Source organism: Uranotaenia lowii, chromosome 2, assembly GCF_029784155.1.
Source record: "Uranotaenia lowii strain MFRU-FL chromosome 2, ASM2978415v1, whole genome shotgun sequence".
NCBI lineage: Eukaryota > Metazoa > Arthropoda > Insecta > Diptera > Culicidae > Uranotaenia > Uranotaenia lowii.
Window position 1 is genome coordinate 129585019 of NC_073692.1, and position 144179 is coordinate 129729197.

General features: G+C 33.9%; 1 protein-coding gene across 2 annotated transcripts; it reads left to right on the forward strand.

Annotated features, from left to right (window-relative positions):
- Positions 1-3251: 3251 nt before the first annotated feature.
- On the forward strand, positions 3252-60527 carry LOC129744437 (probable serine/threonine-protein kinase DDB_G0280133). 2 transcript variants are annotated; one of them, XM_055736951.1, is made up of 6 exons: positions 3252-4436; positions 35794-35856; positions 35915-36053; positions 43527-44901; positions 58997-59831; positions 59896-60527. In XM_055736951.1, exons 1-6 carry the CDS (start codon positions 4355-4357, stop codon positions 60024-60026), a joined length of 2625 nt encoding a protein of 874 aa, XP_055592926.1. In that variant the 5' UTR covers positions 3252-4354; the 3' UTR covers positions 60027-60527. The 2 variants fall into 2 exon arrangements, with proteins under 2 accessions (XP_055592926.1, XP_055592928.1); XM_055736953.1 differs by lacking the exon at positions 3252-4436 and having other exon boundaries at positions 35794-35861.
- The last annotated feature ends 83652 nt before the right edge of the window (positions 60528-144179 follow it).

The following is a 144179-nucleotide window of genomic DNA, read 5'->3' on the forward strand; positions in this document are numbered from 1 at the left end:
GTTTTGCTTGCACAAATTCGTACCCAACCCGACCTAGAAGTCAAAATATCCTAGACCATGTAATTTGTAAAATTAAAGATATCGAACGCCTATCAAATCATACGATACTCACAGATATAAGTGACCATTCACAAGTACTTACTACTTTAGAAATATTATCAGAAAAACAAAGAATGGTCTTGAATAAAGATATCACGGATCACACTAAACTTAATAATTTGTTTTCGGAATTTTTAAGATCTTATGTCCCAGGAGACAACGTAAATAACGGTATTGAAGAAATAACAGCTACATACAATCGTATATTCAAGCAGTGCACAAAAACAGTATCTAAACAAATAAATTTGAAAGGAAGATATTGCCCTTGGATGTCCTTCGACCTTTGGGCCTTGATAAAACTGAAAAACAACTACTTAAAACGTGTTAAAAAACATCCTAATGATAGTTATCTAAAAGAAATGCTTCAACACATTAATAAAAAACTACACCATGATAAGAAAACTTGCAAACGTTTATATTTTGAACGTCTACTGAACAATACCCCCCACTCTAAACTATGGAAAAATATCAACCAACTTTTGGGAAAATCTAAAACATCTCCATCGATCAATCTCATGCAAGGTGAAAACCTCATAACAGACAAAAAATGTGTTGCTGATAAGTTCAACAAATATTTTTCATCGATCGGATCAGATCTTGCCAAGGAAATACCAATTGAAAGGGAATATGATGTCTTGGCAAATATTAACGAAGTGCGGAACTCAATTTTTTTGCAACCAACTGATGAAACTGAAGTTAGATCGATCATACTTTCTCTTAAAAACAAAAAAAAGCTGTGGATCAGATTATTTCCCTACCAGCTAGTAAAATATAACAACATTCTTTTTTCGCCCATCCTCAAAAAATTCTTCAACTTAATAATAGAATCAGGAAGTTTCCCGGATTGTCTTAAAACAGCAAAAGTGACTCCTATATTTAAATCGGGTAATCCTGAAGATGTTAATAACTATCGATCTATATCTAGTCTCAGCGTTTTTAGTAAAATATTTGAGAAATTGCTCATAAATAGAATTCTAAGTTTTCTTAATAATAATAACGTTCTTTACAAAATGCAATACGGGTTTAGAGGAGGTTCAAGCACCCTCATCGCGATTTCTGAACTTGTCGATTCCATAATTGATAATATAGATTCTAAGAACATAGTTGGTGCATTATTTCTAGATTTGAAAAAAGCCTTTGATACACTTAACCATGACATCTTACTGGCCAAATTAAACAAATATGGACTAAGAGAAATAGCTAACGATATTATCAGAAGTTATCTCGAAAACAGAAAACAATTTGTTGAAGTTGAAGGAGTAAATAGTGAACTAAGGAATATAGGCATAGGCGTTCCTCAAGGCAGTAACATTGGGCCATTACTCTTCCTTCTTTATATAAATGATATAAGTAATCTTCCACTAATTGGCACAGCTAGGCTTTTCGCTGATGATACAGCTCTGTTCTATTCAGGAAAATCTGCAAGTTCTATTATAGATTACTTGGAGAACGATTTAAAGCTGCTATCAACATATTTCAACAGCAATTTACTCTCACTAAATTACGCTAAAACTAAATATATGTTGTTTCGCCCGTCGAGGAAAGTAATACCACCACACAGGGACCCATATATGAACCAGTTTGTCATACAAGAAGTACATAGCTTCAAATACTTAGGTATTTATTTAGACAATACTCTCTCGTGGAAAAGTCATATACAAAATTTAGAAAAAAGAATTTCACCTCTCTGTGGAGTGCTCTGGAGGTTAAAACACTTTGTTCCTCAACATGTTCAGTTGAAATTTTACCATGCATTCATCCACTCAGTATTACACTATCTCATATCAATTTGGGGAAGAGCATCTCAATCACTTTTACAAAAACTACAATCTCTGCAAAACAGGTGTTTAAAAAATATTTACAGGCTTCCCATGCTATACCCAACTAAACTTATTTACTCTTCCAGTTCCCATAACATTTTACCTTTAGTAGATCTTTGTGATTTCCAAACCATAATGTATGTTTTCGATAATCTGCACTCATCAAATACTATCCAAAACCTGACCTTTACTACTGGAGTAAGAACACACAACACCCGCCGTTTGAATTATTTGCAACGTTGTCGATCGATAACTACTTTAGGACAGAGAAGAATTTCCTTCATAGGACCAACAAAATTCAACAACTTACCCAATGAATTAAAAGAAATAAATAGTCGCCCAACTTTCAAAATAAAATTGCTTCAAATATTCAAAGAAAAACTTAGTCAATAAAACAAGTCGAACAAAGCTAGTTTTAAGAATTTTTTTTAATTTGTAGCGTTAATCCTTTGTAAATTTTAGTTTAGATGTAGAATGTTTTATAATTTTTTTTGTATAATTGAAAGTGAATCTCTTAAAAGGAAATCTCTTTCCATTGAGATTCATAGTTGTAAGTTAGTTAAATTAAATTAAGTTAAATTAAAATTGATAGTTGTACAACGGAAATCCACATTTCCGTCGCTCTGTCGCCGCGTTCAAATTATGCTTCTCCCATCATTGAACGCACTCATCGCTACGACAGAAGCCATCCAATGATTGCGAAGGCAACATAAACGTCAAGGCCTTCACAAGGTCTAGCTAGTTACCTAGGTACCTACCACCAGTTGCTTCATTGAGGAAAGGATCGATCATGATGGCATGGGAGAACTCTCCCAACATTTCTCTTTTACTGAGATAAAGAGAGTACAAGTCAACATCATTGGGAGAAAAGTGGAAATTGTGAGATCAGCAGAGAAATAATTTTCAACTTCTCCACCCCTCCCTGAGTAGAAAAGTATGGGTGAGGTTTTCCGCTTTTACCTGCACCAAACAGGGCGCTGCTTCAGAGAGAATGTTTTTACAGTGTGCTACGATGATGTAGGCTTTTATCATGGATAAAAAATATAGAATTTTTTGTCTTGAACAGAATAGTCAATCTGAGATTCAGTCTATTTACTACGAATTGTTTTATTATCAACAATTTTTCAACGCTGTCAAATTTAGCTGAGTGCAAACATGAAAATTGTCGAAGCTTGCTCGCCTGTCATGAATCTAGTGGAGTGTGATCAAGCTGTCAATTTAAGATATTCTAGCTGTAGGAAGCACACTGTCAACAACTGGAAATGTGTGTGCGTATTTCATTTTTCCACTCTCCAGCTCCCATCGTTCTGAAAATGGTCTACGTTGCCCATCTAGCCAGTTTGTTGCTCTCGGAACGCCAAATAGTACGGTCGAGTGGACGATAGCTCGGTCCGGTCAACTTTTACGGCTCTTGAAGCTGGTTTGGTATTACGGTCAATAGCTCTGTTTGAACTACTAAATAACAGAAAAAAATATCGTAAAATTGTGCTCTCTGTGTGCCGTTCTAGTTTGTTGTTCAGACAATCATGGTTTAGCCTACTGTATACCTGTGTGTGATCACAGACGGGTTTACTCATGATATTTTTTGGTGTGTACCAGAATGTGACATAAATAGCTGCTTTGGTGAACAAGCCTGTGCGGATTCAACCAACAATTACCGTAGGGTGTGCATTCATTCTCGAAACTGTTATGGGCGTTTTGCTGTCAGCCTGTTCTAGTTCTGAACTTGTTTCCCAACTCGTTACTTGTTGGTCCATCGAACCAAGGTGAACTTTAGAAATGTGAAAATATTTACTTTCTACTGTAGCTGTGGTGCGGAGTTTTAAAAGCGACGCAGAAAAAAGGTTGACAAAGCACAAAGCAAAGTTCACATTATAACGTCGCCATACTTCTGCGAGACCCACCGAAGCAGAACGAGCTTCATCGAGCACAGAATTGAATAACACGATTGCGAATAAAACATCAACATCAGAAAGGCGATAGGCGGTCAACAGCAGTTGCAGCAGCTGTAATGATCACAAAAGTAACTTGCAATATCGATGTAGTCAATACAGCTGCTTCGCGGAATTGAACTGACAGCCACATGGCAGCAGCAGTGTGAGATGGCTGGTCCATCGACAGTTGTGTAATTGCATCTGCAGAGAAAGTGAAAAGTGCACAGTTTCTGGTTGGCTCCTCACAACATCACCCCAAGACCCCACAATCGTCGCCGTCATCAGTCACAGTGAATGTGCTTCGACACGTGTATGGGTGTGCGAATATTGCTGTGAGTGTTTTTTTTTTCATCTTGTTGGCTTCTGGAAGAAGCCTGTGAAAAATATCCAGAGAAAAAGGAACCACTCGTGGAGGCTGCTGCAGATGAGTGTGTTTTTCGGGGAAAAGCACCTGAAACTCAGAGCGAAACCTGCTGACAGCAAAGCAACCACCTCGAAAACATGGCACACTTTTCGATATCTGAAATGCCCGAAGTGAAGGTGCCCACCGATACCTTTCCCAAAAGTGGGCGGGTGACTGAAGGTTTGTACGAATGAATGATTTACCTGATTTGTTAGGGGTTTGATACTCGAAAAAAACAAAGGTTTTAATCTAGATTGCATTGAATTGAAGAATAGTGATCATTAAATTTATTACACTTATTTTTGCCATCGAAAGTTTTTCAAATTGTTCAGTCTTTACCGTAAAGTTAACCAACTTCAAATATATTTTGATGTGATTTGCAAAGCTTTACACTTTTAAAGGCTTTGTTCATTTTTTTATGCTGGTTTTCATTTCCAAAGTGGTGTAAAACCGTTCTATACTTTATTTCATTTCCTAAAATTCGTGCTTTTTCGCCACCTTGTAAATAGACACACAAATGGCCAACCATGCAATAATACAGCAAAAGATATTGGAACAAAAGTAGGAATAAAGCGTGTAGTCGTTTGAATTTATTAAAACATTTCCAAAGAGTGAAATTTTTTTAAGTGCATCTACTTGTAACAATTTCTATTGGTGAAATGTTTTTCTATTTCTATTGACAAAAATGTATTTGATCGGATTCATAACTAACATGTGTGGAACATGTCAAATACATATTTCAACTAAGAAAGGAGATAATCTATATATATATAAATGGATTTCTGTCTGTCTGTCTGTTCCCTATAGACTCGAAAACTACTGAACCGATTTGCGTGAAACTTGGCAGGTGGGGGTATTGGATGAAAGAGAAGGTTTCTATTATATTCCTCCCTCTCTCATGAAGGGATAAAGGGGCTTCCCAAACAAAAGAAACATGTTTGCATAACTCGAGAACCAATCAAGCAAATGGTATCAAATTTGGCATGGAGTGGTATTTGAGAAGGGTATTTTGATACGAAAAATATTTGTATGATTATTTGAAACCTCTCATTCTTTCCAGTATGCAGGTACAAAGGGGGGAGGGGGTCTCTTTTACATAACTCAAAAATGATTTAAGCGAAAGGAACCGAATTTGGCATGGTTGGGTATTTGGGAACGTGACATGTTCTAATGAATGTTTGAGATCCCTTCCTTCTTTCAGCGTGGAGAAAGGAAAGAAGGAGGGGAGTTTCATACAACTTTTACTGCATAACTCGAGAACTACAACAGTAAATGGAACCAAATTTGGCATGGGAAAGTATTTGATTACGAGAAATGTTTCTATGATATTTTGAGAACCCTCCGTTATTCCAGTCGGAAAATCATAAAGTAGGAGGGTGCTCCCGTAAAATTTTTTACATCAATCGGGAACTTACCAAAAAAATGAAATTAAATTAGGCTTTGGAGGATATTTTAGCACAAGGAATGTTTCGGTGAATATTTGGTACTACTGTCTCCTTCCATTGGAGTGATAGGAAGGAGAGAGGGGGCTCCATTACATTTGTTCGTATAACGTATTTGGATACGTAAAATGGTTATTTGCTTATTTGAGACCTCTTTCTCCTTCAACTGGGGTTATAGATAGGGAAAACGAGAGTTTACATTACGATTGTTAGATTAAACCAAGAACTTATCTATCAAATGGAACCGAATATGACATGTAAACAATCATACAATCGAATAAATGGAACAGAATTTGGCATGGGAGTGTATTTGAATACACGGAATGTTTGATCTTGATCCCCTCCTTCCATGTAGGGGATAGGTAGGAAGAGAAGCTCCGATACTAATTGTATAGCATAACTCGACAACTAATAAAGCAAACGAAACCAAATTTGGCATGATAGGGTATTCGAGCACAAGAAAAGTTTTTCCGGTGGTTTAACACTCCTTCATTCAGTGGAACGATAAAAAGTGGGGAGAGAGTAACTCATATGATTTTTTAAATATTACGATAACTTATTGAGAAAATGGAATAAAATTGGCATGGGAGCATATTTATGTATGGGCAATGTTTGTTCGTTGATTTGAGACCCCCTTCTCTTGCCACAGGGGAGATATAAAGTGGAGATAGGGTTACCCATTTTTTTTAATATCTTGAAAACTAATCGAGAATGGAGCCATGTATAAAAACAAATATTTTGGCATAAGTTATAAACTTATGAAGCAAAGAAATCCAGAGTCATGTAAAGGATTAAAACACGACTTAAAAAAATTAATTAAGTTTTCAAAATTAAAAAAAGTTGCAATTTTCTTTTGAAGAAATATTTAAATGATTTTTAAATTGAATTTTAAAAATTATGTGCATATAAATGAAAAGCTGGATTAGTTGAATTTTAATTAATATCGGAAGGTGTAGCAAAGCACACCGGGTCAGCTAGTATTCTAAATAATGCCTTTTTTCAGTAAGTTATAACCTTAAGAATTCGGCCGAATTTGTATAATTTTTTGAGTTGGTTTTGTTGGTCAAAATATTGGCTTCAGAAAGTTTTAGTTGTTTTTAGAGGAAAAAGCTCATAATTGATGGATTGTTTGCCAAAAATTCGTCTAAATAAAACTGATGTAAACTTTACACATTAACGGAAAGCCAATAACTTGACCAAAAAAATCCACTCAAAAAATTATACGAACTCGGCCGAACTCTAAAGGTTATCACTTTCTGAAAAAAGGCATTATTTTGGATATTTTGTAGTATTTCTCTTTTCTTAGTTGAAAAATGTATTTGACATGTTCCACTAAATTGTGTGTTTCAAAAATTTGAACAACTTTCTCTAATACCCAAGTTTGTAAATCGTACACTGAAAAAGATATTAAATAAAAACTCAAAATTACTCAAAAATATTTCTAAAAATCTCGTAACATTTATGATTTTCATGCGATCTCGATAGTGTCTTCAACATAGTTTCTTATAGTAATAAGATCTACAACTTTTGTGAGCACGTCAAGTCTCTAAACTAATTATTTTAAGAATTTTTTTTTATTTTCCGTCTAGGTGAAATAAAATCACTTTTTTCTTTCAAGAATTTGATAGATCATCAAAAAATATGAAAATGTTGTGAATCGTTGTCTATCGTTTACCGTTTGTCCGCAAATAATTTTGATCGCTTTTTAGGTGCATTTACCCCTGTGTGCGATGACAGAAAAATTTTGCTTTATAAAAATTAGTTTATAAATTGCAAGCCCATCTGAAGGCAAATCAAGGCTTAAAAATACTACGAGTTTGCAATGAAGCGCTTACAATAGTTTTATTTTTTATTTTAAAACCCGCATGAGCATCATTTAATTGTACCTGTTTGAAAAGTTTTTCAACGAATAAATTTAAACGAGGACCAAGCGAATGGCCAAAGTTCATTGACATGAAAAACGTAGATTCAGCTTTGTTTAAATGTGTGCTTCAGAACAGGTATGGAAATAATTGAAAAAATCATGAAATTTTCCAGAAAAAAAATGATTTAAAAAAAACTGAAAAACATCAAAATTAATGCACAAAAGAGAACCGATGCATTTAAACTTCATAAAAACTTTTCGATTGTTTCATTTTATTAAAAGTAATTTCAAAAACTTTTTTTTTCAATTTTTAATCCAGAACAACAAAAAATTAGCTGTTTTGTAGAAGTTGTTCATAATGTTCTTCCAATAAGTTTTTCAAAAGAAACAAATCGCTAAAGCTCGTTACACCTTGATCGGATAATACTTTTTTACAGTACTTAACCATTATAATATATATTCATTTTATTCACGGATAAAGACTTTCTGATGATGTTTTAATCAATCGTTTTCAAAGCTGAATATGTTTTGAAGAAGAACAATAATTGTTTTTGTTTCTTTATATATTTATTAAGAAATTTGAATTTAAATTTGAACAACGGTTCAACAAGTATCGATCAAAACATTGGTTAGACGATATGTAATTTACAGATCGAAAACAATTTCTATCTGTCACTGAATAAATCTGCTGCCAAATTTGAAGATTTGATCAGTTCACTGGGGAATATTTTTTCACTGTGGTGAGTCCACGTTCGCGTCCGATTCCACAAGAACTGTATACCGGGCTTAAATCAAATTAAAGTTTAAAATACTTTTTATCACGAATAAAGTTTATTTTGTAAACCTTTATCTTCGTGCAATATAAACTTGCATGGCATAGCTAAACATTTTTTTATATTGATTTGGGGATAATTTCGTTCATTTGGAAAACCAATAAAATAGAAAGAAACTAGATTTTTTTTTAAAAACAGTTCTCACTCTTTTCCGGACGTTTTTGAGATTTTAGTACAAGACTAATCTTACTCAGAATCAGACGTTTTGTTGAAAAAACTTAAAAAGCTTGCAGTTTTTTAGCAATTAAACAAGATTAGAAGTGAGGTGTATCAATAACAATGCTTTAACTCAAAAAATAACATCACATATATCTGTTCCTTATGAAGCCTTCCCCTTTCATAAAAAACTTTATTCAAAAATAATTTACCGAAGACTTATGAAAATATGTTTTAAAGATTTTAAACTTTTTCATGAATCTCTAACAACAAATCCCTTAAATCACTGTCAATCATTTACCCAATATTTTCAACCATAGACCCACTCCCAGCAGAAAGTTTGGGAAAAAAACAATAAAGCTGATCGTTTGTTCAGGGTGCACTTACTCTTGGCAGAAATCAAGCAATATCCAAAGTTAAAAGGTATATTGGCTATATTTGGCTATACACATAAGTTTTAATTTCAGAGTTTAATATTTTCAGACAAGAAGAATTCTGAAAGTTTGTCTACGATCCTCTAGTCATTGCATACTTAAATGCAATTTTATAATTTTTAGATAAAAGCATTTTTTGGTTTTGGTTTCTATAATAATTTTAAACCTCTTCAAAACCTTAAAAGGGGGCCCCACTAAAAATTAGCAATAATTTGACACTATTCGAACAATTTCCGGAAACTACTGCACTGATCAACGTGAAATTTGGTGTGTAGCCGTTTTCAAGACCGGGAATGATTTCAATAATACTTTCAAACCTCTTCGAATCCAAAAAAAGGGCACTCCCATACTAAATTAATATAAAAAATTAGCAAAATTTTAACAATCCTTCAAGCATTTTTGTGAAAAATCGATAATCGTGAGCTTTTTTATTAAATAAGATTTTTTCACGGTAAAAAAGCTAGTCTCAGGTAAAATGAACAAAATCCGATGGTCAAACCGTGCGCAAAATATTTGGATCGCTAGCGGGAAAAATTTTGGAAATATTTTATAATGGACAGCAAAACGAAATCTTTAGCGGGCACTTGATAGGTTTCCAGCAAAAATCTTTTCGTCGACAAGCCTCGCTTGGATGTTCACAAAATAAACAATGAGAAAAAGATGGACAATGTTTGCGACCGTTTTCCCTGCATAAAAGGTGATACGGTCAAAATTTGGTCAAGGGAAAACGCGTGAAAATCGGTGAAATCGTTTATTTAAAAAATCAAATTAAATTTCTACAAAATTCATAAAAAAATTTCAGTTAGGCTTCCGCTTTTCCAAATCCGATTTGCCGGGCTTTACGCTTAACCCCTGCCATCAGATTTTGTACAGTCACCTTGTCCACCTTCTTCGCCTCAGAAAGCCAGTTTGCCTTAAACTGCTGCTCGTCCTTAGCAGTTTTTGGTCTTCTTTAGGTTCCGCTTGACAATAGCCTAGTATTTCTCAATTGGGCGGAGTTCTGGCGTGTTGGGAGGGTTCTTGTCCTTGGGAACCACCTGCACGTTGTTGGTGGCGTACCACTCCATGGCCTTTTTACCGTAATGGCAAGATGCCAAATCCAGCCAAAACAGTACGGAACAACCGTGTTTCTTCAAGAAAGGCAGCAGACGTTTATTCAAACACTCTTTCACGTAAATTTCTTGGTTGACAGTCTTGGAAGCTATGTAAATGCTACTTTTAAAGCCACAGGCACAGATGGCTTGCCAAACCAGTAATTTCTTCGCGAACTTTGACAGTTTCATGTGCTTGAAAATATCTGCTACCTTTCCCCTTTCTTTTGCCGTATAAAACTCCTGTCCCGGAAGCTGCTTGTAGTTGGCTTTGACGTAGGTTTCGTCGTCCATTACCACGCAGTCGAACTTCGTCAGCATCGTCGTGTACAGCCTCCGGGATCGCGCTTTGGCCGTCGTATTTTATTTATCATCACGATTTGGAGTCACTACCTTCTTGTAAGTCGATAGTCCGGCTCGTTTTTTGGCTCGATGCACGGTTGAAGACGATACACCCAGCTTATTTGCGGCATCTCGGAGAGAGAGGTTAGGATTTCGCTTGAAACTACCGGCAACTCTCTTTGTCGTCTCAGCGGCTTCCGGTGTTCGATTTCCCCCTGATCCAGGCTTCCTGGCTGCCGACAAACGTTCCCCAAACACTTTAATTACATTTGTAACGGTTGATTTGGCAACTTTTAGCGATTTTGCCAACTTTGCGTGCGAGAAGCACGGATTTTCGCGATGCGCGAGCAAAATTTCGATACGCTGCTCTTCTTCCTTGGACGGCTTTGTGACATCTGAAAAGTGAATTCCAAAATCAAAATAGGAGCAACATTCTACACACACACACCTTCAAAGTGAGGGGTGTTCAGGTTTTTTAAATGCAAAATTGAAAGAAATACGTCAAGTTGATATTGACCAAATTTTGACCGTATCACCCTTTCGCACTTAAAGAGGTGTTTATACTCTGTTTCAGCTGGATCTGGAATCTCGCTCAGTCAAATTTTGCCTATTTGAATCTCAATTAAAAGGCTTTCAAACGTAGAAAACAGTTTTAGATACTTAATCTTTAGACTTAGTTATTGATGATTATATGGCAAAGTTTCATGTTGATTCAAGTTACAATGGTGATCAATGTAATCCTAGTTTACGGTACTTCTGGGAATATATGAATAATTTTCCATGAGAATAATACATATACATACAGCGGTGATCCAATTTTGTCAACAGTTTAACAATACCTAATAAAAGTAAGATGCTTAAACTGATTGTCTGGGAAAAAAAACCTCCATACAGTTGAAGAACGTTAAGTATCAATTGTGTACAAAAAGTGTGCAGTAAAGTGTTTTGATATTTGTTTATAATAAGAAAAGTCGTAAGGTCTAAACAAAATGTCACTTTATTGATAAAAAGATCCGAATAGATTATGTTCTAGTAAGAGTACCTTTCTAACACAATTTTCTATGGAGTATTTACTTTGAAATTTTTACTCTTCTTTTACTGATAGCCCTTGACTAACCGAACACCTCCGAATTTTCTTTCTTTCTTGTTTTTGTACAAAGCAAGGGTCGTTCATTGCTAGATCGAACTTCCTACTTGTTCATGTTAATCGCCATTGACGACGACGCTGGAGCAAAAACGGAAAGACAAAGCTCCCCACCCAGTTTTGCAATTTAAGGAGCAAGCGCATCGATTGTTCCCATTTCTGTTTTTTTTCCTTCGTCCGGCCGACGAACGACGACACGACGTTCTCATCACTGCTGGAGCGGTAAATTGTCTTCAATTAAAGAAGCAGTACACGAGCGGAATTGAATTAAAGTGGCGCTTTTTTTATAAGTATACTTGTTCACTTGTCAATCGAGGGGACACCAAAATGGACAGTGCAGGGGAAGCTAAGGAAACAAGAAAGTGTCAAGTAGAGGTACTTGTTATGGAGTTATAAAATCGTTTCGGGAATCCAAAAACAATTCGGAACTTTGGAGAAAATTTGGCTCGAAAAGGGGCTGAGCGCCATCTGAACTATTTATGCTATGCCATCCGTCGTAAAATAAATCGCTTAGATGGCATCGAGGGGTGGCAACAAACTTCATCGAGCTTGCCGTTCTCATAGTTTGGCTCCGTTTTCTCACAGCTTTTCCCAGTCGTTTATAAGTGGGTCGATATTTCTTTTTCCCCGGCAAAAGTGCATTCCATCGGATGGCGGTTCGGAGTTGCTGCTGCGTGCAAGAAAGTGCACTTTTCCCAGTACTTTATGAGGCAAATACAGTTAGAAGAGTCTAATGTACCGATAGAGCTGATGCTTGCAGCATCTTCATTCAAGTTCATCCAATCCCAACCAAACGTGGCACGGCGGCATGAGATGAGCTGAGCTCTGTCTCTCTGTGCTGTGGGCAGATTAAAATGAAAAATGTATTAAATCTGGTTCTTATCGCTCGCGTCACGGAATATGTTTACTTTCTGTGCTAAGGCTGCCTGTTTCGGAGGATGAATGTTTTCCAGATGGTGAGTATTGCAACGGGCAGCTTATCTGGTCCCATGGCATGGCATTTTTAAATGATTTATTCAAAAATATATTCCTGTACCTCGTGTGAAATTAGGTGCACGTGACGCGAATGGTTAACATGTGGACCAATATTAGACATTGGAAAAACACATGATAGATCAAGTGAAAGTTTAATGAAAAATTGAATTTTGGTAGAGCTGCGCAAGAAGATATTTAAGGTCACGGTTTGGACAAATTGGATTATAGAAATCTCGCTGACCCAGTAATCTTTAGTTCTTCCATACATCTAATGAAAAGTCATCAACGTGAGCTATTCGTTTTTATCAAATTTTTTGAACAACAAAAGTATTTAAAGCTTAAAAATGTCGACTTAAAACTAAGATCACCTCACCAAAATTTCTTGCTCAGAATGTTTAAACCAGTTTTTTAAACAGTCTGAGGCAGTCTTCTTACTGGTGTAAGCACGCATGACTTTCCGGTCAAAAGTTTTGTCCACCGGACCTGGTTTTTGGCCGGTTTTTTTTTCTGCCCAAGAAGCTGCTTTTCTCTCCATACTTTCGAATCGTATTTCGAACCACTCCAATGTTCAATCTTATTCCATGTTCGCCAACTGACTCGGCGAAATGTTGGGGAAAGTAAACCATTTGTGCACGATGTTTTTGCGCTTTTTCGGAGAAATGCTTCTCATTTTCACGAAAATTATGAAAACTGAATCTCACGGTACACAGAGTTGTAAGTTGAACTGTAAACAACGACACAGAGCGGAAAACAGCTGTATAAACGTCATTAGGCGGCATCCATAAATTACGTAACGCAAAAACTGCACTTTTTTGACCCCCTCCCCCCCGTATGTCACAAATCGTAACGCTTCGACGTACCCCCCTATGAAAATTACGTAACGCTAATAACTACCCCCCCCCCCCCCCCAATTATTTTTAAATACTGCTGATTTTCGATGGTAAAAAAAATTTAAAATAATTTTTATAACGTTCTTCATAACGAAATCAATATCTATCCATATCGCTTCTTAGTACTCATTGATGATAATTCTCTGATAAAATAAATTGAATGTCTTATTACGATTTGCTCTGTGCTTGTTAACTGTATTTTGTTCAAGGAGCAAATCTTGTTACGAAACCAAAATTGCATTTTTTTTTATCAATTGAGAGAAAAAATAGTATAATTTCCGTATTAAGGTTGAATTGAGTTCATGGGGATAAGTGTACCTAATATTCGATTTTCCAATAGTTATTTCACGGATATTCAATACACATTTTAAGGAATCTATATCAGAACCTTTAAAGAGAAAAGGTTCCAATCCAGTTTCAATCATGTTGAAGCTCACAATTTATAAGCTGATTTTGGTTTGCTTATACTGCCGTTCTAAGCAAGAATGTCCCATATGACTTTTGGGTCATTTTCACTTTTTTGCTGGAAACGGTCTCTTTTAGTGTTAACTTTCGGATAAAAACACAAACAAGTATACTTTGTTCTGAACTTATACGAAATTTTCATCAAGGTGGTTGTCTCTATGTCGATAGTTCTACGCAAGAATGTCACACTAGAGAAAGTTCTATGAAAAATGCAAATTTTATTAAAAATTGTCTTAAGATGAGTTAAAACTGTTGAATTTAGTGTTATTCACTGAAAAGAACACTAAAATAGAGGGCAGAGGAGGAGCAAGAAGCCTTGAGTGTTTTATTCAGAGAAATTTTCACTAAACACTTTTCGGTAGGCACTACTTACAAGATCCATACTCAACTATACATTTTTAAGAACAAAGAGGAACGTATTTCTCAAATTACGGTTTAGCATGAGTTTTTGAGAAAAAATAAACTACGCATGCTTTTAAAATGATAGAAAAATTGTAGCCGTGTGACAGTTTTTTGTAGAACTAGCATCGGCATGCGTTCTGATTCTACGCAAAAGTGTCACACGGAGCATTTTTGGCTCTAATTTGCTGTTTTTTTTGTAGGAAATGTAATTTTTTTTGGCAGAAAACATTGTAAAATGATTAACTTGAGCTGTTCACTACGAAAAAACTGTCGGTGAATTTTTAGTTTGAGAGAAAAATTGGAAATATAGCTGATATTTCAATCGCGTTTTTCTCGTTTGCACGTTTTTCCACATGGGACAATCTTGCTTAGAACGGCAGTATAATTCTGCTAAAATTGCATGACATCAAAATAGCTGCGATGAAACTGAAATTTGTAAGGAAAAATCGTTACGTAACGATGAGCATACCTCCCCCCCTCCCCTATGTCACAATTAGTAACGCTCGAGCTTACTCCCCCCCCCCTAGGAGCGTTACGTAATTTATGGATGTCCCCTTAGGATGGATCAACTCTAAAAGCTAACATTTTGTAAATAATGCTTTGCAAAAAACTGTATTTTGTTCATCCAACCAACATTGTAGTAAATTTATAATTGTTTTTTATTACCAGAAAAAAATTTTGATAAAAAAAAGTCAATTTTCATATTTTACATTGTAACTCGGAAAATGAAGACAAACTTCTATGAAATTGTATTTCAAACAAGTTTGTTCAAGAATGCAAAGATATTGTACCAACGATTTAGAAAATAGATATTTTTTATCTCACTTGTAGAGGGATTATTAAAAAAATCATTACAATTTCTTATGCAGCTCATTCTACAATAAAACTTCTAAAATAAAATGTAATACAATAAAGCAACTATCATGTTTTTAACATTTTAGACCACTCTGAAAAGGGGTGAATAGGGACAAAACAGGGTTTTTTTTATGATTTGAGTATCCAGCCATCTATGAATTATATAACATTTAGATATGCATTCTTTAAGACTCTAGAAGTTCCTTGATTGTAGAAGCGACTATAAATTCAACTAAAATTAGGTTTGTTCATAAAAATAAATACAAATTGAAGTTTATCAAGCATATAAAATTTGCCAATTTTCAAACTATGAAAAGTGTTGTGAACGTTGAAAACGTTGAACGCTTAGTATGAAAGATACTATTTGAACTAATTTGAAAACAACAAACAAAGTTGATTGGTGTTATTTCTAATCCTACTTACTACTTCAATTGAAATCCGTTTATTAGACTTATTGATAATTAAATGATTAATATTATCAAAAACTTTCATTAAACTCAATAGCAAAATATGATTATAATTTCAAGTGGCATGCTCGGCGAAATGAAAACTAGAGAGAATTTTTATTTTTTTTATAGAAATATGAAAGAAAGGTGGATAGACAGGCATAAGTGTGCCAATAGGATAAAGCTTGATAGGTGTTGAAATTTTAGACTAGAGGGCATGTTGATAAAAAGCTCCCATGAATTGTCCCGCCTTTGCTCTACACTAACTAACTATGCATGAGAAACTGAGAAACAGAATTCCCATGTAAACCGAGCCCAGTGGTTTGAGAGCGTGGTTTTACTCACACTTCAAGCGAGCAAAAACATAACAACCCATGGGCCTACTGAGCTTTCCTTATGCGAGAACAGTTCTAGCGACGCACGTTGCCATTTTTCAGATTCTCGCTGCGAGTATGTGAAATGATTGATAAATCATGCAAAAAAATATTAACAAAGCAGCTACAATTCTGTTGAATGTATACTTATTAATGGGTAGAAACTACTCATTTGCATGATTGTTTTAGCTTTATTTTACAAACACGGTGCTTTGAGGTGCCTGGAAACTCTATCTGTTGAGGATCGGATTGGACTAAGTACTAGTGTTTTCGTAGCAGTATAGCAGCTCAAACTGAAATTCTATATTTTTAGTTACTAATGAGTTCACAATTGTTTTCATTTTACTAATCGTACTTACAATTTGCTAGTACTTATTTTTTGCCTATGATTTTGAACTTTGTTGTTGTTATTCTAGTTTTTAAATTAAATACTTATTTTAACAGTTAATAACTCCTTTAACTCCTACTTTGATTTGAATCTATACTCACGTAAGATAGGGTAAATTGCTTGAGAGCCACTGATAATACGAACCCTTCCAAACACCTTCGATTGTGAGCTACAAGTAGAATGCCCTAACCTCACTGATCTATTTTAAAGAATTCTAGAGTTTGTTCTGATCAGGTCGTAAGAACCACTTGGCATGTTTTGAGAAAATCGATGTTGAAGTTCTTAAACAGCTTTTTAATTCTTATTTTATAAATGCTGGTCGAATTCGACTGCAAATGCTAAATTTAATATCACACTGAACGCAGAACATGATGATGTACTAGAAATTTGCATTTATTCTGTTCTTATCAATGAAGATGTTCTTACGACATATTGCATTTCTCTTTTGGCGCAAAGGTCCTTTTGATCAGTCGATAATTTTGGCAGCAAAAACTGATTTGATTGGCCAAAATCTTCACTAATCATTTGGAGTTGATTGAAGAAAGGTTTTGAATGATAATCCCATCCAGTTAGTATACGAAAATCATTGATCGATGGCATTTCTTAGTATCGCTCTGTGGGACTGGCCCTTGGAAGTCCACCAGGATATTTCCGACTACTACCATGAGCGCTACTGGCCGCTCGAGAAGTGTGAAAAAGCACCCTTCTCTTTTGATAATTTTGTTTGCCTCTGTAATGAAGAAAATAAAACTGACTATTCATACAGTGAAAAGTGAAGCTTATGGTACTCACCTAACACTTTTTAGGAACCATTTGTTCTATTAGAACAATAATGATCACACCTGGACACAGTTTTCATTCATATTTACTCGAATTTTCATCACTTGGATCACCTGGTAAGGAACTTGTCCGCGACGAAGCATAACGTCGTAAAAACCAACCTGCCGAATTGTTTTGAGCGACCTTTTGCATCACGGCAAATACACGGCAATGCAAAATGATGCAGAAACCAAATTGCACTCAAAAATGTTGAAGTTATTATACGTCCTAAATTCAAACCATTGTTTATTAGTTATTTAACGATAAAATGAAACCAATTTTTTACCAAAGATAAAATACATGTTTATCAATCGTTTGCAGCAAATAACTCTATTTTGTATAAATTGGTTCATACGACCTAATCAAAACAAACCCTAGAATTGCTGTTCACGATTGTATTGCGTAAGCTTCAAACCACTTAGTAGGCGGCTCAACGAATTGATTTGCCCTTATTCTGTTGATTAGTGACCTAAATGCGGTTCATATTACTTATTTTAATATGTTAATTTATGTTTATTTGCCAATTTTACCTAGTATGATATGTTATCAATGTTTGTTACCACAAAGCACAGTGGTCCGGATCAAACATTTAGCGAGACAAAATTAATAACTTAAAATCGGTGCGTTTTAGACAAATCATTTCTTATGCAAAGTTACTTTATATAACAAGCGCTTTCTTTTTAAAAGGTAAATTATTAGAACGTGTCAATACCGTGGAAATTCGTGATACTAATTTCTTTTGGTGAATAAAAAGAGTATCAAAATGTTCTAGAAAGCTATAGATTGTATCTTTTGAAGATACTTTGTTGAACATGTCAAAGTCGTGCAATGAAACGGTATCGCTCTATGATGTTTTCAAGATTAAAAAGTAGGACGTGTCTAAAAACAACGGTTTTTTGCATATAACTTGTTTTATAGAAGCTCTACAAATTTAATTTGTTCTAAACACTTAATTGCCACAACAAAACGCACCTTTTTCTCGAAGACTGTATATGGCTATCTTATTGTCTTGTTAAGCTAGGAGCATTTTTGTGTAAAAATTTATCAATTTTTGAGATGCTATATCTCAAATTGGGGCAAACGAAAAAATCTGTTTTCTGCTGCTTTAACTAGGTTTTAATATAAATATTAAATACTGAAAAAACTGGAGATGCGTTTTTTGTTTAACTCGAGATTTTTTATTTTTAACATTTTTTATTTTTATGTTTTTTCAAACAAAATAAACACGTATTAAAGTGTTATGCTTTAATTTCATTCAAATCACCTTCAGTCGATCGAATGAGAATATTTATGCTTAATTTTTTGAATATCTCTTCTCAAATATTCCTCATTTTAAACTACTGTAGTTGAAAATACTTTTTTTTATAAAAAAAATGCATTTTAATGAAACAACAATGTTAAAAATGTTAAATTCAATTCTTCAGCATTATGGTGGCTAATATACGGCTTACGGAAAGTTGGCAAAGTATTTTTTGTTTATGTTCTGTCTTTTTCCCCCCACAGCTATTTATTTCCTTTTCCATCATCTCCTTTCCCACGATGTTGATTTTTTTTTTGCAGAATGGAATATGACTGAAGAATCGAATTCTTTACGGTTCTTGACTAAGCTTCTATCAGTGCCTTTGATTGATTGGCCATCTCGTCCACACATCAGTTGATTAAAATACTGACAATACTCCTATAACTGTCCCGATTCACATGAGTTTACAGTGTTCAACCATAGTTTTCTATTGAAGTCTTGATCATTTGAATAGACCCGAATGACCTCCCAAGGTTTGAAGGTCTTTAATAAATATTATTATTATTATTTATCATAAGAAAATGGGAGGGTGAAATTGAGGACTTTGAATGGAACCTGCCAGTTTTACAGAAGAAAAGTAGGTAAATACTTAAGAAATAATTCATCTTCTTAAGTCAAAACGCGTTTGCGTTACAAATAAAAAAAAACATTAGTAAATTATTCGATTCGCATTGTATTATACTTTGACCTCTTCTTTTTTCAAAAAGGGGGAAGTCATGACATTTTTTTTATTTTAATTCCAAAACCAACTTTTTGGTATTAGCTACTTTATATTAACGTTGCAGTTGGCAGAATGTTATAAAAAAACTTATTTGATACAACTGCGTAAACTGCGTTCGATGTTTGCTCTTGGGCTTGAATTCGCGGACATTGGCTCAGGAGGCGACTGACTTGCCAAAGCCCGGGAGGTCATAAAGTGAAAAAGTAACTCGGTATGTCAAAACTTACCTGTGGTGTGTCCAATTGCATGAATACGACAGGAAAATTGTATGAGTTTTTTCTATTAATCTAGTTTGCCACTCCATCGTCATTCTCTATAATTAATCATCACATTTCGTCAACAGTCACACCTAAAAAAAACACGCTTGTGAACTATCTTTTTTTTAAAAAAACACCAGAACACCGAATTTAGTCACAGTCGTCCTTCCCATTTTCGAAAGTTTACTTGATAACTTTTTCCCAATAAATATTCACCTCTCAGAAGAATTTTCACCGAATTATTCAATTTGCTTCACTTTTATTTTCTCTAGCAACTACAGCAGCGGAAAGTAGGTGTTAATTTTTATCCAAATTTATTCGCTTGAATGCGTTGTGCATAATTGATAAGCTCAACGCAGCACTAAGTCGTTAATTGGTAAATTGATTGATTACACGGTGATTCACCTATTTCGTCATGTTCATCGAATGCAAGAGTCGTGCGGCTGGCGTCTGTTATATGCGTCTTAATTTATGGTACGTCAAAAATCATTAGTTTAACAAACCACCTCTTGAAACGGCCACAACGAGCTGAATTCAAAAATGCATTCCATTCACAGAGCTATCTTGTTCCATTCAAATTTTCTCGCGCAGTTTCATCTTTCAGTATCATTTTACTTTCATCTTCTCATGCCACACCCAACTGAGACGCCGTTCGACGGTAATAATTTTATAAGTACGATCTTCTTCCAGCTACCTTTTTTTCTAGTATTTTCTTCGGCAAAAGACAAACCAAACGAATCGGGTGCAGTAGTGCTTTTGCCTTCGCCTTCGACTGATGTCAGGCAGGTAGACATCAAAAGTTAACAACCAGCCATGGGAAATGAGCACCTGATTTAGTTTCCCGGATCCATCTCAATGGAATCATTTTGCGGCTTGGTAAATGAACCTCAAAGTAGAAGTCTAACTGTGTTTGTTTTTCACCTCTCGGTAGTGATGGCTGGCGCGAATTGGAAGAAACTTCGAAGCCAAACAGTGGAAACTGCTTTTCGATTCAATTTTCTACCAGCACACGTTCGTAGGAAGTTGCAATAGCCGAAATTTGCGAGAAAATTAAAGCGAATCGTTACAGTTACAACTGAGTCGGAAAATTTCACCTCCACCTCTGTGGCAGTCCAATTATAGCTGACGACTGACTTCGAAAGTGTTCGAGATTAGAGTGGGTGAATTATTAGAAAATAGAAATAGTTAACACATAAACCTGGTGATGTTGTTGAGATCACGTTAAGGTGAGATTCCATGGATCAATGAATCGGGGGCTTATTAAATTTGCTAATGCGATTGTGTAGAAAGGCAGCAGACGTTTATTCAAACACTCATTCACGTAAATTTCTTGGTTGACAGTCCCGGAAGCTATGTAAATGCTGCTTTTCAAGCCACAGGTACAGATGGCTTGCCAAACCAGATATTTCTTCGCGAACTTTGACAGTTTCATGTGCTTGAAAATATCTGCTACCTTTTTCCGTATAAAACTCCTGTCCCGGAAGCTGCTTGTAGTCGGCTTTGACATAGGTTTCGTCGTCCATTACCACGCAGTCAAACTTCGTCAGCATCGTCGTGTACAGCCTCCGGGATCGCGCTTTGGCCGTCGTATTTTGTTTATCATCGCGATTTGGAGTCAATACCTTCTTGAAAGTCTATAGTCCGGCTCGTTTTTTGACTCGATGCACGGTTGTAGACGATACACCCAGCTTATTTGCGGCATCTCGGAGAGGGAGGTTAAGGTTTCGCTTGAACTACCGGCAACTCTCTTTGTCGTCTCAGCGGCTTCCGGTTTTCGATTTCCCCTCGATCCAGACTTCCTGGCTGTCGACAAACGTTCCCCAAACACTTTAATTACATTTGTAACGGTTGATTCGGCAACTTTTAGCGATTTTGCCAGCTTTGCGTGCGAGTAGCTCGGATTTTCGCGATGCGCGAGAAAAATTTTGATATGCTGCTCTTCTTCCTTGGACGACATTTTGACAACTGAAAAGTGAATTCCAAAATCAAAATAGGAGCAACGTTCTACACACACACACCTTCAAAATGAGGGGTTCAGGTTTTTTAAATGCAAAATTGAAAGAAATACGTCAAGTTGATATTGACCAAATTTTGACCGTTTCACCCTTTATGCTTATTTGAGACTCCTTTTTCCTTCAATTAGGGATAAAATAAGAAAAGAGGGGAGTACCCATACAATTGTATAAACCAAATATTTATCTAACAAATGTAACCAAATACGACATGGGAAATCTTTAGGGCACAAGAAATGGTTCTAAGATTGAGTCCTTCCCGCATTGAAAGGGTGAAAGGGTTATGAATCCAGTAAAACATTGTGTTCAACGGAACGGAAGTTTTGATTTGCTGCATTTACTTACCTCCTGGTTCCAGTTGTGAGCGTTATTGCTCTCATACGGCAAGTATAAAAACGCTTATTGATTGCGCGTCGCCTGGAAGCAAAGTGATAATTATTGGCGATTTCAATTTGAAAAATGCCACTTGGTTTCGAGAAAAAGATACTGATCTTTATCTCTTGCCGTATAATGTTCGCTTACCAGAAGAAGTCGTTCTTGTTGACGATATGGCTGCTTCGGACCTGCTTCAGTATTGTGGAATTCCAAATCAAAACAATCGTTTTCTTGATTTGGTGTTTACAAACGACGAGGAGAACTGCCAAATGGATGAATGTGTACCGCTGCTACAAAATGAAATTCATCACAACGCAATGGTAATTAGTGTCACTGTAGATAAAGTGCATTACGCGGACACAGGGCCAGCTCAGGAAAACAAGGTAATGATTGATTGGAAGAGTTTCGATGATGTAGCCGTTTCTCAATCACTGCTGAGGATTGAATGGAATAACGTATTTATACCGAACGAAAATTTTAACGTTGATACCGCCAGACCGCGCGCTCAAAGCATTTTTGACTTTTTAAGCAATTTTGGTGTTTTCGATAACCTTTCTGAAAATTATCGCTCAGTCGAAAACGCTGTTGATTTCAACGTTTTGTCTTTCTATAATGTTGTTTACGGCATATTGCTAGAACATTGTAGAACATTTATAGAAAGGCCGAATCGAACTAAGTATCCTGAATGGTTTAACGCCGAAACAATATGCCTTCTCAAAGATAAAAGGAAGAAATATAAAAAGTATCGTAAAAGTAAATCTCAGCTGGATAAAACTGCTTACCGAATTGCGGCCAATGCTTTCAATACCTTGCATAGAGCCCAACGTATCACCTATTTGAATGAACTTCAAAGAGGTATTCAATCAGAACCGAAACGTTTTTGGAAGTATGTCAACTCCAAACGTAAGACAAAGTTAGTCCCGAAAAATATATCTTATAACAACAAAGACGCGAAAACCCTCGATGAGGCTTCGGAATTATTTGCCGAATATTTCCGCCGCATTTACAGCGTAAACGATACAGTTCCAGAGCTAGAATTCCAAACCGCGACAGAAGTCATTCCTGAGCTAAGAATATCGATCACGGATGTTCGACGAAAAATTTTGCTGCTTGATGAATCCAAAGGGAGTGGACCTGATGGAATTCCTAATTCCTTTCTTAAAAAATGCGTTAACGCCTTGGTGGAGCCGTTGTTAATGCTCTTCTCAACTTCAATTCGTAGAGGTCAGTTTCCGAAATTTTGGAAAATCTCCCACATTGTGCCAATCCATAAAAATGGTTCAAAACTGCCTGCTGAAAATTATCGTGGGATAGCAATTCTGTCTGCCATACCCAAACTGTTCGAGAGCATAATTTACGACCAAATGTATCCCTGGTTAGAAGGAAAAATGTCGGACTTTCAGCATGGCTTTTTGAAAAAGCGATCAACGGTTACGAACTTGGCAGAATTCGTCTCTCGAACTTCACAATGGATGATGCAGGGTTTTCAAGTCGACGCTATATATACCGACATGTCAAAGGCTTTTGACGTGATTAACATAAATGCTCTCCTGTCAGTACTGTGTAAAAATGGGATCACCGGAATTTGTCTTCAGTGGATTCGTTCGTACCTGAAAGAAAGAGTCCAGTTTGTGAAGATAGGGAATGCGAGATCCAGGGTATTCTCGGTCAACAGCGGCGTACCACAAGGGAGTCACTTGGGACCCCTTCTTTTCGTCACTGTTATGAACGAGTTTCCCGGAGTGCTGCATGACGTGTTTGTGTTGATATACGCAGATGATCTAAAACTGTTCCTCCCTGTGCGACACCCAAAGGATTGTTTGACCCTACAAAATGCGTTTCATAGATTTTCAGAGTGTTGCAGCAGTTTCGGATTGAAAATCAATGCCTCAAAGTGTAATGTGATAACCTTTTCCCGGAAAGCGAGTAATATTGTGCACGAATATCGTTTCGAGAACAGCTGTGCCATATCTAGAAAATCCTCCGTGAAAGATCTGGGAGTCGAGTTGGATGAAGAACTCAGTTTCTCAAAACATGTTGAACAAGTCGTAGCCAAAGCAAACTCTATGTACGGAATGGTAAGCAGGATTTGTAACGAGCTGGACAATCCTTACACTATTGTCTCTATTTATGTTGGGCTTATCCGAACCACTATTGAATACGCCAGTATAGTGTGGCAGCCGTATTATAACGTTCATAAAAACAGGATTGAAAGGGTTCAAAAAAGATTTCTGAAATACGCCTTAAGGAATCTTGGATGGCAAGAAGAAATGCCGGAATACAGATCATTGTGTATGTTAGTTGGACTGGAATCACTCGAAACTCGGAGGAAATCAACAGATGCGCTGTTTTTAAAGGACTTGATCAGTGGAAAGTACTTTTCGCCATATTTAGTATCACAAATTTCTCCAAATGAAGGACGTAGCAGTTTGCGCAACGTGAGACCGTTTCAGCTTCCAAATCGAATACAGAATTACGCTCGTAATGAACCAATCTATAGAATGATGGCGCTTTACAACGCACATGCTGATGTAATCAAACTGACTATGTCCAGAGAACAAATAAAAAATAGTCTTAAGATGTTTTTATCATAAATGTGTTGTAACTAGTTAGGATCAAAGGCTGAAGCCTAGAATCTGATAAATAAATAAATAAAAAAAACATACAATTTGACATAATTAAACAATCAATGAATCCTATAAAAAACAAAGCAGAACATGCAGATTTTTGAAAACTTATTAAGAGATCAATTTTCAGAAAATTAGATTAATACATTTTTGTAGTGCTATTCTTAATTCCTGTTATAGTTCTCATTTTTAAGCGGTCGCTTCTGAATAATGTTGAAATTTGGTTTAAAATTATGCCTACAAAAAACAATTTTAAATGAGCACGCCACAGTTAAGCAAAGCACGAAGAGTCAGCTAGTAACTTTTATAAAAAAAAATGAAAAGCGTCCACAAAAAGAGCCTTGATTTACCATAAACGGGAGTTCTGGTAGTGCCGCCAAAACTTATTTATTAGACGCTATTTCAAAAACTACTTGACGCCAAAAAGTTTTGCTCATGTAAACATCACATTACTAGGTAGTATCACAAGAAATTTAATCAATTTTCATTCATGTATTCATAAATTATTCAAAAATAAAAGTGTTACATTTTTTCGAAAACAGTCCTTATTCAATGAGTAACTCTTGATATTTTGACAGTATATCTTAAACAGTTTTGCAAATCAACCAGGCCTTTAATCCATAAAAAAAATGTATTTCAAGTCCCGAAACGACCGAAAATAACTTGTTTGACTTGTATTTCTATTATGTTTAGAGGTTCATCCTGATAACCTTGAAAGTTACCCTTTTTCACTGATTTTTTTTTTCAAAAAAGCATGATTTCCTCTGATTTCTCTGTAATATCAGAGTGAACTTGTTTAAACTAAGCTTAACAGGTAGTCCGGTTTTATCTGGGTTTGCCCGGCCCGGTTGCCAGGATTTTATTGAAAAATGTCCGGATTTATTTTTGCCAAATCGAACAAAATAAAAACGAATTGTGTTGTATTATTTTTTAAATGTGCAGAAACGAAATTTTCTAAGCAAGTTTAAAAAATAATTACTAAAGGTTTCATTATAACCTAAAACACAATTTAAAATCTGCTGATAAATTTGATGAGAAAAAATCTAGATTTTTTTCTTGACTTTTGTTTAGTATGTCCTGTATTTTGACCAAATCCTAAATTTGACAGGATCGACAATTTTGAAACTACATGCCCGGATTTTGCCAGACTTTTAGTTAAAATAGCCCAGATTTGTTTGGCCCGGATACGTGCTGGAAAAATTCTGGTAGTATGGAAGATAGAAGGTGCGGCACTAACAAATTTTTGCAGTGGCACCCATGGCATCCTGATTCTTATTTTGCAAATGTCCTGGATCAGACAAAATTTCATAACATGTAACTTGTGAACTGGTGAACTTGGAAATTTTATCTGGGTAATTTTAACCTTCATTCTTTTTACTTAAGAGACTAACTGACAACGTTGGTAATGCCAGAGGAACCAATTTATTTTATTCAACTGTTAAAAATTAACAGCCCCATGCATAAGGTTGCCAGAATTTTTTCAGTACGTACCCGGACCGGACAATCCGGGCTATTTTTATCTTGAAACCTGGCAAAATCCGGGCATTAGATTCCTAAATGTCGACCAAAAATCCGGGCAATATCCGGGCAAATTTGGTCCAAATCCAGGAATTTCTCAACACAAATCCAGGAAAAAACATGAAAACAATTTTTTTTTCATCAGCAGTTTTCCAATCGTATTTTACGCTTTTAAAAAAACTTTTCATGGTTATTTTTATAAAACTTGTTAAAAAAAAACGTTTAAAACGCATAAATAAAAAAAAATTACAATACAATTTGTTTTTTTTTTGTTTATTTTTTTTGGCAAATAATGTGAAAAAATCCGGCAAAATCCGGGCATTTTTAACTGAAATCCGGGCAACCGGGCCGAGCCGGACTTTTGTCAAATTTTGTGTCCAATATCCGGGCAAACCCGGATAAAACCGGGCAATCTGGCAACCTTACCCATGCAGCAGTACCAATTCTGGACTTCTCTAAGTGAACAGTTCTCTCTAGTGTCCCTGGAGACATCTGATGGTTCAACCAAAAAGCATATATTTTTTTAAATTTTATTAATGACCTTTTAAACCCTGAGTGTTCATTGGGGTCTTTATCTACTTGAAAACTATTTTTACAACAACTTACAACTATTTACATTTTATAAATAACAATTTTAATTTTTTTTTCCACAACTTTATAATTTTTTAGTCAGACCACTTGTTTTTAAGAATTGTATTAACTTTGCTTTCGCTTCTTTATTATATGCAAGAATATCTCCAAACGTAGTTTCGATGTTGCTTTCTTGCCTTTGTTGTTTATAGATTCTGCAGTCCATTAAAAGATGTTTTAGGTGTTTGTTACCCCGCAAGATCTATCTATCTTTTATCTATCAAATGATGAAGTGTTTCCCACGTGTGCCGTAGTTTGTTCTGCGTAGTATTTAACCATTCATTATCCCAAATTTCCCAAACTTTTTTCTTTATCTCTTTTATAATGTCCTGTTGAGGAGTCGGGATAGGATGGGCATCAAGGGTTAAGCCGTTTTTAGCTGCTAAATCAGCTTTTTCATTTGCATATATGCCACTGTGACTTGGAACCCAGCACAACTGAATGTGATGATTTTCTCGAACAATTTTGTTGATTGTTTGGATCCAGAGATGTCGAGATTCACTGGATTCTACAGCTAGCAAAACGCTAGCGGAATCAGTGAATACGACGTGGGGTAAAGTTGTATCTTGAATTCACTTCATTAGCATATGCTTCAGCAGAAAAAATACTAAGAAAGTTAAGGAGCGAAAAGGATTGAGAAACGTTGTTATGGGGATGAAAAATTCCAAAAGAAACAGCAGAATTCGTTTTCGAACCATCGGTAAAGCACTTTTTATAGTTGATATATTTCTGACCTAACATATTTTGAAAAAAAAAAAGCATAAAATTGATTCAAAACGTTCGTTGGGATTTTACACAAGTTAAAAGGCTTAGGCTTTTTAGACCCACAGGCCACAAGGGTTTGATTTATTAAAAAATAACCCCAAATCCCAATATAGTTAGTACCTATAGCATAGTCAAGGGTTACCATATCCCGGCGCAAAAGTACCGTCTATTTGTTGCAAGTCATGAGACTTACATGACAACTTGAATTTTCCTTGTTCTATTTATAATTTACAATTTCCACTTAAATTTTTTGTGGTTTTCAAAAATGGTTAACCGTGCAAAGAAAATTAATTTTTGATGATTTTTTTTAAATAAATAAATTAAATTTAAAATAAATTGAAATAGAATGTCAATTGAATTTATTGTTTTTCAATGCCAAAAGACATAACCTGTTAAACAGATAATAAATTTTTTGCCTTATAAGATAAGAAGTTAAGGCACAGATGAGTTACGGTCTTCGAAAAAGTTGTTCTGAGAAAAATTGTCTTAGAGAATTTATAAATTGGCCTAAAACTATCAGCAAACTCGGTTCCAAAAAAAAAACAATATATTTAATTTTCCCATACAAACTCAAACCACTGATCACGCTGACTTGACAGTCAGATAAAAAATCCCATATTTTTCTGATTAATTTTGCAACCTATCATCGGTATTGCGAACCTTGTCAAATTTAACAAAAAAAAACCTGTTGGAAAAATTTAGCTGTTTAGCCCGATTTTATCGTCGAAATTGCCTATTTTTCCTAAAAAGTTTGGTGGTACTTTCCAACTGGGATAGCATTTCATCAAAAGCGATCGTACGCACTCTGGAATCGATATTGGGCACTGCTGAAAAAAAATCCAACAAACAGAATCGAATGTCCAGTCAGTGCTTAAATGTTCAATGTAAACGTTACCTAAAAATTCTGCAATAAATTATGAATAAGTTTTGAACCAAAACGAAGATTTTTAGAGGACAGGTTAAAAAAAAATTCAAATTCAAAAATGCATGCATACGTCAATTTGAAACCATAAATGTTCGATTCAGGATGCTTTAAGATCAGTAAAATTCTCGATTTATATTTTTCTTATATGATTTGTGATAGACTTTGCATTTGTAACTATCTATTATCAGCTATTTGAAAATGGAACAGCTTGACTATCAACTAAATAAGTCAGTTTTATGAAAAAAGGGAAACATATATCTATGTGTGTCAATAACCTCCAAGCCGAAAAGTGCCTAAATACGTTTACCAAAAACAATTGCACAAAACCCGCTATGTGGCATTAAGTAAATACGTTAATGAGCGTCCCAAGATGCGGTTTCTGTTTGTCTTTGGCTAAGTTCATTACCGCTTAAGTTTTCTTAACGGATTACGCAAGGTCGTCCATAAAGCGGGAAACAGTCGCATACCCTACCGGAATGTTTTCGTAGTTCTTGGATACGACTTGTAACTGTTCCTAACACGTTCTGTATGCCATGAGCACATGCATTTTACGGAATGCATCAAGTGCTGCAGCAAAAGTAGAAAGGTAGCTCTAGAGAAAATACAAAAAAAAAAGATCATCTCGTCGACGCCACGATATGTGACGCATATTTCTAGAAGAAAGGAAGCGCATAAAACAACAAACAAACAGCAAACGGAACATGTGCTGGAGTTGGTCTTTCGTGCGCTGCCTTCGAAGTCGCGCAAGTTTTACAAACTGCAAACTGCATTACCGCAAGAAAGCAGAAGCTGCATACATCATTGGTAAAGGAAGCTGTCAGTTTGTCATAATGATGCACAGTGCATCTTGTGCAACATGGAGCCTAGGCCTCAACGTACATATGATTGTACAGAAAGCGAGGAGGTGAAAGATGATGCTTAATTAGAGACGTGATGAGTTATTGACTTTGTTTTGATTAAAAAAAACGTGGCGTAAAAATTGTTGCAATGGGGTTTTATAATCGCATATATCAGCCGTCGAATGGATCGGGGATGCACTGATCTGTGTTAGGATGATTGATTTTCCTTCCTTTTTCTGGCAGCGCTGGTTTTTGATCGACCGTCTCGTTTTATTGTCCCGCAGTTTTATTGAAATTTATAGTAGTAATACGTATTTTTTAATCCGTGATGAGTTTAAGTGGCGTTATTTAGTGTTCAGTGTGCAAAACCGTACTATGATTTTCTACTTTGGATTGTCCTAAATGTGTTAAAATTGAATTTTCCTCTGTGCTAAAATACATAAAAAAAAACATACCCCAAGCGTTCGTGTGGTGAGCTGTGTATTGAAAGTCACTTCTCTAGGTTGGTGAGTAAAGTGAACTTTTCTTTCTTATTACTTTTCACAACTAACATTCTCAAGAGTATATTGCACAGCAGCAAATCGTTGACCAAGCATATATCTCAACCATATCTGCATGCGTCCACCGTTTGTCGGTCTATCTGAGTGAAAAAAAACTGCCGCTGTTCAACTTCTTGTGGTTCTATCATTTGCTCAGCTGTTAGTAAATCTCGTCGCTGAGCGGTGTAGTATTTGGCCAACCTCGGGGCACTTGCAAGTAGTGCGAAAGTGTGTGTCTCTGTTATTAGCGCACTTCAAAGGGTTGTGTTTCTTGCACTTGCTAGCTTGTTAGTGAATCTCGATCGCTAGCGGTGAAGATTAGGCAAACGCAGCCAGCGCACATGAGTAGGTACGAAAGTATTGTTGCTTCCGTTAGTAGCACACATTGTTGGAACTAGCGTTTGCTGGTTTTCATGGTGACTCGTCACTTGTATTCTTGATAGTCGTACACAGTGCAACATAAACTTGAAAATTGTTCTTTTTGGAAAGCAATGATTTTAACTTTCGATTTTATTAGATTTTTTTTTATTGTGCGTTTAATATGTAATCAATTTTCTTTTATTTCAACGCTTTTAAATTGAATTATCTTCATCTCCGTACACACACATAATTTAGGTTTGTCTTTGTCCTTAAAATTTTATTTGTTTTGCGATTTTGACATTGAACCCTTTTGAAAAACGCTTTTTAATTAAATATTTCTCATCTCCGTACATACAAATAATTTAAGATTAATTTAATTTTTTTTTCCTCTTTTCATAACACTTTTTCTTTGAAATATTTATTTGTATTGTTTTCTTAAATAATCTTAGTTTGTGCGTTTGTTAAAATAAACTTATAAGTCTTTTATTTCTTAACTTTAATAATTTCTAGCTTTAGTTGTGCGTTTCATCAAAAGAGTTAGTTCCTTTTTAGCTTTTAATTGTTGTATTATGGCGATGGCGAACATGGAATGTGATGACGAAGTTATTTGTATTGAATGTAATAATGTTGAAAATAATCTTGATAAAATACTTACTTGTGCATATTGTTTCAAGAGCGTTCATCTTCGCTGCAAAAATCTGATTGGAAGTGCAGCTCGCAAAATGAAAGCGCAGCAATACTTTTGCGATGCCAACTGTGCATGTATTTACGCCAAAATAATAAGTTTACGGAAAGATCATGAAACAATTATCGAAAATATCCATACTAAAATTGAAACGACCGTACATAATGTGGTTTCACATGAATTGACCTCAATCAAAACGGATATGAGATCAGTTACTACTGCGATAGAGGCTTCGCAGGAATTTTTGTCCACGAAATTCGATGAAATTCAGACTGATTTCAAAGACATAAAATTCCGAAACGATGCTCTTGAAAAAGAAGTAACTGATCTCAAATCTAAGCATTCAAATCTTACCAATCAGGTCCATAAATTGGAAATAAACCTCGACCGATTTAACCGGGAGGCTGTTTCAAAAAACCTCTTGATCTTCGGATTGCCATACAATAATAGAGAAAATACACAAGAACTTGTACGCAAAACATGTGGCACTTTTGGCTACGACCTTAAAACTGAATCCATTTTAAACGCTGTTAGATTAATATCATCCAATAAACCCAATGAAAAGTCTCCACCAATTAAAGTTCTATTAAAAGATACAGTAATAAAAGAAGAAATTTTCAGTAAAAAAAGAATTTTTGGGAAACTTGCCTCTTCTTCAATAGATCCTTCATTAGTAGTTGATGGTAAACCACTAAACGTCACAATAAGGGATGAATTGACGCCCTTATCCATGGAAATTTTAACTGAATTGCGCGAATATCAAGACTTAATTGGAGCCAAATACATTTGGCCCGGAAGAAATGGTGCCATTTTGGTCAAACAAACAGATAATTCAAAACCTGATATAATCAAAACTAAATTTGAAATGAATCGCTTCATGAGCATGCATGTCACTCAGCAAAGAAATAACACATCCACGATTCCAAATGAAAGTCCTTCACCCAAACGAAAAAGGAACAATGCTGATCCACGATCAAAATAAGATCTTAGATCTACAAATGTTTAAAACTGAAATATATTTTATTCAATGGATAGTTTAATGAATAGATACCATGAAAATGTAGAAGATTTTAATTTAAGTACTTTTAATAATGATTCAAGATCCTTTAGAATTTTGCAATGGAACGTACGTAGTATGAATAATTTAGATAAATTTGATTGCATATTACAGACCATTGATCATTTTAATGTTTGTATCGATGTTATTGTTGTTTGTGAAACCTGGCTTGGTAAAGATAACTGTTGTATTTACAACATTCCGGGATATACATCGATTTTCTCTTGCCGCGACCAACCATATGGAGGCCTAGCTATGTATATAAAGACAAATTTGAAATTTAAAACTACTGAAAATATAACTTTTGATGGCTTTCACCGAATTAGTGTCGAAATTTGTACAAGTGGTCAAGTAATTTGTGTTCATGGCGTATATAGACCCCCTTCATTCCCGTTTAACATGTTTTGTGATCAAATTGAATCTCTTCTAACGTCTGTTGCTGATAATCACTCCTGCTTCATTGTCGGTGACCTAAACGTTCCTGTGAATTTGATTAACCTGAATACCGTAGCAAAATATAGATCTATCTTAGAATCTTTTGGATACGCTTGTACAAACACCTTTCCTACTAGGCCAACAACTCAGAATATTCTAGATCACGTTATATCGAAGCAAATTGACTTAGATCGATTGAAAAATGATACAATCTTTTCTGATGTTAGTGACCATTTACAAATACTCACATCATTCAATTTATTATGTGATAAAAATGTAACAATTCTTAGGAAAGAGATAGTTGATAACGCTAAACTAAACAGCTTATTTGTGAATTATTTAAACAGTATTCAACTACCAGAAAATGTTGATGAAGGCCTACAAGAAATCACATCAACTTACAATCGCTTTGTGAAAATTTCTTCTCGAACACTTAATAAAAGGGTAAAACTTAAAGGAAATTGCTGTCCGTGGATGACATTTGACCTCTGGACACTCATCAAAATAAAAGAGAATTATTTAAAACGATCGAAAAAGCATCCAAATGATATCAATTTAAAAGAGATGCTAATTCACATAAATAAAAAATTGAGTTCAAAAAAACAAGAATGTAAAAGGCTCTATTACGAGCGCTTATTAAATAATTCACCACATTCAAAGCTCTGGAGAAACATTAATACGCTCTTAGGTAAATCTAAAACGACTTCCTCAATTAACCTTTCAGATGAAAGAGGTGTTATAACCAATAGTACACAGATTTGTGAGAAATTTAACAAACACTTTTCCACAATTGGAAAGAACCTGGCTGAAAAGATTCCAGTAAATACTGAAAATGATCATTTGACTCAAATCGAACAGGTAGAAAATACAATATTCTTACGGCCCGCTAGTGTAAACGAGGTTCGACTTGTAATTTTTTCACTTAAAAATAAAAAGGGTCATGGACCAGATGGTTTCCCTGTTAATGTCTTGAAAAATAACCACGAAACATTCTCGCACATACTTACACAATACTTTAATTAAATTTTGGAGTCAGGAGTTTTCCCGAACTGTCTAAAAATTGCGAAAGTCATCCCTGTTTTTAAGGCTGGCGATTTGCTTGACGTCAATAACTATCGCCCTATCTCGACTTTAAGCGTTTTTAGTAAAGTGTTCGAGAAGCTTCTTGTTAATAGAATTGTAGACTTTCTAAATCAGAACAATATACTTTATAAACTGCAATATGGATTTAGATCAGGTTCGAGCACTCAAATTGCCATCTCAGAATTAGTTGACTCCATCATATGTAAAATAGAGTCAAAAAATATTGTTGGGGCACTATTTTTGGATCTCAAAAAAGCCTTCGATACTCTAAATCATGACATATTATTGTCCAAACTGTATAAATACGGGATAAGAGGAACAGCAAATAATATCCTTCGTAGCTACTTAGAAGGTCGCAAGCAGTATGTGGCTATTGAAAACACAAGAAGCGAATTAAGAAATATTGATATCGGTGTACCACAAGGGAGTAATATCGGGCCATTACTTTTCCTTTTATATGTCAATGATTTATGTAACCTTCAACTTAAAGGCACAGCACGTTTATTTGCCGATGATACAGCAATTTTTTATTCTGAAACTTCACCTGATATTATAATTCAGCACATTGAAGACGACCTAAAACTGCTTTCAAAATATTTCAATTCAAACCTACTTTCACTAAATTATACTAAAACAAAATACATGTTGTTTCGTTCTTCGCATAAAAAGCTACTTCGTACTAATGACCCAGCTATGAATGGAAATACTATTGAGAGAGTTAGTTATTTTAAATACTTGGGAATTTACTTAGATGAAACTCTCTCATGGAATCGTCACATTGAACACTTGGAAAAAAAAATTACTCCTCTTTGCGGTGTTCTTTGGAAACTGAGAAATTTTGTTCCACAACATGTTCTCTTTAAATTTTATTTTGCGTTTATCCACTCTCAATTGAACTACCTTATTATGATATGGGGAAGAGCCTCCTTGTCCCACTTACAGAAACTTCAAACGCTCCAGAATAGATGCTTGAAAAACATCTTAAAGCTCCCTTTGTTATTCCCTACCCTTCAGCTTTACTCTTTAAGAACGCATAACGTTCTTCCAATATCTGAACTCTGTGATTTGCAAACTGTTGTATATGTCTATGATAATCTACACTCAATTGAAAATATTCAAAACCTCCATTTTACTACGGGGTTGCGAACTCATAACACTCGCCAGTCAGATTTCTTGCAACGAAGCCGATCCACAACATCATTAGGGCAAAAAAGAATTTCATTTATTGGACCTACTAAATACAACACCTTACCAACGGATATTAAAAACATAACCAATCGTTCCATGTTCAAAACCAAAGTGATACAGCTTTTGAAAGAAAAATTGAACCATTAAAACAGTCGATCATCAACCAGTCTTTGTTTTGTTTACCTTTTGTACTTTTGTAGCGTTAATATCTAATATTATTTTTCTTAAAAATCTTGTAGTTTGTATTTTATCTTATAAAATTATTGAACATAACATAATAAAATTAGCAATAAATAAATAGTATATTAGTAAATATCGAATAATGAATCTCTTCAAAGGAAATTATTTTCCATTGAGATTTCATATTGTAGTCAATTTAGTTAAATAATACATTTCCTCGCACGACATTATAAATATTTGTGTTCTCAGCATGATTAAAATTTGCTCGCGTTTACTCTTATTATCATTTTGCTGCCAGACATGCTGAGAACAGTAGCGTCCATTACCAAGGGGCTCAATTGAGCCTTTTGGTGTGGGGGAGTGTGGTGGGCCGCTACAAAAAAAAAAAAAAAAAAACCCTAACGATTTTCTTTTTTTTTTACTTTGGGGAGATTTTTCAGATAAAAATGGCGGATTTTTTCGTGAAAAATCGTAGTTTTTACTTCAAACAGCCACAAAAATTTCATTAAAAAAAAATTAAGGTAAATAAAATCGTTGGGGTCCAGAAAAACATCTATTAAAAATATTTTGCTCTGATTTTTTGACTTCAGATGATTCTGTGCTGAGATACAGTGTCCACCGCAAATCCTGTTTTCTAAAAGGCATCTTCGAAAGTGCTCCGTCACCGGCTCATTTTTCAATATTTTTCTACGAAAAAAATTACTAAATGTTCTTTTAACAATGCTTTGTATAATGCAAAACATTTGAATACATTTGTTTGAACGATAGCTCTAAAAAAAAAAAAAAGGTTTATGTTTGCACGGTGTTTGGAACCGATTTTTGGCCAAGATTAGTCAGCGAGAAATGAGAGTTGAGCATTTCCGTACTGAAACACTAGCGAAAGGTCTCTTTAACTTGAAAAATTTATTTTTATTTTAATTACCTGGTTTTAATATTTTATATTCATTTCATCTTTGACAAAGTGAGGGAAGAAAATATCGTGGTGGTAAATTCTTGGCAAAAGAAATCTTTGACAAAAAAAGAAGTTCTCGATACTTTATATTCTTATCGACTTAATTATTCCATTTACGTTTAATTTTACTAATTATCTTATGTCTGTTTTTCTCCCTTATAATCAACAGTTTGCAAAGAATGGCTCGTACGGGAGGATAGTGCTCTAGCGTATGAACTACAAAATAAAGAAAGTAAGGTAATGCATTTACTAGATTCAAACACCTATCTATAATCATTTTACTCTAACAGTTTCAGAACACTACAAAGGAAACAAACATCGGAACCAAATTGTTCGGCAGGATTTCCCGACCGCACTTTCCGAACAGATCCGGGAAAAAGAAAACGCCGAACGACAGGCAGCGCTGTATCATCAGATGATAAATGAACAGTAAGTTCCATTTGCGTTTTTCAACTGAAAGAAAAAACATTTCTTTTTTTCCAATACCAAAAATTATTAAAAATAGGAAATTCAAACATTCGAATTTTGTAAAAGTAAGAAGTAAAAATCGAATCTCTTAAGTTGCTTCCATTGCATTGTACAAGTTAAGAACTGCAAATCACCGAAAATTTGAAACGTTTTAAAGGAAACTTTCCACTGTCTAACGCACATTCCCAGACTAAATACTTCGGAGGTTTGGAACAACTTGTTTTAGGTTGTTCGGTACAAATACATCTTTTTCACAATACACTGTGAAGATGTATCTAGAATAAGGTGTTTGCCCGGAAATTTAATACAAAATTTAAAAAAAAAAAGTCCGGTCCTGTCCGGTTGCCCAGATATCATTGAAAGAAGCCCGGATTAATTCAATTTGCCTGGATATTGGCTGGAGTTTTGGTCGACAATTTTGGAATCAAATGTTTCGTACACAGGATATAAACATTCTGGCAACCCTAATCTAGGATACTTTCGCGGTTTCAAGCTCTATAGTATTACAACTCATTCAAAACAAATGAAAAATGATGAAAAATTTAACCTCACTTCAACTAAAAATGAACTTCAGTACCATTTCTGGCAGCACTGCAAAGTACTTCAAAACGATTTTATTGTGAAGTGCCTTCTTCAAGTATCGAAGACAAAATAGCCAGAAAACACTCTTCCTTCTGGAAACAATTATTACCGGAAAATAAGGTGAATAAGATTTTGGACTGTTTTACTAATTTTGCTTTCAAATTCAGTTTATTTAGCTCATGATTGCCTTGAGTTGGTTTTTTCCGGAACTAAACAAAATTTGATCAAAAACATCAAAATAGATAGAAATAGTTTTTTAACTATAAGTATACATGCGTCGTGGTGACAGTTCGCAGGTTGTGTTTACATAATTTTACGAACGAGAAATGGGGTGCGGCGATTGTTTTTTTTTTGTAGTTGTTCGGTCAAGAAATGAAACTCAAAACTCAGTTTTAATTTAAATTTCTTCCATTGAAGTATATTTGATAAGTGAGAAAAGTAATGACTTTTAACACGATGCACCTCACTTATCTAATCTGACGTCTCCATAAACCTCAAATACCCTGCAGTGATGCCAATATTATTTATTCATTTATTGAACATGTAGTTAAAGGTAATTCAATTCCTTGCTTTGTTACTACACTTCGTGCTTCAAAGTTATAAAAAAAGAACATACTTAAACTAATTTTTCTCTTCGTGTTTGTTTTATTAATTTACTTACTGTTCTACCCAACCGCCCCCCCACCCCCCACCGCCCATTGAAAAAGCTATGATACTCTCTTCGAGAGACGTTGACATTATTGCAGACAGGAAGACTATTCCAAACAGATATGCCCCTGACAAGTAGCTTTCAGTGTAATGACGAGGTATATTAAAATGAAGAATGCGCGTGCTTCTCAAGCGAATAAATTTTTCATGTAAATAGGGTGGACTTTCGCGGTTATTACTTTATAGATGAAGATAACAGTTCTTAGTTTATATAAATTGTCAAAAGGCGTACTCAAAATATGCGTTTGATGGTGACTAACTCCATGGTAACGAGGAAGGTTATAGGTAAATCGGATGCAGCAATGCAGTGCTATTTTAAGTCGGTTCATTAGCATTAAAGGAGAACCAACTAACAATTCAGCCCCAAAAACGGAGTGTGGAAGTATAAGAGATTTAATCGACTTCATTTTGGTACTAACAGGTAAGAAATATGATGTCAGTCTTAGCATGCGTAGCGTTTTATAAATTTTTGAGCACTGGGCATTAACAAATGCAGTCTCCCCCCCCCCCACCCCCCCCCCCCCCACCCCCCAAATTATTTTGAATTACAACTCCTAAATTAGTAGCTTTCTCTACTTACCCGATAGTGTCGTTACCTATTTTAAGCGGTGGTAAATTGAAGTGTTATAGGATAAGAGGAAAAACATAGCTTTGGTTTTGTCACTATCGATAGGTAATTGGTTCCTTTAAGACCATCTATAAACATTTTCTAAGCCCGAGTTCATGGCATCAAGTAGAAGTAGAAGTGATGAACATGGAAAATAGAATCGGTCATGAAATTGATCCTTGTGGAACTCCCTAAATCACCGGAGCGGCGCTTGATCACAAACCGTTACAAATAACAAACTGACTTCGATTTCCTAAATAGGAATCTAACAACGATATAGCACTTCGCGAAAACATGAATTGGTGTGAAAGCTTTTTTAGAAGTTTAACGTGTGAAACTCTATGGAATGCTTTAGAGAAGTCTTTCATCAACAAGATCGATAGTTGTTTCTTATCAACTGCACTATGGAGATCATCAATCACTTTAGCAACAGCGGTTGTTGTATTATGCTTTGTTCTAAAACCTGATTGATATTTACTGAGAAGGTTAAAAGTATTAAGAAAAGTTTGAATTTGTAATTTTAGTATACGCTCGAACACCTTTGAAAGGACACATATAAAGCACATAGCACATAGATTCGATTTTTTCTTCAAAGGCCAGATTTTAGAAACCCTCCATGCTCTAGGAAACTTACTGGTCCTTATGATGGAGTTGAAAAGCTTACACAGGGGATACCTCAGAGATGGTAAAAGAATTTTAATGAATTTAAGCGGAATTTTATCTGGACCTGTAGCATTAGATTTAATCGAGTTTGCAGCTAATATTACATCGTTAGTGTCAATTGTAGTAAAACGTAAACCATTTACATTCAATGGTAAAATCGGTAATAGTCCTCAGCGATAAAATTTGACGCGAAGTATTGATTAATCTGGTCACTAGAATTGTTCAAGATTTCATAACGATTGGGGCTTGGGTTCTGTATTAGCTTCAATCTTTTCCATAGTTGTCTTGGGTTTGATGTTTGTAGTCGATTTGAAACCGAAACTATTTTGGCACGCTTGATTTTATTTGTCACTAAATTTCATAATCTTTTGTAAAGCTCAAAATCGTCTTGCAATTTAGATCTAACCCAGCATCGAAAAGCAACATCCCGGTTGCTCATAGCGTTTCGAATGTCCTGATTGAACCAAGGATTATTCTTAGGGGAACTTCTCTTAAACGGGACGAATTTCTCAAAAAGATCTAATATGAACCTGTTAATTATTTAGTAGATTGACGATGATTGATATCGTGTTTTGAAAAACCTGGCACCGACACTTGATCATGATTCAGAATAAAGTCGTTTTTATTCGTGATAAACAAATCAATTAAGGAACATCCACTGGAATAAAAGTGAGTTGGATTGGTATTAACACAAAATAAACCTAGGTTGTCTAGAACGTCTTTAAAGTTATTGGTTGGTCCACACGAATTGAGCAAGTTCGTATTAAAGTCTCCTACTAGTAATACCTTTTAATGCATGAGGGAAATATCTGTGAAAAATTCATTCAGTTTATCTGCACAATTATTTCCGGGTGGATTGTAGAACACTCCTAACAGAAAAGATTGGCTTTCTACCGTAGCTTGTGTACAGAGATATTCGGTTCTATCTGGATGCCCACTATTTATTGTAGAAGAAATAATGGAAGTGCATTCAAGATTGTTTCTGTAGTAAATACAAATTCCACCCCCAAGGGCATATGATCTGTCGTTACGTAGGAGTTGATAGCCATCAATCGAAATATTGTTATCAGGAACTGCACTATTTAATCACGTCTCTGTCAACCAGATGATATCGATTTTTCTTTTTTCGAAACTTGTAGTAAGTTCATTATATTTACACATTTGTCTTGCGCATAGGCTTTGAATGTTAATGTGTCAAATATTGAGCTTATCGCATTGCAAAGAACAGTTCATAATGATACCAGGGATACAAGCGTTACTTACGTTGTCAGGAGCACGATTTGGATTGGAAGACATAATAAATTAAAACTTTATTAATGAGATTTTTTTCGTCTCACGAAAATGCTTCTTGCTCATTTATGTGTTTATTTATTTTTCTTACTTTATGAGCATATATACTTGAAATTACACGCTGTTAGAAAATGCAAAAGACGGCGAGTTGCTAATTTTTTTCCAAAAAGATATAAGGCTAGAACAAATATCAATTTCTTTCTTTGTCAACAAACAGCCCCCCCCCCCCCCTCCTTGAAAACTTTCAAGAAAAAACCCGAAATGAGGAGTAAACAAAGTTTGAAGTATTTATGTAAATTTCGAAAAAAATTCAAATTGCCGAATACAAGACCGAAAAACAAATTGTGGAATATGGGAGTTATTTCACTTTTTGTTTACTTGATTTTATTGAATTTTTCGATGAAAAATTACTTGATTTATAGGTTTCGAGCAATGATATAGTATGCAATTTTGTTGCATTCAAGCTTTCGTGCAATTTATATCAATTTATTTATTTTTCGCATTATTTTATATTATCCCCCTCGTGATGTTCTTACTCCGAGGGACAAAAGAATGCTTTGAATTTTTTTTCCTGCATAATAAGAAAAGGGGATCAAGTATCTCCATTCTCTCCAACTGAATTAAGCTAAAAAATGTGAAACAAAATTTTGGGCTCATATGGAGAAGAGGGTTATGTTGCAAATTGTTCGCTTCGTCAGCAATATTTACAGAACTTTAAAACAAGAAGAAAACGAGTTGTTTTCTAATATATCAACTACACCCATAGAAGAGGTTGCAAAAATCCAATGCCTATTTGGAACATCTCTGTGCCGATAATGCGCTGAAATGTGCACTGTGCCGAAGATGATATGTTTGAAAAACCGTAACTGGCATAAGGACTCGGCTCCCAACTAAAATGATGCATGACCACTACATTCAAGCAAAACAAGAAAAACATTTTATGGGATTTCGTTCCTATTGGATAATTCATCCCAGAAACAAGAAAATAAAAATATAAACCACAGCGCCCGTAGGGAGAATCGAACTCATATCACCAATTAAATCGTATTGCCAGACCGACAACTTAACCAGTGTACTATTTGAACTTCATGCAGGAAGAGGGATATTTGTCATAGGCATTCTGCCACCGATCAATCACAAAAGAAACGCACGACAGTGGCTTCCCGGCGTTTGGTCTCCTTTCAAGGTATTCATTTGTCTTGCGATGGAAACGGGAAAGGGAACGGGAGTGGAGGAAACGGGAAACCCATTGAATGAGAACTGTGCTTTGCTTACTGCCTGCTATTACATACACACGCTACATATACACAGCTGCTAAAGCCGGGCAGCTTGGCCGGTGCTTGTTTGAGGGTCAATTGAAGGAATATATTCTTGTTGCTTTTGCTACATACACACGCACAGCTTAGCCGTGGTTGTTTGCCGGCAAATTGAATTCAAGGAATGTTTTTTTTGTTGCTTTTACTGCATACACACGCACAGCTCGGCCGTGGTTGTTTGCCGGTAGATTGAAGGGATTGAATAAGAAGGATGTTTTTGTTGTTGCTTTTTCTACATTCACACGCACAGTGCTCGGTTCGCTGGCTGCCTGGTGTTGGCCGGTATTTATTTCCATCCTTCTTCGTCTTGTGATGCGATAGGGAGGGACGTGAAAGCGTTTTTATTTTGTTTCTTTCAGACATACGCAATTCGGTTAACTTGGGAGATTAATGCCGGTGGGAGCAAATCGATTCAGCACCGATCGCGTTATCTTCTTGTACCAATGATGCTATGTAATTGACTACACGCCATTGGCACAGAGGCTGAATTTTGGGTGTACGATCATTTACCAAATGACAATTTTCCACTTATCTAATTTTCGCCTAAGAAAAAATAATTTTATTTTCAACTTTTACAAATTGATTGCTTGTTATTCAGCAAAACCGATCCATTTTTGGTAAATTAACAGAAAAACAGAGCAAATGCTAGAAGCTAGAAATATGAATCATGTTTGCTGGTTTTCTGCAAAAAATTGGAAATCACAGGGAAATCGTAGTGTGTACAAAACTCTCCAGATTTCACATATGTATTTTTATTATTATCTTAGCTTAGGCTTACCAGATACTTTCAGAAAAAAGCGTGACATTTCACGACAGAAAAGCGGGACATAGCCGAAAAAAGCGGGACATTTAAGAAACTCTTGAAAAAAGCTTAATTGTATTGCCAAACTTATATGTATACCTACCATCAACCAAAGTCATTCGTAAAAAGTACACTACGAATTTCGTTTAACGCAGATTACTTTCGCTCAGTCTTTCAAAATGACTACTATTTACACAATTTTTTGCCATGGACGCGGTTAATTTCCACGGTTATCGCAAATCAACACATTATTTGAGAAAAAAAATATTTCAAGTCCTAGATGTTAACGACGGATTTGATATGGCGTAAAAAACTTTTATGTAATAAATTACAAATATATTTCAAATTTGTTTTAAAATTTAGAAACTCGTTAAAACTACCATCATTGTACATTTAGGACAATTGAGTCGAAAAGGGTGGTATATGATAAAATGCAATTTAACTTAGAATCTGTTCATTAATTAAGATCTATATTAATTTGAAAGCAACTTAAACAATATTTTCTCCATCTAAAATTTATTCACATTGCAATGGTTGAACGTGCTCCAAGAACGCTTAACTGCATCAGAACCTAACTGTAACTTTAGAGTTGTACAGTATTGTTTTATATAAACTCTGAAAAATTGTTGCTTATTTTGAGAAAAAAGACTCATTCGATGGATTTTTTGTGTTGAACCAATGCAACGAATTAAAATTGAGGCTAAAGTTTGATTTTTTCAAATTCAACAAATTTTTGAATGAAAAAAAGCGGAACATTTTGAGGAAAAGGCGGGACGGCGGGACATTCAACAAAAAAGCGGGACTTGGACATGTCCCGCTTTTGCGGGAAGAATGGCAACCCTATCTTAGCTCTAAAACAACAATGAAATTAAATTTAAAAATAGTTTAGTTGGAACCGGGAAAATTGATCATTCAGTCTGGGGAAAAAACTTGGAAAGTTGAAATCACTAGCAATTTTGATGTACTTTTTTCAGTTTTCATCTGCTTTGAAGAGGTTGCAACACTTTTAAAACTTGAAACTGTGAAATTCGCAGTTTAGTAAGAATTGAAAAACATGTGTTTAAAAGCTCGACTTGAAAAAGGTCGTAGTTCATCCCTTGGATTTTGCTTGTGAATAGTACGTCGGATAGGGAAAATCCTCCTCTATATTTTTTGACATTAAGGTGATCTAATATAGACACCGTGACTATAGTCGTTTGTAAGTCTAATTTTATGTCCATTTTAAATTAATGCGTTCACATTAAAGTACGTTTGAATCTCATCTTAACACATTGCAAATCAAGCACAAAATATCTCGTTTTAACTCAAAGATATGTATCAAATTTGATGAATTTGTTCCTGTGGCTTAGGGATATAGAAAGCCGAATTTTGATATTAAACGGCATAAATTCCTTCGTGGTCCTTAATGCATTAAGTAAAACATTCAAATTCAATAGTAAACTTACGCTTATCTTCATCGTTTCTAGGGAAGAAATGGATGCCAAAGTAGCACGTGATATCGCAGATCAACTGAAACGAGAGGCTGAGCTAAGACGAAGGCTAGACGTGGAGAAGGATGAAATGTTGGCTCGCAAAATACATGAAAAAGTGGCCGTCGGTGGCGGCGGTAAAAAACAACCTAGACCGCAAGAGCCGCCGGATCATTCATTTCCTCCGCCACCGAGAAATCATCCAAAACCCGTTCAACAACAGCAATTGCCGTCCAGACCTCCATCGTTGCATCACGCGTCCCCCTACATAGCGCATTCTCCTCCGCCGTCAGGTCAGGCGGCGGCTGCTGCTTCCATGGAACAACCAGATCTTCACTACGCCTCACTGGAGTTGAATTCCCCTAAGAGGCCCCCTCCGCAATCGATGTTCTCGAATGGAGCAAGAAATCCGTCGGCAAACATCTACCAGGAAATATTACATCCGCCTGCGCCAGCACGTAACTTTCATCGGTACGACGAAGATGAAGAAGGATATACCAATATCAATCTTCACTCACATACGCCCGAGAAGAAGCAACCGGTTTTCCCGAACACGCGTAATGGATCCGTTGCAGATACTGTGGACAGCATTCGGCAGTACGACATACCGTACGATGGCGACTACAGTTACCAAATGCCACCTCCTCCCTCGTTGAACGACATTACAGGACACAGTCAACCGTCCCGGTACAACAACGGTTGCAATAATAAGCCTGTTCATCATCCATCGGAGGCGTACAAATTCCCCAACAACATAACCCCGGAGGATGATTTTAGGAACAACTCAAACTTTAACAAAAATTCCCCAGAAAAGATTGTCCACCCGCCAAGTTTGGCTTCAGCTAGTAATGGGGCCTACAGCAAGGCATCCCGTACTCCCATCAATTACAACGCGTATGACGATGATGACATCGAGGAAGGACTCGCTCAGCCACTGCCATCGAACCACATGGCCCAGCTCAACCAGATAGGTCTTCCAGCTTCATCTGCCGGTATCGGAGCTACCTCAACATCAGCATCTTCCGCTCAGTCTAGTTTCGATCAGGGAGGATCGAGCGCATCCGGTTCCCGCTACGCAAACAACGCTTTCAATCAAGGCCCCAGCAGCTCCCATCATCACGGAATACAGAATCCTCATCTGTACCAGAATCACCACCCACACCACGCCCAAATACAACAGCAGCAGCAGCACCAGCAACAACAATTGCAGAAACAGCAACCTCCTGCCCACCACAGCCGAAACTCGCCAGCCCACTCCAAAACCGGAAGCTACGACAAGACTGATCGGATTCGAGCGCTCAAAGATCTGGGCCTTCCGGTGGACGAGATCCACGAAATCGACAAGCGGTTGGAGCAGGAGTTGAAAGATGAGGTAAGGTTCTCAAATTTTCAATATTTAAGATTTTATTTTTATTTTTTTTTAAAGATATGTATGTGTTAACTTTGAGGTTGTTTGCTATAGTATGATTTTGGGTTAGAGCGGGTCCGCATCTAGTGTCATGTTCCCCTGTGTTTAATATCATGACTAGAGGCAGACTCGTTTAGGTCCGCAATCGTTATCTTCAGTTTGGTAGACAACTTTTGTTAGGGTTTATTTAGTAAATTTTCGTTTAAAAAATTATACTGAGTAACTTTATTTTATCAATAATTCATATCGTGATCAATAGAATAACGTGGTGTTGCATGAATTGTTTTTTTTTATGTTCTACTAGCTGATGCGGTGTACCTAGCATAACATTTCAAAAATAAGAGGGATGAATGACATCCAGGTGTTAAAATCCTAAGGACCAAATAAATTAAAAAAAAAAAAAATTTCAAAAATAAATAAAATTTGTTAAAAAAATTATATTTAGATTTGTTGTAGGCATCATTTCAAGACAAATTTCCAAATAATAGACAAATTTCCAAATAGTTTCAAAATGCAATACAAACATGATTTCATCTTATTTACAACTTGCTTTCTGAAACGTACACTCAGAAAAAAACTTTGAATTTGGAACAAAATAACACTTATTTAAAAAAAATCATTTGTAGAAACAAAGTCCTCTTTAAATATTTGAAACAATAATGCATTAGGATGTCTATTCAAAATGAAATTTTTAGAAACAAAGGATTTTTTATTTGATCTAAAAGCTTTCGGACTTGGATTTTTAAAAATCATTCGAATCAAAGAACTTGTCTTTATGTCAAAGGTGAAAAATTCTTAAGGGTAAAGGAGGACGGATTAGAAACAAGTGAATTTTTATTTGCTTCAGAATCAATTTTTCTATCTTCCTAATGAATGAAGAAAAAGTTTGCAAATAATCATTGAAATCAGAAACATTTCTCGTACCCAAAAACTCTCCCATGCTAAATTAGGTTTCATTTGCTAGATAAGCATTTGAGAAATGTAAAAAAATGTAAGGGCCAAGGGCTCCCCTCCCCTACCCACTTTCTATCTCTCCACAGACTGGAAAAAGAGGGGTCTCAGATAAATCATAGAAAATATTTATCGTATTCAAACACCCTTCCATGCCAAAGATTTTTCGTTTGTTTGTAAGACCCTCTCCCCCTCCCCCTTCCTGTAATGGGGAGGGGTCTCACATCACTATAGGAACTTTCTTTGGCTGCTTATACCCTCATGCAAATCGGCTCAATAGTTTCCGAATCTATAGGGAATAGACAGACAGACAGAAATCCTATTTTCAAATATCATGCTACAGTTGGAATGGAAAAATGGAAAAATGGAAGTATCCTAATGAAAAAATTATCTTATTATTCAAAACTCACTTAAAGCCAAATTTAAAAAAAATCACTCGAGAACATTCGGTTGGTGGTGTGGGTTTAATGTGGGAGGTTTCCTTCACCAAAACTGGAAAGGGTCTTTAATATAAATAGGGGAGGAGCGGGCTATATGCGCCTATTAAGCAGAGCACTGATTTAATCAAATATCACATCGAATATGTGTACAAAAACTATATACACGTGTGCAGGCATCTGTTTTCTATACATTGGAGTAATTTTTATGTCAAAATTTTCTTCTGTTTTCAAGAAAACGATTTTATTATAAGTGTTGTCTAAAATGCCGAACCTCAAACCGTGCGGACTAAATGCGCCTATTTATTTTTTGAACAAAATTTCTGTTTTTTGGGCAATATTTCCGTATAATTTCATAATAATTTCCGTACGACAAAGCTGAAGTTTTATAAAAATCTATGTATATTATATTTTTATGGAATAAAACAAAAGTTAGGGTTGCAATACTATGGAGGCAGTTCATCCATGAGAAAAACTGTGTTAAATCTGTTTTTAGATCTTCAATTCTCTCTTAAGATGTTATTCAGAGCATAGATTTGAAGGTGCATTGATAAAAATCATTTATTTATTCTGTTTAACCTGTTATTTTAGGATGGAGGCATTTTACAAACATGATGGGGGCATACATAAACACTCTATTATTCCACTATATTATTATGATTAAACCTCCACAAAAGCTGGAATATGTTTTATTTCTTAAGTTCATTTGAGTAAGAAACATAAACCATCCTAGTTTTTGTTTTAAGCTTCTTTACGTATAATTTTTAAAAGTCGAAATATTACATCAAAATGTATCAAAACCTTGTATAATTTTTTTTAATTTTTTTGAGTTTGTAAATTCATAAAATTCTTTCTTGTCATATGTTCTAAGCGTATCACCCTCAAAATGCATTGGTAAGATAAGCTATCTAGTCAGCCATTTCATCAAACAGCCGTAGGGTCACCTTTCCCCTAATCATGTCATTATATCAAAACGTCCGGACACATATTAAAATACTAAAATTGGAAAGATTATATCAAAACATTTTCCAATCATTTTTGAAATTGAAATAGGTTTTTCAATGCAGTGAATATTTCATTTAATCAAAACTGTACAGTGCTTCAGACTTTATCTATATATATATATATATATATATATATATATATATATATATATATATATATATATATATATATATATATATATATATATATATATATATATATATATATATATATATATATATATATATATATATATATATATATATATATATATATATATATATATATATATATATATATATATATATATATATATATATATATATATATATATATATATATATATATATATATATATATATATATATATATATATATATATATATATATATATATATATATATATATATATATATATATATATATATATATATATATATATATATATATATATATATATATATATATATATATATATATATATATATATATATATATATATATATATATATATATATATATATATATATATATATATATATATATATATATATATATATATATATATATATATATATATATATATATATATATATATATATATATATATATATATATCTTGAAATAAGCTTTCCAGATTTCATCTGATCGTACCCGTGGCGGGCAAATCTGGACATTCTACCCAAAATATTCCAAAATTTCAAACTCAAAAACCAAGCAAATTCGGCCAAAAACCAGGTAGATATGTTTAATAAATTGGATCAGGCAACACTGTACATAAAATTTAACAATGACATTCGGTTGATAATAAATTATTCTTCAAAAGAAATCTCATCTATTGCTTTTACGGTTTTTGAGGTATTAAGGGGGGGGTAGGGTCTAACACTTTCAAAAAATCGATTTTTTTATTTTTTTATTTTCTTATTGTAAAACATTTCAAGAATGTTGTGTCAAATTTTCAAGTTAATTGAAGCAAAACTGTAGAAGTTATAGGCCTTTATCTCCTCCTATCTTATACTGCAAGAAAGCAAGAGCAGAAACTTCAAACGCGTTTTTCTCGAAAGCACATTTTTAAAGTCCGTGGACATCGTCATTTGAAAACTACTTATCCGATTCTTTTCAAATTTGGATCATATTTTCTACATATAAAATACCAGACCCCAACGTTTTTCTTTTTTGATTTTTTTTTACTTTGGGGAGATTTGAGAGGTGAAAAATGGCGGATTTTTGAGTGAAAAATCGTAGTTTTTACTTCAAACAGCCACAAAAATTTCATAAAAATATTTTTAAATAAAATAAAAACGTTGGGGTCCAGAAAAACATCAATTAAAAATGTTTTGCTCTGATTTTTTGACTTCAGATGATTCTGTGCTGAGATATAGTGTCCACCGCAAATCCTGTTTTCTAAAAGGCATCCTCGAAAATTTTTCTACGAAAAAATTACTAAATGTTCTTTTAACAATGCTTTGTATAATGCAAAAAATTTGAATACATTTGTTTGAACGATATCTCTAGAAAAAAAATCGTGAAAATGGTGTTTTTATATACCCGTCAGACCCTACCCCCTCCCCCCCCCCCCCTTAAGAAAACAATGGCTGTTTTTGGCAAAAAGACTTAAAAAAATTAAGAAAGGGGCAGCTCCCATTCGGAGGGGTGGTCCGATTCACCCAATACATTGGATTATTCTTCTTTGCACTACAATAAGTCATTCTTCTGATTTAGGGCCAAATCTGAGAGGGTCGCTGCATTTTCATGGTCATTTGTATGAAATGACCCATATTTATGTATTATCAGCTATCATTGCTTAATATTTTTGACTAGCTGACCCGGTATGCATTGCTACACCTTGCAAAAATAAATGTAATTTGTAAAAATTTATTCAAATTTAGATTTTTGTAAGCATTTTTTTTTTAAATCAAACCTCATCATGGTTTAGAACCAACAACTTTCAAATGCGAGCTGCAGCTGGAGTTCCGAATTGCAATTCAAAGATGGTATATGTATATTATTTAATGAAGCTTGATCACTAAACCTGTTTTTCATGATCTGAAATTTGTACTCGGTTTTCAATGCTTCATAATGACTCAAATAATATCAATATTTTGGATTTTCCACCTTTTTTCCCAAAGTGGGAAGTTACGAACTTCCATAAAAATATTTGTCACATCTATTTTTGAGTTATGCCAAATACCCGTACGCAAAAAACCCTCTTTTAAAATATGGTCCCTTCTTTGAAAAGCTCTTTATCTTAAACTTACATGGGAGCTCCTCCATCTTTTCCAATTTTGTCCCATACTGCTTGAAGAAGGTAGGCTCATTTACCTGGCTCGAGTTTATATAAATTTCTAATTGAAAGAAAAAGATTCGCATATTGGAATTTATTGCACATTGTAAAGTTATGGAAATAGAATTTTGAAAACCGATCAATAGCATGAAACGGGACAGTTGAGTATATTCCTAAAATTCTGTATTATGAGCACTTCCAGCCCCTGATTAGCTTTAGATGATGTATTTTTTTGGAGTTGAAAAAATAAGCTATCGAAATTTGGAAAAATAAACGATGAAAAGGATTTTTAATAAAGATTTTCAAACAGCTTTTTTCACTATCCTCGCACTTCGAAGCAGTATAAATATTTATCCTATTTGCGCCAAAATTATGAAAAAATGTTTCGCCATATGCCAAACTCGTGGACATAAGACATTGTAGCTTGAAGTTTTCCCAAACAACAATATGGCATGAAAATTTTCGATTTTATACCGTGCAAATTTCTTTTTTTAATAAATTTATTATTGCAAAAAATGTCAGTTGCATCACTAAATAATTTCTTCGCGTTTTTTATTTTCTCTTTGAAAGTCAAATATTCAAAAATGTTGGAAAAACAAATTTATAAGTTAACATTTGTCCCGTATATTGGGGCAAGTGTTAATGCAAAGCTTATTTTAGATGTGTCAGAGTAATGGCATCAAAATGGATTTAATACGTATATCTGTTAGTTTGTTTTATCAAGTTTCATTGATATACCTGCAGTATTCCAGCAGTTTAAATTTATGTTTGTTATTCCACTTTTAACGAATGCTGTTCAAAGCAAATGACGTTTATTTACAAAGCCATTTAAGAATTTTAAATATCCGCTTCAGTTTCAAAATTCGGAATACCCCTTCTGGTCTTTCCAATATATTGAATCATTTTGAAGATGAATTTCTTAAAAGTTTGACGTTTGCCTTTGCCCCACCATGTAAGTTGACAGGAGGGAATATTGTTTTGAACACTTTAAAAGTATACTGAAAATTTCTCATAAAAATTTTGCTTTCAGTTGAATATCAGTTCTAAAGTCTCACGATTCAAAAAAGAAGCGGATCAAAAGTCTCTTTCATCCAGTCATGTAACACAAAAACACTTTTCATGTTAAGTACGTACAGCGATCAATGAACAACATGCTTTGGTTACTATCCAGTTGCGACGACGTTTGCTTGACCATAGAGACGAAAAACAAACCCCTCAAAGAAAAGAAAATTTCTAAAAATGGATGCCATGACTTTTCAATTTCAGATTTTGGTACAAATAATTTGTATGTTTTATTATTTTATTGCCATGGTTACTATTCTCTAACGACGTTGGCTCGCGACGCCTCGACCTTGGAGACGAAAAACAAACCGCCCAAAGGAAAAAAAACTCGAGAAAATGGATGTCATGACTTTAATTTGTTTCGAAAAACTTCAAACTTTGTATGGGAGCCCCCTCTCTCTAAAGTCGGAGCGGGTTTTAACTATTATAGAAACCATCTCCGGTCCCAAAAACCCTTAGATGTCAAGTTTCGCGATGATCGGTTCAGTAGTTTCCGAGTCTATAGGGAACAGACAGACAGACAAACATTCATTTTTATATATATACTAGCAGACCCGGTAAACTTCGTCTTACCATGTTAAATATGACTTTTTCCACTTTTTGTAACTTGTTCCATAAATAATTGTATGTTGATAATATGTATGTATCTAAATGACGTAGCAGTTAGCTTTGTTTGTCTGATAAGTTTTCAAATTATGTCAAATATAATATGAATGAAGACTTGCCTCCATCTTTTCGACTCCACCCAGAAATAAGGGACGGTCTCAAATTCTTCGTACCCAAACATCCTCTCTTCCTTCTGCTTCATAAGTTCTCGATTTATGTATACAAACTTGTTTAGATGCCCTTATTGGTTTGATAAGTTTTCAAGCTATACATCGCAATTTATATTGAACTCCCTTCTTCACGCTGCAATGCAGAAAGGTTTGTAACAATCATAAAAACAAATACCTTCCCATGTTAAAATCATGTTTATCATTTTTCTCGCAAAATATTAAACTTGTAGACATGACACATTACAACTTGAAGTGATGCCAAACAGAACTTGTCATGGTATGAAATTTGGCGACATTTTATACTGCAAATTACTATATTTTGATTTGTTTTAGCAAAAAGTGCATATTTAATTAGTATTGATAAACTGCTTCTCAATGAATCAAGGAAAAGAATGGTTTTTAAAGAAGAAAAAAATGTTTAAATTTTGTTATTTGGCTGAATTATAGCAATTTTCTTTTTTTTTTTGCTGAGGTTCTTTTTAAGACTTTTTAAGGTTTGAACTTACTGACCATATCTGTTCATTAACAATCAAATGAAAAGCAGATTAATAAAAATTGAATGAATCGAAAAAAGTCTGTTCATGATTTGACGGTGGTATGAATATTTTTTAAAACATTTCATGTAAACATCACACAAAACCTTAAAATGTTATCAAAGTTTCGTGTTTCTGTTTATTTTATCAAATTTCATTGATATATTTGCAGTTTTTTGCAATTATTGTAAACGTTTGATACTCCACTTTAACTGAATGCAGTTTTAAACAAAAGACCTTAATTTACAAAGACACTTTTTATAATTTTGAATATCCACTTCAGATTCAACACGCGGGATACCCCTTTCAAAACTTTTCTCATATAATGCCGAATCATTTTGGAGAGGAAATTCCAGTAAAAGGTAGATGTTTCATGGCTAAAAGGCGCGTTTGAACTTGTTCCACCATGTAAAATGACAGGAGGTAATAGTATTCTGAACACTCTTAGGTCATATTCAAATTTATCAAAAAAAATTCTGCTTCCACTGGCACATCAATCTCAAAAAAGTCTCTTCTATGTAGCCAAAATACTTAAAACAACGACACACTTTTCATGTTAAGTACGTACTTGAATTGTATGTTAACAAAGCACAGTGTTTTTGGTGAATAGTTTAATAAATAGTAGAGTTTATTTCGTCAGATTGTTTGTATGGGCTCAACGATTAATAGATGAAGAAATAATTTATACATTTTTTTGTAAATGTTGAACGTTTGCTAATTATTTTGTTAACTATTTTAAAGGATAGGCTCTTGTTCAGTTCATGTGTTTGTTCATTTTCATAGGATTTTGTTATGGTTCTGAAAAATTAATACATGTTATTATTTTGACTGCAATTGATAGGAATCTAGGCGTATCGGATTATAGAATTGTGTGTTAATCTTCTCACTTTCTTTTTTTCAAACGTCCGCAAAGATACCGTTATCAGTATTAAATTTATATTTTTAGACAAAAAATGATGCTTTAATTAACACGAAATCAAAATAGTTTTAATTTTAAAAAACGTTTATATGGTTTTGATTCGGTCGGCAAAATATAATTCTGGGTCACATATAGGCCGCATTCATTAATATGTGCTGTACAAATGTGCTGGGAATCATATAGAAAAATATCACATCTAGGTTTCATAGCGCCACCACGTGCATTGTCAGTATTCCTGGTTGAGAAAAACGCGCTCAAATATTCCCACTGATCAGTATGCTATGCCATGGTTACTATCCTCTTGCGACGTTGGCTCGCGACGTCTCGACCATGGAGACGAAAAACAAATCGCCCGGCGCCCAAAAGAAAGAAAATCTCGAAAAAATTGAAGGCCATGACTTTAATTTGATTCAATTTATTACAAATTTAATGATTACGAACAATTGATGTGACTTTTTGTTGTTTTTATTCGATATAAACCGATTCGCATGCCCACAGAATATTCTAAAAATAATTTCATCTGAATCGGTTGGGTCATTTCGGAGGAGTAGTACTACAAACACCGTTACAAGAGAATTTTATATAATAGATATATATATATATATATATATATATATATATATATATATATATATATATATATATATATATATATATATATATATATATATATATATATATATATATATATATATATATATATATATATATATATATATATATATATATATATATATATATATATATATATATATATATATATATATATATATATATATATATATATATATATATATATATAATATATATATATATATATATAATATTTGACTTTCAAAGAGAAAATAAAAAACGCGAAGAAATTATTTAGTGATGCAACTGACATTTTTTGCAATAATAAATTTATTAAAAAAAGAAATTTGCACGGTATAAAATCGAAAATTTTCATGCCATATTGTTGTTTGGGAAAACTTCAAGCTACAATGTCTTATGTCCACGAGTTTGGCATATGGCGAAACATTTTTTCATAATTTTGGCGCAAATAGGATAAATATTTATACTGCTTCGAAGTGCGAGGATAGTGAAAAAAGCTGTTTGAAAATCTTTATTAAAAATCCTTTTCATCGTTTATTTTTCCAAATTTCGATAGCTTATTTTTTCAACTCCAAAAAAATACATCATCTAAAGCTAATCAGGGGCTGGAAGTGCTCATAATACAGAATTTTAGGAATATACTCAACTGTCCCGTTTCATGCTATTGATCGGTTTTCAAAATTCTATTTCCATAACTTTACAATGTGCAATAAATTCCAATATGCGAATCTTTTTCTTTCAATTAGAAATTTATATAAACTCGAGCCAGGTAAATGAGCCTACCTTCTTCAAGCAGTATGGGACAAAATTGGAAAAGATGGAGGAGCTCCCATGTAAGTTTAAGATAAAGAGCTTTTCAAAGAAGGGACCATATTTTAAAAGAGGGTTTTTTGCGTACGGGTATTTGGCATAACTCAAAAATAGATGTGACAAATATTTTTATGGAAGTTCGTAACTTCCCACTTTGGGAAAAAAGGTGGAAAATCCAAAATATTGATATTATTTGAGTCATTATGAAGCATTGAAAACCGAGTACAAATTTCAGATCATGAAAAACAGGTTTAGTGATCAAGCTTCATTAAATAATATACATATACCATCTTTGAATTGCAATTCGGAACTCCAGCTGCAGCTCGCATTTGAAAGTTGTTGGTTCTAAACCATGATGAGGTTTGATTTAAAAAAAAAATGCTTACAAAAATCTAAATTTGAATAAATTTTTACAAATTACATTTATTTTTGCAAGGTGTAGCAATGCATACCGGGTCAGCTAGTCAAAAATATTAAGCAATGATAGCTGATAATACATAAATATGGGTCATTTCATACAAATGACCATGAAAATGCAGCGACCCTCTCAGATTTGGCCCTAAATCAGAAGAATGACTTATTGTAGTGTAAAGAAGAATAATCCAATGTATTGGGTGAATCGGACCACCCCTCCGAATGGGAGCTGCCCCTTTCTTAATTTTTTTAAGTCTTTTTGCCAAAAACAGCCATTTTTTTCTTAAGGGGGGGGGGGGGTAGGGTCTAACGGGTATATAAAAACACCATTTTCACGATTTTTTTTCTAGAGATATCGTTCAAACAAATGTATTCAAATTTTTTGCATTATACAAAGCATTGTTAAAAGAACATTTACTTCAAACAGCCACAAAAATTTCATTTCATGTTTCTATAAATTTGAGAGAACGATGACTATTGACCAAGGAGAAAGTGAGATTTAGCCAACACTCAATATTTTTGTTTTAATTCTGAATAAATAATTTGCTACCACGTAGAACCTCGTCTGATTTCTGGAACCTATAAAAATCAAGTTTATAGTTTTTCCAGGGAGAAACAATTGTAGAATTAATAAATTTTAACTTTCCTCACTCGACTCAAAACTACATTATGTCTTAGATAAAAATTATCATAAAATTTCACCTCTATAACTGACCTTTTGTTCAATGTTTACAATGTTGTCAGCCATTTTAAAGACGGGTTCTAGATCATTTTTATTCTTAATTTTAATTTTTTTTTTAATTTAACTTTTTGTCAAAAATTTTTTTGTATTAAAATTTATTTTGATCAAAATTTTTGAAGTTATTATTTGTTTTTGAAGGAATTTTAACACCTGTTAGCTTGAAAATGTAACATTTGAAGTTTTTAGAAAAAAAGCTATGAGCGAAAACTTGCAAATTTTCTCGTGTATATTGTTCGCAAATCTTCAAAAAAAAAATTGTTGTTCTAGTACCCAAAATATTAGAAGATAAATTGGAATTTTAGTTTCACTGGTTAACCGAGATTAAACCAGAAATATAAAAAAAAAAAATGAAATGAAAAATTTAATTTTTTGGAAACCCACCTCGATATTTCTGAAATCTTTCCAAAAAATTTTGAATGTGTTGGATTAAGCTTGCCAGACTGCTCAGTTTTATCCAGGTTTGCCTGGATATATTGTACAAAATTTGCAAAAATCCGGTCCAGACCGGTTGCTCGGATTTAACCAAAAAAGCCTGAATTTAACCCGGATTCATTCAACTTATTTCCCAAATCGACAAAACAAAAACAAATTGTGTTGAAAATTTATGTTTTATTTATGCGTCCAAAACGATTTTTTTTTGAAAAACTTGTATTACAATAATCATGAAAGAATTTATGGAAAGCTTTCAAAATGATTTAAATTCTGTTGATAAGTTTTGATGAAAAAAATTCATGTTTTTTTTTTTTTTGATTTTCAATGAATATGGCTCGGATTTTATTAAGGGGGGGGTAGGGTCTAACATTTTCAAAAAATCGATTTTTTTATTTTTTTATTTTCTTATTGTAAAACATTTCAAGAATGTTGTGTCAAATTTTCAAGTCAATTGAAGCAAAACTGTAGAAGTTATAGGCCTTTATCTCCTCCTATCTAATACTGCAAGAAAGCAAGAGCAGAAACTTCAAACGCGTTTTTCTCGAAAGCACATTTTTAAAGTCCGTGGACATCGTCATTTGAAAACTACTTATCCGATTCTTTTCAAATTTGGAACGTATTTTCTATATATAAAATACCAGACCCCAACGTTTTTCTTTTTTGATTTTTTTTATTTTGGGGAGATTTTACAGGTGGAAAATGGCGGATTTTTAAGTGAAAAATCGTAGTTTTTACTTCAAACAGCCACAAAAATTTCATAAAAATATTTTTAAGTTAAATAAAAACGTTGGGGTCCAGAAAAACATCTATTAAAAATATTTTGCTCTGATTTTTTGACTTCAGATGATTCTGTGCTGAGATACAGTGTCCACCGCAAATCCTGTTTTCTAAAAGGAATCCTCGAAAATGCTCCGTCACCGGCTTATTTTTCAATATTTTTCTACGAAAAAATTACTAAATGATCTTTTAACAATGCTTTGTATAATGCAAAAAATTTGAATACATTTGTTTGAACGATAGCTCCACAAAAAAATCGTGAAAATGGTGTTTTTTTTATACCCGTTAGACCCTACCCCCCCCTTAAGTAATTTCAGGATTTTGCCAGGTTTTTAAATAAAATAGCTCGGATACGTGCTGAAAAAATTCTGGCAAATATATATTAGATCAAACGCTGGGCGGGACATGTTGCGAGAATGCCGGACGACTGTCCTGCAAAACAGGTGTTCGCTACGAATCCGGTAGGAACAAGACGAGCGGGGGCGCAACGAGCGAGGTGGTTAGACCAAGTGGAGCGTGATCTGGCAAACGTGGGGTGCCCGAGAAATTGGAGAACGGTTGCTATGAACCGAGTGAACTTTAGGAATTATGTTCGTCAAGTTATGTCGTGAGACGGAATACTATGTAAATAAAATATTAGATCAAACCTCGCTAAACCTTCTTGATGACATTAAAAAAAACTAATGACTTCATATTAGCCAGGTTAGGTCAACACTTTTTCTTTTTCGCAATTTTTCATGCCTTTATTCAGGAATATTCAGATTTTATTACCAACGCATTGACATAATCTATATTAATTCGTAGCAAGTGTTCATGGATCCATGATAAAGGTTGCCAAATTGCCCGGTTTTATCGGGGTTTGAACAGATATTCAATACAAAATTTAGGTACAGCCCGGTGCGGCTCGATTGCTCGAGTTTGATTGAAAAAAGTCCGGATTTTGCTCGGATTTATTTACTATATTTGATAAATAAAAAAATAAAACAAATTGTGCTGTTAAATATTTTTATTTATGCCTCAAAATCGAAGTTTTTTGAACAAGTATTTTAAAAATAATCATGAAAGGTTTATTGGAAGCCTAAAATAAGATTTAGAATCTGTTGATAAGTTTTTATTAAAACATTAAAAAAAGTTATTAATGTTTATTCTTGATTTTTGTTCATAAATATTTGGGTTTTGGTAAAATTTCCCTGGATATTGCCCGGGTTTTTGGTCGACAGTTTTGAATTCAAATTCCCAGATTTTACCAGATTTTTATATAAAATTGCCCGGACACGTTCAAACAAAATTTTGGCAACCTTATCCACGATAGTTTACAGTCGGTGACAAAAGTTAGTTACCAAGTACAATTTCTACCATCATTTTGCTCATTTGCCTTATAGAATGGCTCTTTAAGGAAATAATCTGCACTGAATGGTTCTTTTTAAGACCTTGAATACTAACATGAAATTGTATTTTTTTTATACTAAATAAACGCATGTTGGAACTTATTTGTTTCATCATAAGAATGTATTTGCATGAACAAATGTAACCGTATGAGAAAAATATATCGAAATTTAAATAGCAAATCCTATCAAATCAAGCATCGAGTATGACTACTTAAAGTATACACGTTATCATGCGAGCGTCGCGACGCCAGTTAAGTTAGGTTTCTGGACAATAACGATGGAGTACACTGTAAGGCCTCTTTAACTGCTTTATCTAGTTCTCCATCGTTACTGAAAATTTTTGTTTCTTCCTTAAGCTTGTCTCGCCTCTTAAACGCTCCATGAAGTTTAAATTTGACCATTTGGAAGCATTGTGTTGTTAGGAATATTTGAAAGTAGTTATCTTATACAAAATAAACGAAATAAATTTCCAAGTCTGCTATTTTTAGAAATTCTTTAAAAATTCTGTGCGTACAGTGCATTTTTAATAATTTTACTTAACTGAAACAACTTTTTACGTTCGACATTATGTAGCTCTTAACATAAATTTACTAATGCAAAATGTAACTTTTTCAACATTTTTTCGAAAATTGTCTTCGATTTCAAATAACGTGAAAATAAATTATGGTAGAGGAATATTGTCTGAGTATATGATTTTATTTACGTATATTTATTGGCAGAAAAGCCACAAGAAATAACAGTGGTTTGAGTTCGACTGTCAAAAATTTTGACAATCCGAACTTAAACCACTGTTGTTTCTTGTGACTGTTAAATAAAATCCTATGCCTCAAAATGACACTTCTATAACTTCAACAGGTAATCAATTTGGAACAGATTATTTAAAATATTACTAATTAACATAATCGTCCATAGCATAAGTATCCTGTCACTTGCCTTAACGTTATTTAAATTTTTAGGAACTGGCTCGAAAACTGCAGGATGCCTTAGCAGATGAACTGGACCAAGAAGCAATCGACCGTAGAGTGGCCATGGAAGCGCAAGATAAGGAACTGGCCAAGATGCTGCAAGAACGAGAACGTGCCAAAGCACGCCGGGCACGTGAAAAGGCGAGACTGAAAAAGGAAATGCAACGACAGCAGCAGCAACAACAACAATCGCAGGACAATCCAGATGAGGAAGGAGAAGAAGGGGCTAGATCTGCGGATGACCAGGAACCAACTTCCTTGGAAACCGGTTCCGGCGATCCGGATCGTGATTCCTACTCAAATCCAATCGATATGCTACAAAATGCTCAGCAATTGGCGAGCAGTGTTGCCAACAGTGGAAAACGATACGTTGGGCCACCAGCTCAGTCGCCAGATCATTCAGCAGGACCCGTGCACAAAGCTCAGGGAAGCATCTCGTCCCATGGATCCGGTACAGGCAACAGCCACCATTACCAAAACGCACAACAATCTTCGCCAAATGAGGACAGCTATTCGAACCCCATCGACATGATTCGACAGCAAAAGTCCGCACCGAATTTGAAACTTTCAGCCAACGTTCAACGTTTAGTTGAAAATGGTCGGAAGGATGACGATATCTACGTACTGCCAGTTTCGGAAGAAGGACGAAATCCTCAACGACCGAATCATCTGGAAATGAGAGGCATACCTAATCGATCCAGCGGTTCCAGATCCCAGTACACGGAGGATAATATCGCTACCAGGATTGATCCAACGTACAACGTCGCTGGCACTAGTCCCGGTAACGTAACATCGATGAACACTTCATCGATTTCCACGCCTCCAGGTGATAAATTTTCGATTTTAAGTTTTGGCCTTATATTCTAATTGAAGTCCCTCGAATTTTTCAGATATTCTTGAATTTTCCGATCCCGGATCATCTAGTCCAGTGCCACCGTACATGCCGATACAAGGAACTCGTCGGAATAACGCTGCTGACAATAAGAAGCGAAAATCAAAAGAACGCTGCGCTCAACAGTAATCTTCCAGATTGTCCCAAAATCCAAACAGTTAGTGGCATAAATAAGTGAAAAAACAAACGTTAAAAATTTAAACACCTGTTCCATAATCTCTATCGTCGTAGCCCGTTACTTATTATACATATTGTACTACTAGTTATCGATTTTTAAACAATTAAAATCTTTTATACATCGTCAGTATGAAAAAAAAAGATGCCGTCGGCAGTTCTCGAAAACATACAAATAAACTCGTTAAACATGTCTATAAGACAATAAAAAAAAGAATACATTAATCCCTGAGTCCCGGAGCGGAATCAAACTGTAAGTAAACGATAATCTTTGATATTTATTGCAATCGAGTATAGGAGTGACCGATAACTTTTATACCCGATAGTCAAATCGTGTGCAACCTATGAACACAAACACAGATTTACAGAGGTGCGGTTAGCATTTTTGTATGGCTTTATTTTTTCTTTCATAATTATTTATACAATATCATTGTAATAAATTTGCATTTTTATTTATTCAAAGTATTTTACTTCGAAGATGACATGAGTGTTGAATTCTTTTTTAACTCTGCCCAATGGGTTTTTGGTGGTAATAAATAATGTTACTATTAAAAAAAATAAATAGACAAAAAATCATGTCCCCTAACGTGTTGAGAAATTATTATTGTTAGAAATTTTTTATATTTGAATACAAGTTCATAGAATAAAATTTATATTAGTTTATATCATAGGAACAAGAGGAGGGGGAGGGTTTTGGGAATTAAACCCCTCCCCCGAGGGTCCAAAAATGCCAAGTGAAATGTTTTTCGCTAAACTTAAAATTTTAAATACCTGATCAAACTTTGATGAACAACTCACATTAGTGAAGAGTAACAATCTCGATTAAGAACTTAATCCCAAACCTCGAAATCTCATCCCAAATTTTACAACAGTTGTTCAAGAAATTTCTCATATGTTGCTAGCAATTTAATCCAGGACATTGAATTCCAGAAGTTAGACTCCAAAAAGTATGACTAACCTAGCCAAATTGCCAAGATATTGTGCAGATCTTTTGACTATACTTGCAAAATTAAACAACAATTCCAATTGAGTTCTTAAAATTATATATCTTGTATCCAAAATATAAAAAAAAAATTTTTTGTCAAAATTATCAAGAACCAATTTTCGGAAGCCTAAAACATGATTCTAAACCAGCTGATTTGTTTCAATCAAAAACAAATTTTCAAGTGTTTTTCTTCTTGATTTGAATGGAATTCTTCCAAAATTTGCCTGGATATTGGCTAGATTCTGAAAAAAAAAAACAATTTATCCGTTTTCTGCAAGACTTTAACATAAAACACCCTGGATACTTGCGGAAAGGCTTCTAGTTAGTACCCTGTATAAACAATAATAAGTTTATATTTAGTTCATCATTGGGGTAGAATTCTGATTCGAATCCTGGTTTTGCATTTTAAACTTAAATTAGACGGATTTTTCTTATTCAAAACTCATCATTTCGAAATGTGAAAAGAAAATATTCAAATTTAAACCCATTTTAAAATTTGTACTTAGAATTTTTATCCTTTGATTGATTGAAACACAAGAAAGTTTGATGAGTTCTGAGAACTGAAAAATCTAAACCAATTTCATGATTTGTTATTTTTGTTCAAATTTACAAGGTCGTTTTGGTGTAGTTTGTTTAATTGTTATATTGGCTTGATAATTCAACTCAATTTAATAAAAAAAAGTTTTCGGATCAATGTTCAGTTTGCTTCAAACCACATATAGGTTGCGCAAAGTGCGTTTGAATTGTACAGTCTCTTTTCAGTACGCTACGCCCTCTAGATGTCACTTTGTACCACAAAAGTTCCTTGCTTACAATATTTTGTTCAACAACTTGAGTACAACTGTTGTACACAACCTCGTATTCAGCTTACGGACTGCATTGTGTGCAATATGTTAAACAATCATGTACGCTAGAATTTGAAAACGACGTCCAGAGGGCAGGGTGTTGAAAATGATGATGTTATGAACGCTCAAACGTCGAAATGAATGGAGTCACAATAATTTGGTAAGGGATCGTGGGCCACTTTTAATATCTCAGATGTGTGTTGAGATAAAAATCTCAAACCAACTGTCATCGCCGTCGCTTTGCGTGAGCATGTATTCCTATATGTTGTTGACTGGAATACGCATCATATACTTCTTTTATTTATCAAGCTAAAAAAAGTTAGAAAAATTTACTTACATAATTAAAAAAACACCCGCTAATTTCATCGATGGGGAACATAAAGTGCATAACAAAAATATGCTCATACGCTTATGATCTTAGTTTTGTCATGATCTTTCACGTGGAAAAGGATTTTTTGATGAAACATCAATAAATCACACAAACGCAACCAATTTGCAAATCATAGCTTGTGGGGAATCGTGGGCCACCTATATTTTTATGTTTTTATACACATTCAGAACTTAAAATACGTTTTACCTATCTGCAAAGTTTTGTTATGTCAAATGAAGAGTTATGAAAAATATTTATCATACACAGCTCTCTTTTTTATTTCATCATCTGAAATTGCTTTTAAATAACGAAATGAATTAGGAAATCACAGTTTTGGGTCAACTCATAAACTTTGCATGTTATTTGGTCACTTTGGATTAAAAAACCGTGCAAAAAAAACCGTGTTGATTCCCGAAAACCGTGTAAAATAAACGTGCTAATTGCGGAAAACCGTGTAAAAAAAAGCCTTTAAATTTATGCAGCTCTGAAACTTGAAACAATAAGACATGTAACTTGACACTTGAGACCTGGGACTTGAGACCTGAAACTTGAGACTTAGGACTTAAGACATTAAACCTGAGACCTGACTTGCGAACTGGTACTTGAGACTTGAGACTTGACAATTGAGACATGAGACCTGAGACCTGAGACTTTGGACATGACACCAGAGACCTGAGACCTGAGACTTGAGACTTAAGACATGACACCTGAGACCTGAGACCTGAGACCTGAGATCTGAGATCTGAGATCTGAGACCTGAGACCTGAGACCTGAGACCTGAGACCTGAGACCTGAGACATGAGACCTAAGACACGGGACCTGAGACATGGGACCTGAGACCTGACATCTGAGACTTGAGACCTGAGACCTGACACATGAGACATGAGACCTGATACCTGAGACCTGAGACCTGAGACCTGAGACATGAGACATTAGAGATTAGACCTGAGACATGAAACATTAGACCTGAGACATTAGCCCTGAGACTTGAGACATGAGACATTAGACCGGAGACATGAGACATGAGACCTGACACCTGAGACATTAGACATGAGACCTGAGACATGATACATGAGATATGAGACATAAGACCTGAGACAAGAGACATGAGACCTGAGATCTGATACCTGAGACCCATGTCTCATGTTTCATGAGATCTGAGACCTGAGACCTGCGACCTGAAACCTGAGACCTGAGACATAAGACATGAGACATTAGACATGAGACATTAGACCTGAGACATTAGACATGAGACATGAGACATCAGACCTGAGACATGAGATATGAGACATGAGACATGAGACATGAGACATGAGACATGAGACATGAGGCATGAGACCTGAGACATGAGACATTAGACCTGAGACATGATACATGAGACATGAGACATGAGATATGAGACATGAGACATGGGTCTCAGGTATCAGGTCTCATGTCTCTTGTCTCAGGTCTTATGTTTCATCTCTCATGTCTCTCATGTCTCATGTTTCATGCCTCAGGTTTCATGTCTAATGTCTCATGTCTCATGTCTCATGTCTCAGGTCTAATGTCTCCAGTCTCAGGACTCATGCCTCATGTCTCATGTCTCATGTCTCATGTCTCATGTCTCATGTCTCATGTCTCATGTCTCATGTCTCATGTCTCATGTCTCATGTCTCAAGTCTCATGTCTCATGTCTCAGGTCTAATGTCTCATGTCTCATGTCTCATATCTAATGTCTCATGTCTCATATCTCATGTCTCAGGCCTAATGTCTCATGTCTCATGTCTCATGTCTCAGGTCTAATGTCTCATGTCTCAGGTCTAATGTCTCATGTCTTATATCTCAGGTCTCAGGTCTCAGGTTTCAGGTCTCAGGTCTCAGGTCTCATGTTTCAGGTCTAATGTGTCAGGTCTCAGGTTTCAGGTTTCAGGTCTCAGGTCTCAGGTCTCAGGTCTCAGGTCTCATGAGACATGTCTCGTGTCTGAGATCTCAGGTCTCATATTTCAGGTCTCAAGTCTGAGGTCTAATGTCTCAGGTCTCAGGTTTCAGGTCTCAGGTCTCAGGCCTCAGGTCTCATGTCTCAGGTCTCAGGTCTCAGGTCTCAGGTCCCATGTTTCACGTTCTCAGTCTCAGAGCTAAAATTTCCCAACTTCAAAAAGATTCTAAGTGTTTTTTTTTGAAAAGGACTCAAAAACCATGTTAATTCACGAAAACCGCGTAAAAAAGCCGTGTAAAAAAAATCGTGTGAAAAAAACCGCCTAAAAAAACCTAGGTTTACTATGAATTCACTCACAGTTTCAAAATATTGTTTTTAAAATTAAAAACTTCTTCATTTCAACAAAACATTGGCTTCTACAATTTAGTACGTAACATTGAGTTTAAATTCCTTAGCTCAGCTTGGTTTGATTGGATCCCGAAATGCATCACGGAAAATTCATAATCAAATTTATACTTATTATTATGTTTTCAATATTGATTCATGGATTCAGATTGCATACATTTCGGATCCATGATCGCAGGCGTGGCTCCTTAGAACGAGTTCCACATCGTCAATGGATGCTACTCCGTGATTGACCGAAACCATCTTTTTTGTTCATAGGTCAAAGAATGGTGTCTGGGATTAACAGCAAATTCACAATGTCCAAAACTGTTGCTCTCTCATTGAACATCAATAACGGCGACGGTCACGTCCTAGTAGTCAAATTTGTTGAAAAGAGAGAGAAAGAAATGAAAGAATAATTTTGTGCTTTAGGACCAAGATTACCTCTGCTTCCTAGCAAATCTATGGATTGAAGAATGGGGGAAATGGATTCGATCAGGATTTACTTTTGACTAGTGAAAACCAAATTTTTAGATCACACTCTCCTGTTTTTTCCTTATAAAACTCAAAAATTGGATGCAAAAATTTCGTATCATGTGAAGAGCATAAGTAATAAACCAAATTTTTAGAGAACCAATATATCACAGCAGTTGGTACATTTTTTTTTCTTTTAATTATCCTTCACATTGAAATTTTTCAAAAATCGTATTTGAGTACCAATATTTTTCTTTTTCAATCAACCGGTGCCTCGATTATCAGTTATTCGACTATTCGTATATTTTGGCTCGATTATCCGTTCAATTTTTTTTTTCGTAATTATATAAAGATTGAAAATAAATAAGAAACCAATCATTTTGCTATCGTTTTAGATAGAATTTCATTACAACTAAAGATCGAAAAAAATGTCAACAAATTATTAAATCTACGCTTGATGTTCAACATTTTCCACGCAATTTACACAACTTGGATTGATTCTATATCGACCAACGGTTTTGCTCTGTCCAAGTGATAATGTTTTCAAAACCATTCAACGCCGAGGTATCGGCATTAACCTCGTCGCTTTTTATATCATATCGGTCGGTGGATTCACATTTGATGAAGAAATCGCCTTTTCGAAAATTAATCATCGTCATCATAGAATGAAGAATCAGTATTGAGATTTAAAACACTTCTTCATCCTTCATTTTTACGTCGAAATCTTTCTCTCTGGATGGCAATTTTCATTACAGTTTTTGAATAACACAATCAGTTGAATCAAAAGTTACGCGAGATACAATATTTTTGACTTGAACTGTAAAATGCGAAATGTGTTGAATTTTGGGAGGATCGTGGGAACAATATGTTTTCACTCCACCAATCGGTCTATGAATTTCTGGCTGCAGTTATAACAAAAATCATAAAATTGAACAATGATCAACTCATGTTTTTAAACAAGAATCTCATGATTTTTAGAAACAAAATAAACAAAATTCATTTTCCAGAAAATATTATTTTCACTATCCAAAATCTTATTGAAATCGCATTTTCAGCTCAAGCCTGAAATATTGTACTGGGCGTAGTCTTTGACCCAACCGATAAAACTCTTCAAAAATTCAACACGTGATCAAAACTGATGTTATGAAATCGCTTGGTACATCTTTGTACCTGAAAATAATCACATTTTCGTAGGCGATGGAAAGAATTAGAGAAAGATGAGCTATCAAAGAACGAAAGAACATAAGCCGTAAATATCATGAATTTTTCGAGAAAGATACAACGGCTCACCGGCAGGACTCGAACCCGCAATCTCCGCTTCAGTATAACGGAGAGTTAGCCAATTTTCACCACGGTGAACATGATGAAACCGGCCAACACGAGCAATCGAGCTCTGTCGATCAACTGCTGGACCTTCTATCCCGCTATCGATCTCTCTTGTTTCTCTAACCCCACCCATCGACTCGGGATTTTAGCCGAGCGAGCACATGGTCGATTGCTTCGGGTTTGCCGCAACTTACGGTCAGATGAAGAAGCAATCAGTTGACCGTGGTGAATTTGGCTAACGCGCCGTTGTACTGAAGCGGAGATTGCACGGCTTATGTTCTTTCGTTCTTTGATAGCTCATCTTTCTCTAATTCTTTCCATCACCTACGAAAATGCAACACGTGATAGTTGTCAATAATTTATTCTGTGTATAATGGCTAGCATCTTACTAGTGCTAACACCACCAGCTTATAGAAAGAGTACTATGTATGCCGTGACCGAGACTCGATCTCATGACCTCTGGCTAAGAAGACTAAAACGCTATCCTTTAGGCCACGGTCGGCGGCTCGGTAGTTTAACATTTTTTAACACTTTATTCAAGCGAAATAAGGAAAAAAATCTGGGATTTTCATTGATAATTCCACCTACGTGATAGTTCATTTTTGGGATAGTTATGAATTGCACGTATGTTGAAAACCATTTGTTAGATTAAAATTTTTTTGAAAGCAAATGAAGGTTATCTTGGTGCACAACTGCCGTAACTTATGAAACGTTGTTTATTTCATAAGTTTTTTCGTCCATCAAAACTTATCTACACAGCTTACGAGCTGTGGAACTAGAAAAAAAAAAAATTTGTTTTGTGGTTTAGTTTACACGATTAATTGCTGGGTAACACTTCTAGCTCCAATAGAAAAGCGGATAGTTAAGTACTTTTTTTTGTAAATTTTTAGTCTTTTAAAGCGTTTTTGTATATTTTCCACTGGCACGGAGGCAGTAGCAAACTTCATAAATAAACAAAATCGCCGCCCGGGACGATGCATACATTATTTTTTAGGAAAAAGTGTGCCCCCGTACCAATGGAAATTAAACGAAAACGCTATAAGTTAGGTCAGAATATGAAAAGTCACAGTTCACAATGAAACAATTATAGCGTTTTAGTGGAAATGGAAAACTTTGACTTTCATTTCGTCGGGTTAATCGAATTGAGTTGATCGTTTTGTGTAGTTCGAGTTTCTGATACACGGCCTAAGGAATCGTTATATTTCTTAATTGCAGTTACATACATACATTATTGTAAAACTAGACACCTTTTTCACAAAATTACCTTTAAATAAACTACACAATTAATCGAAGATAAAGTGTATTTCAGGAAGTTAAATATCTGCAGAAAGTTGCAGTTTTCATTTGAATTCCAATTTTGGTGGGATAATAAACCCTGGATTCTGATAATTCATTATTTTGGAAACATAATACCAATATTTTCATAAAGTAAAAGTTTAGACAAATTTTTAAAGGCTTATCTGATACATATTTTAAACATGATGTAAAATTTTTGTATGTAAATGGTTAAAGAAAAAAATACAGTCAAGATTGTTTTACTAACAGATTTTTTTACACTGATTTTTTTTGCAATTTAATTCTTCAATATTGGGAGTTAATAGTATAGGAACATGATGTATTTTCAAACTTTCGAGTGTCGTTAGGAAAGAACAGGAGCGTAGCACAATGCATAGGATTTTGTTTTTCACATAATTCCACTAGTCAAAAGTGTATCCTGCTTATATCCTTTTCTCCCAAACCTCCAACCTTAAATTATTTTGTTAGGATGCAGAGGTGACCTAGGTCCTTATGTACAAAATTGATCTTTCATCCCTTTCTACCTTTTCCAATCTATCCTTTGACTACTAGGACGTGGCCGGCGCCGTTATTGATGTTTAAAGAGAGAGCGTCTGTTTTATGCATTGAGGACGAGCTGCTTATCCCAAGCACTATTCTTTTGACCTTTGAACAAAACTGATGGCCTCGGTCAATCACGAAGTAGCAACCATTGGCGATGTAGAATTCTTTCTACTGAGCCACGCCTGCGACAATGGAGTTCGAAGTGCTTTAAAAGTATTGTCTAAGCAATAATGGAATCACTTAATGATAAATGAATAAACCTTACTATTAAGGTAGAAATTTATGATGAAGTATTTCGGGTTCCATAATTCAAGGTGGATGTGATTAGTCAATTCAGCTAAGCTAAGCTTAATTGCTGGGTAACACTTCTAGCCTCTGAGAATTTTTTTCTGAAAATTTCAGAGATATACGCTGAGTTTTTTGCCTGTGCATAATTTAAAATGCTAGTATAAGCCTTGAATTCCCTGATGATCTTTAACCGTAGTTTCCGGTCATGTGCTGCACTCTAACACTTAGTTTAAACTTCTGAACATTCTTGACTATGTAATCATGCTTTTTCACTGCTCAAGCATTGCAATTTTCGGTATACCTACACAACGGTTTTGTTAGCTCTCGATTTCATAATGGTCGATTTTGAATAAAACTGTGCATTTATTTTTGTCTTCTTTTCTTTCACTTTTAATATCTCGGAAATGTGATAGTTTTAAATTCTGAAAAAATAGGCACGATAGTGATTTTTACTGGCAACACAACGCTATCAAAATTTCGCATACCTGTGCACTAGGGACTTAGTTATAACCAAATGAAAAACTATAAATTACTCAAAAATGACCAAAATGATGAAAAATTCATTAAATAAAAAAAAACAAAAGACTAAAAATGACAAAAAAAAATAATTAATGATATAGATAAATAAAAATTAAAAAAAAAACATTATAAACATTACTAGAAAAGGGCTAAATGCATCAAAAACATGAAAAAAATAATAGAAAACGACATAAAAAACTGTAGAAATAAGTGAAAAAAGAAGTTGAGAAAAAACCGTTCGATTTTGGCAACACAAAATGTTGTGATTCTCACATGATCATCCCTACTTTCAATTTATTCTGTCCCTCTCCCTCTGGGGACAAACGAAAAAAATCACAAATACACCAACAAAGGTGCCTCCAACGTAGAAATGATCAACCCACATCAAGTGCTTCGGCAAAATTTGCAACACTCATCGACTGGAAGCTGGACAAGCTAAATATAGTTTGCGATGGACATGGCAATAAACTCCTGCCTGACAGAGCATCATTGCTTGTTTGTCGTTGTTCCTAGAGATGTCGAAAAACCGGAACACTCTCATGATGGTGAGGTGAGCATCAACGGATGGGATTGGGTTCCGGGACCCGGGAGGAAGTCCGTAAAGACATCGTCCGATATCGACCGACACCCCTCCATCGGCAATCTATACCGATGCACTTTTGAACTCATACCATTCCACGACGGGATGGGGCGATTGCATTTTGTGCAGGCAAGTTGCATTTCCTTGTGTGGTGGTGTTCCGATTTTACCTCCGTTGAGGGGTCAGCCCGGTGTCATCGGTGGTGGTTATTCCTACATGCATACATCGTATACCTACATACAGACATACGACCACACATTGGGCATGGGGCCGCTTTGCTGTTGTCGTTGATCCTCCTGGCGAACCTCTCCTGGTGCATACCTACCATATCGATTTGGGCTGACCGAACTCCTACTGCACACTTTGGTGCACCTGGAGGGTTGCCATGAAAGGCTAAAATTCAACGAAAATTTCATCATTTAAAATCAAATTAATTTGACTAGCATGAATGCTGCCTTTGCTGAACCAGAAATGTCCCATCACTTGAAGTAAATTGACCATTTAACACTGAACGAACGGAGGGGGTTAAATGACTTTTTTTTCAAAATGCGGTTTTTTTTCATTATAATTTTTTTTTAAAAGTAGGTAGATTTCGAATAATGTATGGGGCCTAGAGTGCTCCAAATGACCCGACTTTTGAAAAAGTTAAGTGCTGCAGGCTAAAATTGATCCTTGGCCTAGTGCAAGATCTCATGCCAAATTTGGGCCAGATCGGATCACGGGAAGGGGTCGCTCAACGAGCCTGAAGTTTGTATAGGATTTTGAGGCATTTTGTTCGGGAGAAACATGAAAAAACAGTTTGAGTGTAGAGAAAGAAAGTAACCAAAACAAAAATGACCTTGAACTTGAAAATGTAATACCTGAAGTACCTGAACGTCCTGAACCAGAAACGAAATGGAAACTACGATCAAATTTCATATTACATATTTCTGGTCTTTTTGGTTGAAATAGAAAAGTTGGTTTAGTTATAAAAGTTGAGAATCGTTGGTTGAGCATTATTGTTATTTTCAGGGTTGAAGCCCTGAAGAGATATAACATATATTTCGTGATAAGCAGGAGAATTTTTTCTATAGGAATAAGTGTACTTAGTATAGGAAACTGTATTACGCTTACCATTTTGATTAGCAGCTTCCGGCACAGTTTCTGACGAAGATGTTTGAGGTGTCCACTTCTCGAACGGCTCAAGAACCATCAGAAGGCTTGGTTGAAGAGCATTCAGAGTTGACAACCGTCGCTTTCGTGAACCACCCTTGTAGCGTTTCGTTGCAAGGCATTTGATGCTGAAAATTTTAAGGATTAGACAATATTCAACTTAGTATGATATAGTTATCAAACTTAGCTTGCTCTAAAAGACTCTCAATGTTAGGATTGGCAGCAATAGCATAGCGTTCCGTGCGACTTGCGTTGCAAATTTTAAAAACTGCTATATTATTCATGGCTCCAAAATGGTAACGTGTGCTTCAATACCAAATATTCGGAACCGTTTTCCAACTATGTTTGCAGGGGAGTGCAATCCGGAAGGCTGTTAAAATTTAGCAAAAATATTTCTCCTTCATTGTTTTTCACCTTCATAAGATATTGTTCATTAAATATATGAACGGTTTCTCTTGAAGCTTGGACTTGAATATTTGGATCGTTTTTAGTTACAATAATAGTCTTTATTCTAGCAATATAAAACACCGATCCAAAGACGTTATTGCTCAAGAACAAACAATTCCCTTTTGAGTAACAATGTCCATTGTACACAACTTCTTAAGCAAAAACATTCAAGTCATTGTTATATCCGGAATTTTGGATAAAATTTTGATCTTCGTAGCACAAATCCGTGATATTCTCGGTGTATTTGTTTAACAGGATATTGCTTCCATATCCATATAAGGCCTTGATAAAACTGGTGTTTCTCAGAGGCAAATTTTAAAACGTTTTTGTAATTTAGTGTCGCTCGAATCGCTCTTTTGAAATAAAAGTGTTTGCGTTCGCTTAACAAAGTACAGAATCTGGTAAGAGGACCCAGTGAAAAAATAAGCCTCGGATAATGGGAAGTAAAATGCTGTTTGGGGCGTAGTGGGATGTTTAAAACAGTTTCTCTTAGTTCGAAGTAGTCTTGAAGAATTCCTTTGAGAAGATATACTTGTTCGGTGACTATAACGGGAGCCGTAATCAAATCCACAATATTCTTCAGAAGCAAAAGCAGTTGTATGGTGTCCTTTTCAAAATCTATATTTTTCGGAAGCATAATGAATGGTACCACTTGTACCACGTGCCAAATATCACATGCTTTTGCTTTGATTGATGTTGTTTTTCTGGTGAAATCGAGTGAGATTTTGGTGTTCATTTTGAGTTTTCTACAAAGGAAGTTGATTCTTCCTACTAGAAATGATGATGAAGCTGATATTTCAACTCGTTGAACACTTAATGAATTTTTACTCCTCGATGTGGTGTTTTTGATGAATCTCTTTGCATTGCATTCAAATTCAAAGCGTTGGATTCAGGTGTTCTCAGAGGTTTTGTGATCATATAGTCTTTTTTGAAATCATCAAAAGTCGCATAGCAACATCTATAAAAAATATTGACTCCTAGAAAAATTGTCTGAAAGACCAGTTATTTGGTGTGCTCCTAGGTTGTCCCTCATAGTTGTTAAAATCGATTCCATTATTCGTTCATCTTTCCCATTTCGGTTAACAATGATTCTTCCGTTTTCCAATTGTTTTATGTCTTCAATAAGCCTTCTAAAAATAGTGTTGAGGCCGAAGAATACAAAATCATTGTTCTTGCACAGCAAAACTACGTGAACATTTTCAGTAAGGCATCTCAGATGTGGATGAATGTTTCCCACCACCATGTAAACGGCTATTATTTTATGACTGTACTGTGTATTTACTGTTTCAACTGCATCCTGGTATATAAACAGGTTGAGCGTATTCAACGAAAAAAACTCACTTTGCATAAATTTTTGTCCGCCAGTAAAATCCGTCATTTAACCAGGAATTGAAATTTTGTTACCAAAACATGTGTTATAAAAGCTATTATCTTGTAACATTACGTTCAAGGTTTCAAGAATTGGAACGTATGAGTAAAAACTGTCCGTGTGGTGCAATTTTTTCTTAAGTGAAATTATTTCCGGACTGACATACGAAATATTCTTTCGAAAATATTTTTTTTCTCATACATGCTGATCGGAAAATTCGCTTATCTTCAAAATTTTGTTGAAAATACTATCGACACATTCTGGATTATCACACTTAACGGCAATTTTTTTTTAGCACGGGCAGCTTCCCCTAAACCCTCTACGATTTCCTGTATTGCTACTTCCGCAACGTTTTTTTGCGAAAGTAGCTTTAAGAAGAGGCGTCCGAATATCCTTTTGATCGAATCTTCTACATTTATCATTTCACTATCGTGGTCTAAAATTTCTTCGGATCTGTTCAGAGTTGCGGAACTTCCGTGGCATGGATCGATTCATCTCTCTGGAATCGGGTACTCCTCGTTGTTTCTGGTATTTTCAATTTTCCTTATTCGGGTTGTCCTGTGGAAGTAGCTGTTGGTATCCTCAAGCTGTTAATCGTTCGGAAGGGCTTTTTTCGTTGGCAGTTTAATGGACAAAACACAGCTTCTCCTGCCTCTAAGTGCTCCTTATTGTGTTTCACCATTTTTGTGAATTTTGATACCTCAAATCAGGGCCGTAGGAAGAACCGACTCATGGGGGGGGTTTTGGTGACTAATTTTTACCTATGATTTTTTGTCTAACAACACACGATAAAAAAAATTTATACAAATTATGTTTATAACTACATGATCTAAAAGATGGTTAAAACGTCTCTAATAAAAAAAACTATTTGATTATTCATTTTTAGGCTCTCATTAATAGTTCTCGTATGAAATTGTAACTAAAGAAAAGACACGAATGCCACAAGGATGATAAAGTGTCATTAATAAAACCTAAAAAAAGTAACTTTAGAAAAGTGGTCCTTAGCCTAGACGGTGAGCTAAATTTTATTAATGAAATCTCTAGAATACACAATATGAAATTTGCTTTCATCGATGGTCAAATTTTTTGAATTTGTTTAAAAGTATGGTAGATATAAGTTCTTTTCAGGGCAGCCTTCAATTTCTTTAAAAAAAACTTATTCTATACTCAAATCAAACAAGCCCAATCTTCTAAACTCTTTTGCAAATTCCAAGATTCTAACCTTTGATGAAAGTAAATAAAAATTTCCAAAAGAACAGTATGTGATGAAAATTTTTCGAATCAAATTTGCTCGATGCCAACTTGAACTAAACTTATGATTTTAGTTTGAAATTTGGCTTTAAAAAAAGCTGAATATTAATAATCCTAAACAATACACCGAAAAAAATGCAGATTTCTAGGTGAAGATCAGGTACATGTTGGAAGTATTTTTCATAAAGAATCAATTCCATACTAAAAATCCTGTGGATGATTTTTTTAATATATAATTTGGGATGTTTTGCATGAATCAAAACTTAAAAAATTTACTCAAATTTTACTTTATATTTGTGATTTTCAGCTGAATTGTGTGTGCAAACTTATTCTGAAAATTGAATTAACAAGCAAATTTTTAAGTTTATGTTCTCTTGAAATTTTTAACAATTTTATGTTGATTGAAAAAATTAATGTACAAACTAAATCTTTTTCTGAATTTTAAATCTGATTTCTAAACCTGAATTCAAAAATTTTTAATCTGTTTTCGAATTTCAAGTTTTTTCCAGGATTTTCATTCTTAAGGATTATTCATCCCTTCTTCCAAATTTCTGTGCGATTTTCGAAATGTACAAAAAATACGATTTCCGAATCTTAATTCCAGATTAGAATTTCATGAGCCAAATCTCAGAGCCCGTATTCATGAATCGATAATTTAAATTCTTCAGTGCAGTTTAAATCTTAATTCATTATTTTCATTATTTATTTTTTATCTGTTTTGTGAATCTGATTTAAAATGTGAATTTCGATTGATGAATCAGAATCTGGTTTTCAATTTTGGATCGCCCTTAAAAGCTTTAAATGTATTTTGTGTTAAAATAATGTATTAGAACTTCGAATTTGAATATAAAACTAATTTCTTCTTTTTCATATCCGGAAAACTAATATCAAAATATTGAAAATGCATTTGATTTTCGAAAAACAAATTCGAAGAAGGAATTCAAAGCAGCTTTTTATTTCTTATTTCTTATGATTATTTGAACTGAAAATCAAGAGTCCTTAACTTGATACAAAATCGAAGTACGAAAATATGTAAAAATACAATTTTGGTTATAGGAATATGGAACCAAAACCTCCAAAATGGGTTTAATTTAAAATTTAATATTCAGACCTGAATTTCTATGATAAGGTTGCCATATTGCCCGGTTTTAACCGGATTGACCCGGATATTTAATATGAAATTTGGGAAAAGTCCGGTCCGATCTGGTTGCCAAGATTTCATTGGAAAAACCCGAATTTTGCCCGGGTTTGTTTTTATTCTCATTCTTAAATCAAACTTAAGAAGAAAACAAATTGTGTTGTAGTTTTTTTTTAAATTATGCGTCCAAAATTTTTGAGAAAATTTCAAAAAATTATCACTAAAGGTTTTCTAAGTTTTATTTTTTTATTTTTGATGAGCAATTCCTATGTTTTGACCAAAATTGCCCGATTTTGCCTGGATTTCGTCGACAATTTTGAAGTCAAATACCCGGATTTTGCCAGGTTTGTATATAAAACAGCCCGGATACGTGCTGAAAAAAATGTGACAGCCTTATTCTATGAACAAGTGGAAAAATTTTGAAAAAACTGTACCAGAATTTTGAACTTGAAATGGGTTTTTGAGGTTGCTGTTTTAGTTTTTAGTACAGATAGTTACTCTTCAATATCTTTGCTCTATTATCATAATTTGATTATGAATTTGAAATTTTGAGTGTAGAGTAGACTTCCTCGCTTGCTTTTTTGGACCCTCATGGGGGGGGTTTAACCCCCAAAACCCCCCCCCGTTCCTACGGCCATGCCTCAAATTCACATCCTAACACTGAGCAGCGGAAGACGGATCCAGAAATATTGAAATGCTACCGTAACAAGCTCATTTTCAAAATTTTCGCGCTCACCTTGAAAATTTCAGACACAACTTGGAGATTGAAAAAACACTCCTAATTCTTTTGAACATTACACGTCTTGGACGTTTTACTCAAAAAGCTAGTTTATTTACAATAAAAATAATGTAAAATTAATTGAATCATAGTTAAAACATGATAAAATGCTCTGAATAAAGAAACTCGTTACTTGATTAAGATTTACAATACTTGTGCTGTATGTTTACACGCAAATACATGAAACACAGGATTACATGAAATGTAAGTTTAATTATTTTTTTCTGTGAAGTTATGCGTCAAATCTTTCTATAATGAAAAACACAACACCAAATTATGCTATGCTATGCTATGTGTGCAGACCCGTCCGGAGGTCCGAAGCTCGGAAGTAGCATCATTGGGCCACCAGATCACTAACTGCAGCGGGAAAGACACGCACTACTCAGCCTACTCGCTTGCTCGCCGACTGACTGACTGACTGACTCACTCGCTGCACGCTCGTGTGGGGTAACGCGGTATCCGTTTAATCCACTCACATGGAGAGAATGTATGATGTACCCATACGTCCATTCGTGCGCCACACATCTCCCTTCCTCTCAGAAGAAAAACTGTTCTAACAAGTTTTGTTTAAAAAATTCGTTAAACTATATTGAACTCTATTGAATTATCATACATGTCACGTCAAAACCAATTATGCAGACTTTCCATGCATACTACGAACCTTTAAAAATTACTTGTATCCTCTAATATCTGACCTGTCGTACGATTAAATTTGAGCTCTTTTAAAATCCAATTTAATTTAGCTCAACATTCAACTTTTCGTCTCACATGAATTTTATGATTTTATTCAATCGTACTTCATGAAGGTCATGCATTTCTCTAGCTTGTAGTCTTTCTATAGATTTGTTTCAATCTTAGCTTTTATCATTCAATTATGATTCCATTGTCATACTTTTAGCTTGACTCTTGACTCATTCTTCATTCATTAACCTGCTCGATTACATTATTTAAAGGGATTTATTTTTTTTATTTGATCATTAGGATTTTAACAGCTATGGGGTCATTCATTCCTCAAATTTAAAGGGATATACTTTAATAGCTTTATTCAGCTTCCCTTATCTGCCATTCATCTCATATTATCGCTTTCCATCTTCTCTATTAGTAAATCTTTCATTTTCGAACTTGTTGCGTTCTGATATTCACCACTTATTTCCTGAATCTTTTAATCATCTAATCAACTCGTTTTTCCCATCATATCAGTTTCTCATCTAGTAATCATCTCATTTACCCATATCTCCCACACAATGTCTCCTAACCATTGTTTTCATCTTGCTTTATTTTCCCCCCAAGCATCTTCTCCTTGTTTCATCTTCCTAGTTTCATATCTTCCAACCGTTTTGCCACTCTATTATCTTCCGTTCTTCTCATCGTCTAATTATCTTATTTTAACATATTATTTATTCTACATTCCATTATAAAACCTCCACACTTACATCGATGCGCAGAATGTAATTTTTTACATCAAAATACAGTCCTTTTATCTCGCCGTTTCGATGTATGTACCTGTCTTCTCAACACGCTTATTTTGCAGTTCTCCAGACTCGCATTTCATAGGCTGTCTTCTCAACTCGACTTGTAATAAAATACAGCTGTCCTCTCAACACGCTGTTTTTCACGGTCCTTCCAACTCGCAATTCACAGGCTGTCCTCTCAAATCGTCTTGTAATAAAATACAGCTGTACTCTCAACACGCTGTTTTAGTTTGCGGTCCTCCCAACTCGCAATTCACAGGCTGTCCTCTCAACTCGCCTTTTTTTCAATACAGCTGTCCTCTCAACACGCTGTTTTTATTTTGCGGTCCTTCCAACTCGCAATTTACAGGCTGTCCTCTCAACTCGCCTTTATTTCAATACAGCTGTCCTCTTAACACGCTGTTTTTATTTTGCGGTCCTCCCAACTCGCAATTCACAGGCTGTCCTCTCAACTCGCCTTTATTCCAATACAGCTGTCCTCTCAACACGCTGTTCTTACTTTGCGGTCCTCTCAACTCGCAAGCATAGGCTGTCCTCTCAACTCACCTTTCAATTTCAAGCTGTCCTCTCAACACGCTTGAAATTTCTATCGATACGTCCAGGCTGTCCTCTCAACTCGCCTTTAAATTTCAAGCTGTCCTCTCAACCCGCTGGAAATTTCTATCGATACGTTCAGGCTGTCCTCTCAACTCGCCATCCAATTTCAAGCTGTCCTCTCAACCTGCTTGAAATTGTGAACATGATCAAGCTGTCCTTACGACTCACTTAAGATTTCATTTTTTTCTCCACTTCAATCTGTGCTTTTGGTTTCAACTACTTTTCATGTAATGAGTATTCGAATTACTCATTTTACCACAGTTTTTTCCCAATGGGTAATATTAAAACTGTTTGATTTTTGGGCGAGAATGATTAAACTAAATTCAGCGTGAAGCGTTTACCACATTTGTTTACCTTTCCGATTCGATTCCTTTCCTTCAAATTTCTGTTCCTATCATGATGAAAAGAAATTACCTGCCACGGTCGCCAAATGTGCAGACCTGTCCGGAGGTCCGAAGCTCGGAAGTAGCATCATTGGGCCACCGGATCACTAACTGCAGCGGGAACGACACGCACTACTCAGCCTACTCGCTTGCTCGCTGACTGACTGACTGACTGACTGACTCACCCGCTGCACGCTCGTGTGGGGTAACGCGGTATCCGTTTAATCCACTCACATGGAGAGAATGTATGATGTACCCATACGTCCATTCGTGCGCCACACACTATGTAAAATGTATTTTGTCAAAATTGCATATAATTTTAAATATCTGAATGATGCCTAGTTTAACTCTCAAAATGAATGCTACATCACATTTTGCTTCCAGTTTACTATTGATGCCGTATTTTAATCTCAGCTTGCTATCAATCCAGTGTTTCTTGAAACCTTAATTATGCCTTATTTTGGTATCTAGTGAAATTCAACAGCAATGTTCTCATTTTGCTGTCAACACCTCATTTTAGTTTCAATTTGCTATCAATTTAGGCATCAAAGTCTGCTCGGGTTTAGCTTTACTCTGATCTACATCTACATTTGATATGACTTTGTAAAGTACAAAAATTCTCAATAAACCAATTGTAAACAAAAGAAAAAATACAGAATTCGAAATTCTAATTAATACTTGATATTAATTGAGATACATATTAGCTTTTTATTCTTAAAGTAAAGTATAATGATATTTTGTATTGGTTCTGGATTGATGATTTTCCTTCGATGTTGAAAATATTTTCTCAATAAAAAAAATAACCTAATGAGGAACCCTCCGTTGCCCGAAACTTAATTAAATATGGATTTCATGCAGCATCAACACTCGTTGTACATTACGATTGATTGCGATCGTGGCAGCGTGTTTGCCTATCATCTCGGAGGATCGGGTTCAAATGTGGTACCAGGACTAATTTTTTCCATTAGGTTGTTTGATTGCTTGAGTATAAAAACAAAGTTAAAAACAAAGCAATTAAGGGAAGTGATGGGAGGAATAAAGATGGATGCCGAGAAACCGGCAGCACCACATAGGCTGGTGGTAATCAAAGAAAGAGAGGAGACGAGAATTATTTTTCTATTTTCGCTCATTAAACGTTTACTTGTGGGCTGAATAGAAGGCCGTTCAAATCTGTAATGGAACTTCAAAGTTTCAATAAGAACTTAAATTTTGGGCTGAATAAAACGAACTTCAGCACATTGATTATGCTGATTAAGCTGTGTTCGACCTTTTTAACGAGACTTTTGGTTGCTTGGGTACGTTAAAAAGAAAAATCAGAAAGTAAGACTACCTATTGAAGTCATACGTTTCTTAAGTGCCTACTGGAAAACTGATCACTATAATGGACAATTTGACTACAATTTTGAATTCTTACAATCAAAGCAATTTAACATTTGAAAAATAAGGCATTTTTCAATTCTAAGAACGGTCAATATCTGTTAATCCATTCGACATGGTGGGAAATTCTGAAAATTAAAGAAAATTGCAAACCACTTGATTCCGTACATAAACCTATAGTTTAGGATTTTTTATTTGTTTTTTTATATCCGAGCAAATAAAAAGTAAACTGCATGGTAAAGGAAAAAATGTATTACGTCAGCAGAAAAAATATATCAAGTATATCAGTGTTTGAGTGTTAGTAATAGTTTTTATGCGTGACTCTAATTTATTTATTTGAATGGGGTTCCGTCTCACGACATAACCTGATAAACCTAAGCCTCTAAAAAATGTCAAATAAACCTTAGTGATTTTCGTTTGTGATTTCTGAATATAAATTTTGCTTCTTCAATAAGCTGGAGACGATTCGACCTAACCATGGCAATAAATCAGCAGCAACTCTTCTGTCATCAGAAATTCTAGTCAAATGGCAGCGCTGCTGGAGCTGCATCGTATTGCATGTCCAAAGACGGGATCATTCGAAAGCCAACATCGCCAGAACCGGACTGTGCTGTGTGCTGCTAAAGTGGCGACAACACCCGTGCAAATATATCATGTGTTGGTTGTTATTGTGTAGATGACGATGTGCAAGGGTTGTTGTATGCACCAGGCAGCAGAAGCAGACATCCAACAATAACAACAACAAAAACAACAACAAAAACAACAACGGCAACGACAGCAACCGCAACTGGCACATGGGGTTGGTCGGAGGGGATGGGATGGGATATGGGGTTGCTTGGCTCTGGTCTTCATCATCGTCGTGATGCATGGAAAAGAGCATTTTTGCGCCAGTGTATATTACTTTACCTACACATTAAGGCACACGAACGATCGGTCGCCTTTTGCGGGATGCATTTGTGCAAGCGGGACAGGGAGACTGCAAAAAAATTTCTGCAAACATAATATGCGCTTCTGGTGTGCCCCGAGTAGGTTGGTATTTTGAAAACGGACGGCCGCCGCGGACGGTTTGTCGGTGCATTTTATTGTAGGTTTTTTTGCTGGGACCATAGTTTCCTCCGAGCCGTCGTCGTTGTCGTTTGTGGGACGCGCGCCCTGGCCTATGATCTTTCCCGAAAAGCGGACGGACTGACAGGACAGGTCACAGACTCTTCTTATGGTTTCTTCGATTCTCTCCTTTGGCTAGCTATTGCGGCCACCCTGCTGCTGCTGCGGGTATCATCTATCTGCTACTTGCAGGGAGCGAATTTCCCGGTGCTGACTCTGGAGTGGCGCGGCGCGAACGAACAGGAACATCTTCCGGGTTGATGGTTGTGTGATGGTGCGATAGTTTTTCGGGCTGGTGGACTGGTGGGCTGGTGGGTGGATCCGGGGATGACGGGCATAGCGAGTTCACTCCCTAGTTAAGGTCTCTGATTTTTTTTCTGTTCTACTTTTTGCTCTGCTACACTGGCACTAGCAGCTATCGGGATCGGGATGCAAGGAGAAATTGGTGCGGGAATCGAATCGCGAGAGATTGTACACACGAACAGACGACAGCGACGGAATGGAGAGACAGGCCATGGCCATTCGGCCACCATCGAGAGAATATGCATTTTGGAACTGAGTGCACTCCGGTGTTCTGGTTGAATGTGCCGCGACGCGAGTTTGATTCGATGGAGGATCGGAAGAAATTGAATGTGGTGTGCAATGCAAACTTGGCCAGTTTGTGATAATTTTGTTTCCTTGCTGCTGTGTGGCTGCTTCTGCTTGCTCCCATCATTCCGGGCCGGGTCCCATCCCACTGACTGTGTTCCCACAAACCTTTTGGAAGAGTGCGCGCACGATTGCCGAAGTCCTATCTCGGGGGAAAAGGAGAAACAGCAAACGAAAAAAAGCAGCACGACGAGAGAAGTGCAGCAGAGTAATGCAATTCGATGCAGCCGCCAGTCAGTCAGTCCGTGCAAAGAAGTGCCCCACCAGAGTGTGAAAAATTGTGTGCAATGTACATCTCGCGCGTTCGCTCAAATTCTGTGAAAAGAAATCGGTGCCCTGAAGAAGCCGACACAAAAAGATTGTAACCGTGGCAGGAATTTCGTTTTACTTAACGCAAAAAAAAATGAATCAAAGCATTGCTCCAGTGACAGGCCGTAATGACAATGCAGTTTTAAAGCAGCTTTTTTTCGCTAGTCTTTTTTCTTCATTTAACGGTTTACGCGTACCAGTTTTCGCTTTCGAAAGGAACGCAGTATTACGGGACGGTTTAATTTTATCACGACCCCGGGGTTCAAATTCCGTGTGCCAATCGAACAAACGATCGACAATCTGGAACCTGATGACGGAAATAGTGCAACTGCAATTTCACTTCGCCAAAATAGTTTCCCCAAACGGAAAGTATCGCCCATCACTCAAACCGCACGCCATTACAGTGTAAAAAAAAGGGCACAAGCATGGTGGTGACAAAAATAACCCGAGTATATTAAAAATAATTGCATGGTACAGTCATTTTATTGTCCAATTAAAACCGGTTGGATTCTACGAAGAAAAAACATTTCACACCATTACGAAAGGACTGTTACCATCGTTGAATTCCGGATAAAGATCAGAACAAACAGTTAAAGTAAGCATTACTTCCTTATTTAAAAATAAATTAGAAATATTCTTCCATTCATCCCATAGCTACCTACATACAGTGCACGAATCTCTTTGTCTCCAAGAGAGCGCACCACTATAATAACGGCAACAACAAAAATTAGTGCACAAATCCAACACTAGCGAGATGCAAGTACAAATTGCGCATGAATCATATGCTCCACACCAAGGTATTCCACCTTTTAGTGTGTTCCTACTATCTCACAAACGCAGGTTGGGCGAATAGTTATAGTGAGTTCAATCAATGTAGGTAGTTCCCTTTCCCCATCCCAAACCCCAAGTAACTTTTCTTTTACTACAAATCCATTTTTACCCCGCTAAATAGATAGGCCAACCCCTTAACTACAATACTCTAACTAGTTTCATATGAAAATCTATGAAAAGATACCAGTCAACCAGTTGGTCGCTTCCGGGATACGTAGGAACCTACGATCGAATTTGGTCGCGTGGCGTGGCGTGACCAATAATACCTTACTTGATGTAGAAACCTCGTACAACGCATCACCAGCCAGGAAAATGAAGGCCGTTAACGCCTTGAGCTGTCGTTGTGGTTTAAGTGTATGAAAAAGAGATGAAGGAGTAACTTGATTAGATATTTAAGTTCTGGAATGATTTTTTACATTCACAAAATCTTTTTACAAATATGAATTTAGATGCCGAGTTTTCTGTTACTATTCTGGTTGAATTCGGCAGTTCAATCAACAAATTTCGCTAACGATTCTACTTTTCCGACGTTTCGAGCATAATTTTTAGGGAATCAATCGAACCGTATACATAGTGGTCATTAAGCTCCAGATAAGCAATCAAATTTTACGTAATACAATCCGATTCCCTGAAGATGGTGCTAAACAGCATCGAAACGTTGGAATAATCGAAAACTTGTTGAAATTTATTGACTAACCTGCCGAATAACAATTGCATCAAATTATCCAGTCGACCTCTCCTTAATTTCATTATGGTTTAAATTTTCTGTGCCTATACAACAGCCAAAAATCGAGTTTATTCTCGAAGTAAAACTATCAACAACATTTTGTTGAGGTTGATCAGTTGCCTACTAGAAGGTCACCAGAATCGCCTAATCGAACTATGGGAGAGTTGGCGCAACTACACAGCAAGAAAAAATCGTGTAAATTTAGATCGAAAACGATGCACGAAAACGGAACATCGATTTTGGTATAAAATTCTACCACGGTGTATTTTTCTCAACAATAATTTTTGAAGCGTGTAAATTTAGATCGAAAACAATGCACGAAAACGGATGACATAAACCGTCGTGTAAAAATACACAATGATGTAAACTTCAAAGCATATTAGCGTTAATATTACAAATCTTTTTTAAATAATCAGATTTTGGGAGTTGTTTATGAATAAATACGCCACATGTGTCATTTTATTTAACATATATTGCCGATACACTGCAAACTCAAAAAATGCACACCATCACTGGCAGCTGGAATCGTGGTTGTGTCCGATGATCCCCAGCACGGCGATGTTTTGCCGATCAGCGTCAGGCAGCATTCTTGAATCCTTTCGGAACAGCATAGTAATCGGAATCCCCTGAACATTAGAAACATTCAACATTGATTCGGCTTTTGATCCATTTATAAAACAGCAATTCCTGCAATCGAAAGAGAATTTGAAGTTCCATTTTTTTTTCATTTCGTCCATAACTATAATCTACCATTTTTTAATTCAATTCTGAAAGAATTTGGTTCGGTTTTAATACTAAATTAACTGCAAAAGCGAATTTTTTTCTTTTCGCACAATAAACCACCATCTCGGATAAAAACAGAACAATTTATGCCGCGAAAAAAAGGAAAACAATGGATCTGTCGTGTTTTACATTGTTTTCGATGTAATTTTAAATTTAGATATATTTTATAGATCAGGGCGTGTAAACATCATACAAAATTAAGTTAATACAAACGATTCAAAAATAGATCAAAAAGAGTGTAAAATTACATCAGTTTTGAATTACGCTGGTCAGAAAGTAGATCACTCGTATTTTAGATTGCGTATAATTTTAGAATTGCTGTATAGGCTAAAGTTGGCAAGGAACTTCGAGACATTTTCTTGCGAAAAAACTGGATTAGAATCAATAAGGAAGAGTGAGTTGACTTTTTACATCACAACTTTTTCAAATGATAGCCTTTATACCATCGATATTTTCGAACAAACAAGAACGGTGATAAACTAGAATCATTATAGGAAAGCTAAAAAAATTAAATTTTAAGGTATTCTTTCTACAGTATTTCGAAATTTTCTCACTTGTATATATAGTTATTCGTTTCTGAATACTCAATTTCGAATGCGATTAGACTCATCTCAGATATTCTGGTTCCTTATAATTAAAATCGAAATTGTATTTGTGTTTTCATATTTCGGACAATGAATCGAATCATCATTAAAAACTGAAATGGAAAGCTGTATTTGAAATAGTCCTTTAAATGTGGTTTTACATTTCCTTCAAATTTTGATTCATTATTTTCGAAACTCATACGTGATTTTTACATTTACCTATAGATCTCACAAAGGACCAGTAAAGTTTTCGCCAGATTTGGCATGCTGCCACTACAGCACAGAGGTACTACAGTGGTATGGGGCCAATGGGTGGATTTTGTCGAAAAGGACATCAACCCACCCAACTGCCCTCATTTCCGTCCTATCGGAAAATTTCGGGCAATTGTCAAGCGGAAGATGAAGAAGAATGGTCTGACGACTCGGGATGCAACAGAGATGAAGAGATTGTGGAACAAAATGGCCGCTGAGATCAGCGAATATGATGTCCAAATTATAATGAGTGGTACTCGACGGAAAGTTCGAAAATTCAGCAAAATAACATCGGAATATTTTTTTACTATTTTTTCCTTTAAAGTGCAATAAAAACCCTACATTTTAAGTTCAAAACATTTTGATTTCGTTTTCATAGCTCCGAGATAGACCCGTTTTAATGCGTCCAGATTCGTAGTGATCCATGCTTTACTTCGATTATCGTTTATTCCAAAATTTCTTGATATATCCAGGCTTGCCTATAAACCAAATGAAGAATTCGAAAAAAGTTAAACAGTCAAATCCACACAGAAATTTTTTTTGACTATTACGTGTCACTGAAACTCCAACCTTTAAAAAAAATCAACCTGTAATTAACAAAACCTGTAATTTTAAATTGTTTTCCTTGAAAGTTAACGAAGCTTCATTTATTATTACAGCAAATATCCTGTAAAAAAGTTGAACACTGAAAATTAAATGTCACGTAATTTTTTTTTCGACCCGTAAAATTACGGTAAATGTCCTGCTCCTTTTTGTTACAGGATATTTGCGTATTTTTACAGGAAATAATTTTTGCCTGCAGGATGACCACATATTTTTTTAAACTTTCCGGATTTAACCCGGGTGACTTTCGCTTACATCTTCACCGCCTAATCATTTCTTCTACGAAGCGCATTTGCTTCATCTATCCACCTACACAGTATGAAATATTTACATGTTTTAACATGCAAATAATTGGAACAAGTTATTTCTACTAAAATTACATGACTTATGACGAAATGTAAATTCCCGAAATAAAAAAAAAAGGCAATGGTGAATTTACATGACCATAACATTGAAACCGTTCCGGCTCCTTATTCCTTTTAAGTTTTCGAATCATTATTTCACCAAATTCTAGACATCTATAAGGCTGATGGCTAGACAATGATTTGAAATCTATATATATAAAAAGCAATTTCTGTATGTTTGTTTGTTTGTTTGTTTGTTTGTTTGTCCTCTATAGACTCAGCCGTCTTAAGAGCTAGAGGTCTGAAATTTGGCATGGATGCTCATTAGGACCAGGAAAGATGAAAAATGTTTTCAGATTTTCGGATGACCCCTTCTGAAGGGGGTCGTCCATATAAGACAAATATTGTTTTCGCGTTTTTTACGTTATTTGTCGTCGGATCGCCATGAAAATTTTCCTATGGGTGTTTTAAGAGATAGGAAAATGATTTCAGGTATCAAATTTTGTGTCAGGGGTCACCAAAAGGGGTCGTCCATATTAACTTTTCAATATTTTTGTGATATTGTCGTTAGTGTACATCGGATTGAGATAAAAATTTGCGCTCGGACGGTTTGGGGGACGGGCAATCGATTGCCGGTATCAAATTTTGTGTAAGGGGCCAGCCAAAGGGGTCGTCCATATTCACTGATCGCTTTTTTGTGATACTGGCGTTATTATACATCGGATGCAGATGAAAACTGGTACACGAGAGTTTTGAATGACAAGCAATCGATTCCAGGTATCGAATTCTGTGGAAGGGGTCGGAAAAAGGGGTCGTCCATATCAACTTTTCAATATTTATGTGATATTGTCGTTATTATTTAACGGATTGAGAAAGAAATTTGCATATAGAAATTATCAAGGACGAACAATTGATTCCAATTATCCAATTTTTGGTCAGGGGTCGGCCAAAGAAGGCGTCCATATTAACTATTCACTGATTTTTTTTGCGATATTGACGTTATTACCCAATGAATTGGTTTGAAAATTTGCACACGGGAGTTTTGAAGGAAGGGTAATCGATTTCATAGATCTAAGTTCGAAAAAGAGGCCACCGATCTGCAACGATCGAGTCGAAAGTTATACACGGTTTATTGGGGTTGGAACAGTCAATAGATTTCTGATTTCAAAATGTGTATCAAACGACAAAAAAGGGGGTCTTATTAACTGTCGAATTTGCTTGCAATAGTTACGTGAAATTCATAAACGGAGGTGTTTTGTAACGGGTCAATTGATTCTTGATTTCAAATTTAATAGCAAACGACAGAAAAAGTTATCGTACATATACCGTGTTCAATATTTTTGCAATTATTGGTTAAAAATGCATTCGGATTGACATCTGGAAAATGCCAGTAAATTGACTTTCATTCAAACTGTTTATGACATATTCTAAATTGAAAGCGAAACGAAGTTCGTATGGGATCAGCTAGTATATTCATAAAGATTTACCTACTCGAAATCCACGAGCTCCAGATTTGAACCAGCATTTTCATGGCGCATCAAATCGAACTTGCTGCTTGCTGGTCGGCCATTCGGCATTTGTTTGTGAAACGACATGACATATTTAGGGTGTATCTGAATTTTCATTTAAGTTTTTAGTTTGAATGGATGATTTTGAAAATATTTTATCATTTTTTTTTTCAAAAAATGTAGAAAGAAGTTTATCTAGAATGTTTTTGGAATAATATTATTTATTATTTGTTCGTTGTACATAAAAATGTCCTTTGCAAAATGATGGAATGTGTGGAAGTGGTAATGGAGCTTGTTATTCGTTTGTATGAATATCAAACAATTCATAACGATTCACTTTTATAAAAATCTATGAACCCAATTTTTACTAGAATTAAAAAGTTTATACTCATATCCAAGAATAAAAAGAAAAAAGCTTTCTTGTACTGAAATTTTCGAAACAACAAATTGACCCAAGTAACATTTTGAATGCCAGATGGTTCTATAAGTAATGAAACAGGTTTTTTAATGGAATTCGATAAGCATTAAAGGTTTTAAAGCGCATTTTCAGAAGATCTTTATATAAACTATCTTCAGGATAGCTACACAACCACTTTATAACCTTCTTATAAAACATCATCTAAATTGAAGTTCATTTTTATCTTCCATCTATATAATGGTTTTTAAGTACACTATAAAGCAAATTCAAAACCACGTTATGAAACCGATATAAATTATCTTGGAAAAAGCCAAAAGGTCTCAGTCAACACCAATCAAAATTGACGTTTCAAATTTGATCGAAGTGTAAACAATATGTTGTGTTTACACTGGCATCAAAGGAAATTACCATCCTCAGATTCGCCGGGAGCAATAAAGCAATTTATTCCCCGTGATTTGATAGCTTGCAGGAAGTAGGCGTTAGACAGAGATTGAACTTTTGTGGTCAAGTGAACGGTAGCAGTTTTTACCAAAAGGACCTTCACCCTACAGTTTTTCTTTTTTAAGAATTTCCTCAAATCTCAGAAATTTACTTCTCTTCTAACAGCTCCATTCATAGGGATATGTTATTTACACCAAAGTCCGAAAACTGTAAAACAAAATTGCCATTGAATCGATCTTTATTAATCACAATTACACAATTTTTCTATTGAGTTAATTCACCACATCCTGCTGCTCGTCGGCATTTTCGGAAGCTGTAAAAATTCTCCGGCTTACGGGTGCTGTTTTTTTCATCGATTGACTGGATCCGGCACTCGTCGCTGCAGAAAATCGCCACGATACGAAAGCTGCTTATTCCAAGGCCAAATTGGGCTATTCCGGAAGTAAATATCCATCACAGCATCCTCCCAGTTGGTTTCTGTTCTGGCTACAATCCATACTCCTGCTCTTTGGCTTCTGTTTGCTGTTCCTCTTGATTCCATGTTCCTTTTTACCAGGATCCGGTTGCCGTTCCAATTCATGCTTTGGTCCCGATCGGTCACACTGCACTTTCGCGAACATCACCGGCAGAATTACAAGTCGAGTCCGCGGTCCCCGTGGGGAACTTTTGTTTTTGATAGAACGCGACGAGCTGGATTTTTTGTTTTGTTTTGTGTTGCTTTCGCTCTGTCACTTGTCAGCTGCACTGAAACAAGAACTCTTATAAAGGTCCGCAGATAGATAGTTTAATCCTATAAGAGGCAAAATTGATTTCCAGAAGACTAGTTGTTCTTAAAATGGCATTTTTACAGAAAAGTTGGACTTGTAAATGGTTTATTCAAGTTAAATAGGTATTTGAATAAATCGCCATTTTTTCAATTGAGTAATGGAAATTATCAAATTTGTTTTTATTGAATATTATGATTTATGATGTGTATTTGACTAAATCACATCATGTTTTACTCGCACTGAATATCTTATCAAATAATACCGTAGAAAACTACAATACGGACGCTCAAATTAATCGGACAAATCTTAATGTTTGAAAATTTTTTTTTCAGCTCTTCTATTATAACAAGTTATACGGGGGCGCGTTTTATATTTCAGAGTTTTATGAAAAATAAGTCGATAAAATTAAAAGCGCAATAACTTTATCCAAGAATTTAGTGAAAAAATCGATAATAATATTGATATGACATTTGCCATTTTTGAGTCTTGGCCGGATTTATAAAAGAATATTGTTCGTTATTGAATCAGAAAATTATATTTTAATGAAAGCAATTTTAAAACTCTTATTCGGAAACAATTTACACAAAAAAGAGTTTGTTTTCTGCATCGAGAAAAGGTTGTTTTAAATCAGTTTTCTGCAAAGCCCATTTAAAACTCTTTTGTTTTATAAGATACTTTTAAAGTTGTCTTCAGAACCTCCTGTAGGTGGGCCTTTTTACTCCTATAGGTGTTATATAGATGTTTTAATGGAGTTTATAAAACTTAACGTTATTTTATAGCGAAGTTTCATAGCGAGCTTGTAGATAAGTATAAAACTAAAATTGTTACTTGGGTGAGAATATTGTTTTCTGCAATATTATATTTAAACCAAAAGTTTGACTACTTTTTGTGCCATTCATTTTCAATTGTAGGATTTCATATCAACCTTATTAGTAAGAGTTAAAGAGTTAAAAAAATAGAATTAGGGACGATAGTCGAGCTTAGAACAATATATCATCTATCCAATAAAGTCTATTAAATTTTATCGAGGAATATACTATTTTAAGGTTTTTTTTATTCAAAAAAGCAATAAAACGAAATTTGTATTTTGGGTAAACTGTTTGAAAAGGATTTCACTTTTTTTATATTTATAAAAATCAGAAAACAATAAGACACACCCTGTGTGCGACTGCAATGTTTTTGATTCCAAACATCGTTTCATGCAAAATTCATGTAAAATTACAACAAATTAACCCGAATGAGGAAACGCATGGTTTTTTTTCAGGGCTGCGTTATAGAACACAACATATCTGACTGAATTTTACATGGAATCAAATTTTACATGAAATGTAAAACTCAGATTTTTTTCTGTGTATACATGACAAAAAATAGAGCAAAAATGACAAAAATAGAGCAAACTATAGAGTAATGAGACAAATTTATTTTGCGCAATTCTTTAGAAAAATACTCAATTTTTTTAAAGTTCAACGTTCAAAATCAACTCGTTCGTCGTACTGAAACTGTGATTTTAGTGTTTAAACATTACTTCAAAGTTTTGAGAATCATCAGAAGAAAATACGGGATCCGAATTATTTAATCAGTTGTTAGAACCAACAAGCGAGTGTATACAGTTTTAGGCAGAATCTCTATACTTCGGTTAGGAAACTACAGAGTGGTCCATAAAAGTTTTGATCAAAACTGTTTTCTTTTTTTTGTATTCTTGATTAAATTTTACTAGATTATTGATATAAATTTGATATAAATATAATTTTTACAGTATTCAATACGCAGTGTTCGGCATCGCTAACTGAAAGATTAGCGCCGCTAATTAAATCGCTAACGCATGCAAAGTTAGCGATCGCTAATCAAAACCGCTAAATGAGCTGAAAAAGTTATCGCTTCAAGCTTAAAGCGCTATTCGCTAATCGCTAACTGTTTACCAAGTTATGTATATTTTTTGAATTTCATGTTGAATCAAGATTTACGGTACACATTTTACTAGCCATTTTTAAACATTATGCAACTAAATCCAAACAGCCGGTTTAGACCCTAACTCGACCAAAGCAATTGGCACCCCACATTATACCATTTTCAACTCGACTTTTTTAGAACTTGTTTAAGTATCGGTCCAAAACTTATGAGATTTGAACCCAATTTGAGGCAGTTGTAAAGTGTTTTACAGTGAATGGAACAAGATTGTGGTTGCCAGTTCTTTCTCAGATTTTATCTTTGTCCAATTTTTATATGTATAAGATTTTTATCAGTGACACTCATTAATGCCACAAACTCATGTCGAGACTCAAGTCAGTGATTTAATAAACGTGTACGTGAACAACATTTTCAAACTTAACACTAGAAAACAAAAAACAGTTTCCATTCGAACTTGAAACAAAGGCTCAATGAATTGTTAACAGCATTTGACAATTCATAGAACGACAAAACGTATACTTCTATCAGTAATCTTTCATGAGTTTTTAACAAATATATGAGAGATAGCGCTCTTCAATTAGCGGAACTAAGAATTAGCGGAACTTTCTAATTCGCTAGCTTGATCAAAATGTAGCGGTAAAATTAAACCGCTAACAAAAAGTTAGCGGATTAATTAGCGATTAGCGGTTTAGCGCTTTTGTGCCGAACACTGTCAATACGTATAACTAGCATTAGCAAATTTCTGGAGCAAAACAGAATTCGCAATAGAAGGTTAACCATTTTTGTTGCATCAGCAAAACTTCTGGACCGATTTTCATCATCAATACCATTTGAATTTGTCATTTCAGCTACTTTTTTGTAGTCATGTTTGAAGGCATCGTAAAATTTCAGCAAAATTCAAAATAGTCCGATAATGATGTTGGTTTTTAACGAAAACTCGATATACTGTAAAAATTACTTCTGAAGCTCTTTGCAGCTGGATTTGCATTCTTTCATTAGTAGAAAGTTCCAAAATAAGCTCTAAAATGGTCTTCTGCACCATTTCGACTGTTTTTTATTCGTTCCACTATTCAAAGGACGCTCTAAAGTTATATGAAGTCAAAAATGTTACTTTTGTATCCAAGAACATAAATTCTTCCAAAACACTGGACCTAAGACCCATTGAAAAATACTGTGCTATTTTGCGGCAGGCATTCAGTGAGCGGCTTAAAGTGGTTAATTTTCAGGAAGAAATGACGAAAAATTAGGTTTTTGTTTTCAAGAAGATGTTTTCAGGTGTTGCGCAATTTTGTTGGATACACTTGGACCTAATTTACGAGTTGTATGAATAAGGTATTGAACTTAAATCTATTGAAAATACCAGAAGATTACAAATGGTTTAAAGTTTATTGTCTGAAAGTTTGGAGAGAATAGGTCAACTAGCTATTTTTACAGCGTTTTTACTATGATGCAATTTGATTTGGGACACTTTTATAATTTATATTATTGTTCAAACATATTCAATGGGTGAACAGATAAATAATGTGTGATTTGTTTTTTTTTTTTATTTTCTTTCTACTTTCGATTATTCCTCTTGAAGTAGCTTTATCCAATAAATAAACTAACGTAAAGCGGGGTAGCATTGATCACCGGGTTAACTTTGAACAACATGAAATTTTTACACATAATCATTAATGACTTAGCCTAAAGTTGAAATATCTCGAAAAAAAAAATTACGTTCAAAGCCCTATAAGTTGAGTTTTAAATTGGGAAAAATTTGGCTCATTTTTGAAAATTTTAAATGTAAGTAAAAATGTAACTTCAAAATCTTGTAATATCTATTTTTTCGAAGGCTCGCAAACAAACACCCTTCCTGATTAAATCAAAGCGTTTAGAAGCAGCAGGTGGATTTATATGAGAGTTATTCCTTTTATCTTAGTAAATGTATAGTTTTTGTTGTATTTTGAGGTAAATTTATGATATTTAAAAAAATAGGGTCATTTTCCAAGAGTAAGCTAGTTTAGGACAAAAGGCTAGAAACCCTATCAAATAATAAAGTTTGGAGGAAAAAATATAGTGGAATAGTGCGAGGGCCTAGGGAATTGAACAAAGGCAAAATTTCATTTGTTTTCGTAGTTGAAATTTTATAAACAATGTTAAAAAATGTAGCCCCTGATTTTAGGCAACACGATTGTCCATCTTTCGATTTTAATTGTTGTTCGGCCTTAACACATTAAGGACCACGATGATGTTTTTTTGCACCGCGAAGAAATCTAAACCAAAAAACACCGAAATTCAGCATTTTTTTTAGAATTCACTGGACCAAAAGTTTTAAATTTGGTATCTTTGAGCCACCGAAAGTGTTTTGTTTAATTTTATAGAGTTTCATGATCAATTTTATATCAATTGAGTTTGTTCCGAACTGCCTTAGCAATTAATAACTAGCATTTGTAAATATTATGAAGGTGTTTTGTATCCTTTACGATCAAGAAAACTCGTGAATACCGTCAAAATAGTGACTGATCAATGTTACCTCAAAGCATCAAATTCTAAACATAGCCGAAATCGTTTTTTAAATCAAATTTTAAGAAGTCTAATAAATTTCTGCAATCATGTTTTACGTTCATAGGCGTCCAGTACTGGTTTTAAAAATATGAAACATGCCACATTCCCCTTAACAGAAAAAATAATCAAAAATATTGAAAAAAGTGATCAATCTTACCCCGGATTATAATATTTGAAACGGTATAGGACAGAAATATTCGTCGCTAGTCGCTAGTTCTACGATCTCCCTCACCGCCATCGCAATCATCGTCTAGGTATGGCGGCCTGTCCGTCTAGTTTCGGCACATTTTCGGCTATGGTTCCCAATTTTCTATGCGCTCTGTCTCTGAAACCTTCCTATTCTATGACACAGCGGCATAAACAAAACATGAACGTACGTGTTGCTTGCGCCACGCCACGCGGCCGAGAAGGCGGAGCATAGAAGTTTCGGGTCTTTCTTTCTTTCTTTCCTTTTCACTTCGCTTTTGTCAGTTCCTTCCGAAAGTTTCGGGGAAAAAATCCCCGAAAGACCTTATGTCGTGAAACGTACCACAGCCCATACCCCTTTGCTATTATTTTTTATGTTATAGTTTGGACTCGTGTGTCAGTTCTTTTTGTTCGGTCAAAGACTTCCTGAATTTTCCAGGGTGTTTTCTAGTTTATTCTGTTTCTGTTCTTGGCTTATTCGTATTTGCAAATTATGTTAATATTCAATATGCTTCAAATCCACAGAAGCTGTTCAACAGTTAGAAGTAAATGTGCAAGTCGCTCTACGTTAGCGCGAAAAACAAACAACACATCGGTTTGACAATCAGCAAACCATTTGAAAAAAAAAACAATAACAAATGTGTTCAAATGTTATGGCATGTAACGAAAATTGATCCATTTTGATATCGATGTTCAACTTTCAATCGGTAGGATGTGACGAAAAATGACATCCAGTGAATCGAGTTAATGGGGTATGCAATCTTTTCTTGGCTAGGATCTATTAAGTGTAACTTTTCAAGGAAAAAATCATAAAACCCTATGTTTAAACAATCATGTGTCAAAACATGAGTGCCCAAATTCCTGTCTCAAGCAATCTCAACGTGCGACAAAAATTGACTCGTTACCCCATAATTGATTTCTTGTTAAACGATCATGTTACGCAAACTTTTACTGCAATTCAGTTATCGTTGTTTGCAAAATGCGATCTTGTTTTCATACCGAGCAAACCCCCTCATAAAAAAAAACAAAATTGAAATGTGTGCCTTCGAAAAGGGGTTGTGTTGTCGCCCAAATTTGTCGAACCCCAAAAAAAAACCCAAACACAAAAATTGCAGAATCGTGCAACGGTTGTTTGCAGTTGCCATCCAGGCGTTTACCGTTAATCGTGCACCTCGCTCGATAAATTAATGTTTATGTTGAACAGTTGTGTTTTTTTTTTATCCTTCGATAAATTTTTGTAACGCTGTTTAAGCGAATATTTTCGAAACGTTATTCGGAGAAATGGTGACCGTGTTGTTGAACCATGCTACGGAGGAATTTTTCGGTAGGTAAACATTTGATTTCGATGTATGGCAGTTTAAAGGTTCTATGAATTTTGGAATTCAGTTTTGTAATGAACTGCCCTTATTTTGTTTAAAAAAATTCTGTATGAAGATTCAGTCATCTTCAAAAGTACTGTTCAATTCTCAATTAAATAGGTCGGAACCAGTTTAAAATCCTTCTTTGTCACTTGGATTTGAAACATCGCGAGGGAGAGGAATAAAAAATTATCCAAATTTTCAATAAACTGGAACAAATTGTACAAAAGCTTGCATTCCAATCAAAATGCATACTTGCATACAATCAAAATTTTACAAAATCGGAAAATCGAGTAAGCTTAGATCCAAAATTTCACAAAATTTCGAATACAACGGTGATGCAATAGTCCTATTTGCCGCTGGCAGTGTTCGTGATATTATGCTGGTTGTTTCACCAATACTTTTCAGTTTTGGCACATCAACCTCAAAAACGATCATGAGTGTCGACCGGCTGCACGTTTTTTGTACCGAGAGTTTTTGAGGTTAATTGTCCCGTCTCATCTGTACATGCTCAAAAAGTGTGCGTAAGAAACGTCAAAAACAACTCTATTCCTATCTTCTACAGTTTTGCTTTAGCTTTTTCAACTGATTGAATTATGGAAGAATTTATCAATTTTTCAATAAAATATCGTAAACTGGAGCAACATGCAACACTTTTCAACTTCAATAGCCTTTGAAAAAAACTACGTCCACGGATAATCATACCTCTTATGCATCAAAAGTTTTAATTTTGGTAGGACATCAAATTGACGTAGTCAGAAAAATTATTGGTTTCTTCAGTTTTTATTTTAAATTTTCTAAAAACATGCGAATTTTAAGGGGTAACTTGCAACAAACTTCGTTTTCAATGAAAAATCTCAATCTCAAAACAATCAAAACATTTATTTAAAAAAAATTTGTGACAGTCCAACAAATATTTTTTTTAAACCATTAAAAAGTTTGTGGGTGATATCATTACGCCAATCCGTCATACTGGGTAAAGTTTTTACGGCATCGAAAAATATTAAAATTTGTACATTTATTGCTCGATTTTTTTTAAATTTTACATGGAAATCAATAACTTTAGAAAACTAACTTAAAATATGAGGAATGATGTCATTATCATTTTGTAGTCATCAAAAGATAACTTGATTATATTATATTGAATTTAAAATTTAATCAGTGCTGTGATATAAAAATGTTGCGTCTAACCCAGCTGTTGCATGATGCCCCGTTTGACAGTACCGTAATCCGGGGTAAGATTGATCACTTTTTTCAATATTTTTCGATTATTTCTTCTGTTAAGGGGAATGTGGCATGTTTAATATTTTTAAAACCAGTACTGGGCTCCTATGAACGTAAAACATGGTTGCAGAAATTTATTAGACTTCTTTAAATTTGATTTAAAAATCGATTTAGTCTCTGTTCAGAATTTGATGCTTTGGGGTGACATTGATCAGTCTCTATTTTGACGGTTTTATCGAGTTTTCTTGATCATAAAGAATACAAAAAACCATAATAATAAAATTTTAAATGCTTTTTCATCAATTTGACCTAGTTTTTAACGTTTTTTTTAAAAACATTTATAATCGTAAAAAGAACACTGATGCTGCATACATTTAGGGGCAAAAGTTATAACAATTGCTAAATAGTTTTAGCTTCAAAATACAAATGAAATTTTACCTTCACACGTTCTTCTAGGCTCACCCACTATTACCATTTTTATTTTTTCTTCAAAGTTAACCATTTGATAGGGTTCATAGCCAGTTTTCCAATACGGGCTTACTCTTGGAAAACGTCCTTTATTTTTAAATATAAAAAGTTTATCACTAAATGCCTATAAAAATAGCACTACAACTACACAAATACAAAGAAAAAAAGTTGTTCTTTCACATTCAACAACTCGTTTGCTTCTAAATGCTTTTTGGTATCATCAGGGGAGCTGTTTGTTTGCGAGCCTTGGAAAAAATAGATATTTTAAGATTTTGCAATAACATTTTTACTAGCAGAAAAAAAATTTCAAATACAAACTAAATTTTGCCTATTTGATACTCAATTAATAGGCTTTCAAACGTAAAAAACACTTTTCAAAAATTCAAACTATAGACTTAGTTATTGATGATTATTTGGCACAATTTCATGTTGATCAAAGCTACCCCGGTGATCAATGTTACCCCGTTTTACGGTACCTTAAACTTTATTTATTTCCTCCCTCTTTGGGCTTAATTCAAATGTTTGCTTCAAATTTGAAATCTAAGTTCTTTTAACTCTTCATTTAATAAAGTAACAAATTTGCAATTTTTCTGGATGTACTTATCATTTCCAACTGTTGGAAATGATTTTTAAGGAAAAATTAAAACCATCATGAAATGAAGGGTTAAAATAAGCATGGAAAATTCCGTGTATATTGTTTACCTTGAATTCAAATATTTTAGCTTTTATTTCAAACTCCCTTTCAATTTTGCTTTAACTTGTTTTTAAAATTTTGCCATTTTGTCAAAGTTTATATATGAGTCTAAGGAATTAGGACGATGTTTAATTTTTAAAATTTTAGGTGCTTTCCAATTTTTTTTTTATTATTTTTCTTTAATTCTGATGATGCTTTACAAATAAAACATAAAATAGAAACATAAACTTCAGTGCATTTTTTGCTATCTATTTTACAGAAAATAAGAAAAAACGATGATCAAAACAGATAATGAAAACTTTAAAATTAAAGAATTCCCTCAGCATTGGCGCTGTTTTGTTCAACAGTTTCTGAATATTGTAGATTTGCATTAAAATTGTAAGTTTTTTTTAGCATCCTCACCTCTCGTTTTTTTTTTGCTCAAATCAGTCGATGATAATTTAGAACCAATAGAATTTGAATCAGTTAACGGTTTTTTATTCTGACTGAAGTTTAGATTTATCTTCTTTTTTTTTATATGGTATGGGGCATGAAACGAAATTTTTTTTTTTACTATGAAGAGATTATTTCGTTATTTTTTTGACGTCACAAGGCCAAGTGATTACTTGGGTGTAGTTTTGAATATAATTTTTTCAACATTTGAATTCAAAAGTTCATGAATCAATAAAATTAAATCTTTCTACGCATTCAGCTTCAGAACTAAAAAAAAGAGATTTGGACAGTTATGATCATCGTTTCGAATTGAATCGGTTGCAATACCTTGCGCTGTTTCTATGTGATCAAAAGTGACAGATTTACGTGACTAACCTATTTACTTCATAGATATTTCATAGATATCCTAACACAGAGCCGTAGGAAGAACCACCCCAGGAGAAAGGGGGGAAGGGGTTTGGTGACCATTTTTTACTGTGATATTTTTGCTCAAACAATGCATGAATAATACAAATTTAAAAGAATTTTCCATACTATTAAATTATTCAATTTTAAGATTTACATTGAAAGTTTTTGGTGTAAAATAAAAACTTTTGAAAACACATTTTTAATTTTAAAATATTTTTCATCGAAAATCAATTCCATAGTTAAAATCCTGTGGATGATTTAAAATAAATAATAATCACGTTTTTTCATTAAAATAATGATAAACCAAATTAAAATTTTCTTAAAATTTATAATTTTTAAGCTGATTTGTGTGTTCAAAATGACTTGTTTAAGAATTTGAACATTTGGAAATGAACTAAGATTTAAAATAAGGTATGAGTAAGCGATCACCTGCAATAGAAATTCCCCAATGAAAAAGCCATCTTGATATTGATCTAGATTGTTAATTGTTAATCTTCATTATTCAATGTGATTTTTGAAATAAAAATAATTATAATCCTAAATATAGATTTCAAACCAGCATTTCCATTACAAGCCAAGAATTAATTTTTTTTAAGACTCTCAACCATGAACTAATAATTTCAATTCTGATGTTTTGGGTTTCATTCAGAATTTATTATTTTTTTATTACTTTTCACACGACTTGCAAATTTTAAATAAAATGAAAATATTTTTTTTAATCTGATTTTAAGTGTTCAATTCTATATCGGCGTTTTGAAGCTTTATAAAATTTGGATTCAGCAATAGAAATAATTTTTTACATTTTTCAAATAAGATTTTTTTAAATTTAGTCGAATCAAACCACGGACGTTTTCTTTTTTTTTTTAAATATTTGGAAAATTATTATCTAAATATTGAAAACGTATATGAGTTTCTAAAATCTTGTATCCATTTTTAAACGAAATGCAAAACCAAGTTTAAGTAATTACAAAACAGCTTTTCCTTTCCAATAGTTATGATTCGAACCAAAAATTAAGACTCAAAAAGATCTCTATAATAAAGACAAAAAAAAAAAGACTCAAAAAACTGGATACAGATTCCGAAATACGAAAACAAAAAATGCAGTTAAGATTTTATAATATGGAGCCAGAACCTCTGGAACTAGTAAAATCTCATTTTAAATTGAATTTTGAAGAAAGAATTTCTATCAAGAATTTTCATTTGAAAAACTGAAGTAGAATTCTGAGCCGGGGATTAGTTTTCGAGGTTTTGGCATTATCTCTGAGTTATGATCGTAAGGGGAATGTGGAGTATCATGGGCCACTTTTATTTTTTTTCATAACCTCTTTATTAAGGTATCATTTGGATTTTTATTATTCTTTAAATAAAATAATTTCCCCGAGTTCTGTCTGTTTAAAAAAAAGATTTTTTTTAAATTTTGCAAAATGTTGAGGAATTGTGGGCCACCAAATTGACTAGATAACGTGCAAAGTTTATGAGTTCACCAAAAAGTGAAATTTCATACATCATTGAGTTATTTTAAATCAATTTCAGATGAAGAAAAAAAACTGAGAATTGTGTATGATTGAATAGTTTCTAAAACCTGACTCGCAAACGTTTCGGCAAAATTCCTTATATTGAATAGACAAAATATTTTTCATAACTCTTAATTTGGCATAATTAAACTTTATAGATAGGAAAAAAGTATTTTAAATTCTGAATGTGTATAAAAACATAAAAATATATGTGGCTCAAGATACCTCACAAAATGTGGCTCATAATTCTCCACAAGCTATGATTTGCAAATTGGTTGCGTTTGTAAGACTTATTGATTTTTCATCAAAAGTTCCTTTTCCACTCGAAAGATTATGGCAAAACTAAGATCATAAGCGTATGAGCAAAACTAAGCGCATAAGCGTATTTTTACTATGAACTGCAGGTTCCCCATCGATGCATTTAGCGGGTGTTTGTTTGATTTCCGTAATCCGGGGTAAGATTGATCCCCTTTTTTCAATATTTTTCGATTATTTTTCCTGTTAAGGGGAATGTGGCATGTTTCATATTTTTAAAACCAGTACTAGACTCCTATTAAGGTAAAACATGGTTGCAGAAATTCATTGGGCTATTTTACGTTTGATTTAAAAATCGATTTCGTCGCTGTTCTGGAATTGATGCTTTGAGGTTACATTGATCTGTCTCCATTTTGACGGTTTCAACGAGTTTTCTTGATCATAAAGAATACAAAACACCTTCATAATTGTTTAAAAATTCTAATTTATCAATTTAACCTTGCTTTTTAACGTTTTCTTTTAAAAATATTTATAATCGAAAAAAAACTATGATGCTGCATACATCTAGGGGCAAAAACTATAATAATTGCTAAATTGTTTTAGCTTCAAAATACAAATGAAATTTTATCATCACACATTCCCCTAGGCCCTCTCACTATTTCTATTTTCATTTTTTCTTAAAAGTTAATCATTTGATTGGATTTCTATTCATTTGTCCAATAAGTTTTTACTCTTGGAAAATGTCCTTAATTTTTAAATATCAAAAAAATTTCATAAAATGACTATAAAAATAACACTATAACTATACAAATACAAAGAATAAAAGTTGATCTTCCACATTCAACCACCTTTTTGCTTCTAAATACTTTTTGTTATCATCAGGAGAGCTGTTTTTTTTATGAGCCTTGGAAAAAGTAGATATTTTCAGATTTTGAAATTACTTTTTCACTAACAGAAAACAATTTCAAATACAAACAAACTTTTGTCTATTTGATACTCAATAAATAGGCTTTCAATCGTCGAAAACAGGGGCGGGATTATAGAACTCGAAACAATCGAGTTTCGTTCGATTCGACCGACTTTGGCATTACCGATCTTGAACGATCTCGATTTGAATGGAACTTTTCGAGATGATCTACAACCCGGTTTACTCGAAATGTCGTACGTTAAAGTTTAGAACTCGAACGAGATACGTAATACCGATTCAAATTCGATTCGATTAAATCTCTAAACGAGTATCTCGAATCGAATAGAATTCATAATTTCACCCCAGTTTTCAAAAATTCAAACTATAGACTAAGTTATTGATGATACTGTGGAAAAATTTATTGATGGTCAAAGTTACCCCGGTGATCAAAGTTACCCCGTATTGCGGTATGTAAGTAATTTTTTTTTTTAAATTTTTCAAGCTTCATCAATAAAAAAAAGCATATGATGCGTATTCATGTCAACAACATATAGAAAAATATGCTTACGCAAAGCGACGGTGATAACAGTTGGATTGACGTTTCCCCATGGCCCACGTTACCCCACTCTCCCCTACACGTAACCTTACTCAATGATCAAAATTTCATTAAGAATTCAAAATGTTGACTGTAGAGTAGAACACCTCGCTTGCTTTTTTGAACCCCCATGAGTAACGGGGGGTTTGCCTTGGATGCCTCGGATTGTTCAGGCAAATTCCTCTCCAGGCAGTCATATTCCGGGTCCTTGTCACTGCGAAATCTCCCGTCGCTGTAATTGAGAAAGGACATGTGTTTAACATGTTTGAAATTTGAGTTTACTCAGAAGTATTTTTATACAGTACAACTACCAATTACATAGGAGGACTTTACAGTAAATATAAAACAGAAAGTTCGAGAGTAGCGACAAAAGTTCACAAAAGCTAATCGTCGGGCTAAATTGTCGGGGAATTCGATACAAGAAAAAAAAACCCTATTCCCGGTTGATCGAAATCCATTCTCTAAAGTGCAAGAGCCAACGCTGTCTCAGGAAACCTAAAATGGCTGACATTTTGACAAGTGCGATGTTTCGATGCGCCTTCTTCGGTGGAGCAACCTTCCAGGAACCTTAATCGAGTTGCAGAAGGGGAAACAAACAGCCGGATCATTTCCTTTATCCCGCGCGGGACTTCCATATCAATATCGCAGCAAATCGCAGCAAATTAAAACAGCTGGAGCTTGTAATTTACTGGACCGAATTAAAACTAAAACTGTACTGAGTTTCTTAGAGTGTGGAGTTGGAATTTGTTGATCATTTATCTACTACATATTTAGCTACATAATGCAATGATAAGGCATAAGGCACCTTTTTTATTTAAAAAATTAAGACTTCTTAGCCCTCAAATGCCATCACGAGCTAATGGTATTGGCTTCAACTTCTAAGCTTTTTTATTCTTCATTATAACTAATACTGGAATATTTTTTTTCAGACAACATACAATGCAGTGCCTTCACCATGTCATTCCTTTTCTGTTCGCTAAACCAAGCATCATGCAATTTGCTTTTTTCTTCCATTTTTATTATGTTATGTGAAATAATAGATCTTAAGCCTTCTAAAATGTAAAAATGTTTAGCAGCTTTTCAGTGACAATATCAAATTAAAAACATATTTAAGATTTTCATAACTCCGTCAGAAATGTGATCAACTCAAAACAACTTATTTTTCTACAGAATACATTGTCACCCAGAATTCCGTTCATGTTCATCAAGATCTTGCCGAGATAAGATGCACCTTTCCAAAATTCCATCGTCACGTCCGCTTTTCCAAAAATCAGTACTCAATGCAGCTCTATTTGAAGTGAGTTTTATAACAATATCCTCAAAATTCTTGCTCTGCTTATAAATTATACAAATTTGGAAGCCTTAGAAAATACTGTGATGCAGGATTTTTACTAAAAATAAATATCAATTGAATACTTGAAACATCATTTATTTCCCACTTTTAAATATTTTGGGAAAATCCAGGGCAACAAAAAAATTCTAGACAACCATTTGGTGAGTATCTCGAATTTGCAACACAAATATACGGGCAAATACACGTGTAAACATATCGTATATAATGCAACAAAACCAGTTTATACGTATTGTTTTGGAGGCCATATACATAGGTACATTAGCACACATATTCTTGATTTGGATTATATTGAATTACGATTTGCATGATTTGTCATGCGAATCATTTACTACTACCCTGATGCTTTTTGGAATATACTATGACAATTTACATCACCATATAGATGGTTGAGACTGTAATCTTGTAGGTCTTCGCTCAGTTTGCGATTGAGAATATCTTTATATACGACATTTTTCATATCAATATGGAAAGTTTGACGACTTATTTGGTCGTCTTCTGCGACTTGAGTGCAGAGCTCTCATTTTCCGTCAGTTGAATAAAAATAAGATCGTTTCAATGAAATGCGTTTTTTGCTGTCAAATTCAAGTTTATATCGTACAATTTATTATTTGCCTGATTGCTGAATTTTTTCAACGTTCATGAAGTTATTGTAGTACCTGGACTTGATCCCCTGACGATACGATCTGCAGCTCATGATGGTTCCTCGACGCTATCTGGAATATATAAATTCAAGGGGATTTGCTTCAAAGGCATTAAACCAAAGGCAAATAGTATATCTCTATAACAGAAATCTTTTAAATCGTAGAACATGTCATCGTTGATCTAAAAATAGACCAACATTTTGAAGCCATAAACGATTTTATTTAACTTATTTGTATTCTTTTACGATTGACAGCAAATACGTTTTACGAAAATCAGACATGCGAATTAATTTGCATAGGTATACGATTACATGCACATTATTACGAACCAATGAAGTTTCATACGATTGTATAGCATATATCTGCAAGAGACAAGCAGAGTTGTGAGCTTATTTTCTGTTTTGCAATTTGCAAGTTTTGTTTAAATAACGAAAAATGTCATTGTTTCAGTCAGAAATATATTCACGAAATTTAAACAAATATTAGAACAAACATTTATGATATCATAGAGTGAGTAATGCCTTTGAAACATACCTGGATTTCGGGTAGAAATGTTTCGCGCTCAATGTGAACACTCTGGGAAGAACTTTTATTACCAGCAGATACCTTAGTACTTTTGTATCGCTGAACTAATCGACTGTAGGTACCACTCTTCCGACATTTTATGTTTTTTTTTCTATTTAAAATATAATCTCTCATTTTAGCAATCTTGTTTGATAGAAAAATGTACTTTCTGATTTGATTTAACACCTGGTTGTTATGATAATATAAATATGATATAATTATTTCATGTTAAAAAAAGTCCTAATTTCGATCTATTTTATGCATAGCACGACAAAGTCTGTCAATCACGGCTGATCATCGTATATCGGTCGTTCCACGGATTTTTTTGCGAATTGTCGTACACAAACGTCGAGTTCATATGAACATGAATACGAGTCTCTCTTATTGTCGTAATAAAATCATGCAATGCATTAAAATACGATAAAGAATATGCATGGGCCGCACATTGTAGGTGCAGATATACGAAAATGAGTTTTAGTAACATTCCATACGATATCATCTGTAGAATAAAATACGACTTCTGGATGTCTGGGATTTTATATATGCTCCGCCTATGTTCAAAACAATTCCGGAAACTCATAAATTTAAACAATAAAAATTCATACCATTTTTTCCTTGTGCTTCCACCTTGAACGGTACATATGTTATAGACAGAGTCAAAGTTAAAAAAAATACCATTCTCCCAGAAATACTCCAAAATTTAAGAATAGCCATAAAAGATCACTTATCACAACCTTCTGGCAACAGTGTAACCACTGACCATACTGACTGGACACTCGATTTCGTTTTCTAGATAATTTTTCCAACAGTACGCAATGTCGATTCCAGAGTGCGCATCGATCGATTTGAAGAAATGCTATCCCAGTTAGGAAATGCCACCCAACTTTAAAAATAAAACACGCAATTCTACGATAAAATCGGGCTAAACAGGACCATTTTTCCTACAGGGCATTTTTTGTCAAATTTTTCAGGTTCGCCATCTACCGTCGGTGGTGCGAAATCTGCTAAATCTGACAACCAAAAATTAGACAGAAAATGGTTGAATTTTTGTTCCAAGTGTCATGTCAGTGTGGCAGGGGTCATTGTCAAAAAATGGATCTTTTGGATTTTTTTTCCACAAAGCCGAGTTATTTAGTTCCAAATTTTAATTAATGGTTCTATGTCAAAAAGTACCTTATTTTCGGCATTGAGTCGATTTCACTATTTTTTTTGTTGATATTTTTGGTATTTTTGTCTGCAATTTCTATGCATTTATTTCTACCAAAGATTGAAGATAAACCGCATGTCTGAAAACTTTTTATCCATATCAAAATGTAATGCTTTAAATTCTGAATCAATTGATGTATCATTTCGTTTTGCACGCTTTTTAATTTAATTTTTATATACGTTCCACTGAAAAATTGTTCAAAAAATGTGTGACGTCTCCTTGGAATGGGTCTTAGATAGACATAAAAATGGAAGATGGAAAGAAATCGAATAGTAAGTGAAAAATGCTAGCGAAGACTTTTGTGTTGGGGACATCTTTAAACTTCTTTTGTGATTCTAAAATGTAAATCCATCTTCTTATCCAAATAGTTTAAATATCTTTATTATGCTTTCTGTCAAAATCGGGACTTGAAATCAATGTTGTATCAAAATCATTAAAATTGAAATTTTTTTAGAGGTCTTAAGAAAAAAAACAAATTGATATCCTTTATTTCAAAGTTTTTTTTTTTTTTAAATCGTGTTGCACAGGCAACGGAAATTATCAATAAATAAATTTTTGTTGCTATTCTATGTTATACGTGTCTGTAATAACTTTTTTATTTTATGAAAAAAAAATCGAAAATATTTTTTACTAACCCTCTATCACCCGCTTTTGGACGGATCTACAATCGGCATCAAACCCAAGCCTATCATTATTATTACTTACTTTTTGCGCAGAATGATTCAAAATATATTTATCTCAAAAACCATACTAATGACAACTGTTTGACAAGCAGTTGTCAAAAGCTATAACTAAGAAAACATCAACATGGAAACACTGGAAATGGACTGGAAAAAAGAAATATTAAAAACTTTTAAGGTGGATTTAGGAAAAACGACAACAAATAAACAAATATGTTTAATGGTTGCAACCGAAAAAGTACAGTAATTAAGTTCTTTGGCCCATGTGGTTATGCAAGTTTTGGAGGAAATAATTTTAAAATCGTTTCCTCAACGAGAAAATTATTCGTAGAACTAAAGTGGTAAGTAATGCTAAGACAATACTTCTTTGATTTTTTTTTGCGAAAAAATAGGGTTTTACAATGTAAAGTCTGTGTCGCATAGAATCTGGTCAGATGAAATAGATCATTTCACCGCAAAGAAATAACGTTCAACAAAAGTAAAAATGTCATTTTGAAAGGTTTTTAATGAACTTTTAGGAAAAACATACATAAAAATCATTCGTCAGCTTTTCGGATGAATTTTCGATCTTTTTTGTGATACCACCCATCATTTACTGCAAAGTACTGCTGGTAACCTCAGTCGCTATTTTGTTCCACCACTTTTCCATTTGAGCGGGTTTTTTCATGATTCTGTTCTGCCACATTTCTTCAGTTTGCCCTTACCTATTGCCCAATATTTCTCGATGGGACGAAAATCCGGACAGTTTGGTGGATTGATACAAAATCGATCTTGTTCTCCTTATACCACTTAACGACATCCCGGCTGTAGTAGCAGCTTGCCAGGTCCGGCAAGAACTTCCCTGGACCATTGTGGGACCGAATGAATGGCAAAACCCTCTTCTAGAGACATTCTTCTTTGTAAACATTTCCATTCATTGTGTCCCCAGTGATGAAAATCTTAGTCTTCTTCCCACAACTACAGATCCCTTGTCAAATCTTCATCTTACGAGAAAATTTATCTGCGAAAACAAACTTGAATCTACTCGCAACATTTCCTTTACGCTTTGCAAGGTAAAATTTGTTACCGGGTATTTGTCCAAAAACCATTTTGACGTAAGTTTCGTCGTCCATCAAAATGCATCCGTGGTACTTGGTCAACACTTTCTCGTACAACTTCCTTGCCCTGGATTTGGCAACCAAGTTTTGTTTCAGCGTCCTGTTGGGGTGTTTGCTTGAATGATACGACCGCAAGCCTTCTCGCAAACAAATTCGTCGAGCTGTACTGTGGTTCGTCTTGAAGTTTTTCGCCAAATCACGCAAGGAGATTCCAGGATTATTGTGAACTGAACGAATTACCTTTTCTAGTAGCATCATATGTTTCACTTTTACGCCTGGTTTTTTTTGCTCGATCCACCGTAAGTCAGTCCCGGTATCGTTGCAGCACCGAATTTACAGTCGATTTTGGATATTTCAGGAATTTCGCGATCTTTACCCCTGACCACGTCGGTTTCTCTACGTGAGTGTGCAGAATTTTCTCTCGCGTTCCATCGTCGATAACTTTTAATTGGCTGCTTCAATCTTGATGAAATTTTCACCACTAAGTAAACAAACCATCCGAATCAAAACACTGTCAATAGATTCGCGATGTGACAACTAGGGGCGCTGCAGTAAATGAAAAGATGCGAACAGATTCTATGTGAAGCAGACTTTAAAAAGAAAGATACGAATGTTAGACTGCCAGTAGAAGTCCTTCACTTCTGCCTATTAGAAAATTGATCACCTCAATTGAAATTTAACTGCAATTTGTTTGTGAAACATTCCCATGGAGTAATTTTTTTAGAAAATTCAAGGGTATACCAACTAGGAAACGTTCTGAACCCGATCGCCTATTGTATTGAAGAAAGAGTTTTTAGGATTCATCACTTCAGTCTCCAAGTGTTACTTATTTATTTCTATTTATAAAAAAAACAATCCTTTTTTTTTCTTTATTACAGAACTTTAAAACATTTTTTTTTGTATAAATGTTTCGAATTGCCTTTTTTAATATTTATTACGTTAAAAAAATCCCATATTATGATATTTCCAAAAAGACACAGTGAAGGAAAATGAAAAATTTTAAATTCGAGACTCTGAAGATGCGCTTGTACCGCTCAAATTGATTTTTATCCGTTCGCGTATCAAAAAATCTCAAACTTGTTTATAATTTTGATAGTTAAAATCACACAAAACCAACGGAAAAAAGAGAAAAAAAATTACACATGTTTTATATGATTTTGAAAATCTGTTTTTTTTGTTGAAAAAAGTGGTTATTTTAAAAATTTTAACAAATAATTTATAAAATTATATGGATGAATTTGTTTTGGAATTTTTTTTAATACGTTTTGACGTCAAAAACACTGCTTTATTTAGTAAAAAAGAGAATTTGTTTTTGTCGAATGTAGTCGTTTTGAAAAGCGAACAAAAACAGCCGCAAATGAGTGAACTCACGTCACAAAAAAAAGGAGCTTTAGAATTTTAAGTATAAACATTTTGTGACACATAAAAAGAGATCTTCTTTGAAAATGATTAGACGATTCTGAAATACTAAATTTTATAGAAATCGGTTGAAATCTAGCTGAGTTATATACAACAGCGCGAATGAGCAAATTCACGTCACAAGACAAGATTTTTTGTAAAATTTTATATGAAAAATATGTTCCGGAAGCCGTTTTGACCAACCAGATGGTCCGATTTTCAAAATCGAGCCTAATTTAGTTGGTTTTTTAAAAGGTTCGTTATTTTCGAATAAAAAAAAATTGATAAAAAAAAATTGAAAAAAATATTTTTTTTTGGTGAATCTTTAAATGAAGACATTAGTTGTTTTAACGTATGACGCCTCAATATGATGCTATTCAAGTGCCAATCAAAATAAGTAAAAAGTTAGGTAAAGATACTGACAATTTATGATTTGGAACAAAAAAATATCGTTTTTTAAGGGGCACATAAAATTTGAAGGCTCTATAGAATAGTTCTGTATAACTTTATATTTCGTGACGTGAATTCAGTCAACTACCCTGTTATGATTAAACTGAGTGAATTCACGTAACAACTTCATGTAAGCATAACTTCGTTAGTTGTTACTAGGGTGGTCTAACCGGTTTTACCGAAACCGGTAAAACCGGTAAAACCGTCCATTTTCTCAATACCGGAATACCGACTTTTGGGACGGTAAAAAACCGATATTTCCGGTAAATTTTTCTTCATTATTTGGCACTGTTCTAAAATTGACACAACTAAATGTTTTTTTACCAAATATTTATGAGTACAAATACCCAAATTTTGTTCAATCAGCTTCACAATCCAAGCTCTATAAACGTTACTGCAGCAAGGTTTATGTGAGATTTGATTATTGCTAAAACTTGTTGATTGAATTTTTTGCATTAAAGCTTTTTTCATGAAACTTTACACATTTCAGTTTAGCTATCGAAATAACGATCCACAACATTTAAAGACTGCACAAGTGTACAATGCGCAATGACTGAAAAAAGACAAAGCTACAAGTAATTTAAGATTGCTTCACAATAATGACTGAATTTTTCATTGATAAGCTGGAATTTGGTAAAATTTGCGAAAATATTTTATCTATAAACAAGCCAAGTTTATCAAAATCGTTCTAGGCGGTGCCGGACTTTCACAAACTTGAAATTTAAAACCAAAAATATAAAAAACTTATTATAACTTCCTAGCTTGTTTCATAACATAAAATGTTTCAACAGAGTCAGCATTTAAACACATGTTAAACTGTTTGTATGATTTTTTTTATTAATATTTTCAAGGTAATTGATGGAACTCTGTGGTTTTTATTTTTAACACTGTTGAAGCATTTTCAATTTTCAGACAAAGCAGTTAAAGTTTTTATAAATTGGCATCAGTATTATAGCGTATGGATCAAATCTAAACAATTATATTTTTGCTGAAGAGATTTTTTTGACTGTTTTTGAATAGATTTTCATTTCCATTTGTTCGTTTTATTTTTGGGACGGCAAACTCAATGCGATCACGACTTAAGTTGCGGGGAAAACATCCGTATTTTAGATAACAATAATCTGTAAGTCTGCGAGTCAAACAAAAACTTAGTGACAGTGTTTTGAGTTTTGTTGATTAATATGAAATCATTGTTTTAACGAAAAACCTTTTTTATATCCAATTTCATATAATTTTCATGGAAGACTATGTAAACTTTTACTAAATCTGTAAAATCTGTTCTTAAATATGAACACTGTTTTACAGAGTATAGCACAAAAATTCGTTGAAATTAATATGAAATTTATAGATTTTCCGCAACCTCACAGCGAAATTATAATAATATAATGAAGATGATAAATATTATGATTATCATGAGGATGATGATAGATTTATGACAAAGGAAAAATTTAAAGGCACAATACCATTAGAAATGTTGCTAAATCTATTGTGTTATAAATTCTGAGCATTTTATGCCATTACTACTGCAATTAGTCGAAACCTTTTCATGAATTCGATATACTTTGAAAAATACCGGTTTTACCGGTTTTATCGGTTTTAAAAATTACAAATAATAGTTGAAAAAAACCGGTAAATCCGATCACCCTAGTTGTTACTTAATCGGAAAGCTATGTACATCATTATTTTTTCTACAACTCATTTGAAGACACCGATATTCTATTTCCACAGAGAGAACAGGAAATCGAAGTTGTATGTACTGACGTAAAAAATGGTCAACTCTAGCGTGAATTCACGTTACAAAAGTTATCGATCACAACAAAAACAACTAAAGTTTTTTATTGACCAAATTATATTCATTTTGAAGAAAATTCAATTTGCGACCGTTTGCTACAATTTTTTTATTTTCAAGTAAATTGGTTGACTTCTAGAATGATAACAGTGCATAAAAGTTCGGAAAAGCGATTTCACGTCACGGTGGAATTTGTCTGAATAGTTTTAAAATCAGGTCAATAAGAATAAAAATTTGAGAACTGGATTTTAGAATCAAAACTCAATAACTGTGTGTGTAAATGACGGTTTAGCAAACGTTCATAATTCTGAAATGTAAAAACAAATCTGCACCAAACGTTTGTTAGTCATTCTTACTCATCAGATTTTTATCATTCTGGAAATTTCCCAGAATGACTGTTATGTACTCGTCCTGTTTTAGTTTTATTAAGTTGTTTTTGCAAGTTCCTCGGGCCTTCCTGCACCGTCGCGTTTGCTTGCCATTTGTTGGCGGATGACCTAATTCTTCGATTTTTCCTTTGGCATTCGCGACTATACTGCCTGCATTTGTGGTGCATTCGTGTGGTTTGATATTGATTTTTGCTTCCAAGTGTTCTGCCGCAAACCGAACCCACTGCTTCATAATTTGTTTTTCTAGAGCTAGAGCTAGGAGCTAGATCGACTTGAACTGAGAGTTTCAATAATGAGGGTTCTTAAAGGATTCAGTTGGAAAAGCTGCATAAGTATGAAAAAAAAAACACTTTAGAGTATCAAGCATTTTTCCATTTTTGTCATATAAGTTCCCAAGTTCTTATAAATTAATTTGAACATTCCTCATATCGTACGACGATTGAATATGATTCCAATCAATTCGCTTAATTGTAGGCATTAAAAATAACAATTACAACATCAGAAATTCAGGTCCGATTCAGGAACTTTCATTGTTCTTTCAGGATAGATTGATACTGCCTGTATTTCCTGTATCTTTAAGACCGGATATCCGGACAGCAAAATGCATTAGCGAAGTTTATGATAACTGAATGAGATGTATCTCTTATGTGCCATTTTTCCCTTTTCTCAATGAGCCGTTTCTTTGTTAGCAATCTTGGATCGAGTGGGTGGTTTTAAGTTGGACCACATTGATTCTTTGTTAGAAGAAACCAGCTATTCTCCTAATGCGGAAGAGAAAAAAAATTAATAAAATAAAGTCTTGAATGCTAGAGAAGTAGTTTTACAGTTTGCTCAACAAAAAATCCACAATTCGGAAAACCACTCACCTAAAACTACTACCAAGCAACAACCAAACGGTACCCGTTTTGGATCCGGAAAAATGGGAGCATTTGAGGTGGTTATTTTAAAACTAGCAATTTGTGTGTGCCGCCACACAAGGAATCTAGTATTTGTAGGGTCTGTTGAGATCGTACTTCCGATTCGGTCGGTCTGCGCAAGTGCCGTTTTCGAAACGTACTCTACCACCTCTACAATCGGTTAGTTATAGTTTACTTCCCTACATATATATAAAGAGATTTTACGTCGTTCAGCACGTTTCCACACAGCACCTCTCCAATGGCTTTCTGAATTTAACGCCAGACTGGCGTCAAAAGTTATTCAATTTTGGAAAGATTTTTTTTGTATTTTAAATTTTTATATCAAACTGGAATATCCCATTCAATACGAAAAACTTCTCATAGCAGATAGATAGTTTTTTCAGCTCTCAGACGTCCCGGAATAAAATATATCGAATTTTGAAATCTGATTATAATATTGCTATTTTATACATATTTTTTCAGATTTTGTAGTAAGTTGCATAAGTAGAGTGAGTCGATTTTGGATCATTTTAGAATTTCTAAAATACTGAGGTCTTCGTCCCAATATAAAAAAAATATCCATAATTTTTCGTAAAATTTCAAAATTACGTCTACATAGGTTATTTTAATTCGTAAGGTTAAGGTTGGGAAATTTTAATATTTTGTTCTTCAAAACAAATATGATTTTTCTATAAACCTGTACCTGGAAGCGTTGCGGGTTGATTCAATATGCGTTTAATGCCAAAGACATATAGACTTCATTTGACAGGCTATAGCTCTGTTATCTGAAGAGTCAAGGTCTACAAAAATGCTGTTCAGCAGAAAATTTCCTTTCATGAATTTATAAATTGACACAATGACCATAAAATGGCTCGGTCCCAAAGTTGATAGAAAACAGCAAAAAATCAAGTAATATGCCTGACAACCTTTTTCCAAAAAGAATTCACTACCACACGCTTGAGAGAATTGCGACGCATTTTAATCTATCCACTTCGAATTTATGTGAAACTCATGTATCTGTTATATGGAAGTACAGTAGCTCCTACAAAGCTCACGTAGAATGAAGCACACATAGACAATCGATGACAGTTTTTCAAATCAACCGTTGCTCGCTTCTGATTTTCGAATCACATTTCCATACGGCAGAATTACAATAATCATCGAAAGATTTTTTCAAAAATTTGGACGGTTCGAACAATAAAGTAACGTTTTCAACCAATTTGTTGAATATTTCCTGAGAAATCAAAGGGAAAATCTACCGTCCCCACTTACCCCATAAGGCAGGGTAAGTGAAGACACCAGCAGTCCAAATCAATTTACGTGATAACTTTTTTCGCTTTGCGTCTATCAAGGTCATCTTTCAGCATTCGTAAACAACATGTTCTGCATAGGGTGGTCTAACCGGTTTTACCGAAACCGGTAAAACCGGTAAAACCGTCCATTTTCCAATACCGGAAATACCGACTTTTTGGACGGTAAAAAACCGGGATTTCCGGTAAATTTTTCATCAACTTTTCATCATCTTTTCATCATCGGCACTGTAATAAAATTGACACAGCTAAATGTTTTTTTACCAAATATATATGAGTACAAATACTTATATTTTGTTCAACCAGTTTCAAGCTCTAAGCTCAATAAACCTTGCTAGGAAAACATCCGTATTTAAGACAACAATAATCTGTAATTTTGTGAGTCAACCAAAAACTTTGTGACAGTGTTTGAGTTTTGTTTGGTAATTGATTAAGTCATTTTTTAACGGAAAATCTTTTTGTATATCAAATTTCGTATCATTTTCATGAAAGACTATAAAAACTGTTACTAAATCTGTAAAATCTATTCTTCAATACTGTTCTACAGAGTTTAGGACAAGAATTCGTCGCAAACTATATGAAACATCTATTATTTCTGCATCCTCAATGTGAAATTAAAACAATAAAATGACGATGATAAATATCATGATTATCATGAGGGTGATGATAGATTTATTACAAAATGATAATTTAAAGGCTTAATGCAATATTTTTCAATTGAAAATGTTGCAAAATCTATTGCGTTATAAATTCTGCGCATTTTATGCCATTACTACTGCAATTAGACGAAACCTTTTCATGAATTCGATATACTTCGAAAAATACCGGTTTTACCGGTTTTATCGGTTTTGAAAATTCCAAATACCGAAATACCGGATTTGAAAAAAACCGGTAAATCCGACCACCCTAGTTCTGCATCACATTGAACGTAGTTTTACCAAATTAATCCACTGCTGATAATTTAATGATTTTTTAAAGTGAAACTATACGAAAAACCGTCCTCGCTTATCTACCCCAGTGTATCTTACATGAAGAATGTGATCGTACAAGTGAGTGCGACTTTTTTTATCTGTGAATCAGATTCTCGCAAAATTCTTAAAATTCATGGAATTTACAATAGTAATCGCACAAAGAATGATTGTTACCAAAAAGGTAAAAAAATATTCATTGCACGCACGGTGTGCAATCTGTCCACTACGGGACAGTTCCATTCAATGAGTCTAAATGGCCAAAAGAGTTGTTTGGTGTTTTGGACTCTTTTGTAAACTTGGAAAATTTTGTTTAAAGACTACTATTTTAACTAATTTTTGATGAATTTATAGAATAATGTTAAAAAAAACTTAAAAAGTAGGATTATTAGTGTTATTTTCGACCCTACACAGAAATAATTTATGACTATTACGTGTCACTGAAACTGCAACCTTTAAAATAAACCAACCTGAAATTAACAAAACCTGTCATTTTAAATTGTTTTTATTACAGCAAAGTCCTGTAAAAAAGTTGTACACTGAACATTTAATGTCACGTAATTTGTTTTTCGACCTGTAAAAATACGGTTAATGTCCTGCTCCTTTTTGTTACAGGACGGATGGTAAAAATTATCAAAAGATTTCATGGAACTCACGAGAAAAAGGTGTGAAATGATTGATTGACAAACCAGCAACAACTTTGTTGAATTTATACTCATCAATGGGTGAAAATTACCCGTTTGCATGCTATTTGCAGCTTTATTTAATTACTAGCTGACTTTACTCGGCCTTGCTCGGGTTCGCATAAAATATAAATTAAAATGAGTCGGTGAAATTTTCTAAATTTTGAAAGATTTGTATTCATCATTAGATATAAGAAACTTTGCCAATTTTAGGCCATGTTAACTTTGTAAGTTTTGTTAGTCTTTTTTAAGTTTTGATTGAGATTATTTATTGTTTTTCTCGTGTTCATAATTTTGAAAAACTTATAGTTATGAGATTTGTGTTTAAATAAATTTAAAAATATTTCCCTTGAATGCTTGTTCATCCCATCACAACAAACATTTTTTTCACCCACCATTTCTAAGGAAGCTTGAATAGCATTTATCTGATATCTTCAGCTGATAAAACTGTTTTGTTTTTATCTTTCGCATCCTCCATTTCATAAAATTCTCTTTTGGAGATCATCCCACTTTTCAAGTTGGATGATCTACATGTACAATGGTATATTTAAGTTTAATTTACTTAGGAATTTTCAAAAAAGACTTTCGAATCTTATTGAACCATGTTTAAAACTCACTTTGCATGTTTTCAATTGCATGGGTGTTTTTTTTAAATCACACTGCTTTATGAGTACTCGTTCTTGAATGTTGAAAATTCCACTAATAGTTTATTGATGTTATCGAAAACAAATTATCTCTGAACCGAAGTTACCATTACAATGTTATGACATAGATTTAATTTGAGTTATATTTCTATGTTTTCATTGTTGAACACAATCATCCCATTAATCATTGTGAAAAGTGATCAATGTTGTCAAGTTACATTGATGACCAAAAATGACTCAAAAGTTAGAAATTTCCTAATCAATTTTCTAAACCCCCGTTTGAATTCCTCGTAGGCTATCTAATAGGCTGAAAGCTGAATCTAATAAATTTTTCTTTCTCTATGAAAAATCCCGAAAAAATGAAAAATGGTTGGCTCTTAAAAGTTGGAATTTATGAAAATCGGTTCATGAGTTTTTGAACATTTTGTCCAAATAGTTGATCAGCTGAAAAAGTCAATTCATTGTTCACTGTTCAGTTCACTGTATGTTTTTGTAGACCTTCAGAGCCCCCTAGCGGCGGTAAAGAGCACTTTGAAAACCATTACAATTCTTGTCAATATATTTTAACAGGCTAGTTCTATTTTTCAAATCAAAATGTAGGCGTATTATTGCATCCAAATATCTCGTACCGTTACCACGTGCTTTGAACAGTAGAAAGACAAAAACACCCGCCAAAATTTTCCCTTTCAAATTTTTGATGCTCAGCAAGCTTTGATTTGCTATCCAGTATTCGCGAACTCTGGATATTCATTTCTAATGCCCAGCCCATGGTGATGGTAAAAACAACCCCGCCAAAGGAAACGAAAATAGGTCGACAAAATGGGTGCCATGACTTTTGGTTCGTGGGAGAAAAAACGGAAGTTGTATGGGAAGGTCCCTTTTCTTAGATGAGAGGGGCTCAAAACTATTACTAAAACCTTACCATGGTCCAAACACATAACTGTACCAAATTTCAGGCTGATCGGTTAAGCGGTGTGGATTTGTTTAAGGTGCATACAAACAAACATATATAGTCCAACTCATCTTTATATATTAGAAGAAGAAGAAGATAACTCTAAAAACGGTGCTTCAGGGTGCCTGGAAACTCTTTCATTGTATTTTTAGAACCTAAAATTAGATCTTGAAAGTGAAGAGTATGGTGCAATGCAGGGTTTTATTGCCAAGGCTTTAATGTTTTAACTTAAAAAAAAATTGTTTTTTAATCATTTTTATCATAGATGAATTAGGTGTATACAAATTTTGAACGATCCAAATGAAAGCTTCAATTATATGCTTTCATATCATGTACTTTAAGAAAAATGTTTTCCATAGAAATATGCGTAATTTAAATTTAATTCTTCGTCAAAATTTTTTTTCAATTTTTCAAAGTCTGATAACTACGATATGTTCAGTATCCAAGAAAATGAGTTGAAAAACTGGGGATATCTCAGTGAAATATTAGGCAATTAACTAATAAATTAAAAATAAAAAAGCGATCCGATAAAGTTCAGATTCTGAATTTTTGCCGCCTCAAACCCCATAGTGCGGTCTCGAGCAGGTTAAAAAAAAAATTCAAAGGATTCTAATTTTAAAATAAATTATTTATGATGAATTTTTATTGGTCAAAGAATTGGAACTTTATCTTCGGGTGAAAAATAAGCTATAAATATATAACATGAATCATAATATTGCAAATTAGAGACATAGGCCGTCTTAGCCGGTTTGGGCTTCACAGGCTGAATAAATTATTGAAAATTCAAACTGCTTAGTCATTCAAAAACAAAGCTTCAAACTAAAATTTTAAACTTTAATCAAGTTTACAAGAGTAGAAAATAAATCTGTTTTGAACCGCAAACATAACCTATTTCTTTTATTCCTTAATATTTTGTGGTTGAAAAGAATTAAATTAAATTAAATTAATTGATGATTTTTCAGTCAAACTACCTAGTAATGTAGTGTGAACGTGTACAAAATTTGGAGATAATCTGTTAAGTAGTTTTTGATATAGCGCTCAATACTGAAGTTCATAGAAAAACTTGTTTGGCAGGATCGAAAAAATGTAGAAAAGTCGCAGCGGGAGACCCAAAAACAGCTGGAAATAAATTATTCCACCAAAAATCACATGGTAAATCGTTTCGGAACTCCTAGAAGACCCAATAGTGAGCTAAAATTTGAAAAAAAGCGAGCGTTATTGACTCCAAGAAGTGAGAGGAACTTGAGAGGTTTTTTAAAGCTGAATCTGAAAATATGAATAGAGGAAGTAATAAAAAAGTCAAAATTTTCAGTTCGTCTAGTTGACTTATAAATAGGCCTGACTTCCATTCTACATTTTAGAAAAGCTGCCCACCGGTGAAATAAACAAAATACGGTTGTCTAATCGTGCGCAAAATATTTGGACTGCTTGTGGGGAGATATTTTGAAAAAAAATTGTAATGGACAGCAATACGAACTCTTTAGCAGTCACCTGGCAGGTTTCCAACCAGAAAACTTTCCGTTGACAAGTCTCGCCTGTATTTTCCGGAGATAAACAGGGAGGAAAAAAAATTCAATGTCTAGTACTTGAGTCCCATAAAGTTATAAATAAATCAGATTTGAGTGAAATCAATCATTGTTAACTGACCAACCAACAAGCCCAAATGGAAGACATGATTCTGAATTTGTTTATAATTTCATCAAAGATTAATATTTTGCGCAAATAATCTAATTTCAAAGATTGAAAAACTTGAATTTTGAAAAGATATGGTAGTTAAAAAAAGTTTTATTTCATTCAAGAAATTTGTTGAAGACTGCAAAACGATTTGATTATTGCTTAAAAAAATATCTAAAATTCAGTTCGGTTTAAACATTCTTTAAACATTTGATACATTTCTCTATATTACACAATGGTAAAAAGTAAATAAAAAAAGTTTTCAACGTTTTATGCAGAAGTAAAAATTTCTTGCGAACTTTGGAAACGTTGATAATGGATTTTGAACCTTTATGGTAATTTTCTCAGATGATTTTCAGCCTATTTTCAAAGTTATTTTATATACAAAAACTGATTGATAAAAAATCAAATTGAATATTTGGATTTAGGGCACCCCAAATTAATCAAAAATTGATCTTAAATTCCTTGTACCTTGAAAAAATGAGAATTTTGTCGCCTTGTGTAATTCATTAAAAACTTTCTGAATGAGGAGTTGAGCATTTAGAAAAACAAGATACACAAAATAGAAATGAGGCTGCAATTGGATTTTAAAGAATACCGTCAAACGGGGCATGATGTAACAGCGGGGATAGATGCAACATTTGTATACCACAGCACTTATAAAATTTTTAACTTTATATAACGTAATCGAGTTATCTTTTATTAAATACAAAATGATGATGTTATAATTTTTCACAAGCTTTAAAGTTTTTCATTTTCATTCAAAATTTTTAAAAACCATCAACAAATGTACAAATTTTTCGTTTCATTCATTCTAATATTTATTTTTATGATTTTAGCACTAGAATTTTTTATAGTATATTTTCACCCCTAAATGTATGCGATATCCTTATGTTCAGAAAAAATGTTAAAATTACTTACAAAAGAACCAGAAATTACTGCAATGAGTGTTTCTATGCGTAATGGCTTTTATGACATGAAAAATTTATGAAAAAGTATACATTTACATACGTTTTCATTAGATTTTTCATTAAAAACAAAGTTTGTTGCAAGTTACCCCTTTTTCTAAATATAGTGAAAATCGCATGATTTAAAAAAAATAAAAATCCCTCAAGAATCTAATAATTTTTCTGACGACGTCACTAACCTTATAACTTTTGATGCATAAAGGGTGAGATTATCTGTGGATGTGAGTTTTTTAGAAGCCATTGAAGTTGAAAAGTGTTGCATGTTGCTCCAGTTGACGGTATTTCATATCAACATTAGATTTGAAATGACATACACGGTTTTTACAATTCAAAGGGATTGGTAATAAAGTTATGGATACCCACTAAGTTTTCGAATTGAATTTTAATACAAAAGGCTAAAAAAAGCATAAGTTTCAATTTGTGAACGTCGTACAGTATAAAAAAATGAATCGCCTTAGGTCCAGAGTGATACTCATACGATTAAATTCCGATTAAATATTATAAATATTAAATATTTACTCAAGAAAATTTGGAGTAGAATGGAACATTTTACTTTTCTTGGATTCCAATTCTCGAAAAAAATGTTTTAAAGAATGATAAAATTAATTTAAAAAAATCTGTTTGATGCAGTGATTGAAATCCTCACCAATTTTCTCATCAGTGGCATTCAAAATACACACTTTGAGGCCTCGCATAGCTATACAGGAGACGATACATATACATTCATTCAAACCTCCCCCCATGAGGAGGATCTGCTCTGAGAGACACTATCCGTTTGCTGCCCCGAACGAACTCTCTCAACGTTCGGTTGCTACATGATGCATGAAGAAGACGAGGCACACATACTCATTTACGTTGTTGAATTTGAATAACTCTAGCCGACCGCAAAGGTTGAGGCAACAACAAAAACAACCGAACTTATTGCGTTGCACGGCCCGCAACGTATGGTGAAAGAGGGGGGAAGAAAAAGAAATGAAAAAACTAGCTGCCTGCGTGCGGTTGCTGTGCAATAATAGCAATAGCAGAAAAACCTCACGCATTCGATCCAGGCACAAACGAGGAGACTCGGGTTTGCTCTGCCTTTTGAATTCGGTTCCCTCAAGGTTGTAACAGGAGATGAGTGAGAGCCATTCGTTTGGTTTTTTGGATTCGCTGCCTCGAATGTATATTGCTTCATGAAGGCGGCCATGTTGAGAGCGTATACATCATCGGTTTTGTCGTTTTCGCTGCCTCAAAGCAACCTTTGCTTCCGAGTAAAGCGTTGAGCGAGAGATGGTTGGTCAACTCATGCTCAGCAAAATTCAATCACTGGTTTGATGCCACATAATAAATTTTAACCTATTGATTAGATTTTGATGTGTGTTATTGAAATTAATGGAACGCTATGAACTTATCCCAACTCCTAATAAGTACACATGTCAATTAATTTAAGGAATGAGGGTACGAGCACAACCGCTTCACGACAGCGCATATTGCGCCCAAGGACCCCGCCGGAGCATACGAGGGGTGCACTGATGCCGTATCCGCCCTTTCTGGGGTCCGATCGTATATCAGACTCGACTGTACTCGATTGTCTTGACCTTTTCAATGATGTTGCACTTCTTCGAATTGAGGTGGAGGTTCGGCTAGCAGCTAGATGCAAGTAATTGATTGCATTTGTCTACTACGTCTTGGCCGTTGTTCAGTCGTTCGCTGTCAGATCACTGTTTGTGTTGTGCTATTTTTCATTTACATAACTTTGAAGTTTTGGATGAGTTGAGTTGTTTTGTTTAAAAAATGATCACAAGGGCTTCAAATTTCGGCCAGATTACGACCATTGATCTTGTATTCGAGTTTACTTAACGTTATGCAGTTTTTCAAAATTATTATTATGTCTTAGGTGAATTTTCATACGACTACGGCAAACTAACGGGATATTCTAATTTCATCTTTTAAAGATCATGTCAAAAGATACATTGCGGCAAAGCTTAGTCAAATGTCATAAGACGTAGGTTTCCAAAATTTTTATAGCACGTATCCGAACCGGACATTTGATTTCAAATGGTCGACCAAAAATCCGGGCAATATCCAGGCAAATTGAACAAATGTGGGCAAAATTTGGGCAATTTTCAATGATATCTAAGCACCGGGCCGGACCGGACTATTCCAAATTTTTTAATAAATATCCGGGAAATCCCGGATAAAATCAGGCAATCTAGCAACCAGGTACGTAAGACGCATATCTCAGATGAAATGAACTGCACAAACTGAGGCGTTCGGCCTGAGAATGGCCTCAACGGGGACACCTTAGTCGATGATGCTCATACATCCTTGTCTGCTTCGGCTTCTTCATGGTTTACAGCCGTTGTTGTCTTTACCCCAGCTCAGCCCCAGACAGATTGAAAGTACATGCGACAGACAAGGGGCCCAGCCAGAAGATAGTAATGTTAAACCGGTCGGTCGGTTTCAACTTTCAAGTTTCACATTTTCACTCTACGATGGACGACGGAGTGCCGTAGTTTGATTTCCGAATGCCGGCCGGCTTTATAGGTCTCCCCCCGGTGAGCGATTGCCAGATGCGAATGGATGATCGCAATGAGAGGTAGAGCTTAATACCAGGCTGCAGATATTAATTGAACGAATAAAAAAATGCAGTGTGAGGTAATATGGTTCAGTTGAGAGAAATTGTTGGTGGAAAAATACTATAAATATACATACATAAGTCAGTCATAAGTTTGGATCCCTCCCTCAAAAACATCAACATTTTGTTCGCTAGTATCTCCGCTATCTTATGACATTTTGCATTTATTTTGACCTCATTCAAAAAATCATGAGCAAAACCTTCTTCGTATGTATTGAGAAAAATGTAATTGTCAATTTTGAATTTTGGATTTATCACCGCACTTGTTTGGTCTTCGAAATTATCGACGTTTTTCGGTGAGTTCGTTTGGTTTTTTTTTTGTCCAAAATCAAAACAGTTTCGACGATGGTCAGTCAATTTGTCCACTAAGGAGGATCAATTGCCAGAGTAGCTCGATACGTATTATTATTAAAACTCGCCGAAAAATGTCTAAAAACAATTGTAAATTTTATATGTCTTATACTTAGCTTGAAGCTGGAACATGTTCCAACAACTGCAAATAAAATTCAAACCCAATTTTCTCAGGATGGTACTAACCAATTTTAAAAATTCAAGTTGCATTTGAATTATTATTTCTTTCTTATCAAAATATTAAAAACAAAATCTACAACATGCAATTTAATGTCGTACGTATCTCTATTATTAAACAACGTATTGTCAATTTGGTTGGCTGATTTGAAGCTTATGAGTTGTACTTGGTTTATAGTTATTTAGTTTAAGATTCGAGTGCAACTTGATTTAAGAAATTATGTCCACCGTAGCCTGAGATAATCTGGTTTTAATTTGAAGCATAGATTTTAGAAAATGTTAAATCTCTAAGTTAAGTTTAATCATATAAATATAACATACACATGTTGCCAAAAACAAACAAAGTTCACCTCACGACCTTTAGAATAAGATCAAAAGAAATGCAATATCTAAGTCATAATATGGCTGGATATGACCTAACAAAATGTTGATGTTTTTGAGAGGGTGATTCCAAACTTATGCCCGTAGCTCATTGTGGATCATACTTCAACCCATAGGTAACAAACCAAAGCTTACACTTTTTACTTTTCTTCTGTTTTGGGCCTTTTTAAACTTTTTATTTGAAAATTTGCTTAGCTTAGCTAGCTTAGCTTGATTAACTACTCACATCCACCTTTAACTGTAATTCTCAATGTATAAAACTGATGCTCTCTCTTTGAACATCAATTACGGCGCCGGCCACGTCCTTTTGGTCAATGAATAGTAAGGAAAAATAGAGAAAGGATTAATAGAAATAAATTGCGCTTTAAGACCGAGGTCACCTCTGCATCCTATCAAAATAATTTAGATTAGAGTTGGGGTGAAAGGGATTAACTGGGAGACACTTTGGACAAGTGTTAAGGTGCATCATAAAAATTATTTTCTTAAATCTTATATAAATCTATAGAGGGCATTCAATTGATAAGAAGGATTGTTTTTATATTAAGTTTAGGTTAACGGAAACAAAAAATTAACTTCTTTCGCGAAGTGTTTTTTTTTTTCAAAAATACATTGTTTGAATTTTTCCTCAACATACTTTGTTTAAAGTAGTTTGATTTAAAGCAATATAATAAAGAATTCGGTGAATATCCTTTTTTCAAACGGTTGTTGTGTACATGTAAAAAAATATCGTTTGAAAAAAGGAATCAAGTGTAATTGTATTCGAATACATCTTTGTAAACCAACGAAACATTGAAGACATGTAATATTGAGAGTATTTTTTTCTACTTTCAGATTTAACGGTGGATTCAACAGTGTCTCATGAAAGGTAAGTTTAATCTAAGGAAAGTTTATATTAGGATTGGTCGATCTTGGATCGATCTTTGCCAGATCGATCTTTTGAACTCAATTTTTCGATTTTTTGGATCGATTCTTTAGTCTTGGAAAAATCGATTAAATTGGTTTATTTTCGATCCGATCTTTCGATCTTTTAAAGTTTTTTGTTTCTTTTTATTCCTGAGATCTTGAGATTCAGTTTCGTGCCGGCTTATGATATAGCTCAGTTGGCAAGTCTGTTGTCTCCTGAGCCGATGTCCGCGAGTTCGAGCCCAAGAGTAAAAATCGAACACAGTTGTACCGGATAAGTTTTTCAATAACGATCCGCCAGCTGCAACGTTGATAAAGTCGCGAATGCCATAACAATGGTAAAACGACTATAATCGAAACAAAAAAAAAAAAAAGAAAAAAAAAGTTTCGTGCAGAATTTTGATTCCTGTACCATCCTACAGAATGCATTGCATTATAGGTGCTTCCATGCCATTAAAATCTAGACCGACTTAATAGATAGCGTTTTTTTACCTCTATATTCTTGAGTAAAACAGAACATTTATCAAATACTCAAGTAATCGAAATTTCCGTAGAACGGTAACTTGAAAGCTTATTCAGCCTTGAATTAAGCTTCAATATTCTGTAGCATTTTACTAACCTCAAGATTCAACTTCTTTTCGATACTTTCCAGTTTTAACTCAACAACCTAGCTGCCGAAATCACAGATCAATCTGTAATTTCATCGAACTTTTACAAATTTTCGTCAAAGAATCTGTTACACACAGAATATTGAAAATTTTCACGGAAGTTATAGAATTTCTGCATTTTGTACATACTTTTGAGATTAAGAATTTTGATATCACTATAAACCTAATATTTTTAATTAATGATATATTATCGTATTTGTTATGTAAATTTACTTTTTCCAATGGAAATAGCAAAAAACGATTAACTTGTCTATAAATTTCATCACAATAGCATCACAGAAAACCATCACAGAATTTGGAGGTCATATCACAAAATAACAGATTTTTATTTGTAAAAGCACAGAAATTTTCTAGACAACCGTGTTTCATTATTAGCTTAGCTTAGCTTAGCTGGATTGACTACTCACATCCACCTTGAACTATGCAACCCGAAATGCTTCATCATGAATTTCTACCAACAATAGTAAGGTTTATTTATTTAGTGATTCCATAATTGCTTCCACATTAATCTTAAAGCATTTCAAACTTCATTGTCGCAGGCGTGGCTCAGTAGAACGAATTCCACATCGTCAATGGTTGCTACTCCGTGATTGACCGAGGTCATCAGTTTTGTTCAAAGGTCAAAAGCATGGTGCTTGGGATTAGCAGCTCATCCTCAATTAACAAAACAGATGCTCTCTCTTTGAACATCATAATAACGGCGCCGGCCACGTCCTAGTAGTCAATGGATAGAATGGAAAAGGTAGAAAGGGATAAAAGATCTATTTTGTGCTTTAGGACCGAGGTCACCTCTGCATCCTTGCAAAATAATTTAAGGTTGGAGGTTTAGGAGAAAAGGATATGAGCAGGATACACTTTTCACTAGTGTAATGATGTGAAAATCCAAATCCTATACATTGTACTACGCTTCTGTTCTTTCCTAACGACTAATTTGAAAATGCGTAATGTTTTTCTACTATTAACTTCCAATATTGAAAAAAATTAAATCAGAGTAAAAAAATATCTGTTAGTAAAACAATGTTGACTGTACTTCTTTTATTTAACGCTTGTCAATTTGAATTTAAACATCTTGTATAAAATATGTATCTGATAAACCCTTTTCAATTTTTCAAAACTGATTTTACTGAATGAAAATATTAGTATCATGTTGCCAAAATAGTTAATTATTAGTTCTAGGATTAGCAATATTTCAAAGTTTTGGAAACCAGGATTTATGAATGGACCAAAATATGAATTCTAATGAACACTGCAACTTTCTGCAGATATTTAACTTCCTGAAATACTCTTTAAAGTCGATAAATTGTGTACATATAAAGTTTTACAATAATGTGTGTAACTGCAATTAAGAGATATAACGATACCTAAAGCCATTAGTCGGAAACTACACTTTACGATTAACTCAAATCGTTTAACCCGGCGAAAATGAAAGTCAAAGTTTTTCATTTCCACTAAAATGCTAAAATTGTATCACTATGATCTGTGAACCTAGCTAACCTATAGCGTTTTCATTTATTTTCCTTTGGCACGGGCACACTTTTTCCTCATAAACAAACAAAATCTTCACCCTGAACGACGCATATAATGTATGCATCGTCCCGGGCGGCGATTTTGTTTGTTTATGAACTGCAACACTATAAAATACTAAAAAAAAAGTACTTAGCTTCGTGCTATCAGCTTTTCTAATGGAGTGCGTTCCGGGAGGGGAAATCCAATTCATGGATCGGGAACCTAACAGGCAGGAATACCTTGGTCCCAAATTTCTCCAACATTTTTTTTGATGAAAATTTTGTCCAGTTCCGTCAAGTTTCTTGTTGGTGCAATGATTTTTTGCACGGTATCACGACTTTTCTTCAACAATTTTCGGAGCCTCTGTCAAACACGTCTTTCTTGTACGAGGAAGAATGACCTTAACGGATTAAACTCCTATCAAAAAAGAAAAAAAAGTTTTTCTTGTAGCATTCTTTCTAGACAACCGTGTTTCAATATTCTTGAAAAATTCGGATGTTTGCGGAATTGAACTTTAGCCTTCCAGATGATAGATTACCTTTGTGCCATGATTTGTGGCTAAATTGAAGGTATTAAATAACCAGCGTGAATAAAAATCCGTAAACTTTTCAAAATTTGTATTTCATCAAGTTGCTTCAGTCAGTAAAATTACAAAATTAAGATTTACTTGCTTGCTTATAATTTGAACTTGAAAGTATGTCGAGTGGATAAATGCATATATTAATTCTGTTTTTGATGTGTCATATACACTAAGACCAGAACTTTTTCAGCTTGTATCCGAGCTGAACGAATCCTGGTTATTTTATCTAAAAAACCAGGCAAAATCGGAGCGTTTGATTTAAAAATTGTCAACCGAAAATCCAGGCAATATCCGGGCAAATTTGGTAAAAAACAATGAACAATCATAAAAAATATCGTTTTGGTTGCATAAATAAGAAAATTTTACAACACAATTGATTTTTTTTTAATTTCATTTGGCAACTAAAGTGAATGAATCTGAGCTTTTTCAAAACCGGACTTTTCACAAATTATGTATGAAATCTGGCAAGCTTTTATATACACTCAATCAAAGTTACGAAATGTTAAACATTCTGATGTTGAATTTAAAAACATTTTTTTATTGCTTTTACATTTGATGTAGAAATTTATGAGCTTTCCTATCGTTTTTCACTATTTACTTCAGCATAAAGCAGCCCTCATGCAGCACTCCTCACAAAAATTTAAAAGATCGATCTTGTAGAGATCGATCCTATTGCTTCGATTTTTTAGGTGGATCGATCCTGTAACCATTCAGCTGAATCGATCTTGGGAATCGATCTTTTCCAAAAGATCGAGCAATCCTAGTTTATATACTCCTTCAAAACTTCTATTGATCATGAAAATTTTTAACTGCTCACCTCCAAAAATTTCATGTTGAATATTTTTTTAATTAAAAAAAACCAGTCATCTATTCTTTCAATCGAATGGAACTGTTCACAGACAGAGTCCTTATTTTTGTTTTTTGTCTTATTTCAAATAAAAGTTGAATAATTTCAAAGCAATGACAGGTGTAATACTAGACGAATTTAACAAAAATAAACGTGAACTATTCAATAATATGAATTAAATAAAAAGAAGTTCTGTCACAATACTCAAAGGATCATAGAAAAAAAAAGTGTTAAACACGATATTTTAGCCCCCGCTTCAAAATTTCCAAAAAACCCGAAGGGGGGAATACATAAAGTTATAAGTATTTTATGATAATTTCGAGAAAAAATTTAAATATCCGAAAGATTACAAAGCTAAAAACAAATGTTGGAATATGGGAGTTGGAAAACTGGAGCTCACGATACACGGAGTATAAGTTTAACTGTAAACAACAACACACAGCGGAAAACAGCTGTTTAGTTTTTCTTGAATATTTTACTCTCACGTAATGCAAATGAAATTTTAACATATGGAGCTTGCTGCAAAATACACCAAAAGAAGAATTGCTCTGTTTGAGACGTTATAACTATATTTTCACAACTCTTACCGCTTTGCCGGCCTCGGCAAAGTTGTAGCCAAAGAATTTTCCAGTGAGTTTCATATTATAAAATTTGATTTACATTCCGTGAGAACAAAATGTTCAAGAAATACCAAAAAAGTGACATTCTTCGTCACATAACAGTACAATGTGGTGGTAGGTGATCAATAAACTTTGTACAAGGTGCAGTCCATTTACCATTTTCAACATTGTATTTGCCTCATGTTTTCGGTCGATGATTTTACTCGATATAAAGTATATTGCTAAAAAAAAACATCGACTGTATCTCGCAAATTTGTCAATTTGTGATGGCTACTGGTAAACAGTAGCACGACAATTTGTTCTTGTCTTGTTTTTCTATAAATTTCAATTTATGTGTGTTCATGTAAACATTTTATGGTTAATTTATTGCAGTTGGTTTTGCTAACCGAAAACTAAAAAAAAAACAACAAGCACCCAAACTGTCATTACTCATCGCTGCACTTTGCCTATCAATTATCTCTCCGCACCCCTTGGCTCGTGTATTTATAGTGTAGTATGTTTATCATTATCATCGCGTGTATTGGCAATTATGTTCAAATGATCCGTGGCTCAGTTTTTAAGTGCCAACGAATGGCTCCCTCCTCGTAAGGTGAAATGTAACGCCCATATCGATGGGCACTGGGGCAATAAGACGAAACACCCAAAACATCATCACGGGGAAATCCAGCTGCCTTTCGTTAGTATGCAATATATGTAGTATATGTAGAAAGGACTCTTGCCTCACGACATAAGTCAGCATAATTTAATTGTACACATCGTCAATTTAAACCGGACGTTCGCAGGAATACTGGCTGAAGCAAGCGCATCGTTCCATCACAAAGTGGGGTTCGCGTCACGAAGTTGACCATTATCGACACCCGGTTATTGTTGTTGGTTGTCTCCGGTCGAGTTTCAAATTTGGCGGGAGGGGGTGTTGATAATGTTGGATGCTTTTGCACGGAAACGTATCGGGGTCAATCGTTAAATCATTCATCACAATTGACACTCTCTGGAAAATGTGTCCAGTTGTTGTGGATTCGATTCATCACTCCATTCAGCAATAACGAGTGAGGGATGACTTCAATGCTGAATCGAGCTCGGTGATATACATTATTCAAACAACTCATTCCGATGTCAAATGATGTGGAAAATGAATTTCATACTCAGTGATTTAACACGGCACTTTTTTTATTTCACTTTTTTTAGCTCTCAAATCTTCTAGGTTTAAACCTTAGAAAGCAAAATTTAAATCATGGGTGGCCAAGATTTTCAGCGGAATTGTCTTATTTTGAAGCTAGCGGACAGTAGAAACTGAATTGTTTATGAAAATTTCTTCCCGTGGGCTCTTTATGTACACTGAGTTAAAAAAATGATTGTATGCATTCAGGGCTTTTTAGAGTTCAAAACCTTATATACGGCTCGAGGGTCATATTAATTTTCGACTATCTAAGAATCCCGAATTTGAACAAAGGTTTATCCTTCCGATGTTCCTAAAAAACGTACATTAGGATTCATGCTACGATTTTTTTTTATAAGAAATTCAGTTTCTGCTGTCCACTAGCTTGAAAATAAGGCAATTTTGGTAAAAATCTTGGCCACCCATAATACAAACAATTTACTATTTTGACATGAGCTGAATATATTTCACGTCTTCCTAATCCAACGCTTACTTATTCCTAAGTTATAAAGTAAAACGGAAGAAGTTGATTGTCGTTGGAACAAGTAAAAACAATAAAAAAAAAATATGATAAAACAATATAAAAACTATAAATATTGGTTTGACTAGACTAAACTACAACAAAACAAGAAGAAAAATGAACAAAATAGCTCAAGATAAAACCGAATAAAAAAGATCAACCAATAAGAAACAAGATTAAACAAAGAGAACAAAAATAAATGAAGGAAAAGAAAAGAGAAGGTGAAACATGATATAACCTAACAATGTATATTAAACCAGCTTAAACTAGGTAAAACCAAATTAAACAATATATGCTTAAACTATAATATAACAATGATGCATAGCAAAATGAAAAGTAAATTAAATAAATAAAAAATATACAAGATAGAAAAAGAAGCAAGATTAAACAAAACAAAACAGTTCAAAACAAAACAAGATGCATAACAAAATAAAAGGTAAACAAATTTAATAAACAACAAAATAGAACAAAATAAAAGTAAAAGAAACAAGATTAAACAAAAAAAAATAGTTCAAAATAGGGCAAGATGAAACGAGACTGGAAAAATAAAAAAAATCACTTTCTTTAACGTGTTTTATCTTATTTTATCTGATTTTACCTTATCCCCTTTGATCTTGGTTTATCTTGTTTCATATTGTTTTTTCCTTTTTGACAGGAGTTTTATCCGTTAGTGTCATTTTTCTTCCAGTATTTATCTTGTTTTGTCGATTTTTTTAAAGGGATTTTAACTCCACAGGAGGCATTCGTCCCTATAGTCGATTTAATAATTTTTTTGTCCTTGCTACGAGTAACAAAAAATTTCAACAACTGCTAAAAAATTTAAAAAACAAAAAAAAATACAAAAAATAACAAAACTTTACAAAATATATGTTATCACTTATTGATTTTTCTCGGTGAGTAAAACAACTATTTGTTATCTTTACGTAACGTTTCGGGTTACTTCTCTTCACCCATCATCAGACGTCTAAAAATATTTTTTATTAGAAATTTTGAACTTTTTAAATCAAATTACATTTTTTAAAACTACAAAATATTCTCACTTCACTTACAAAAACAGTAAAACAGCACAAGTTTGCTCCACTCAGCTGCTTTTCGGTTTGTTTACTGTCTCTTCTCTCAGCTTCGCTATGAGACCGTTGTAAATCTTGGCAATCCTTGCATGGGATGGAATAGACATTGGCCAAACAGGTAGAATGCTTGGAAAAAGATTGCATGAACATGGAAAACTGATGGAAAAAAATGAACCAAAATCTGGATTAGCACAACACGCAATAGAAGCGCAACACTACTTCGATTTAAAAAAAACGAGAATTCTCGAAAGGAACTTGAGAGTTCGGGAAACGAGAGAGGCAGCCAAAAACCTACACATACAAATCAGAGGAAAGGAGCGGACAGCGAATCAATAAACCGATATCGGAAAATTAGCTACCTACAACGGTCTCATAGCGAAGCTGAGAGAAGAGACAGTAAACAAACCGAAAAGCAGCTGAGTGGAGCAAACTTGTGCTGTTTTACTGTTTTTGTAAGTGAAGTGAGAATATTTTGTAATTTTAAAAAATGTAATTTGATTCAAAAAGTTCCAAATTTCTAATAAAAAATATTTTTAGACGTCTGATGATGGGTGAAGAGAAGTAACCCGAAACGTTACATAAAGATAACAAATAGTTGTTTTACTCACCGAGAAAAATCAATAAGTGATAACATATAAAAGGAACCGGTGATTAAGTCTTGTCAAAAACATTACAAAAATTACAAAAAATTGCAATAAATTTGAAAAATTTGCAAAAAATCAATAAAAAAATAAAAAAAACCAAAATTAAAAAAATTATAAAAGAATTCAAAAACCATAAAAATTTACAAAAACGAAAATTTCCTGACAATACAAAAATTACAAAAAAAAAAAAATCAAAAAATGACAACAAACAAAAAAAAAATACAAAAAAAATAAAAAATTACAATTACAACAAAAATAATAGAAAAATTCACGAAAATTTGCAAAAAAAAATAAAAATAACAAGAAAATAGTAATAAAAAATACAAAAAATACGAAAAATAACAAAAAATTGTAAAATACCACAAATAAATATATAAAATTACAATAAAAGTAAAAATCTATCGACTGGTTTATTAACGGCGATTTCAGTCACGTTGACTGAAGTGGTAAATCAATTTATTAATAACAAAAAAACATCAAAGAAGACATGATATAACAAAAAATTACGAAAAACGACGAGCAATTTCGTAAAAAAAAACACAAAAAGCTGAAAAAATACCAAAAAGGAATTAAATGGCAAAAAGTGACAAAAAAAAATGTGAAATAATATAAAAAAAAACTATAAAAAATAATATAATATCATAAAATAATAAAAAAAAAATAGTAATAAAATATAACAAAAATTTACGGAAAATGACAGGAAATTGCAAAAAATGACAGAAGTTGAAAAATGACAAAAATGGCAAAAAACTGACAAAACTAATAAAAATTCACAAACCATTACAAAAAATACTTTCAATAACAGAAATTTACAATAAACACCGCAATGATGAAAAAATTTAAAAAACAACAATAAATCACAAAAACTGACAAAAAATGATAAAATTACAAAAACTGACTATAAATGACATAAATTACAAAAAAACTACAAAAAAAACAAAAAATTACAAAAATGACAAACAATAAGAAAAAGTGACAAAGAATGATAAAAAAAACATGACAAAATATGACTTTAAATATTTAAAAAAGACCAAAATGTCTAAAATGACAAACAATGACAAAAATTACAAAAAAAAAAGAAAAAAATGTCATAAAAATTACAAGAATATGACAAAAACGACAAAAAAATACAAAAAAATGACAAAAAATTACAAAAAATGACAGAAAAAGACAAAAAATAAGAAAAAATCACAAAAAAAACAACATAAAATGACACAAAATTATGAAAAATGACAGAAATTACAAATAATTACAGAAAATGACAGAAAATATATAAGAGCAAAAATAAAGATAAAATGTGAAAATCAAGGATAAAATTTCGAAAAATGATAAAATTGTAGAAATAATAACAAATTGGCAAAATAACAAAATGTCAAAAATGACAAAAAAAATTGAATGACTGAATTGAAATTGAAAAATGACAAAAAATTACAAAAAAAAAAAGACAAAAAGCGACCAAAATCGGAAAAATTTAAAAATGACAAAAATGACAAAAAAATGACAAAAGAAGACAAAAAATGACAAAATGTGACAAAAACTGTCTAAAACTGACAATAAATGACCAAATTTACAAAAGGAAAGAATAGACAGAAAAATCAAAGAAATTTAAAAAACGACAAAAACGACAAACAACTGACAAAAAAAGGCAAAAATGACAAAAAATGACAAAAAATGGGAAAAAATGACAAAAAATGACAAAAAATGACTAAAAATGAAAAAAATGACAAAAATTGACAAAAAATGACAAAAAACGACAAAAAATGACAAAAATTGACAAAAGATGACGAAAGATGACGAAAACTGACAACAAATTACAAAAAATTAAAAAAATGATTATAAATGACAAGAAATTTCAAAAAATGACAAAAATTGACAGAAAAAGACAAAAATTGACAAAATTGATAAAAAAGACCAAACATGACGAAAAATTTCAAAAAATTTTTTAAAATGACAGAAATAAGACAAAAAATGACAGAAGTAAGACAAAAAATGGTAAAAAAAAACATATTATGACAAAAAATTACAAAAAATTACAAAAATGACAGAAATAAGACAAAAAATGATAAAAAAAGACAAAGTATGACAAAATATGACAAAAAATGACAAAAAAATGACAAAACATAACAAAAATGAAAAAAAAATTAAGAAAAACGACATAAAAGGACAAAAAATTATGGAAAATGATAGAAATAAACGTTACGAAAAAAAATAACTAAAAATTACAGAAAATCCCAAAAAAATATACAAATGGACAAAAATAAAGATTAAATGTAAAAAATAAGTAGAAAATTATTAAAAATGATATAAATGTAGAAATAACAACAATATAACTACAAATAAAAAAATTAAAAATAATAATTAACAATAAATTCTAAACTTAACAAAAAATTACAAACAATAAATAAAAAAAATTCAAAACCATCACAAAAAATAACATCAATGACAAAAATTCACTAATAATTAGGCCTACATAAAATAATAAACTTTCTTTAAAACATGTCAAAAAACTAAAAAAAAAAATGAAAAAAATAAACATTTCCAAAAATTTATAAATTACATAAATTTTAAAAATATAACAATAAAATGACTAAATTTGTAATAAAATAATAAATTCAAAAAATCAAACACATAACAAAATAATTTATAAAAAATACAAAAATTTACAAAAAATAATTAAAGTTAAAAATAATTTACAAGAAAGATACTAAAATGCAAGAAAGTGAACATAAATTTACAAAAAAATACAAAAAATACAAAAATTACGAAAAGAAAATCAAAAAATGCCAAAAAATTACCTAATATATTTAAAACAATTTCAAAATAGTGATAAAATAATTACGAATATTCATAAAAATGATAGAAATAACAAGTTTTAACAAAAAATAAATCGAAAAAAAATAAAATTTACAAAAATGTCAAAAATCTACAGAATATTACAAAAAAAAAATAAAAAAATAACAAAAAATTATGAAAAATTACCAAAAATTTCCAAATTTTACAAACAATAACAAAAAAATACTAAACAATTACTAAACACGAATTCCATAATGCTGGTAAAGTGTCAAAAATAAAACCTAAAAAAACTAAACAATTACAAAGAGTAACAAAACCTTATAAAAAAATACAAAAGAATTCAAAAATAACAATTCAATTATGGAAAATGAAAACCCTGTCCCTGTCTGAAAAGTTTTCTTATGCCAAATGAAGAGTTATGAAAAATGTTTTGTCCATCCTGTATAAGGAATTTTGCCAAAACGTACGCGAGCCAGGTTTTTGAAACTATTCGATCATACACAACTGTCTTTTTAATTTCATCATCTGAAATTGCTTTAAAATAACGAAATGAATTTTTAAATTACAGTTTCGGGTCAACTCATAAACTTTGCATATTATTTGTTCAATATGGATTTGATGGCCCACGATTCCTCACCATTTTTTTGAAATCCTAAAAATATTTTTTTTTAATCGGAACTTGGGAAAAATAATTTATTTGAAAAAAAGCCTAGTGATACCTTGAAAATGTTAAAAACCATTCCATTTTTATTTTAATTTTATCTTTCATAATAAAGAAGTTATGGAACCAAGAAAAAAAAGTGGTTCATGATTCCCCATTCTCCCATACATGGCACTAAATTTGAAAAAAAATACAAAAAACTACAAAAAATACAGATTTATTTAAAAACTTCCAAAATTTTACAAAGAAATACAACAAATTACAAAAATGAAAGTAAACTTACAAAAATTAAAAAAAAATTCAAAAAAATACAAATAATCACAAAAAAAATACAAAAATTACTAAAAATTTAAAAAGAATCAAAAAATGACAAATAACGACAGAAAATTATTAAAATAATTTCAAAATATAACAAAAAAATGATATAAAATACAAAAATACAAAAATTTAAAAATAAGAAAACAAAACAAAAACAACAAAAAATTACATTAAAATTACAAACAAAAATTATGAAAAATTACAAAAAATCGCAAAAAATACAAAATTACAAAAACAAAAATAGAAAAAAAATTAGGCCCTGTACATCTGACATTTTACTTTCAGCATCAAGAGTGACATGGTTTACATCACTTTACTCTTTGGGGGCACCCTTGCCAGGAGTACTTAAGAGCATACCACAGCGCTCCATACGGGCTGGTTTACCATTTTTCGTATCGCTAACATGACTTGCTTATTGTGAGAGTAATAGAAAAGCACTGATGGTGCATGGCTTTCGTCGGTCCCAAGTCCCAGTAGAGGGAGCTGTGTAGGTACTAGATATTGCACCGAGCCACAAACGATGATAACCGATGTACCTACGCAGTGCATTCTCCACAACGCAATGTTCCGTCACTGTAGCGACGACACAACACGACACCGACTTCGGTGCTGTTTCGTTTGTCTGTACTTGTGCATCAGCGCTTTCGTTGGTGTTTGAAACCAGAAACGACCGATAAGTTGTACGATATGAAACGTTAAACGTTAAATTTTCATTCACTGTTCGTTCGTATGTATGTATGTATTTGCCAATTGGATCGCCTGGCAGAAGGAAATGCTTGAACAGTATGACGACGACGGCGACGACGATGAGCTGGGCTGCAGTCAAGCCGAACTGCAATTTTATGGGTTGATGGGTGGGTGTTTTTGGATTCAGGAGCCATTAGGTTTCGGGGTACAGGGGGAAAACCGAGAGCCTAAGGGAGCAGTTGCCATAGGTCAGTAACGGTGAATTGTAAGACTACACGCCACAAACTCGATGGTGGAAAGCGGCGTTAGTATAAATATTACATTTCCAATGCAATGGAAGCGGGTGGACAAAAGACCGCACAACTGAAACACTCATACATGGAAACATGCCCAACAAGAACGTGTTTTAGTACAACATGAAAAAAGGTGTACATACCCAGTCCCCTCCCTTCAATTACCAGGAAACGTGATCGCAAGCATGAATCGAAGGTCCCCCGAATAGCGAGCATGAATACTTGTTCTGGATAAACACCCACGTCCCAAAAGTAATATCCACTTATCGAGAAGCTTCATGATTTGTACTATTTATGAGTAGGTACTTGAAAAACTTCTAAGAATACAAATGTAGGATTATCGGATTCTGGATAAATTTCTGAAGAATGGTGTCCAAACACGAAAAGTTTAAACAATTTTTTGTCCACAATGCATAAATAATATCAATACTAAAGACAATCTTAAAACTTCATCTAACGAAAAAAAAACCACTCAAAATTATACAAACAATGGTATTATGCCCTCATTTACCTACAATTTTTTCTCAGATCAGTGCTGATTGAAGTCAATCATTTGTCACAACATCCCCCAAAAACAACTGATTTGCTGTTGAACAGCCGGAATTCTTCCAGCCGTTGAACATTTTTCCCCGGAATAATTTGATCGACAGCCAGCAGACGACGACGCGACGAACGGACGGCGGCCAAGACTTAAAGGTAGGAAGGTAATTTAAAACTGAAGCGCTTCGTCGCCATCGTGACCGGTAACAGGTCGTCGTACCCACCATTCTGTCTGTCTGTCCGGCATGAATCCTGCCGGTTGTTGTGCTAAATAGCTGCTACGACTTAGTTTGGTTTTTTTCTACTAAAAACATTCTGCATTGCACCTTGGAATGGTCTTTCCTGAGAGATAATTAATTTCGTGTTGATTTTTACAGTTTTTTCGAGTTCGTGACGATAACTGGAACATTTTTCAAATTTATTTCCTAACGAAATTCAATGGACAGTTTTCCTCAGCTTACAACATCACCTCTGTTTAAAAAAGTTCTCTCAAATAAAAAAATGGTGTCAGCATAGGAATGCGGTAGATCATTTAATCTTTGCCATAAGATGAACTGAAACCACTTTTACCGCAAACCAGAAGCCATAATAATTCATAAAAGATGTTTCATGAACGGCGACAATGACAGCTGCTTCGATAAAGAGACAGGATAATGTTTGGGTCGAGAACTCGGCATGGTCTAAAAGTAACATCTCATAAGTTTCATTGGAAGCAAGCTGTTTCGTAATAGATTTTCGACAGAGAAGGGCTTAAAGCATGGGTACCTAACCATGGCCCGCGGGCCACATGAGACCCGCGACCATTTTTTTGTGGCCCACAAAGCTCTTTTTGAAAAAAAAAAACCGTGTTCTAAGAATTAAACGAGTTTCTTGGTCTACATATATCATTTGGATAAATATATCTGAATCTACACTAACTTATTTAAAAAAAGATCTGAAAATCTCTCTGAATTGATATGTGTCATTCAATGGGTAAAAGCAAAAATAGTAGGAATAAGCCATGTTTCGGTAAAATTGTATAAAAACAGATTTCGAGAAAACTCGATTTTTTTTAAATGTTCGTGTTTGACAATTTTTTTTACGCTTGCAATTTTTTTCGAACGTTAAAGTATGCGAATGTGTATTTAAAAATCTGTAAAAGTCACCAAATATAATTCGAAACATGGAGATAATGCGTTTGGCGTTATTTACTCCAAATCGATCATTTTTGTATTTATACTACTTTAGCTTTGAGGGCCTTGTTTAGTTTTGCGAAAAAGATTACCGTCACTCAATGAAAAAAAAAACAATTACAATCACAATTTTCAAATTACCAAAATTGTACGATATTTGAAACATTATTTGTAAATTCCATTACACATTTGCCTGTGTTTTCCGATTGGGCTTCGTGGATTACATATCATTGGTATGAAGAGAAATCGATTAAAAATCGTAAAAAAAATCACCAAAGCATATCAACATCATTATTAAAATTATACTTTTACAACTTTAAAAACATATTTGGACTATATTTCGAGTTCAATCTTTTCATAAAAGCTATTTAGCTTCGTCTGTAGTTCTTTAATTTTAATATTTCCCTATCTTTTTCCTGTTGTCTTAAAAAAAGTGATGATCTAAACTTAAGCAAACAACTGTAAGCACAATCGAGTTTAGCTCCATAAAGCCTCAAGTTATGAGCCGTTTCAGATAAATAATTTACAAAAAAAAACTTAACAACTTCGATCATCCATAAAAATTTAATAATTTTGCTCATTATTAAGAATATCAAAAATTTGCTCTGTAAATGGTTCCTATTTGTTTTTTTTTTGTTAGTTTTATCAGAAAAGGATAAATTGATGAAAATTAAACCAAATTCAAATATATTTGAATTGGCAATGTGCTCTGTATTTATTTACACTGCCTGGCATAAGTTTGGGGTCACCCCCTCAAAAACATGAACATTTTGATCGGTCATATATCAGAAGACTGAGTCGATTTGGGGTTATTTTTGAATTTCTCATATCCTTGGGTCTAAAATGCTTCGTCTTGGTCCAAAACTCATCCATGTTTTTTTTGTAGAATTTTTAAGTAATGAGTAAATTTTAACTTTTAGGTTTGTATAGAAAAATTGAATATTTTGTACTGAAAAATCAACATAGATTCCCTCAATGAAATTTGCCGCCGAACAACTTTGCCGAAGACCGTAACTTCGTTTCTTATTAGCTATTTAACAGCGGTACGTCTTTTCGCATTGATAAACAACAAATTCACACAAATGATGTTGATTTTTCAGTACAAAATATTCAATCTTCCCATACAAACCTAAAAGTTCAAATTTACTCATGTAAACGTTCCTTAAAAATTCTACAGAAAATCATGGTTGAGTTTTTGACCAAAACGAAGCTTTTTAGACCCCAGGGTTTGAGAAATTGAAAAATACCAAATCGACTCAGTCTAATATATCAGCCATCTCATGACATATATTTAGCATAGCTATTATAGCAATTCTTTAGATCTCATTCGAAATATCGTGAGCAAAACCTTCTTGTAAGTTTTTGACAAAAAGTATGTTTTAAGCTTCAAGTTCGGATATAATATTCCATAAACTGCACTTAAAATTCAAACCCGAAATCTCAGGGTGGGGTGGACCAAAATTTTTTTGTGATGATCCATTAGGCCCATTTAGGTCCTTCCTTCACCCACCAAAATTTCCAAATTCGAGTTGCATTCAAATCCTTTTGTCATTCTCATCAAATCACATTTGTTAAATTTTGCGGAAAAAAAATGAAATGTACTTAAAATAAATAAAAGGTTACACTGCGCAGTATGGTGTAACGGCCAAAAGTTTGGGATCAGTCTTCTGAAACATGCATTTTTATTTGACGCGTATCTCTGTTATCAAACAACGTATTGTTTTTCTGGTAAGTTGAACTTGCTTCATTTATATTTATTTTTGAAGACTTTCTTCGTTGAAAAGCTTAAATTTTATCAATTTATGATAATTTTCACCATTTTCACCGTTAAAAAACATGCAAATGTTTTGACCGTAACTTTGTTGTCTTACAAGTTATTGCAGATTGGATTGGCCTATTATTTGGATTTGTAATTATTTGGAAGGCTTAACTCAAAAAATATATTACAGATGATTATCACCAGAAAGTTAACTAAGACTAGCACATTAGTTTTTAAATGAGTATTAAGTTGTTATTAGACATGATTTTAGGATTTATACTTTCAATTGCTATCTCATAAGTAAGTGCAGGTCATAAACTTTCAAATAAGCGCAACCGACCTGCAACAACTTGTAAGTCATCTAATTTATGGTCAAAACTTATTAAATTTTATACCAAATTTTCACCAAATAGTCCGGCCGTTGACAAAAACATTGTCAACGGCCGGACTATTTGGTGAAAATAACAAAAAGTGATTCAATAAAGTTAGTCTTCAAAGCTATTTCAATTAAATATCCACAAAGCAAGTTCAACTTATTAGCTTCCAAATCAACTTACCAGATAAATAATACGTTGTTTGATAACATAGATACGCGTCAAATAAAAATGCATGTTTTAAGTCTGATCCCAAACCTTTGGCCTTGCTGCGTTGTGATCCCAAACTTAAGGACGAAAACTTAAGTAGCCATTTTATTTATGTTAAGTACGCTACAAATTTTTTGCACAAAATTTAAAAAATGTGTTTTGATAAGTACGAAAAAGGATTCGAATGCGCCTGGAATTTTTAAATTTGGTCCACCCAACCCTGAGATGATCGGGTTTGAATTTTAAGTGCAGGATTAGGTAATACAAATTTCAGATGTCATGACTTTCAAATGAAGTTGATAGAAATAACATCAATTAATTGGTTAAATTACAGAGTGTCAGAATCCGTCCACACGTCAACACAACATATTCAATGTCATGGTAGTCATCACCACAAACACAACTTGATTAAGGTTGCCAGAATTTTTCAGCACGTATCCGGGCGAAACCGGGTAAAAACCTAGCAAAATCCGGGAATTTGATTTAAAAGTTCTTGACCAAACATCTGGACATTATCAGGGAAAATTTGGTCAAAACCCAGGAATAACTCAACAAAAGTCTAGAAATAAAACTTGAAAAAATATTTTCTTAATAACAACTTACCAGCAGATTTTAATTCGTATTAAAAGCTTCCCAAAAAAGCTTTCATAATTATTTTTATAAAACTTGCTCAAAATATTTTTTTATAAACGCATATATGAAAAAAAATCCAAAACAATTTGTTTTTTTTTTTCGTTTTTGTAAGATTTGCAAAAGAGGTAAAAAAATCCGGGCAAAATTCGGGTTTTGTTTTCAATAAAATTCGGCAACCGGGACGGACCGGACTTTTTCCAAATTTTGTATTAAATATCCGGGAAAACCAGGATAAAACCGGGCAATCTGACAAGCTGCCACTGCCACTGAGCTGCATGCAGCCAACTCACTCTAAGATTTCCACAATTTTTTTTGTCCAAGGTGTGTCCAAATTGTGACTATCATTTACGCAGGCCTTCTCTCCAACAATAGAGGTATAAATGGAGCTTAAAATACTCAAAAAGTGTTTATTTGTAATATTTGAAATTTTTCACGCAAAAGAAATGTGAACAAAAATAAAAACATATGGTAGTTTACATTCTGATCTTCAGCTCGAGCACTGGAGCTCGATAATTTTCACTCTAAAAGCAGACAAATTGATTTTCCCTTCAATAACTTGGTCCAGCTAGAGTTTGCTGCTAAACACCACTCCTATACTTTCCAGACGATTTTGCTACTCCATTTTCAATTTCGCTTCCGTGTTTTTTCCTTCACTTCCCAGGAGTAATATGTCACGACTACGAAAGCTTCTCCACTCCAAAGGGGCTGCTGCTGCTGGCTGGCTGACTAGTAGCTGGTGGTTGAACTATTTCAATTTGTCCAGACTCATCCTATCCAATTGAAAACAAAAAAAATGGAAAAAAGTATCACGGACAAAGACCTTTCTGGAAGATACAGTCGAGTCGGCTGTAATCCATTTCCCCGAACTGTTCTCGCCTATTTACCTGCACAAAGTACATATACGAAAGTATTGAAACTATGTAGTCCCAGTGTTTCAGGGTTACCGTCAGTTTTTTTTCCGGGAAAAGCGATTGAAAAACTTCTACCAGCCAATGTAAACCTGATTTGAGTGTTCGTTTCCCCTTCTAGTAGGTATCTAAATCTAGCGCTTTCTGAGAAACAGACTATTTTGGCCACGTTCTTACGAGTGCATTTTATTGAATAGAAACCATTGCAGCTTTTAGTCTATTTTTCAAAATTCATCTCCTAACGAAATTTTGCCGACCACCATAACAAAGCTGAAATTGTTACTTGGGGTGGGAGGTCCAGCCAGTCCACAAAATAGTAAAATAGCACTTTTATAGTTCTTACAGGGTTGCTAGCGAACCGGAAAAAACCTGGAATATCTGAAAAAACTTTGGAATTTCATCTCATCACCGGAAAACCGGAAAAATCGGGAATTTTGCCACATCATCGGGAAAATTGTCATGTTAGAAAATTTTTCAGAGAATTTCAAAATTATTTCAAAAAATTTCTTAATTTAAGAGTAGTTTTAGGCAGTCTCGATAAACATTTAGATAAGGTAACACTTATTTTCGTTCGTTAGTAACAAACAAAGTTTTAATAGTGTGCTACACTAACAAGCACATTTCAAATGTTATAAATTAAATGATGAAACTATAATCGACAAAACTAAACACAAGACAAAACGTTTGGTAACTTAATGATACTCCTTTATGTGTAACCTAATACTTTTAATGTTATCTAATTTTCAACTATCAGTTTTAGTTTTCGGCGTCAATTGATTCAGTATTCGATATACATATGTTTCATAAAAATATTTCATGCAAAAACCAAATATTTTGGTAGAGTTTTTATGCAAAGTTACATTTTTCTGACTAAAGGAATACCTTTTTCGCCAGATTTTTTTTTTTAATGTTCTTGTTGATGTTCTGTTTTTCGTTTAAATTGACCTCAGGAGCGAAGCTTTATATCGCAAGTGTTTTGATTTCTATTCTGCCAACGTTAAATTTGCTATAAGTTTCCTGAGCTGGAATATATGTCTTATTTTTAAAAATCCTTTCGAAATCCAAGGTCTCTAGTTCAGCCCTGTCTTATTTATTTAAGATTTTCAATATTTTCACAAATCTTAAGTTCATATGACTAGGGCACAACTGAATTTGTTCATTATTTTGTATGAAGAAAAGTATGTTTTTTTCTATGACATGCCTTTGGATTTGAATAAAAAATATAACTGCACTAAGAAAATAACTAAAAATTTTTTTTGCAATCTCATGATTTTAAGTTTTGTAAGAAAAATTTCCATTAAAGTTGATAAGATGATTTAATATTATATTTAGATGTATTTTCTACGTATTTCTATATAAACTGTTCCTTTCGTTTTACAACTCTGTACAAATTGGAAAATTGGAATAGAACCTCAAAAACTTCAAAAGAACCTCAAAACAGTTAAAATTTGAAGATCGAGTCAGCTGAACTTGTTCTTGCTTAACTGTTTAAATTGTAGGGCTAAACAATTCTAATTTCGTTGGATTTTTTCTAAAAATGTATGAAACCTATCAATTTTATGCGAAAAGACTACGTGTTGAAAGACGTCAAAGTATTTATCATGATTTCATACCGATTGACAAGTTTTACGAAAAAATTGTTAGAAATTTTAGAGCTTTACATCCATATTTTTTTTATTCACCTTGATTTTAAATTAAAAAAAACGAGTAGGTATAATAAATACCAAGAAAATCATCATTTTTAACCGGGAAAAAACCGGAGAAAACTTTGGAATTTAAAAACGAAAAATCGCTAGCAACCCTGTTCTTAACATCCTTTTTAATTACCTTTATGTTCAAAAATGTGCACAAACTATCAATAAAATTATTATTGAATCTAGGGATGGCCACACGATTGATTAAGATCATGTAGATCGATAGAATACTGTTGTTTTCTACGCTTTTGATTTGGGTCATTATTTTTATTAAGTACGTAAGTAAGTTTCATTAAGTTTTAGCATGGATTCTTCCTGGTTCTCACCCAAAATGTCGAATTTATCATCAACAACCACATTACCGTTAAATCGCATTGAAAAATTTACACCCATCCCCTTCACACACCTTCACACACCTTTTGGAAGCATGCAAAATCAAAATTAAGAAAAACATCGCTTGGTTCGATTTTGGCTACCCAAAGTGTTTGGTTCAGTTATCAATAACTGTTCTGAACTTCAAATTCAAAATTTTTTTCGCAGAGATCTCATATGAGATAAAACCCTAGCTCAAATCCAGATACGAAACCAATTCCAATCTATCGCAAAACTTGTCAGCGAGAAAGGTTATCAGAAAAACGGTGAAGTTTCTATCTTCTTCTTCTTCTTCTTCTTCTTCTTCTTCTTCTTCTTCTTCTTCTTCTTCTTCTTCTTCTTCTTCTTCTTCTTCTTCTTCTTCTTCTTCTTCTTCTTCTTTTTCTTCTTCTTCTTCTTCTTCTTCTTACATCAACATGGCCAAAACATGTAGGCATCCTGGAAAATGGAAGACTTGCGTCTATCATTTTTTCTTTTCAGCGTATTACCTGTTACATATTCCTATGCATTGCAGATATTACTACGGCCAGGCCAACCATGTGATGAAAACCGGGAAAGATACAGGATACAGGGGCGGAATGAAGCGTTGAGATCCCTACCAAACACTTCATATAATATGTTGAATATGTAAAGACCTAAATATGAATTTATGTCATTTAGGAAAGTGTATTTGGAATATTGAT

What these genes read in the sequence shown, in the direction of transcription:
- LOC129744437 (XM_055736951.1), top strand. Translation starts at nt 4,355, where the DNA reads ATGGCACACTTTTCGATATCTGAAATGCCCGAAGTGAAGGTGCCCACC. An exon ending in CATCAGATGATAAATGAACA is followed by an intron (nt 36,054 to 43,526) that starts GTAAGTTCCATT and finishes CATCGTTTCTAG; the next exon opens with GGAAGAAATGGATGCCAAAG. An exon ending in AGCAGGAGTTGAAAGATGAG is followed by an intron (nt 44,902 to 58,996) that starts GTAAGGTTCTCA and finishes TTAAATTTTTAG; the next exon opens with GAACTGGCTCGAAAACTGCA.